The 105,034-nt window shown below is 40.1% G+C and overlaps 3 protein-coding genes across 4 annotated transcripts; 1 reads left to right on the top strand and 2 right to left on the bottom strand.

The window, feature by feature from the left end:
• Window positions 1-477: 477 nt before the first annotated feature.
• mlnr (motilin receptor) lies at window positions 478-9,415 on the bottom strand. 2 transcript variants are annotated; one of them, XM_044031580.1, is made up of 4 exons: window positions 9,331-9,415; window positions 7,472-8,317; window positions 3,753-4,083; window positions 478-580 (listed from the first exon to the last, which is right to left on the bottom strand). In XM_044031580.1, exons 2-3 carry the CDS (start codon window positions 8,253-8,255, stop codon window positions 3,773-3,775), a joined length of 1,095 nt encoding a protein of 364 aa, XP_043887515.1. In that variant the 5' UTR covers window positions 8,256-8,317; window positions 9,331-9,415; the 3' UTR covers window positions 478-580; window positions 3,753-3,772. The 2 variants fall into 2 exon arrangements, with proteins under 2 accessions (XP_043887515.1, XP_043887516.1); XM_044031581.1 differs by having other exon boundaries at window positions 478-577.
• A 4,803-nt stretch (window positions 9,416-14,218) lies between these two features.
• On the bottom strand, window positions 14,219-60,416 carry fndc3a (fibronectin type III domain containing 3A). The gene is made up of 26 exons (XM_044031959.1): window positions 60,266-60,416; window positions 56,226-56,301; window positions 40,245-40,321; window positions 39,914-40,160; window positions 38,951-39,061; window positions 38,731-38,919; window positions 38,256-38,314; window positions 36,356-36,522; window positions 36,200-36,259; window positions 35,965-36,103; window positions 33,502-33,555; window positions 33,283-33,407; window positions 32,934-33,108; window positions 31,334-31,420; window positions 27,603-27,741; window positions 26,467-26,535; window positions 26,261-26,379; window positions 25,384-25,489; window positions 25,032-25,207; window positions 24,761-24,874; window positions 24,100-24,249; window positions 22,154-22,542; window positions 20,395-20,607; window positions 18,655-18,821; window positions 17,572-17,696; window positions 14,219-15,506 (listed from the first exon to the last, which is right to left on the bottom strand). Exons 1-26 carry the CDS (start codon window positions 60,383-60,385, stop codon window positions 15,180-15,182), a joined length of 3,780 nt encoding a protein of 1,259 aa, XP_043887894.1. The 5' UTR covers window positions 60,386-60,416; the 3' UTR covers window positions 14,219-15,179.
• Window positions 60,417-79,194: 18,778 nt separating this feature from the next.
• rcbtb2 (regulator of chromosome condensation (RCC1) and BTB (POZ) domain containing protein 2) lies at window positions 79,195-93,647 on the top strand. Its single transcript, XM_044032508.1, has 12 exons — window positions 79,195-79,486; window positions 82,070-82,204; window positions 83,510-83,660; window positions 84,639-84,805; window positions 85,592-85,750; window positions 86,917-87,024; window positions 87,135-87,277; window positions 87,606-87,796; window positions 88,090-88,216; window positions 89,899-90,038; window positions 90,150-90,280; window positions 90,396-93,647. The coding sequence occupies exons 2-12, from the start codon at window positions 82,079-82,081 to the stop codon at window positions 90,534-90,536; spliced, it is 1,584 nt and encodes a 527-aa protein (XP_043888443.1). The 5' UTR covers window positions 79,195-79,486; window positions 82,070-82,078; the 3' UTR covers window positions 90,537-93,647.
• The last annotated feature ends 11,387 nt before the right edge of the window (window positions 93,648-105,034 follow it).

Below are 105,034 nucleotides of genomic sequence, written 5' to 3'. Positions count from 1 at the left end.
AATGCAAAAACAACATAAAATAGATTAAAAGAAATTGTAAAAGAATAATAGAATAGAATAGATGTACTTTATTAATCCCAAACGTGGGGAAATTAGAGTGTAGCAGCAGCAAGCACACACAATATACACACACAGATTTTGGAACTGTTGTTTGAGCGTGGACGGCGCATGCGCGTAGTACGTCATACGTCAAAGCTTGAAAAAGAAAACAATTCAAGGTAGAACAAACAATATATCTGTGATGCTGCACGTTTGGATGCAGTGTTGAAGAAGGCGTGGGGAAGGCTCCTGACATCTGCCCGGCCGAGTTTCTCTCAGACACTCAATTTATTATCAGAAAAGAAAATAAGCAGGAGCGACAGAGAGAGAGAGAGAAGCTGAGCTGCTTGTTGATCTTTTCCTCAGGTGATGGCAGAACGCTGTGAGAGGACGGGCGCTGACGCTCCTCTGGCAGAGATGAATGGCTGTGTGAAAAAAAAAACACCTCTCCTGTCAGGAAGAGGATGAGTCAGCTCAGAGCGTCTTCAGGTCTTTGTGCAAACCAAGGCCCAATGATTCATGGAGCGACTCATGACGGCTTCTTTTAAAAAAAGAAAAAGAAAGAAGATGTATGGTCGTCAAAATCCTGGTAAACTCTGGGTTTATTTTTGGACCGCGTTCAGGTTTACACTTACATAACTGTGATGTTATCTGTGATGTACAACAGTGCGGAGAATATGCAGAAAGGAGGCCGTGAAGGCAATAAGCTGTGCCACAGCTGACAACTTAATATCTCCTTCATCCTTGAAATACACTTAGAGCGGCCGTTTACTGTGAATATGGTGATGCGGGGACAACGGCTGCCTGCGTACATCAGCCTCAGAGCACAGGTAATAAAATAAGCAGGTAAGCATGTATGCAACCTCCGAAACCTCAGGGCTCAGGTGGCCTCTGTGACGCACACACACACACACACTGGTTTCCATAACTTCAGAAGACATTACATTGACTTACATTCATTTCCTGGAAACGTACTCTAACCTTAACCATAACCATACTACTACAGGCCTAACCCTGACCCTAACCTAACTTTAAAGCATGTCTTCACCTTAAAATGCAGTATTTTAAATTGTGGGGACTTGATTGTTGTCCCCATAAGGAAGACAAGCCCCAAAAATGCTTTAGGTCCCCACAACATAAGGAATACCAGGTAGGTACAGGTAGGAATCCTCATAGACATAATGGATTCCCTAGCCCCTTACCCTAACCTTAACCATCACAACTAAATGCCTAATGCCTAATAACCCTTACTCTGAGCCTTAAACCAGGTCTAAACCCTGAAAAAGCCCTTTAACCTCATGGGGACCAGACAAAATGTCCCCACAAAGATAGGTTTGTATGTTTTTTGGACACACACACACACACTCATTATCCTCTACATTGACGTTCGACAGCTGAAACAAAGTATTCCCCCTAATAAACCAGTTAATACCTAATATTAACTTAACCACAATTCAAATTTTAGCCAAAAACTTAATCAGTTCCTCAGAAATGAGGTTCCGCCTCATTGGAAGTTTTGTTAGGACTACTGGTCCTAACAAGACCAGTGTTTATGAGGTCCTAAAGGTCCTAAAGAGGTATCAAATACAAGAACATGCACACAAACCCACGTCCCATTTTCATACTAATCTGCAATTATCAAGTCATATTTCATATATTCCGTGCAAACACAACTAAGTGCCAAACCCTAACCCTTAACCTAACTTAAACCTAATTCTAACTCTAACCCTAAAACCCAGTTTTCTTATCCCTGAAAAAGCCCTTTAAAGTTGTGGGGCCCAGAGTTAATCTCCCCACAAGGTCAAAATGTCCTCAAAAAGATATAAATATATGTACGTACACACAGAGACTGGTTTCCATGACTAGTACTGATCTAACCCTAACTCTAATCTTAATCTAAGCCTAACCTCATCCTCACCATACATAACATGTCATCACATAATTTACATCATGAACAGATTTAGGTCCCAAGAACATCAGTGATACCTCACACACACGCACACACACATAGGCACAGGAATACCCTATTTTTCAATTGTACACAATTAATGGCCCGATGCTAATAGGTTTTACTTGTGTTCTTCTTTTTTCCATCAACAACAACAACAAACACGATAACGATAACAAGTGTTTACCATACTTGAACACAAATTCAATCACACGGCCGAAGCTAACGGAGACCACAATTAAACGCAACAAATGAACGGTCAAACATGGTAAACATCCTCCGTCGCTAATGAAGATGGATCACGTTTTAATTCACTGACACCGAGAGAGAAAAACACGCAGCGGCAACATCAGCAGCATCATCACAGGGGGGAGGTAAATACTTCAGCATGAAGTGCACAACACTGAAACAGGAAATATAAAAATTCATTATTTTTTTTGCTTGGAATCTAATGTATTAAAAGAATAGTTCATGTGTCTGTGAAGTGGGATCATATGAGGTACTTAAACACTGTGCTGAGAGGCAGTAAGTTTGGACAGAAGAAAAACAACTACGTTAACTCAACAGGCTCATCTAATAAAACCTGTGCCATCTTAAGTACTCACTATTTTATGTTCGCTGCATAATCTTAAATGTCACTTACTCCCCACACCAAAGTCCATAGAGAAAATCATGGATTTTAGCCTAGAGGACACAGGAGTTGTTAGTCAACATCTGCTTCATTTGCTAACTTTGTGTTACTCAGTAAAGTCCCGATGAAGGGTGATAAACACCAAATTACTGTGGATATGGTGATGCGGGGACAACGGCTGCCCGCGTATATCAGCCTCAGAGCACAGGTAATAAAATAAGCAGGTAAGCACGTATGCAACCTCCGAAACCTCAGGGCTCAGGTGGCCTCTGTGACACAAACACACACACACACGCACACACTGGTTTCCATGACTTCAGAGGACATTACATTGACCTACATTAATTTCCTGGAAACTTACTCTAACTGACCCATGTCTTCACCTTAAAATGCAGTATTTTAAATTGTGGGGACTTGATTGTTGTCCCCATAAGGAAGACAAGCCCCAAAAACACCAAATTAAAAAATTAAATTTTTTATCTTAAGGAGGAAGGCGGCAGTGCATTAACAACTCCTGTGTGTCGTCATGTTAAATCACTGATTTTCTCTAAGGACTTTGGTGACAGGGGAATTCACTCACTACCCTGCACCAAAGTCCATAGAGAAAATCAGCGATTTTACAATATGGCACACAGGAGTAGTTCATTCACTACTGCCTCCACCAGTAAGTCGAAATATGTTATTTTGTGACTTTTGTGTTTATAATCCTTAATTTGGATTTACCAAAGTAACATAAACTTACCAAATGTGGCAGCAGGAGAACAGAAGCTCATGTGTTCCTGTTAGCTTAAATCACTGATTTTCTCTATGGACTTTGGTGCAGGGAAGCAAACGAATTACAAAGCAACACAAACTGGTGAAAAGAAGTTATTTGTCATCAAGATAGAAAAGCAAACATGTACATTTGAGCTGACATAGATTTAACAGTCCTGCTGCACCTCACACAACCACACTTCAAAAACCTGAACTATCATTTTAATGATATTTTCTCGACATATAAACTCTAAGCAGTAAACCCTCTCTCAGTCCCTGCGAACAAAACGCTGTGTAGCAAAGATAAAACGGAATAATTAAACATTTCTCCTCTGCACATCGTCCAGTTTCTGAACTGAACAGATGCCTGTAAACTCTCACCGAGATGAAGAAAGCGTGTTTCAGACCACAGTCAGGCTTTCATTCAGGGTGGAGATGTGGTCGCTCACACTCAGCTGTCTCTGGCCGCTGCGGTGGACTTGTCTGGGCCGCTGGTGCAGCAGGAAGAGGCGTTTGGCCGCGGCCCTGTACTTCCTGGACATGAGGTTGTAGACGACAGGGTTGATGGAGGCGCTGAGGTAGCAGAGCACCATGGAGGCCATGTTGAAGTTCTGGCTCAGCATGGCCATTTCATAGTCGTCCACCTGGGCGAAGAGGTTCCTGCCGATGTGGTACGGGAGCCAACAGATGATGAAGGCCAGCACCACCACCACTGAGGAGAGGAAGAAGGACAAAGAGATGAAGTCAAATCATCTAAAAATGGAAAAGAATGGTAAGATCTTCAACTTTCCAAGCAGCCGAAAGAACTCTGGCTAATAAAATGACATTTGCTAGTTAACAAATCAAGCTAAAACACTACAATGTTGAAATAGAGTTCATTTTTGTACGATAAAAGTGGACCAACAGTGTCAGACATTCCGTCGCCACTCCTTTAGCAACATTAGCAACTCTTTCTGAGACAGACACTGCTTTTCTTAGCGTGGTTAGCTCTTATGATTGTGTAAATATCTGGCTACTTTAGCTTAGCGTGAAATAAACTGGAGACAGAGACGGACAGGTTCTGTTTACAGGTAAGAAAATGTGCTTATACCAGCATATTAACCCCCCCGGTTTAATCTTTCACCTTCATTTCATGAACATCAAGATATGATGGTAAGTGGATTTAAAAAATGAAAATGCTAATTCTATTGTTTTGAACAGGCTTTTCCCCTGTGTCCATTCTTTATGAGATGCTGAGATAGGTAGCTGCAGGGCGCAGCTTGTATTTAATGTAGCTCCATCAACCTTATTTCACATCAGGACAGACTTCCATCAAATGAAATCAAATATATCATGACCTCTGGCTGACCTTTTGCCTGCCTTGTGTTTATTCAGTATTTGCCAGCCTTGTTCTGTTGATTCTGTCCTCTTGTGTGTCTCGTGTGATGTTGTTCCCGCCTCTGTGATCGTCCGCCTCACACTGATGAGATTCACCTGTGTCTAATTAGTCTCACCTGTGTCTTGTTACTCTCCTTCTTTTCATTATCTTCATTACATCTGCGATGTTTGCTCAGAAATCTTGCTTTTTAAAAACCTAATCCCAGATCTATACCTGCACCAACATTTAAACCCTATTCTTTCACAAGATTAGCAGGTGACAAGGTGAAAAACATAATCCTCTTACAAGATATTCTATGTACCGGTACATTTTTATCCCAATACACTACACATATATCTATCACCACAAATAGGTGTAAAAATATTGTTTCATTATTATGGATTTCATGTTAAACTGAAGGAAAAAACAGTGTGTGAGAGCAGTTTGATCGTTTCAGATGTGAAATGTTGTTGTTCTACCTTTTGACACATTATATTACGTTCACATTGGACTCATTTATTATACTTAACGCGTATGATTTGTGGTCAGGGCTCTTTCTTGACACTTATTAATGACCAGCTGTGATTAAGAGCTTCTCCTTCAACACACACACACACACACGCACACACACAGTTGATTTTATATTTTAGTGAGGACATATCATAGATATAATGTACTCCCAAGCAGCTTAGCCAAACCTTAACCATCACAACGAGGTACCTTAACCTAACCCTTAACGTAACCCTAATTAAGGTTAAGGTTATGGATAAAGCTTAGTTTAGTTTAGTCTGTCCAAATTAAGGGCAGTTGTTGTGTGCTAAGAAGACTAACTGCACAAACCTGTGTGTGTTCCAGGTATTACTCATGTTGTTTGGACCTAAATCTGTTTACACAGTCACAGTTAGTCCAGTAGTAGTTATACTTAAGGTTGTAGTAAGTGTCCAGGAAATTAATGTAAGTCAATATCCTCTGAAGTCATGAAAACCACACTGTGAGTGTGTGCGTGTGTGTATTTGTTACCTCTTTAGGACCTTTTCTGTCATAAACACTGACTTAGTCAGGACCAGATATCCTCAGTGAGACCAAAGCCTAGTCTTAATGCCTAACCCTAAACCTAACCTTAACCTAACCCTAAAACCAAGAAAAAGCCCTTTAAAGTTGTGGGGACCAGATGAAATGTCCCCACAAGCGCAAAATGTCCTCTCAAAAATAGGTTTTACTGTATTTTGGGGTCTTCACAAAGCTACAAATCTGCTACAGTCTGTTTCCCTGCCTTCACCATCAAAACGCCTTCCCCTAAACCTGAGCTCCAGAGGGAGGTCTGGACTCTTGAATTGAAAACATAGCCTGCTCCAACACATTTTCCAGGCTCTCCAACCCTACCTTTAAGTCATGGTGGCCTGTAATTGGCTTCAACTCAACCGTCATACATTACATTCACTATAGACACAGAGAGTGAGCTAATTAGATTGTGTGTGTGCGTGTGTGTGTGTGTGTGTGTGTGTGTGTGTGTGGTATGTCACTGTATTTAGGTTTTGTACTGAGAAAGAAAAGAAAGAAACCTCAGTGGTGTTTGAGGTCATCACTGAGTCAGTGGTATTGATTTACAAAAAGCACCTGCAGACAAAAATACCACTGATTTACTTTACAGAAAGGATCATAAATGAAAAGAGAGGTAGATCACACACACACACACACACACACACACATACTGTATATAACATGAAGCCATTATTAACACACACAAAGATGGAGACTGAACAAGTGCCTCAGTGTTAATAGTGAAGGCCTGTGGTGAGCGTCAGACAAATGTGTTTACAGTTGTGACGCAGCGACGTGAACTCTGTGTTCAGCTAATGAACGTCATTAATATCCTAATTCTTCATCATCATTAATAATGTGGCGCTGTAACAGTCTGCTGTGGCTGTTTGTTCCTCTACTGTAAAACAGGGTTCTGTTCTCAGCCCCGATGATGATCACGAGCGGCGCTGATTAACTCTTTAATTCTTTAGATACATGACGTAAAAACAATCCTCTAAACTGATTGTCTGTGTTTTATATCTGTGAATACTTGATTGTTAAATGTACCTTTAATCTCAGTGATGCAGTGTCGTTTATACTTTATACGTTTTTATTTAATAACTGATGACTTGTTTTTTGTTTTGTGTGATTGTTTTTGTTTGTATGACTGTTTTCGTTGTTTTGTGAGATTTCATTTTGCTGCGGTCGGTTTTGCGTGACTGTATTTTTATTTATTTTTTACTGCATCGTTTGTTACGGTTCAACAAGAGTTGAACAAAGAGGAACTGATAGTCGTTAATGGTGAGTCTAAAGTATTTTATTACACTCTTAAGTGCAGGTGATAACTCATAGTGTGCATGTTCTTGTATTACTGGCTTTGTGAGGACCATACAAATTTTGGCTGGTCCTCACATCTTTAAAGTGATAAGACTTGGTTTTAGGGTTAGAGTAAAGGTTAGGGTTAGGTAATTGGTTGTGGTGGTGAAGGTTAAGGTAAGGGGCTAGGGAATGTGTTATGTCTAGGAGGGTCCTCACTATGAATGAAGCGCAAACGTGTGTGTATGTGTGTGTGTTGATGTTGTAGTAGCTTCCTCTTGGATGTAACAATAACTTTTGTCATTTGCGGTTAAGTAAAGAATACACTTCAGTTCACTCTGTTGGTCAGACTCAGTGGAGTCAGAACACCTGTGTTGATAGATGACCCTCCTCCTCTCGTACTCACCCAGTATCTTGACTGTTTGCCTGTGTGACCTCTCCCGGGCCAGTGCACAGGGGCCCTGCAGGTCGTTCTTGCTCTTCCACAGCTTGCACCCGATGGAGCCGTAGAGGAAGATGAGGCAGAGCATGGGGCAGAAGAAGTAGGTGGTGGAAACCCAGAGCATGATGTTCAGCTGCCCGGAGCTGATGGCGTAGCTGGTGTACTTGCACTGACCCGTGTTGAAGTCCGGGTGCGTGTCGTTGTCATACTCCACGCCGACCAGGAAGAGTGTGGGCGCGGCGGAGACCAGCGCGAACCCCCACAGGGCGAGGATGATGTACTGCACCCGGCGTCTGGTCACCACCACCTTGTTCTTGAGCGGGAAGCTGATGGCCAGGTAGCGCTCGATGCTCAGCGCGGTGATGTGGAGGATGGTGGCCGAGGTGCAGCCCTCGAAGATGTAGTGGTAGAAGCGGCACACGGCCTCGCCGAACAGCCAGGGCACATACTTCCACAGGCGGTAGAGGTCAAAGGGCAGGCAGAGGAAGATGATGAGGTCAGACACCGCCATGCTTGACAGGTACAGGTTGGTGGTGGTCTTCATGTCCTTGAAGTGCTGGATGATGAGGATGGTCATGGTGTTGCCCGTTACCCCGACGATGAAGATGATGATGCAGATGACGGTGACGGGGATGAGGGTGGAGGTGGGGAACAGGGAGCCCTCGTAGTGGTGGTCGTCTATGTTGTGTTGGTCCATGGCCTCTGCTCCACCCGCATGCAGGTCGACCTGAGGTCTGGTCCAGGGCATAACAACCTCCACTCAGCTTCAGCAGCTACAGCAAAGAGTGAAATCGATTCCTCAACAGGCAGCTGAGAAGGAGAGAGAAGAAGGAGGAGAAAATATTAAAGGACCAAAACCTGTTTGTATCAAACCATGTTTGTATGTTTTATCGGACTTGATACTCACTATGATGAAAACTGAGTCTTGCTGACTTCTAAAACTGTAAACTGGGTTTGTGTGTGATTCTGACACATATTCATTCCTTCACCTACGAAAACATATTCCTGCTTTGGTCTATGTTATTTCAGAAATATGGTTTGCACTTTATTTTTTCCGTCTTAACATACATTTCATTTATTGGAAACTGCATTTTGTGCCAGTTTGTAAACCGCTCACTTTCCTGAATCAAATCCCATAGAGAAAATCAGCATTGTTTAAGTCATGGCTCACAGCAGTCACTGATCCACTGTTGCCTCCATCATTGTGTTCAAATGTGCTACTGTGTGATTTCAGTTTGTGAAATTCTCAGTGACACTAACTCACCAAACAAGGCAGCAGGAGACCAGCATCTCCTGTGTACCCGTGAGCTAAAAACACAGATTTTATCTATGGACTAGGTAGCAGTCTGCAAACTGCAAACTCAAACAGTTTCCAGCTGTAAAAGACTGTCTGCTAAAGTGGAGAACATATTTAAAAAGGTAATGTAGACTTAAGCAGGTGCAGATTTAAAGTGGCTAAAATCAGAGGTTCTCTATGACAAGTCAGTGAGCCAATAAGAAGTTATTATGAAATTGTAATTTTAAATTAAAAAAGTGACCCGTGTTGCTTTAATTACAAATTATTATTTTGAATTGATCTGAATTTCAGACAAAAACAGGTTTTCTCTCGACGCCTATTAGTATTATCTATTTTAAATTATTGCATGGTCCTTGTAACAGTAATATCAACAAGTATGAATGAAGCACATTTTAATTTTAACTCAAAACATAGCGACAGGATTTAGCCGTGATATGATTTAAAAAAGTACTCAAACATGCAAGATCACTGGTTTTTCAACTCATAATTTCACTTTAAAAGCACATAATAAAAATGGTGATGTTACCTGGCCTCTTAGTTTTGTCCTGATCTCTCTGTGTGTGGGTCGATGGAGAAGAAGCAGCTGGAGCAGGAGAATCACATGCAGTGGCCGAGCCGGTGCCTGGTGCTGAACTGCCAGTCGAGCTGTGGTGGGAGACGAAAAAGAAAACGAGCACCTCCTCCTCCTCCTCCTCCTCCTCTACAGGAGCAGCAGCAGCAACAGCCTAAGGAGACGTGTGTGTGTGTGTGTTCTGCATAATTAAATGATGACAGGATGAATGACTGTAAGAGGCAGAAGATGGAGGGAATAAGATTTGAGGAACGACCACCACCGCTGCTGCTGCTGCTGCTGCTTCTGCGAGGATGAATTCAGATTAAATCATCTCACAAATCAATGAACAATCACATTTTGAAAAACTGTGAACTTTTCCTTTTTAAATCAATCTGAGATCTCCCATCAGGAAACTTCAACTTTGTTATTTTGTGATCTTCTGCATTTAAAATCCGTCCCTCAGACTGACCACAGTGACACAAACTCACCAAACAAGGCAGCAGTGAGTGAGTGGACCAGTACCTCCTGTGAATAAATGAATAAAATAACTTTATTTAATTGCTGTTGAATGGTGGGATAAAGATATTGTATGTCTATGCAGATGTAGATTTTATGAGGTGAGCCTTTAGTTAAGTGGCTGGATTATTTATGTAACCTTTATTAAACCAGGAAAATCTCCTTTTCACTGTGTCCTGGCCATGTGTGCCTTACTAGCCTTTCCATCCAGCACTGAAACCATGGCAAAACAGGGTTTAGCCACTTAATATCGGTCTATGATATTTCATATATATGTTTGGCACTGTATTTTGCTGTAAAACAGACATTTCTTTTGATGGAAACTGAATTTTGTGAACATTATCAGAATTAATCATGTGCACATATGAACAAAAAGAGTAAAAGTGATAAAAAAAAGTTATTTATTTGAATAAAAAACAACAACTAATATAAGATAGACAGTGAGATAGATGTCGTTAGCTACCTTAGCTAGCTTAGAAAGACAAACAGATAGAAAGATAGAAGGATAGTGAAATAGATGCTAGTTAGCTTAATTAGTCAAGGCTGACAAACAAATAGACAAATGCTAGTTAGCTTAAAGAGATAGATGGTAGTTAGCTAAACTATATAGATGCCAGTAAGCTAAAATAGATAGATAATAGTTAGCGAGTTTAGCTAGTTTTTAAACCACTCACATTCCTGAACCAAATCCCATAGAGAAAATGAGTGATTTTTACGTGAATGAATCACAGGAGTCACTGGTCCACTGTTGCCTCCATCATTATGTTCAAATGTGCTATTTTGTGATTTGGGTTAGAAGGCAGCCATACATGCTATCCAAAAATATAAATCACATCACATGATGACAATCATTATCATAAAAACCAGCGAGAACGTGACAGATGTGTCTGCCTCCAACTCGTCCAGAATTCTCCCAAGAACATCCAGTTTTTAAGACTTTAAATTTCAAATCTTTCTGCAGTTCATCCCAGACAAAAGGGAGCAGCAAACATTAAAGCCTTTTTTCCCCATTTAAGTTCTGACAGTGAGAGAAAATCCTGGGAACAAAGCTGATTGGAGCCAAAACATCTCTGATGGATAAAAGTCAACAGGTACTGTAGGAGGGGAGAAGACAGAGGATAGCTTTGGAAATGAATATCCGCCAATGCTTTAGTCTAAGTGTAGACAAAGAGTTCCACATAAAAATTCACAGGACAACACCAAATTGTCCCAGTACATTTGTGCTCTGTCCTCCGTTCCAGATCTACAGGTTTTCCTACATTGTTTCCTACAAAGGCTGATGAATGACCAGTGTTGTGTTTCTGTTGGTTCAGAGACTCTGTGAGACTCCATTAGATCCAAAACCAACCGTTGTCACGAGAGTCACACTGACATCAGGGCATATCTGTGTGTGTGTGTGTGTTTACACTGGGATGACCACTCGGAACCTGAGAGCAGCAGCAGGACCGGGACTATCATTGTTTACTCCTGTCAAAGCTGCGGCACCAGGAAATCCTGTTTACCTTTGTGTGCGTGTGTGTGTGAGACTCAGTGTCGGACACAAACTGGAGCCTGAAACTCACGTCCACTTTCACCCTCATTAATCATCATGGCTCTACTGCTTATAACACTTAGCCAAGCTTTTATTCAGCAGTCTCTCAAACACACACACACACTTGCCGGTTTTACATTCAGAGTTAGGACGCTCATGGACATAATGCATTCCCTAACCATCACAACTAAGTGTCTAACCCTAAAACCCTAAAAATCCATTCAAGACATGTGGACCAGCCAAAATATCCTCACAAATAAAGCTTTATTTGAAAGTTGGCCTATACTGTAGCTTTATGAAGGATATGTATACACACACGTTTGTGCTTCATTCATAGCGAGGACCCTCATGGACATAATGCATTGCCTTGCCCCTTACCTTAACCACCACAACTAAGTGCCTGCCTAACCCTAATCCAAAAACCAGGTCAAACCCAAAAATTGCTTTAAAGAAGTGCGGACCAGCCAAAACGTCCCCACTTGGACAAAAGCCCTCACTCAGTGTGGTTTACACAATTTTTGGTCCTCACAAAGCCATAATTACGAACTAAGAAAACACACACACTCAAAGAAAAAGCTCATTCATAACATGTTCACTTGCTTATGTCAACGATATCTTCACTTTTCTGACTGGAAACTGTTTAGTTTATAAACCACTCATTGTCCAACCAGGACACAAGCTGCAGGTCCACTGCTGCCTCATGTGGCAGGTTTGTGTCACTGTGGTGAGTAAAGGATTTCGAACTAAGGCAAAATATTTTGGTTTTGGCCTAGAAATGAACTGGGAAATTGAAGGTGTCTTCTCCAAATGCTAAAAAAATATATGCTGATGTAAAAATAGAGAAATTAATAATTGATTTCAATCTTATTCAGCATCTTTATCAGGTGTTCTATGTACCCAATAGTGACCGAGTAAAAGACATGAGGATTTCATTTGTATTCATCTTCATTAGCTGTTCCTAATAAAGTGGTCAAGTTAGTGCAAGTGTTAAACATAAGGAATTTATGTTTAAGAATATGAGAAGTCCTATGAGTCCAAGTGTTGAAGACATAAAGGTTTTATTTTATTTATTTTTAAGACATGGAGATTATAATTAATCTTCGTCATGAAGTAAATGTGCACCTAACACGTGGCCGGATAAGTGTCTTTATTAGGAGTCCTGTGTACCTAATGCAGTGGTCATGTAAACACACACCGCGACGGAGGACAAACAAAAAAAATCCAAACTTGACACATGCGAGTAAGAATTATAAATCTTTATTGTGCATGGATCCTTCGTAGATATCATGGCTATACAGATACACTTTAGATACATACCTATGATTATACATTTTTTCCCATAACGAACATTTTTAAAGTGATATGTCTGGTAGTTTATGTATAGTATAACAAATTTTCATTTTGGAATGTACGGTGTATGAGGTAACTGCAAACATTAAAATTACATAAAAATGGTCTCTGGTTGTTTTGTGTGTTTTTTTGTGCATTTTTTTTTTACTCATTTTTTTTACTCGTTTGTGTAGTTTTTCTCTCCCCAGCCAGAAGGTAGCGAAGGTTGAAGAGGACGTTAAAATGGCACACGTTTGTTGTTTGCGTTATCGCTATCAAAAATAGGAATTCCACTTCTTTCAATGACAAAGAGAGGACGTTTTATTTTTATTTTTTTTATTTTTTCCAGAATATCTCAAAGACCAAATCACGTAATTATGCAAGACGTTGTTGCAAGGTACCTGTAAATTTCATTTGAACGACGACGAGCGGTGAAAACATCATCGATCTGTCACAAATATACCTAACACACAGAGAAAAATGCTAAATTATTCTGTTTTTGATTCACAGGAAGTATACGATATTCTTTGTATCTGCCATTTTGCATTTCCATGATTCATGAGTACTCAGGATTTTTTTCATTTATTATCATTATTATTATTATTTTTCCTCTGGAGAGTATTTAACTTATATTACTTCAACATTTATAAAAAAATATACTTCACAAATGTATGACCTGACAAAAAAGAGGAAAAAAAAAAAAGAATTAAGTAATACACGGAACTACTTTCAATATGTCTCACGAGTACGTACGTTTACTAACATCAAAATAAAGGTCGCAACAACAAAAATAATAATAAAAAGGAAATAAAACAGTTTAGTGTTTTCTAACACTAACAGAAAAAACATCAAAACTTAAAGAGAAATTAAGAAAATTCTTTTTTTTAACTTTACTCTCCAATTAAGGCCTCTGAAACAACTGTTACATACTTTTTTGTTTTACCTTTAAATGTATATTTTATATATATATATATATATATATACGTATATATATATACATACGTATATATATATATATACATATGTGCATATATATATATGTTTATATTTTTTTGCTGAGACAGATCAGCTGTTTCAGTGACGTAATAATAATCATGTGTATGTAACGTACGACAACTTTTAAAACACCCAAAAAACACAAGTAGGGCTCGCACAATTTCAACGTGTGTTTCTATAAAAATGCATCATCACAAGACAAGACGCCGCCGTCAGTCGAGGTTTTTCTTTCACTAAGGTGCAAAAAAAAAAAAAAAAAATTACTGAACGAAAGGGGGAGGGAGAAAAACAAACAACAGAACTGAAATAAAAGAGTTAGGCTTACATTTTCGGTGCTGAACAACATCATCTCGGAGTAAAGCAGCTGCATGATTGTAAAAACAAGCTACAGTAATAATAACTATATGATAGTAAAAAATAATTAGAATTCACCGTTAGTTTGGTTGGTTGTTTGTTTTTCTAACTTTATACTGAGCATATACATACATATATATATATATACATATATATATGTATATATATAAAGATTTTTTTGTCTCCTCAAACTTACAGGTCCTTTGCGTCGTCGTCGTCACTGTACAAAAATATACTAACATTTTCTCCAGTCATCTTTGCATCCTTAAACATTCTCAACATCAAAAAAAAAAAAGGATGAAAGTGCTAAATGAACGTTCTACAATGTGAGCGAGATATATATTTTTTAATATTCTATATATATATATCTATATATATAGATATATATATAAATATATACATATAAATATAAAAATGTGTCTATTTTTTTATATTTATTATTATTTCTTTTCGTTTCTACCTCTCACTAAAGACCCCATTAACTCCAGCTGGGGGTCCCTTCACGTGGCCGTTAAGCCCCTCCCAGCCGTGTACCTCGGTGGCACAAACTACGTACGACACACACACACACACACGCACGCATACACGCACACACACACACCTCACTGTGCAAACACTGGCCCACCAGGTCCCAGAATCAAAACCTACAGACTACACACACCTACCAAAAACCTGGACACATAACTAGAAATATAAATAATAACTACATATACATACACATGTGTGTAAGTATATATATATATATATATATATACACACGTGTATGTGGTAATCAGTGAGTACATAAGTTGAAGCTTTCCCTCCAAAATTAACAGAATCCCTGCTCTTTACCGCGAGTTCCTAACGCACAGGAAGCCGATCATAACGCAAATCCAAACTGAACACGTGACGACAAAGGCAGGAGAGTCGATTTATCGCCGGCTCGTTCCTCTCCCGACTATACAAGTAATGCGATTACTGTGTTGACGACGGAAAAACATATCGGTATAAAATGAAAAAGCTTACAAAACAACAACAGAGACGGTTGTAGGAGGAGGAGAATAAAGCTATAACCCTGCAGCTGGGTGACGCAACAGAAAAAAAACTAAAACTAAACTCATTTAATGACAAAGTACTGGATAACAAACGCGATGAGGATGGCGATGACGGCGAACACCATGAGGATGAGGAAAGCGCACTGCTCGTCCGTCAGGCTGCGCCTGGACCGGCCTGATTCGGCGCCGGCTCTGGAGCCCGAGCCGGTCGAGCTGCCGCCGCCTGTCGCCGTGTCGCTCCGCTGTGGCGAGAGCGTCACTGTGGGGCTGTAGGGGCCGCTCAGCTCCGGGGCGTCCTGACACTGCCTGATCGCACACACACGGAAGCGGTAGTCACTATTGGGCTGCATGTTCTGCACGTGGAAGGAAGTGGCAGAGCCTTTGTATGCCTGAGACGACAGGAAGACAAAGAGAGGGCAAAGCATGACATGTCATCGTTTCAGCAACACTTTTGAAAAACATCACTGAAGAAACGCTGCATTTAACAAGTGTGTAAGAAATAGTGACCTCTACTGGTGAGACTCAAGTGTGTCAGCGATCTACGGTGGTGGGTTAGAAATCATTTTAACATTTTATGGCATTTTATGGACCAAACGAGTCATCGATTAATCTAGAATATTAAAGATTAAGATTAATGACAATAACTGTTAGTTGCAGCTCTGACGGCAGCTGGAGTAAAAGATCGCAGACATTGATGATCTTGGATTATAAAAGATTTGCTTTAATCTGATGCGACATCCTCAATCTTTTATAAGTACATATATGTATATCTGTTATATATTATTTTAACCACTGCACATATACAACTAAGTTACTTAGAATTAAAGACAGATAAATATTGGGAGAAAGAGCATGTTTTCTTGACTCAGGTTAGGTCAGAGAGTGACAGCAAAGATTATAATCCAAAAATTTTAACTCCTTGATTCAATCGCCATATGTGATGTGGTGAGATTAGCATGAGGCTGCAGTTGTCATCACTCTATGTTACCATCTCACACACACACAGTTCAACATTCATGACTTGAGACATTGCACTGACTTACATTCATTTCATTCATTTCCTGGAGAGTTACTCTAACCATAACCACAAATACTACTGGCCTAATCCTAACCTCAACCTAACCTTAAAACATATCTTAATGTAGTAATTGACTTGCTTTTTGTCCCCACAAGGAAGACAAGTCCCTATAATGTGACTGTGTAAACAGGTTTAGGTCCCCACAACATTAGTAATGGACGCACACACACGCACACACACACGCACACGATGAATGTACCGGCAGAGACTTGTCACGCAGAAAAAAAAGCTTCCAGGATCTATGACCTTTGCATAATGGGCCATTTAACGCCACCTGTGACGAATGCGGACACCGCAACCTGCGACACTGAAAACATTATGGCTCCGGATCCATCTGCATCAAAAAGGCCACCGTGAATAAATGGAAGGTCAGGCGCAGGTAACGAGTGAAGGACACGAAAAACAGGGGGAGGAAAGAAAAAAAAAACAAAAGCTTCACTCAGTGAGTGTTTGTGTCTGAATTTCAACGACGTGACGTCATCAGACCTTGACCAATGGATTGTTCCAAAGTGCAGGAGCCGTTTTTAATGAGTTCACATGTTGAGTTTCTTCAGTGATGTGAAATTACCCACAACCCTTTACACACATGCTTTGGGGGCGGAGCCTTTGCAATGACTATGAAAAGTGTGTCTTTTTTCTCTCTCTAAATTAAAGGTCCATTGTGTGAAGTTTAGGGGGAATTATTTTCATTTGGCAGAAACTGAGGATAAAATAATTATACTTAGTTACACTTCTACAACCATCTGCTTCTATGAATTGTTGTTTTTCATTACCCTAGAATGAGCCTTTTAGGTTTAAATCATACAATGTTTATACAGTTGCCCACATAGGACAAACTTCTTGTGAGTTTTGATACGATTTGAAGGCAAAATATTTCATACACAGAGCTGCAACTAACGCAGCTTTTCATAATCGATGAATCAAGTACTTCCATAAAATGTCTAAAAAGTTTGAAAAACGTTGATCAATGTTTCCCAAACCCTGGCAACAAACCAAGATATTTCAGTTTTTAATGTTTTCTTTGTCAAATTTTATACACCCCAGCCACAAATGTGATTTATTGGAAAGCTAAAATATAACTTAAGTGAATTTTATTTACACATCTTCATGATTATTTATATAATGCTCGTCTTCTCTTAATACATACATGTGATTGCTATAAATGTTTTAATACTGCTTTGTTGTTGACGTGTCCCCCTTTTTTGTTGTTCGTCTGCCCGGTTTCTTATGCTGCCTCTTTGCCTCGTCATCATTGTAAAGGGGAATTGGTTCTCAGTTGACTTAACTGGTTAAATAAATAAAAAATTAAGCCACAGTGTGACCTCGCCTCTGTTGAGACCCGTCTCTTAAGGAAAAACCATGTGGAAAACCAGTACCTGTTTAAACTCCGAGTTTCCCATCATGCACTGCAACGTGTAGGTGACGGGGTCTCCCTTCATGGGCGGCAGGGTCTCCCATGTGACTTCACAGGAGTTGTCATCCAGACGTTCCACTTTAGGGGCTGAAGGTGGGCGAGAAAAAGAGGAGGTCATATTTTAAATAACCTGCCATTTTTGATGATTACATTTTAAACTTGAAAAATCATCAGCTGCAGAAAACATTTGCTTTCATACAAACTTAAAACGACATGCCGCCATCATTTTCTTCTTTAGGTGAAATAAAACAATAAAAACACGTGGCTGAGCTCGAGTGAAGTGACCCTGCAAACACGGGAGCAGGAGGTGAATCCTTTATTACACTCAACGCTGAGATGCTTGTTGTGAATTCAAACAGTTTACAGTCGAGAGTCCACTTCACTTCTGTGTGTGGAGACAAACACACGATACAGTGAGCTTTAAAAAAACAGGCTTATTCACAGAAGCTGCCGCAGATCAAACCAGACTCACGGTGACGGCCACCGACGATCTGTGCCGCCGGCAACTCCATCAGACACACGTCACACGGCGAGGGTCAGCTGAGGTTAAAGAGCTGAGCATGATGGGTATCTACATGTATGTGTGTGTGTGTGTGTGTGTTCGAAAGCAGCGATTAATTGTTAAGATAATGAGAGAGTGAAAGAGAGAGAGAGAGAGATAGAGGATAATTGAAAACAACAGAACGATGGATGAGAAAGGAAAGAACTAATGACGAAAATACTGAATGAAAAGAAAAAAGAAAGACTGGACATCAAGAAAACATAAAGTGGAAAACAATAAAGAACCGGGTGAAAGAACGTAATGACGAATAACAAAGGAAGAAACAAGAGAGAACGGAAAAAAGAAACAGCAGACAAATGAAAAGAATGGAACAAATGAAGAATTAAGAAAGAAAAACGAAAACTGAAGACTAAACAAACGGATGAATGAAAGGCCAAAAAACTGATGAACTAACAAAAAAAGAGGAAAAAGAAAGGAAGAACGACAAAATGAAAAAGAATGAAGAAAAAAGCAAAAGAAAGAAAGACAGACAGAGGACTGTACCTTTGACGGGGGCTGGAGGAGAGCGTGGGGTGGTGAACGTGTAAACATTGGAGAAGGGCCCTTCGCCCGCCTCATTAAAGGCCTGGATGCGGAACATGTACGAGGTAGACTCATTAAGCCTCTGGACTTTGTGTGTGTGGCATGGTCCTTTATACAAGGAGATAAATCTGACAGAGACACACAAGGAGAGAAAGAGAGGATTTAATGAGCCAAAAGGGTAAAGATAACAAACATCAAACCAGAGGAGTACATTTACAGCACATCATCACTTTTCTCCTTCTTTGTGTCCAACCTTCACTCTGGCATTAACATGGATCTTTAAGTGATGAGACCACGACACGGTCAGAGGCAGCTCCACACATACACACACAAAATCATGTACTTTGATGTAAAAATTGTTTTTTTAAAAACAATGTCAAACTTCTAAGGTGATTTTAAGCTGCAGTGTGTAACGTTTTTGTTGTTTATGTTATTATTCTGTCTATAATTTAGGTGTTGCTTCATCCATCTGAAAAACCTACGGTTTAACAAGATGTGAAACAAACGGTATTTTTTTTCTTACACAATAGTCAATAAACCAATCTTACACATATATAGCACCAATTCCTTTCAAAATAAGAGCTTTTGGCTTTTTACTACTTCTTATATCAAACCTTTGCCACACTGTTCACTGTATTAGATCATGCTATTAAATAAAATAAACATTTAAATTAAACATTTAAATTATACTAAATACTATGTTAAATATTATGTTACCTTAATGTAAAAATAAGGCCACCATAGAAAACAAGCTCTGTCAGGCAAAACTATCAGACCTGACTGAGGGAGCGTTTGTGAGTATACAGCAGCAAAGCAGGGGAGGACGGAGACAAGAAACAAGCAGGTAAGCAGTAGAACGCCCTGTTTTTTTCGTTGTTTTTATAATAGCAAAGCTGTTGTTGTCATTTATCTTGTTTTCATATTGTTTTAGTTTCTTGCACATATTCATAGTATTTAATAATTTTCTACTTTCTACCTATTTGTGCGTGTGCAGCGAGGAAGTGTCGCCGGGCTCCATGAGATCTAACCACAGCTGACTGAATCACCAATGTGTGAACTCAACAGACGTGTTTATATTTATTAAAAGTTACACTGCAGTTTTAAGCTTTATACTTTGTTGTACAAACTCTCAAACTCTCCTCTCACGCTGTGCACCTGTCGTACTGTCGTGTCATGGTCACAGTAATGATTTATCGTGCATCGCCATAAAGATGGTTCATCTTCAACTACTTGAACAAAGAACCTTCTCTCTGGTCTTGCTTTGGTCCTGGTTTCTCGCTCTGTCTTTGTCCTTTCAGTAGAAGTAAAATCTGAATCTCTTCCTCCTCCATTGTGACAAAAATCAATAAATTGCCAAAATAAGGAAAAAAATAGTTCAGGTGTGGAGGAGGGCAGTTACACAACTGAAGACCCAGTTTGTGTCCTTCCTCCTCTTCGTCTTCTCATATTTTCTGACTGACTATAGATGGCAATTGTTTTGCTGCTTCCTGTGTTCAAAAACAACACCACGCTTCATCTGTGCAAAGTGAAATAATGTGTTTGTTTGGATGTAGAGCGAGGGACTAAGACTGATCGGATCACTGAAGACACATGTTAATGCCTGGTGAGAACGGGGGGCCCCTGATTCACTTATCTGAGGTTTATGGGTTTACCGCATGTCAGGTCACTTCCCCCCCGGTCTGAGATGGATGAGACACTGACCTGCCGCTCTTGTCCTCCATCTGCAGGTGATACTGGAGGACGTCCGAGGTGGCAGCTTTGGCTGGGCCGTCGCCCCATTTGAGCCTGAGAGTCTGGTGGCTGAAGGCGGTGCACTCCAGGCGAGGAGGCTGCGGGGGCAGGGGCTTTGTCTTCAGCTTAAAGGTGTGACTGAAAGGGCCGGCGCCCAGACTGTTCAGGGCTTGGATTCGGATCCTGTGGAGGATGAAGAGAAGAGTGAGCATCGGATGATGGGGCGAGGACTGAGCTGACCGGAGCGCGAAAGTTGCATTGACTAGAAATATACACATACAAATTTAAGACAAATACTTTTCTAGTTCTGCTCACAACAAAGTCTGAAGCTTGTGAGGAGGATGAGGAAGCACCTTCACTCTCACAGACAAGTTCTCTGATTCATTCCGCTTCTTATATGTGAATATTTTCTGGTTTCTTAGCTCCATATAAGAAATAAATCATTAAAACTGGATCATTTTGGCTTGTGGAAGAAACAAGACATCATCATTTTCAGGTTTGGGAAACACCAATCAACATTTTTCAATACATTTCATGAACCAAACAAGTAATAAATAAAGAGAAAATAATAGACAGTGACATGGAATGTGTTCTTATTAACACTCATAAAGACATGATTTCTTTTTCTAATCCTTAAATATTTAGTTTCATGCTCCATCAAGTAGAGCCACTTTGATTCACTCGCAAACCAAACTGGTTTTTATATCTTAGTGAGGACCATCACTAATTAACATAATGTAAAACCAGGTCTTAGCCCTGAAAAAGCCCAGCTGTGGAGCCCAGAGGAAATGTCCCCACAAAGATCTTTACACACACAAACGCCAGGATTTTGCAGTTTGTTTTTGTGACTGTTGCAACCAAAAATACCAAATTTCGACTGAGTTTTTCCAAAAACTTGTGATGATGTTTGTGTTTTTCATACATATTTTTGCATTTGTATTTGCACTCTCTTTCACTCTCTTGTTGTGCAGTAGGAGCGTTAAGGTTCACAGTTTTAGTGACAAATGTCATTTTAAGAGTTTATCGCGCATTAAAAAATATTGATTGAGCCGTTTTCGGTGAGGGCTCCAGCTGAGAAACAGCCTCTGTCACAGTGATTTGCCTTAAGGAAAATTACAGTGAAAAATCAGAGGTCAAATTCACGCAAAAGTTAATTAGTATTTGGTTGAATTTGCAACATTTTGAACATTGCAAAATCCTGGTGGGGCTGAAAAATGGACACACCTTGATTTATTAGTATAAATCTGTGCAATAATCCTGTGTCCATGAACCTTTTCATGTTTGTTTTTATAGTTTATAGTTTTATAGAAAGGTGTTTATTCTACATAATATCTCAATTAGATTATTTTTTCTCCTACTTAATTTTCTTTCTTTTTAAAGCTGCTTTTCCTTTCCATTGTATTTGTCACTGCTGTGGCAAGTGGATGTTTCCCTGTGTGGGATTAATAAAGTCTAATCTAATCTAATGTCATCTAATCATATCTTAATAGCACTTATCACTTTCCATTAAAATAGAGTATATCCTTTTTACCAGAATACATAAATTAAAAAATGTGTTTTATAGCGAATAAATGAATAAAGAAGCATAAAAGACGAGTGTATCACATAAAATGACAGTTTCAACGACCTTCCTGTCATCCCATGTGTCATTTTATGTGGTAGCTTCATATTTTAATGCTTTGTAACCCTGTGATGATGATGATGATGATGATGTTGATGAAGCACTGACCTGTAGCTGGTGTCAGGCTGCAGATTCTGGATGATGTGTTTGCTGACGGGGCCGATGACGACGGGCTGTCGCTCTCCGAGGTCGAGCAGGTAGGACGTGATCTCAGAGCCGTGGTCGCACGGAGGGTCCCAGCGAATACCAAGACACGTGGACGGCGAGTAGAGCGGCGGCGGCAACGGCCGGGTGCCGCTTTCCTCCTCGTCTTCTTCCTCCTCCTCCTCCTCGTCGTCGTCCTCCTCCTCCTCCTCCTCGGTGTCTGCCGGAGCGCCGTACCTCAACAGCTCGGACTCCCTCAGGGCGTAGATGTTGCTGACGGCCGCCGGCACAGAGCAGGGCGTCTGACACAGGACGGCCTCGCTGAAGGGCCCCACGCCGGCCACGTTCACAGCCTGCACGCAACAGCAACACACACGACAGCCAGACAGTCGAGTCAACGTCCAACTCCCACTTGTCATGTGAAGGTGTGACATGTGTAACATCCATATTTGACCACAAGGTGGAGTTCCAATGTAAACACAGCTGATGAGTTTCAGTTTTTTTTTTATCCAGACTCATCCGACACAATAAATCATAAACACTTGCCAGCCACTTTATTAGGCACACCTGTTCAACTGCTTATTAATGCAAATATCTTACTTAAAGCATTTAGGCATCGGTGAACGATGAAGAAAAGTGATTACAGTGGCTTTGAATGTGAAACGGTTGTTGCTACCAGACAGATTGGTCCGAGTATTTCAGAAACTGTGAATCTACTTGGATTTTTCAGGCACAATCGTCTCTACAGAGAAAACTAAAGCAAAAGTGTCTTGTCTCTGAACATACAACATGTCAAACCTTAAAGCACATGAACTACAGCAGCAGAAAACCACATCGGGAAGCTTTACTATACGTCTCCTGTGTACCTAATAAAGTGGCGGGGTGAGTGTTTATTAGTGAAACAAAGCTACGTTGGGTTATGTTATGTTGTACTATTAAAGTGGAAGCTTGGATTTTATGACCTGACCACAGTTGAGAGGTGAGTCTGTACAGAATTAAATATAAAGCCAGTGTTCTTTCCTTCATTCCATGCTGGACAGCAAAAGAGGCCGCAAGAGAGAGAGAGACAGAACAGTATGGCCTGAAATTTCAGACTAAACCAGACCCAAAGGATGAGGCCAATGTTTTAATGTAGGACCTCTAATGTGTCTTGTACTATACACAAGTGCTGGATTCATCGGAGACGGTCTGGAAATTCATTTAGAGCAACGACACAATGGAGACGTCGTCTCCGACTCCGACTCCATTCATTGTGATGGAGTGACTGGTGAATAATGGGGATAAAGCAACAAAGAAAAACAGGATATATAGCGAACGCATGTATTGTAGGGGTCCCTCATGATAAGATATGCGATATATAGTCCACAACACTAACAATGTCACAATACAATGACCAAGAAATCTGTCTAAGTGAAGAAAACCAAAGGTCTGTGAATATAAAGTCTATGTATTGAACGTGGATGGAGCACTGTAAACTCCCTCTTCCATGGTCAGGTAACTCCGACCCAAGTTTCCTTCATTTATTTGAGCAGAGGAGACATGAAGTAGCGACGGCCGGCGAGTGAAACAGGCAGGGACTGTTTACTTCAGGGCGCCTTCATTTGTTCATTAAAATATCCCATATTTGCCCAACGTGATATGTGCAATATTTGGTATGATCAATTATCATTATTGCACGGGGAAGGACAGAGATATATAACCAAATCTTGGTAATGAAAAAAAAAAAAAAAGGAAATCTTTTTCTATTCCTGCCCTCAATGTATCAACAGAGAACACAGTACAGCAAATCCAAAATAACTAACCATCTCATGCCCTGAAGTTTCCACATAATATCCACAATGACACTACACAGACAGGAACATTAAAGCCTCTGCTTCTTTAAACTAAATAAAAAAATTGTTGCTGCTCACCTGTACCCGGCAGAAGTAGTTGGTTGCAGGCAGCAGCCCCTTCATTTCATGGCCGAGTCCTGGTCCGCTGTAACACACCTGCATGCTTCCTTCAGCAGCTCCCCACTCGAAACGATACTCTGTCACTGGAGCGCCATTACAGGCAGGAGCCTAGAGGACAAACACCAGTGAGAATATCCATCAGACTGTGCAGTCTTTCATTATAATATGTAATCAGTGTTATTCCAAAAATGAAGCATGTGATGTAAATTTCCCAAAGGTGCGAGAGCTTCCTCTGGTGCTGCCCTGAAACTCTGGAATAATCTCCCAAGTTAAAGTACCTCTTCAAACTTGCCCCTCTGTTGGATTAAATGAGTTTTTTGTACTTTGTAGTAGCAAAAACCTCTAAAAAAATTCATTTTACTAATTATTATTATTTAATGTATTATTATTTTCTACACACTCTGGTCAAAACTCTCATCACATACCCTAGTATATACAACAGTAGAACAGTATTTCTGATTTTCCTCCAGGTTCCACCAGAGGAAGCTCGAGTACCACTGGTGGTACACGTACCCCAGTTTGAGAACCATGGCACTATATAAAAAGTATGACACGACTCGTATTTGTTGTGTGCATCTCTGGGGATGTGGAGGTGCTGGATATGGAGTTGTGGTCTTACCTCCCAGGTCACAACAACACAGCTGGGAGATTTACATGTGGTGGACGGAGCCCGACACTGCTCAGGGGCCCCGGGGCCGGTCGTGACTTCACAGCGCTCTGAAAGAGGCCCGAACTATTCGCACAAAAACAGAAAAAAAACACACATACGGAGACATAATATTAGATGTTTCAAATCACATTTATCGAGAGCGAGTCGAAAGCATCCAACAGGAAATACAAACAACCGCTTCTCCTGGATTGGATTGATCAGTTTTGACAGCCTTTCTCACCCCAGCCTTGTTCGCCGCCTTGAGCCGGAAGCTGTAGGTTTTGCCAGGCATTAAAGCTCCCACAGAGCAGTCAAGCTCTGGACCCTGGTAAACCTCCCTGCTCTCCTCAGACTGCGGCCCACTCACTTCGACACTGTAGCAGGAAACCGGACTGCCTCCGTCTACCAGAGGGGGACCTGGGAAATGTGCGAAAGCGGCGTTGAACAATAAAACCAGACAAAATTTACAAGCTGCTGCATCATCATCAACATCACAGCTCACTGCTTTTGAAGTGCTGTGCTAGATAAATAAATGCATCAACAGAAGCTAGAACACATCCCACACAGATTGGAGTTGGAGAGGAATGACTCACCCCAGCGCAGTTGCACCTCCCTGGCTTTGGGCTTGCCCACCAGCCGTGGGGGCTGGCAGGGCCCGGGGGGCACCGCGGGAGTCTGGACCTGCAGGGTCTCCGACAGCTTGCAAAGGGAAGACAACAAAGCGCTAATTAAGAGCGGGAGGAACCTACAAACTTCGCCACAAACTCATTACAAACACGCAACATCATTTTCCCCCAGCTTATCAGACTCACGCAGGGTATGACAGAGAGCAGCATACATAAACACATTCTGTGTTTACTTCAGGAAAAAATAAATAAATAAATAAATAAATAAATAAATGTGGATAAAGTTAGACAGATTTTCTGGTGAGAGAGGAAAAAAAAAATCAGTCTTGTGATAACATGTGAGTGTTATGTCACATTGTGCTGCACCAAAAAGGCAGGAGCTCTCTCCGCCGACCGTGAGTCATGTTTCTTTTACAAGCCCGATCATGAATAAATGCATGCGCTAACAGCTGATGAAGAAATTAATGAAAAGTGTCTGTGAACCGGACTAATTAAGGAAAACATCCTCCGACACATGCAGGGAGGGTTAATCGATTAGCGGGCTTCGCCTTGTACTCGCACACCAGGAAGCGCGGTCTAATCCCACAACACAGGAGACTGACTGGGCGAATGAAAATATCCTATTAAAACCTCACTATAAATAGAGAGCATGTCTGGAATTAGTGATGCAACTTATACGATCAACAATGTAATTATATACTCTGTATGTATGGACGGATTAAAAGAGATTCTGTGATCTATTTCTACTAAATCGTAACTGACCCTCTTATTTTCTTTGCCAAACCACAAAGCTCGTGTGTGTGTGTGTGTGTGTGTGTATGTGCGGATGCTGAGTGTGACTCACCGGGCTCTGCCCCCCCTCGCTCATGCAGTACACTCTCGTCTGGTACGAGCAGCCAGGTTTCAAACCCTCACACACGTGCTCCATGGCCGGACCCGAGTAAACCAGCTCCCAGGACAAACCTACGACAGGTACATTTCAAATGAATCTTCATTTATTTTATTATTTTAATGTTAAACCTTCGTCTGTCACGTCCATTTTCAACTCACCACTTAAACCCTCCGACAGTTCCACGACGTACTTTGTGACTTCTGCTCCACCGCTATCTTTTGGGGGCTCTAAAATGCAAAAAAAAAAAAACACACACACAAAATTTCATTATAAAACTGTTAAAACCCAATTCTTCTCGGTAGCATCACAATATTAGTAAGCACAGTTTTTACTATTTTACATCTGGGAATTCACTTGAGAGTTGATTTATTAAATATTTTTATACAACAACAGACTAAATGTTCTACAACTGGGAGGGATTTTATATATGATTTAAGAGAATTTAAGTAACATTTCACAACAAATTGTGTGCACGAACGACGAAAAAACCCATTTGTATTTCCAGCTGTGGAGTGAGAAGATAAATAGTCTAAACAGGGAAATGTAAGACAGTCATTATATCTAATAAAGAGAAATTATGGGATTAATTATGTTAATGCCACCTAGCGAAATATAATAAATGTTCTACAATCAGGAAACTTTTTGTAATTTAAGAGAAGGAATATAAAAATTCAAAACAAACAATGAAAAGCAAGTGTTTTTTCTTAGTTATATAAAGGTATAATATGTTAATACTTATATATGGGTAAATTGTAAAGAACTGTGATTCTATTTTTCAGTATTGTAATGTTTAAAAGGCAATTTACACTTGAGCAAAAACCATTAAACTATAATAAAATGTACTTTATGCTGTAAGATTTCACAATAATGAAATTACTTCCTCCAGTAATTCACCAAAATCCTATAAATTATACAAAAAGGAGAAAATATTAGATGTAGATAAAGCAAATGATGTGGCTTTTTTTTAACCTATTAATTGTCCAAAACAAAAAGAGCTGACATTATTTGTTATGATTTGAAGACATGTTCTTTTCTGTTCTGAAAAGGGGGGAGACAGTGTCCAGCAGTGTGTGATGACAGAGAGAGCTGTCAGTCATCTATTGTAGAATCTACTCGGCAAGTCATCCGTCTCCAACAGATTCACCTTTGATCAGGACCGGGGCCGTAGAGAAATGAGAAACTGTAAACCTTTCGCTGCCAGGTTGTCAACTGCATGTGTGACTTGAGTGGGTTTTGTTTGTTTTTTTTTGTTGTTTTTTTAAAAAAAGAGGAAAAATATGAGAAAACCACTCACCCCAGGCCATTTTGAAGCTGTTGGGCAAGACTCGTCCTCGGATGACAGGCCTGCAGGGGCAGCTGGGTCTGTCCGGGTTCGTGATGAACTCGACCACCTGACTCGGGTTACTCTTCCCCTCCGAGTTGTACGCCGCCACCTGCAGAAAAGTACGCGAGCAGTCGTATTACACCTGTCAGTCGGCGAGGGGCTAAGCAGATAAAGGTCATTATGCTTCTTGATAACGAGCTCTGACTGCACTCAGAGGAGGATAATGAAGGGATCCGAGTGAGTTCATACAAACACCGCGTTATCAAAAAACAGTCCGCTCCTCCACATGTACCATCCAAAAAAGAAAAGGAAAAAAAAAGAAGTATTTAACCGAGGTGCACGGGGGTTGTGCTCCTGTTGCCTCTCTCGTTACTTAGCAACCAAAATCTGGGAGCTGCTGCAGTAACTGTGAGGTGGGTGCAGTCTCACTGAACTAATTTACACATTCGACTAAGAGTAAAATCAAAACGAAAACCGATAGTCAGCACCAGCATTTCGGTCACAGACGTGGTGTCTGGATAACTGGAGGTTTTTCAACCTACCTGGTCGACATAGACCAGGTAGACCTGCGTCTTCAAAAGTTGGAACAACAGGATCTTGTTTGAGCATATGTCGCCATTTAAAAGACAAAAATGAAATAAAATTGCCCAGCAGGTGTGAATGTGAGAGTGAATTGTGAGAGTTGGTCTCTGCGTGTTTGCTCTGTGATGGAGTGGCGACCCGTCTAGCACGTACCCCACCTTTCACCCTGTGTCAGCTGGGACTGGTTCCAGAAACCCTGCGACCCTCATGTGGAGGATAACACGGTACACGATGGATGGATGGGAAAAATAAATACAAAAGCCAGTTTGACTTACTTCTTTGGCCGAGTGTTAAAATACACTATGCAAAGTAGATGCATTGCTCTTGTTTGATCATGCTACCACATTTAAAATAGGGAATTTGTGCACGCAAATGGCATTTAACTAGTGAGCAGAACCTGTTTCATATGTGCCTGTTCTTTGTGTATTTTTGTGTCGTAAAAGGGAGCAGAAGCTGCCGTTTTAATGACATAATCTGTTGCATTTTGTCATCCAAGTCGTGATAAAACAATGACGTGGGAAAAAGAATTTGGTCACATAAACAGCCAACATGACTGAATGATTCTTTGACAGTGCTGGAGAATAAACCACATAAACTTCTATATTCACTAAACCTCCACAGAATAAATGGAATATCTCTGGCCTCTCTGCCAAGTGACCTGTTGGACAGTTGTGAGATTAAAAGTCAGACATTCCTTGCATTCACAGAGAGAAGTGAACGACCCCTTATTCTACTGTCATTACATCACAAACGGTTCCATAACGCCACAAAAATAGAATTTAAAGACCTTTGCACACCGGACACATTTTGTTCCGCGCAACTTATTTGCACGTTTTAAATATCTCTCACACATGTGACCGATCAACTCAGAATTCACATCAGCAGCAATTTTCTCCAGAATCGTGGTCGATTTTCCTGAGCGATTTTATGTTTGTTTCACGTTCTTTTTAATAAACAAGAATAAACTGTAGGCTGCATTGTAATTCGCATCCGAATTATCCGCACTTTCGCCCCATATATTCGCGTCGCGTCTGGTGTGCATAAGACCTGAATTGTGGCACATGTGCAGTTTTGTTTTTTGGCCTGCTGTGTGCAGCTCATCTACTTACTGTACCAACACACACAAACACACACACACACGCACACGCACGCACACAGCACCCAGCCTCTGCCAACACTGCACAGCTGGATAATTGAACATGAGGCAGGGAGGGAGGGAGCGAGTCTTCAGGGTGACAAATGGACCTTTCATGTGGGCATATGGCGGTTTGTTTTGGTAACACAAATAAATAAACTGTATATTGTGTTAAAGAATGAAGTGGATTTTCCTGCTCACTAATTCCTCCGTGTGTATTCATGGGAGTCAGTGTTCTCGAGCGCTGGACGCATTTCAAAACTGACCATGAACAATCTGTGCCAAAAAAAATGAACTCCATTACTGTCAACATATCCCATAGCATGACCATTGCCATTATCAGATAGGCAGACGTATGGGGAGTGTTTGCCCGATAACTGATATCAATATGTATACAGGTAATTTATTCTATTCTATAGTGAGACAAACACGTTTGTCGCAGCAGATATAATAATAGATATACATTTTCCTCATTGTGAAAAATAAACAAAAATTGTGTTTGCTGAGAGCAGATAATAAATTTTAAAGCAAATATTGGCTGATACCATCTACACCGTCTGTCCTTAAGCTTCCAGAGTTTAATGTCGTAACTGATCAATGTAGTTTTTAGAGGGTGATTCAGATTTTAGTCCATATATTTCGCAGATTTCTTTTTCCCCTCCATCTGATAAAATACAACTATTTGACGATAACAAACAGTATAAAATTAACCAAAACAACACTAATTGTCCGTCTCTATAAAATATATTCCATGTCTGCACAGCAGTGCACTTATATAGAGTATTTCCAATAAAAAATTATATATAAACAAAATCGTAATGTTTTATACTGTTCAAATTTAAAAATTTAACACACAAAATCTGGTGTTCATGTTTTTTCTAAATAAAACTTTTAGTTTTTCCTTCATTTAAATTGTTAATACACCAATTTAATGTGCAGTAAATAACTGCCAGATACTGAAAGATATTCTGGAAAAATGGACAAAAGCACTTAACTCACAGGACATTTTCTGGCCCTTTTATGGATAAAATAAGGCAAAAAAAAAGTCCAGACGGACATTTTAAGGCTTAGGTGTTAAAGGGTTAATGAATATAATCAGGTAAATCATAGTTTTCTTTTGTTTTAGTTTCCATCTCAGTAACTGAATGTTCTGCTGCTCCACAGCAGCACAGATCGCACAATATTTTGTGCAAAAATACACACCGGAGAGTATTTGGAGAGTGTAAAAAAATACATATTTAGCACAGGGGCTGAAGAAGCCAGCAAGACCTCGTTAAAACAGGAAAAAGGTAGACATATTAGCAGCAATATCCTTTAAAATGCAGTCCTGTTTTTTACATAATTACATTACAGACCCAAGCCCTTGTTTGAACAAGTTGCCTGAGACTCAGACTGAATGCCCTCCGGGGCTGGCAGCTGCAGGCAAAGCAGAAAAACCTCAAGATACATTTATCTGAAGTGCCTGGGAGTTTTATGACTGAGTGTGTATTTAGCTTGAAAGGCCTCAAAGGGAAGTGATCCACTAATCCAGTGTAGAATCACATTTCTTAAGTGTTGCTTTGGTTTTCGCTCTCCATAAAATCTACAAGGGTTTTAAAATTGTGAGCGCATCCATCATCGCTGTATTCTACTCCACTTTTCAAACAAAGTCAAATTCTGACACAAATGCACGATTTCTTTATCGCCTGGAGCACAGTCAACGACTGATTTAAAGACAAATTAAAACCATACAGAAAAAAAAAAAAAACCTGTGAATTTTTTATGAAAAAAAGACTAAAAAAAAGACTTTTTTTTTTTATTGAGCTTCCTCTCAGTTTCCCACCTCCCTGCTCGCAGAATCCTGTAAATAGATGAGTCACCGGGCCACTGTGGGCCTCAGCACTCTCCATGCCTTTACCTCGTCACCTCTGCACTCACCCATCCCCTCTAAACACACACACTTTACTGCGGCTTAAATCAAACGTGTGGATCGCCGACTTCTTACCCGAAATTTATACTTGGTACTCCTGTGGAGATTCCTGATGGTGCAGGAGAGCTCATCGCCGTCGTAGCTGGGCTGAAAGCCGTATCCCTGCGACAAGAGACAAATGACAGAGGGAGACAGAGAATCACCAGGTGAGCAACGACAGAAAAGACAACCACTGTACTGCAGCACAGAAAACAAAGTGGTCGACATGAGATAAGCAGCTACAGGCGACAGGGGAGTGTGTGTTTTCCCTGGAAGGCCCCTCTGTCTGCGGTGAGCCGCTGTTAAAATATCGACAGTTTTTCCTTTCGGCTTGGTTGACATGGACCTGGATACATTAAAGGACCAGTCTGTAAGAATTAGCGACATCCTGACACAATAACGCAAGTTGTACGTGCTTTTATTCTGGACCAGGGTTGAACAATTCATCAGAATTTTGTCAAAATCACAATACAGCCTACTGCAATTTTCAATATTTGTGAAAGCCAAAATGAGTGTGAAAATATCATTTTACATTGATTAGTGTCTTGATCTATACACATCATATTCTAAAGACTGAGGAGAACATCGGTATTCCTCACAGGAATCATTTCAAATATGTTTTTTCGAAATGAGGTAAAAATTACCATTTCCTCTGATATCGCATTGGAAATTCATGTCAAAAATATATATTTTTTTAAATTCTGCTTATTATTTTCTGCTAATTTCTAGGATTTTATTACAATATTCTCTTTTATATTAACCCATATGTTGATTAATTAATTAATTAATTTTTTATCATATATATTTATCTATGTGTGACTTAGGGATGGAAATCAGTATCAGTCTGATACCGGTCAAAATCACTGGATGGATATCAGACAGATAAAAAAGGTAAAAACCGATAATCCAAAAATCACAAGCTGCACTATATACAGACTGTAAACATGTAAATACTACAAATCAGAAAAAGTCACGTTCGGGCTATTGTAATTGTAATTATGTTTTTGAAATGACACGGCACAAATGTGTTGTTAACAGCTTCATACGTTCATAAATAGTCTAAAACAGGGGTGTCAAATGTATGGCCCGTGGGTCCACAAGAGGGTCCAATCTGGCCCGCATGATAGATTTGTGAAATTTTCACAACAGCAATTGAAATACCATATTTTTCAGTTCCAGATACCGGGAAAGTATGTGAAAGTGAAAGTATGTGAAGCACATTTTATTTGTATTAAAAGTGCAATATATTTATATACAAAGACCGATCGATTGAATCAATTATACAGTTACACAAACACGTCCCGTCGATAAAACCTCCTTAACGTTACTCAGTGGGCCTTTGAGAAGCAACGCAAGGACACGTCAACAAAGCAAAAATTGACGTCTATTATTCATTGGTTATAAATATGAAAAGTACTTTGTTAACATTGTACATATTTAATGCTGTCAAACAGTCGAGAGAGATGCACTCGGTGAGTCCTGGCCTTTTAAAAAGTAATTGCCCTCCCGACTACAAAAAGCACTTCTCAGTGAGTGGAAACAATATGCATAATATTTGAGTCATTTGTGCATTTCAATTAGGTCATTTTTTCCCGTTCTGTTCCTTTACTCTTTTCCTTCTTGATTTCTTACATACCGAGCCTTCCTCCTCCATCTCCAAAATGTAGTAGATGTCGTCCTCCTTTGGAGAGCTGGTGGGTCTCTGCCATTTCAGACACAGCCAGGTCACGCCCGCCTTCTCCAGCTCTGGAGGGAAGGGTGGCAATGGCACACTGCATGAGGTGAACAGGTCCACCACTTCACTGAACTCGCTGGGGAGGGCAGAGAGAGAGAGAGCGAGAGAGAGGGGAGACAGAGGATGGAGAGAATGGGAGAGAGACAGAGTGAGAGAGAGACACACAGATGGGAGACAGCGAATGGAGGAAAAGGTAACATAAACATGGACAACAGGGAGGAAAATAATGCAGCGTGGAACGGCACCTTACCTGGCGCCCATGTCATTTTTGGCTGAAAGGCGGAAGGAGTATCTTGACGCCGGTGAAAGCTTGGTCACTCTGTACTGTTTCTGAGGTCCATAGTAGCACTGCTCATATGTTCCAGTGCCCTTCCCCTTCAGACAACAAACAAACAAACAACACGTCTCAGGCCCACTGAGTGTGGCTTATCAGTTCTTTCATCATCAATAAATACAAAATAAAAGTTACCTCATCCCACTGAAGAATGTAGTTTTGGATTTTGGAACCATTGTCGCATGGAGCCTGTACAAAAACGGTGATATATTTATTATTTCAACACAAGAACATGAGAGGTGATTTTTCTGGATGTTTTATAAGATAAGATAACACATTCAGGTGAACTAAAACATTTTTGACTTTGTTGACTCGCTTTGTGCGTTTAATTGAATTAATTCAGTTTTAATCTAAAACTACACTGTAGTGTGGACACAAAATGCAGATTGGAGTGTTGTTTGTTATTTAGATTTTATTTCAGAGTATGGGTGCCCTGAGAAATGGCAATCAACCAATCATGACGAACTACGGATGGTGCCGTGGATTACTCATTCTCCGCCCTGTTACACTGAGAGTGTAGCGAGAAGTTTTGAAAACAAAACAGAGGAGTTGGTCCCTAAAAAGAATTTTACCTCGTTTGGCTTTTTCGCCCACGGCACAAGGCACAAACAACAGTTATTTACAAAGTTTTGCACGGCAACGCGACAAACCTTTTCAATCACCTAATGAGAAAGCGTCCTAAAAAAAAATACGCTGAGAATAAAACAGTGAGGAGAGCAGCCACACCACCAAAACACCAAAATAAACCACTTCTACAGAGGCGTTTGATAAAGACAGATAGTAAGTAAAGCAGTTAGCTTTTACCTTGTAAAAGTCTGCACTGGTTTTTTTTTTTTTATCTTTTAAATTACAATAAGATTTTCGAGTTAAGCAAAACAGCCAGAGTTTACACTTAGTAAACTTGCATATTGGTTAAATGTCCATTTTAATTGGACCAAGTTTGCAGAACTGAACAAACTGATTAAAATCTGTTTAGAAATGTTCTTTGGCCTAAATGCTCTGTTAGATTTCCTTTTTTAGGGCTGTTTTTACACAGGAAAACTGATTGTTTGCCCTGTTCAGTTACTACAAAAACCAACCTTGATAAAAATCCATGTAAAAAAGATCGTGATAACTTTGTGAAATGATGTTTCTGCCATATCACAAAACCCCTATTTCTGGGTAAGGAAAAGGAGACGAAAATTAGGGGCGAGTCGTCTTTCAACTCGAAGGTTGTGGGTTCGATTCCTGGCTCTGCTAATCTCCTGAAGGCTGTGCTGGCAGCGTGTGAATGGGTATGAATGAGTGATAGAAAATGTGCTGCACATAGATGTGTGAAGGTGTGAGTGAATGAATGAATGGCAAAAGTGTAGTGTAAAGCAGCTCTGAGAGGTCATCAGGACTAGAAGCTCAGTTTTGAAGTCCAACTCCACTAAACACATGTATTAAATACATCAAATAGAACAATTTATAGTTGCTTGATTTGAATTTAAATTGTATGCAGAGTATATAGTGTAGACGCGCCGTGAGCCGGCCGCCATCTTGACTCGGAGACATGTCCGTCTAACTGGCACTCATTCCACAGAAGCAATCTCCAGCAGCATAAAAAGGTTTCATTACCGCAGTGTTTACCGAGCAGGTATGCTGTTCTCCAAATCGCCTCTTTAAAGCCTCGCACAGCCTTTTCCGCTCACACCTGGGAGGTGATCTATGCAACCACTATCTTTTACTGCTCGCAATTTGGCAACTTTAATGAAGCCACAGAAGATTAAGTACCACACTGAACGAGATCTAAGCAACAGTTGTTGATGAAAGCGAGACGGTGTCTGAATTACTTTTTGTCCTCTCTTCTCTCTGCCATGTTCCACAGCCAATCGCTTCTACTTTGAAACAACGGCATGTATACAAACCTGGATTTAACGTGCAACGGTCACAGAATCAATGATAAAACCTAAAACCACTAAATTATTACTACGGAAATAAGGTCTAAAAAGTTGGTAAACTTCATCGCTTTGATGATTCGTCGATCGTGAATTGATTACTAAATGAATCACCGCTATATTAATAACTGACAGATCAGTCTGATTTTTCATTGCTCCATATAACAACAAAACAACACATTTGAGAACATCATCATTTCAAGGTTTGGTAAACATTTCCTGACATTTATGGATAAAACAACTATCAATGAATTGAGAAAATAAACTGCAGATTAATCCTTTATGAAAATAATTGTTAGTCGCAACCTTTAATTCATGTCACGTTCTTTAGAAAATTGTTGCTTCCATGTCAAATAGATGTTGGGCTCTAACAATAATAATAATAACAATGACAATCATGAGTTATTGACAACTGAATACATCACCAGCTATTTTGTGATATTTCCTGTTTTCTTCGCTTTACAACAGGAAACAGGGAATCTCTCATTCATGGACCAGACAAAACAATTTAGCACGTTCTCATTTTTGAGGTTTGGGGACACAGAGATGGACATTTTGTCGCCATTCTCTGACATTTCACACACCAAACAAGTCCTTGAGACAGCAATTAATGAGCGCTCAATCGATAAAGATAATTGTTAGTGGCCCAAAACGGCATCGATGAATCAACAGTTCTTACCTTCCACTGGAGGACGAGCGCGTTCTTGGTCCCGCTGGCCTTCTTGGGAGCATTGGGGCGATCGGGCTCACAGCTTAAAGTGGTGAAGCTCACGGCCTCTGACGGGCTTCCCTGTAAACAGTTACACATGGCCTGGACTCTGAGGAGGAGGAGGAGAGAATAAAGTGGTTAGTGAACGTTCCTCTGCACTTTAACACTGTGAATAACACAAAAGCAGCTGGAGGGCTTCGCCAACCTGACGTGATAGTCTGTTGCTGGTCGAAGGTCTTCTAAAGTAGCACTTAGTTCTTCTCCACTGCATTGAAGAAGAATATAACATCAACATTTAGCATTTGAAATAGCTATGAATGTAAAAAAAACAAACAAAAAAACAACCGCTGCTCGTTCTCACCAAAACATGGTCTTGTACTTTCCATCTTTGCCGCTAAATGAGACGGAGACCTCGTAGCTGAAGGCCTCCAGCGGACTGGAGTCGTCCTCCACGTTGGTGCCATCGCTCTCTGGCCTGGAGGGGGCGCTCCAGCTCACCACCACTCCTCTAGCTTGGATGTCCGACACCTAAGAAAACATTTTTAATCACTACTACATCTAATACTGAGAGATTTGATCACATGAGGACAGTACAGTTCTGAACTGACCTGATCCGTCCTGAACATTTTGTCAGAAACTACCACAAAAATACTACACAAAACTGTTGTGTGTGTTAATCGACTTGTGGCCCCTGCCACAATATTAACAGTGACGGCCGCATGATTTCTTTTTCTAGCGGTTATAATCTTACTTCGTGTTACAGCAGCGTGAGTAGAATAGAATGCATTTGCCATTTACAAAGGTACAGTAAAGCACAAGTACATAGGAATTTCTGTTTTCTTTGAGTCACAAAATACTAAAAATACAAAAAAATTCAATATAAAACACCATTACTGGTGAAAACACAGACAGACGTGACACGCTTGTGTATTTAAATTACAAGAAAGAAACAGAATGCATGACCGTTTGTCCTACTTAACATTTATTTTCCTTTCAAATACAACAGCCACACTGACTTAATGAAGGTAAGTTCAAGAGGGAACGCAACATTAAGCAATATGATAAAATGGCAGGAATAGATAGCACTAGGTTTAATAGTGGAGACATTGACAAATGTTTGGAAATTGGCATGTAATGAGCGAATAAACTTGTATATTTTACGTCTTATTTGTTTATTCAGGATAATAAACTAATAAGACTATAATAATAGTTATTATTTCAGGAAATCAAAGTCTGTAACCTGTGACACAAAAACGGACGATGTCATAAAGTAGTCTCCCCCCAGTAATGTGAACCATGTGCTGTCCACATGTAAACAGCTCTTTATACCAGAAGAAGAATAGAGGGCTGTTTGGTAAAATAACCCCCATTTCTAAATTCTGAATTTTGCATGCAACTTGCATGAATCAAACAGCTTGGAGGAGTAAAAACAGAGGAGCATAAAAAATATTCAAGCTGATTCCACTGTGGGGTTTTGTCGCTTAGCAGCGATAAGCCGAGCAACGTTACCATTCTGTTTTGAGGAGGTTTAAAGAGGGAAATGGTGCTGCTCTCATAAAGTGAGTCTTTCAAATGTACTTCCCACAGCTCAATTCTCCTGCCTTTATCCGACCAGTAACACTAGGAAAAGATGGTAAAATAAAAAAAGATCTTTCCACTAAACTGAACCTTTTGTGAGTTCGATATCCCCACCTCAACAGTAACCATCGTCTCTGCGATAGACTTCTTGTGCCGGGTTTTTTTACAAGGTGGTCTGATCTTAGTGACAGTGTGTGACAAATCCATCTTACATGAGCATTTTATTCCTCCGTCTCCCACCGAGCTGCTGGTAAAACCGCAATCTTCATTTATGAACAATGCTGCCATTCAACCTGGGTTTTTTCAAGGTTTCCAAACTATAACCGTTAATATCTCTACCCGGTCACGTCCGTTGTGATGTGTTCGGTTAAAAACTCAGGGTACGTCTTTGAAACGAAGCTCAAAGCTTTTAGTAACAGCGAGTGCGGTTGTTTAGAGGCACACTGGGGGGAATAGAAACCCCCTTGCGGATGCTAGTCAGTGGCTCTGACTCCATTAGAAAAATTGTCAGCGAGAATTCATCATGGATGTTAATAGAATGTTTAATGATCCAGTACATTTGCATCATCGCAAGTTTTCATGCACACGGCACTAATAGTCACATGAAATCTTGCAAATTGTATTAATTAGACAAAAGTGGGAGGAGAGGAAAAAAAAAAAGGGAAACAGGAGTGAATACTAACCACTGGTTTACTGATGGTGCTCAGCAGAGCTTGCAGCGCTCGAGCCTCTTCGTCCAGCTCTGAGGAGAGAAACATGTTGTTTTTTATATTTTGCTTTTTCATTCTGGAGGTATAATCAAAAATGAAGAACACAACGTATCACATTTTAGAGTTTCTATAATTTTCACGAGGTCAGAGGGTAAAATCATTTCAAAATGAACCTTCATTTCTCCATTGTGCACTGGTGTCACCAGAAAGCAGTGCTAACATCCGTGATAAACGAGCAGTTCGAGTTTAGGTAATCAAGAATTATTTTGGCTGTGTTGCTGATCTTTTTGCTGCCGCCAGCTGCTGCAGCTAATGAGGCACTTTTATTTTTCCTATTCCAGGCCTCAAACACAACACAGTCCTAACATCCAAAAAATCCAGTGTGTCAAGCCAGATTGTGAAATATTTCAGCAACAAAAAAAAGCTGCTAGCGCTTCGCAAACCTCACCTCCTGAATCTCCGTTTCTGCCCCGGCCCGTGTGCTTGTCGCACCCGGCCACTGCGTGGCTGAGCTGCTCCTTCTCCACTTCTGGGCCTTTTCCTCCAACGCCATTGTGAATGTCCACCGTCGTGGGGCTACTGCACGTCTTCTGTGGCGAATGGGGAGGGCTGTCCTTCATCTGCCCTCCTCCTCCTCCTCTCCTCCACCTCCTCCTCCTCCTCCCCACCTCCCTGACGCTCCTTCAGCTTCTTCTGCAGACGCTCGTATGTTTTGCTCGTCCTGTCGTCTCGGTGGACGAACGGTGGGCGTCCGTGTTGGGAGTGAGAATCTGTTGAGACTGAGGGAACAGAAAAGACAACACTTGTCAGTTTGTTCTGACATAAACGTGTGAACACAACACACACACACACACACAGGATGGTTTAGACAAACACTTATAGGCCATTTTATTAGGTAACATTTTCTGGTTTCATAGCTCTATTTGACAAAGGAATAATTAAAACCGAAATGTTTTGTTTGAGGAATTTGGTTTGGGAAACACTGATTGATATTTTTCAACATTTTATGGACCAAAAAAACACTCTGTCAGTGGAGAAAATGATTGACAGATCAATTATGAAAGTAATTGTTAGTTGCAGCTCTAAATCAGACGATCACATGGCAGCAACTCAGAGTATTTATTTAGGCACGTAGACATGATCGGGACAACCTAATGGTTCGGAATGAGGAAGCTTTTAAAAGCGGCATGGTTATTGGCTGCTCAGAGTATTTCAGAAACTGCTGATCTACTGAGATTTTCATGCACAACCATCCCTATACTTAACAGAAAATACCCAGTGAGCAGCAGTTCTCTGGGTAAAACTATATGCCAGAGGTCAGAGGAGATGATAGGAAAACAGTGGAAAGACACAAAAGTAATTAAATAACCACTTGCTACAACCAAGGTATGAAAAACAATCTGTGAATGCACAACATGTTGAAACTTGAAAGAGACAGAAGCAGACAACAACAGCTGGTGCCACTCCTGACACTTTAGCAGGCGTCATGTGTGCCTAATAAAGTGGCCTGTGAACGTGTAAATAACAAAAGGAGCGAGGTGCATTCACTAAATGTTTAAATGTCGAAAATGAATAAATAAATAACATATTTATATAAGAACACAGTCAAGGGCCTGCTTGCTCCAACTTACCCTGCTCTGAGTACATATGAGCTGGATGGTACTGGGAGATGTACTGGGAACTCATGTCGCCCACACCTCCGGCCATGCCTGTGTACATATGTGGTGGTGGGGCCATCATGGCAGGGTGTGGGATGAAGGCAGGCAGGTGGGCATGGGGTGGAGGTGGAGGGTGGTGGAGAGGGGAGTGCCCCCCTGGGTGGAACTCTGGTTGCTGAGGTAAGACCAGAACCCGCCGCACTCCATTCTCTTCTATGATCTAAGAGAAACAAGCACAGAATATGCAGATAACAGATCCCAGGCAGCTGCAGTGGACAGTACGGATGTGGTGTGGAAAGAATACCTGTGAAACGTATCCAGGAGGCACATAGATTGGAGGCACTGAACCATTAGGAGACATCATGGGAACCTGAGCAGGACCTGTGTAAAAAGGAAGAAACATGATCAAACATTTTCCTTCAGGGCAAAGCGCTGTTTCATCTGTTGTACATGTGTTGAGAATAACGACAGCGGCGCACGGGGCTGGTATTTCAGCCCCGACTCTGACCAGATCCATTAAAAACCAAACCTGAGCTCAAAAGCTAAAAGATGTGTTCAAACCCAATCCCAGTACTCTCCGTCAGGAAATGTACAAATGCATAAACATGGGAGGACGTGACTCTCTCAGCTTACACCAACATTGGGGAATTTGACAAACATTACATTTTTATATTAAAACCATCAGTTACAAATACTTTACAGGAAAAAAAGAGAGCAAGGGCTCTATCTGACAGTTTGGTAAAGCATCCGCCTCGAACACGTCAGTACCCAGGAGTCTCCGTGACTGCTGCGATGAGGCTCATGGCAGCCATACGCATGAGCCAGAGAATCACAGATAGCTAATGAATATTTAAATATTGAATATTTATATTTAATAATTGACCCAGAAAGAGAGAATTAACTTTGATGTTGACTCTGCAAATGTTTTCTTCTGACAGCACCTACAAATGACTAAAGATCTTCTCTTTAAGATTGTTTTTCAATCCATCCAAGCCTTGAAAACAATCCGACACAGAAAGACCTTCCATGTAGATAATAAACGTGGAATGGCAGCAACAGCAGTGAGGAGCGGTGATTTGACTTTGGATGTGGGGATGGTTGTTGGAAGTCTCGGAGTTTTTCAGTATCTGCCGATTTACTGGGATTTTCACATAATAAAGACTAGTATTTATAGAAAACCAGAGTCACCACACTGGTTTGAAATGATAGGAAAGGCAACAATAATGCGACGAACAGTGTTAAAACCAAGGTAGGAAGAAGACAATCTCTGCATTTTCAGATATTGACAAACACGCCAAGATCTCCTGATATGACTATCGACTGCTACCTCCATGAGTTCCATGTTTGCACCCTGACCAACTATTATCCTATTATGCTTATTTATTTCAGACAACAAAGAAAATCTATATCTACTGTGAAATGAGGTATATCGGCAAAAAAGTCCCATGTAGTGCATCCCCTCAAACCTTGAGGCAGAAGCCAGACACTTTATGAGGAACTTGTACCTTAAGTGGCCAGTGAATGTAAAACATATGAGACATGGAGGTTTTTTTAATAAGACGTCCTAAAAAGACTCACAAAAGCTACATGTTCATGGCCCATTTCATTTTATTTTGATCTATGAGTACAAAAAAAGCAGAGAAGTGCATTTTTTACATATTGGCAAACGCAAGAAGACCTCTTTACTAAAAATGCTGAGAAACAACCGTTTCCTGTGTGACTCTGGTGTAAAGGCCAGTGCAGCGGCTTGGCTCGGAGAAGTGACAGCTCAGCAGAAAGCTTCAGAGACAGACAGAGGAGGAGAAAAGAGAGCGAGAGTGGCCTTTGTGCCAAGTGAGCACATTTCTCTCCATAAAAACCAGACATAAGATCTCGGGCCTGAGCAGACGTCATGCAAATGAGTAAAGAATTATCCAAAATGCACACTGACCTCCCGGCAGACTGTTCGGAGAAGAGTTTCCCTTCATTTTGTCAAAGTCGTAAACAGACGGGGGCACTTCTAAATGACCGGCAATACTGGTACCACGACTACAACACAGTCTGAACCCTCCCATTTCCAAACAGTCAGCACCGCCCCCTCAGGTGCTGAAGTCCAGACTCCACTTGGTGTTGTGAACTAGTGAGCTTTTTGTATATGTTAGGTACACCCACCTAAAACAGGTTTATGGACAACAACAAACAAGATATACCATAATATACTTCGTTAAAATAATTACACAACTATAAACAGGACATGTAATAAATAAAAATATCCAAACTTTCAATACTTTCAATCTATTTCAATCAGAAAACTTATTTTAATTATAAAAAACAACAACACAACACACTGATATTTTTCTTTCTTTTAAGGGTAAAATCCTGTTAACTCATTTGTGTTATTCCTCTGCAGTTTCATTAGTGTGTTTGTCTGAATAAGTGTCGATTCAAGTCAATCTTTGCACATTGTGTGGCTGTATCATGTTACACAGAGATGAAAATAATACATCTCATTTAATGATTAAAATCCCTCTCATTTATACATATGACGACGGAATAAATATTAGCGCCACACCTCAGTATAAACACAGCAACTTGAAATGTAACCTTTAAAAAAAGATCAAGCAGCTGAATCAACACGGAGCGTTTCTTTACAACCTTCATGGGGCAGGGTTTTTATTGAAGGGCTGGTGTAAATAGACTGCGTGGATTTCTGTTGCCCTGCGTCATAAACCAACAACTGAGTGTTCACCTCAACATCAAAAGACCCAGGTCCTTCATTCACTGCTCGACTCAAAAGCTCTAAACCAAAACAAGCGACGCTTGCAGGGACATTGATTCTGTCTCGAGCCTCCGCCGAAAGACTTCGTATTGATGCACTGCTCTCAAAATCTAACCTGGCATTCCTTACACAGTTTAATGATGCTGAGTAATGAGCAAAACATTGCATATTACAGCCACCCAACATCAATGTCATGACCATATGGTTAGCCAGCAGCCACATAACAGGGTGTTAACTATCTCAACAGTGACAAGAGAAACCATTTCAGTAACTTTCCACTCCCGGCTGAATCGTTTGCTACCTCATGCTTTTAGCATTTTTCCGTAGTTGTGACTGTGTCTGCTTTGAATTTTCCTTCTTGTTTTTACTGATGTGCTCCCATTAATATACATTTTTCCTGCTGTTGAATTTTAAGGTTGGGGAATCTGCATAAGGCTTTTAAAGGAATACTTCACTGATTTGCGTTTAGCTTTGTATTACAAGATTAGAGCTGTATTTTTGAAAAATTGTGCTTCCTAACCTCAGTTTCCCCAGAGTCGATAGATATCTTTATTCTTTTTTTTGTTGTAATGTTATAATTCAATAAAAAGAATAATCATTTAAAAAATATATATATGTTCCTCATAGAAATAAGGCGATACGATGGTATTGGTTAGGATATTAGGCTGCAACGATAATTACTAAATATATTGGTAACTATTTTGATAATCCATTTATGGGTTTGAGTATATTTTTAACAATTAAAACAAGGAAAGAAATCACTAAAAATGAATGATTTCGGTTTGTGGACAAAACAAGACATTGGAAAACATCATCATTCTCCAGTTTGGTCAACACCGATCAACATTTTCCAAGATTATCCGACATTTTACCGACCAAACAAGTACTCACAGATTAATTGATTATGATAACAACTGTTGCAGCCCTATAGGATATCGCAAAAACAAATCCATTACGATCCAAAAAAAATCTAAATTTGATTAGTTGAAATGGCTCTATGTGGTAAATGCATCAGCACAAATGTGTTATTAATAACCTTGTAGTTTCACAGGTTTAAAATTACTGTATTGGATTGATACCAGTATTGGTAGATAAACGTGCTAGTTCCCTGATTCCTCAGAATTTCTCTATCGAAAAGAATGAAAAAACCCCACCATAACAGGATGTCACGTACGAAATTAATATCTATAAATTGTTATTTACTACAAGGGTTTATTTATGGTGTCAATTAGTTTGACAGAGCTGTGAAGATAACGTATGATGAAATTAATCGTCTCTGAGAGGTACAAGGTTTGGAAGTAGATATTAAAACTGAATCATCACATTTTAAAAAGGCATTAAAAACAAAGTGCACCTTTCAAAACGCATTTGCCAAATAGCCATTTGTCAAAACTGTCATGAGAGTGCCGTCTCTACTAAAGTGAAATATGGTCGACGCACTTACAATTTATTACTTGGTCTCAATTTATTTCTTTCCGTTGGTGTAAAAACCACTGGGTACATGCTGCATTAGTCAACCTGCTAATAAACTTGACTGGACAAGACAGATAGCGAGTGAAGCTCTTAAAGTAAAAATCAAAAGGGCATCGAGCCAACAGAGTAATAGACAGTGAGTCATTTCTTTACTGAGCTGTGAATTCTCCTCACTTCTTATTCTCGTATATAGGGAACATGGGAGAGCTCAGTGTGAATGACAGCACTCGCACAAACTCCTCGGCGCGCAGAGATTCAAGGTGACAGTATCATTTGAGAGGGAGTTACAAGTGAGAAAGCCCCGCTCACCTCCAAGTGGTGGACAAATTCTGTGGAGGTTATACAGGTGATACTGTTCACCTGTGTGGTGACTGGCAAGGAAGACATTTATATGTATGAGTTATTATCCATCCATCCATCCATTTTGTACCGCTTTATCCTCCACAGGAGGGTCGCGGGGTGGTGCTGTGCCAATCTCATGACGCCGACATAGGGCGATAGGCGAGGTTACACCCTGGACAGTTCGCCAGTCCATCGCAAGGCAACATATAGAGACAAACAACCATTCACTCTCACTCTCGCACACCGTACCGTGTGGCCCTTTGATTTATTATTTGCAAGAAAAACAAGTGTCAAACTAGCCAGGGCAAACTCAGCCGAGTCTGCCAGCGATTTGATTCTGCTCTGCACACACACCTGGCAAGGGTGTCATTTTAGCCAACTTCAGTATCTACTAAAAAACAGGGAACCAATCACAAACGGGTCATTTTTCCAGTACACTGATGGCACGTGGAATGGAGCAAGATAAACAACACATATAACAATTTCGGTTTATATGGAGTCATTGTGTGGGAACTATGGTTCTAAGCGAGACTCCGTGTAGTGTAGCGTAGCATAATGAATAGCATTCGATGCTACATTGGCATTTTGGCTAGGCAAAAGTCACAAGACATCATTACTAGAAAGCATATTTGTTTAGACGTTTCCCGTCTCTCTGTGTGCGTCACCCAGATCAATGGTCTGGTTGTTCATGGGTCTGTCCAATTGCATACAGATGCATTTTTGATCCAAGTCCATTGGTCACACCTCTCTCAAGTGCGACCGAAATGCAGTCTGGCGTTAGCCAGGCTAGCGTCAAGCATGTAAAACAACTTTAAAGCAAAACAATATAATTGATTTGAGTGCAGCGAGAACATAGCAGGTCACGTGACTGCTGGTTACCTCAGGCACAAGCACATCTGATAATGAAACAAAGATATGGTAATTCATTTCTAAACGCTGGTCAACTTCTCAAACTGGTCTTTGATGAAATGGATGGAAAACTTGTTTCAGATCGTACAAACGGCGACCAGAGTTTGTTCCAAGGGAGGAAGGAAAAACACGATCTAGGAGAAAAATCATTGCTCAAAGGCCGTGCTATGGAACTTTTTCACAGCACATCAAAAGGATGTGTTCTACGGAACAACTACACTGAAGAAATTAAAACATAAAGAACAGTAAATAAGTTTATAAGATATAAAAATGACAAACAAAATGGTGGGCAGTGCAATTATTCCTTTTTTTCCTCTTGTTTCCACCATTATTTTCTAAAAAACCATACGTCTGAAGAAATAAATACAAATAAAAATAGTTCCAGTGAGATTCTCTGTACATCTTGAACGATGTCATGCACATGGATAAAGCATTTTTTTTTTTTTTGTGAAGAAACAGACTCATAGTAAACCTCATGGGAGGGATGCAAATGAGTCAGTGGAGCTATTATAATTTGGAGGTGGTTTAGGTTAGATTTTCACGTGCAATTTCAAAAGCAATATCTGTGCAGCCCCTGAGGAAACTCCCGTTAGTGCTGCTGAGGCACACGGATAAGACAATGTGATGAATCACATTTGTGTTGCACTTTTACCATTTATTGTGCCTTTGTCTATTTAGAATCAAAGAGCTTGCAAAGCAGTGAACAGGAGAGCACAGGGGGAAGAGGACCAGTGGAAACAACAGGGTGAGGAAGGTCTTGTACACACAAACACACACAGGTTTGTGCAGGTAATCTTTGTAGGACACTGCATTGACTGACTGGGCACCTAAACCTGAAACACAATTAAAATCTTAGCCCTCAGAAATTAAGTTCTGCCTCATTAGGACCAGGTTTCGATCTCCATGAGGACTACTGCTGGTTCTCACAAGGTCAGTGTTTATGCCAGAGAAAATCCTAAAGAGGTCACAAATACAAGAATGCACACTGAAAGACAGAGATAGAGAGAGAAAGAAAAGGAAAAGGAGAGAAGAGAGAGGTGGGGGGGGGGACCCACTCTTTTACATCAGTCTGACGCACGAGTACTGACAGAGATCAGATAGAAAAGGCCACATCCCCCTCCCCCTCCCCTACGGAGTCAACTGGAGCAGTGGTTGTGCTGACGTGGCTGTGGAGTGCCAACCTTCCAGAGGAAGCAGACACGGGAAAAACACTGGTCCTCCTCCACAGAACAGCAGGCTGCCACTGAGCCCAGAATAGCCACAAACAAGTTGCCTGTTCTGGAAGAGTAAACAGAGGCCAGGCAACACAACAGGAGCAACATCATCTCCTGTCAACAGCATATAACCCCCTGTTTACCTCGCTGACTCCTGTGGCAGGGCAAGACCTCTTTACTCTTAACTGGTGCACTTGCTGTGAGTCAAGAGGGGGCTTGAGGTTATGGCAGGAATATGATGGTAATTGTTGGGTTGAGGGAAAAAAATAAAAGCAGAAGGAGAGACTTCTGCATCCACACACACACAAATACACACACAGATGTGTGCGGCTGGTTAAGACGCACAGCTGCTTCTTCTGCAAATGGATAGAGATCATAACATTTCGCTACTTACACAAATCTTTTAAGTATAACAGCAAACACGGCAAACTTGGCGGCAGCGGCAGTCCAAACAACCTGCCAGCTCTAATCAGACGTACAAATAAAACCCTCAATTAGATACGGAGAATACAGAGAAGCAGGAGAGACGATTGAGACAGAGGCTGGCGGGATTAAGACAAGGAGGTGAAAAACGAGCGAGGCACGCAGCCGGCTAAGGCAGGAGTGAGACACGCGGCATGATGGTGTCAGATGGGAGCTCTCAATAAGGTCTCAGTGTTAACCTGATGAACAGTGAGCCAATAAAGATGGAGCAGGCCTGATTATTAATCAGAGCTAATAAATTGTTCCCATTCACATGGAGCACAGGCGAGGGAAGACAAGCGGGTTGACTGACAGGTCAGTAATTAAATGAGTGCAAAAGAAAGGAGGCATCATGCGTAAACTGAACTGTAAATAAAACATAAAGGCTAATTCCAAGTTAAAGCTCTGCACTTGATATCTTGTGATGAGCTCTTTTTTTTCTTTTCTGCGTGCCGCGGCATTTCTTTCTTGAGTGCCACGCAGGAACAATCTTCAATCAATTAAGAGGGTGGTAATTTGCACTAATGTAACATTAAATTAGTAGATTACAGAGCCAAGACCAGGCTGACAGTCCACGACACGTGTGTGTGCTAGCATCCAACCACCACCTACCCAGTGCATTTAGAGGAGCAGAGCGAGAGTAAAACGAGGGAGGGAGCGAACTGTCTCTATCGATCACTGTGCAAACCTGCGGCCCGAGAAAGGAAGCTGTACAGTAAACAATAGAACGATTTAATAAGAACAGCTTTTTTCTCCGAGACTGTCTGAGTACGTGTTATTTCAAAAGCACCTGTTGTGTAATTGTAACCCAAACCAGTTTGAGTGATGCTGAAAATAAAGAGAGAAAATCAGTCACCTTCATGCCTGTGTTTATTACTGAAGACGGCTGCTCTCACACGGACAAATCCAGAACAAGAGGACGATGAATAGTCAGTGGCATTATTCAGTGAGTATTGGGGAGGGGGGAGTGCCTTAACTTGCGAATAAAAACACAGATATTTGCCCCGGTGTATCGATTATCGTATTGCACAAGAAACAAAGATGTTCTCTTCAGTTTGTCGAATAATATGTGTATAAATCAAGACAGAAATGTATATTTTGACTGACATTTTGGCTATATATGTTCTTCTCTTGGCCGTGTTGCGATTTTGATAAAAATTTTGCTTAATCGTTCAGCCTTAGTTACAACATTTGTTTATTTTTGTCGTTCCAAATATATAAATATTCCAAATAGTCACGGTAACTGATTGACTTTTTAAATCAGGAAATAATCAAATACTCAAGCGCATCCCTTGCGGAATTATCCCGAATGTGACAATTTCACTATATAATCTTTGTTTTGTCGAAACGACACCTTCACAAACCGAAAGATGGTGATTTTATTTCAAAAAAAGAAAATGCAGATGAGAGGATGTGAACCAATCAGCATCAGACATTCCAAAAGAAATGGTTTATTTTGGAACACCTCGTCCCTTTCATCATCCTCGATGATACTCTTTGAGCTTTCTCCTGGTATCAACGCAGCAATGGGAGAATGAGTCACAAGCTCATTCATTCATAGAGCTACTCCCATCAGAAGCTGTGAATGAACAGCGTCTGTGTTTGTGTGTGTGTGTGCATCCACGCTAACGTGTCTGTGTGCATATCCTTGGAGTTAGGAGGGGGAGGCGACGAGTATAAAAATAATATGCTAATGTGGCTAATGTGTCTGATGTTTGCAGATTAATTACATGAACCATATGTGATGGGTTTCGTTTGGAACAGGTTGCTGGGGGTGAGAAAACATTCAGCCATGCTGCAGCTGTGCACATGAGCTCTGATGGTGTTAGTGGGGATGATCACGCAGCCCTGTGCTATTTTATATGCCAACACTTCCAGTTGAATAATGGATTTACTACTGGAAGCACAGTACCTGTGCCACCTGTCCCCCCCAGAGCAAAGCCACTGTGGTAGGGAAAGGAAATGAGGACAGAGAGCACAGATACAGTTTCAAAAAATATAATGAGCGATATAATAAATAAAGGAGGGAAGTCATCCACACTGAACAACACTGAATAAAAATAAAGGATAGAGTTTACAGTAGCTGATACTGATCTATAAACTTTAATAATAATTTTATTACATTTGGCTGAAAACAAATGGGAAATCCTGTAAAAGCAGTTCATCTTAGAAACAAACTAATCCGTCGATTATTCTCTCGACTGATCCGAGTACTTGTTTGTTCTCAAACATGAAAATGATGTTCTCAAATGTCTTGTTTTGTCCACAAACCAATGCTTTCTTTGTTATATGGAGCAAAGAAACCAGAAAATATTCATATTTAAGACACTGAATTAATTGATTACCAAAATAGTGGAAAGGTAATTTAGTAACCAATTAATAGTCAATTAATTGAATAATTGTTGCAGCCCTACTTGTAATTCGACTAGTCTGTTACTTCATGAAATCCACTGAACCCAACCACTTCACACTAAGACTGGATCTTATTTTTATCTGTTAAACTGAGTTTAATAATATCAATCAATTTCCTGCCACTGTACAAAAATAAAGCTGAACAAATAGACATGGTTGCTGCCATCTTGCCATGGTGACATCTTTTTTACCCATGTTTTTACAAAGAACCTGATCAAAATATAGCCAGAAACTGACAGGCTGGATTTAGGACCTATACTGTCGCCATCCACCGGGGGGCATTTGAGATTTTTCGGCTTCACTTACGGGAAAGCCGTCAAGTCGATGGTAAACATTTTTGATTTCCAGCCATAAACTGTACACAAAAATGACTTAAGTCTTCCAGTTGCAAAACAAACTCCAGTCACGAAGGTCCAGTTGGGTCCATTCATATTTTCTATTGAAACTTCCAATTAAGACAAGACAAAACTATTCAGGAAAGTGTTTACGGGCGTTATAAATATTGTGAGAAGTAGGATAATAATCATCGACTTCCATTCAAACGGAGTTCTTTTTGCAACCCTGTTGATTCAGGGACTGTTACACACAAGAGCAAGTTTAGGAGAATCAACATAAGTCTCAAAAGAATAGGTCTTTTGGGGAGCCGTAAAAACATTCTTTTTGAAAAACAGGTTTGAGGCTGACCAAAATATCTACCACCCGAGAGTTATCATGTAACAATAAGCAACTTTGGAAAAACAATGATATCCCCATGGCCCCACCTCGCTAACCCTTGACCCCGCTAGATGTCATTGTTCTTCAAGTGGTTGGAGTTTTGAAGACATTTCTTGAAAGAAAGAATGAAAAAGTTTGTATTTGTAAAGTTCTGATTTCATTTCTATGAACAGTCTATGCTACCTGCATATGTGAACAAAACAAAGTATGATCCACAGCATTCTGGGTCTCATCAGTTTAACTTTTTACCTTTTGTGCTTAAAGCACTCAGTCCTAAAACCCATACTCGTCTTGGATGCAGACATTTTAGATTTCCACTCACCATCAGTGTCAACACATCAGTTGTTTAACTGTGCAACTCTCTGCTGCTCTGAGCATGAAGGCCTCGAGTCCCTTTATTAGAAAGTAGATGAGCACATCTGCAGTACCCTCCGGAATGGAGTGTGTTGTTTCACAGCATGAGATACAAGGGAAGTGCAGACACATGGGCAGACTGGCTGACCAACCAGTATGTAACAGTGTAGCCATGGCCACATGCTGAAATAGGTGTGACTATTTCAGTTTAACAGCCTTGGCTTTTGTGGGAGAAAGCACAGCTCCATCAGACTCAATAAGCCCGGTGGAACTCGATGGTGCTGCCAGCCATCACCCCCAAACTGAATCATCCAAAGTGATGTGAATCACAAGTCAGATAAAGAAGTGGATCTAATCAACCCAGTGGTCCTGATAGTGACTTGCGTCATCAGTCACCAAGCTTATTAGGGTGGTCAATTGCTTGGTGCCAGTGATGTAGCCTTCAAATCGACAGTGGCAGACGCTGAGAAAGGCCAGCCTGAGGGACCATGAGGAGACTGGTTGAAACTATAAGGGCATGTCCACTCAAGCACAGGCCTGCCATTATGGGACAGAGAACAGCCAGCAGAAAGTTGCTAAATGGCTACTCTAATTAGCTAACCTTGATAAAAGCCCCTCCTCTAAGGCTGATATAAAAAAAACAAGTATTTTCTTGTTGGGATTTTACAAGAATGTTTCTTTTTTTATTTAATAGGCTGTCATGTGCAAACACAGAGCTGTTTACGCACATCAGACTGTTAAAGACAGATGACTGAATACACAAATCAGAGTCAGTCGGTAAAAAAAATCCATGTTAATCAGATCATTCTGGTTTTGTGTTCTACTGTGCGCATCAATATGGTTAAAGGTGAAAGCGTGCATACGTACGACGCGGTCGTAAGTGAACAGGGTCCACGTGAACACAGGACAAAGCAAAGCCGACCGACCACCACATGTGCATACATGCATGCATGCCCACCCGCACGCATGCACACTCTTCTTCCTCCCCCCTTGCACCGCAACCGGTGAGTCATCCCTCTATTCACGTCACAGGGAGATGAGTGCACCCTGTGACAGGCCAGTTAGTAGCAGTCACACTGATCTATGTGGCACCTCTCAGCTCTTTGTTTCTCCTCTGATGGAGAGACTGTGTGTGCTCGCCCCCTATTAGGAGGGTTTACTCAGCTCATAATGGGGGGCTCAGTCAGACAAGAGTAGGGAGAAGTGTGCAAACTGTATGACAGTTTTCCAGCTCGAGCAGCATCTCTTCATATCACTGCCTTTGCTGCTTTTACTTCTGAGCCTGGATGCCTTAGGCCTGTTGTACAGGCCTGTTGTCCTGCTGTTACTCGCATACATTTCAAGAAATGTCTTACAATAACACCCCATTCCCACGAGTCTAAAAGCCTAAATAAACTCAGGTTTAAAAGGTTTCTTTACCAGTGGGAATTTGTTCAACTGAACATTCACTTCTGGGTCAAATGACTCTGCCATGCACGCAGGTTTTTAATGGCTTTAACCCTAGTTGGAATTATTGGCAACACTAGGTAAGATGAGATACCACGATACCAATAATATTTTTAATTGTTTGATTGTGTGATTGTATATTGCAGGACAATCATTTAGCGATACATCACGATATCCATCTACATGAAGACAACAAAACGTCAGTGAAAGATTATTAGCATTTTCTGCCACTAGGAACACATTAAGTTTTTTTAAGGAACTCTGAAGGGTTCATAAAACATGCTTAGTAAAACAATAGATGCTTGGTTGCAGGTGACATCTGTGGATTTCCAGTTGCAAAAACTCACATTGCAAATCTTGAGGCTTCAAAACGAGAGTTTGTTTTCCAACTGAAAGACGACATCCATTTTTTTATATACACTCCCTAGTCACAAGACGTGCAGTCATCTGCTGTCCATTAGCATGTAATTAGCCATAAATGTTTGTAGCTAATATTAATGTTCGTTTACAACCTGGGACAGCACTCATTATGGTTTATTTCATCATTCAGGACAGTTGAAAGATTGACAGAAAGATGAGCCAGGGGGGAAAAGTCACTGGTATCCACCATGGCGGTGTTGTTTGGACCCATTTTGTTTCCAGTGTTTAATAGTCTACAAGTATCCTGATCATCAATTTACTTCAAAACCTTAAATGTGCTTTTCAAAAAGAACTGAAAATTAAGAGGGGGGGTGGGGAACACAGTGAGTCTGTGAGCTCACCAGTGAGTAAATACATGTCCGTGGAGTAAGTTATTAACATAAATTATTTCCAGATTAATGTTTTCCCAGGCAACCACATTTGATCATAATCGTTAACAATTATGGGCCCACAGCTCTTCCTCCTACGACAACTCCAGCTGTCTTCTGTTCACAATGTCAGTGGCGTGTTGGAGCCAGACTTCATTGTCGCTGTCACAAAGCCAACACGTGCGAGCGAAGAGGAAACGCCAGCCATCGGGACAAATAAGAATATTCAGCACATCTTACTCCAACACCAACATGCCCTCCTCTACCAACACACTGTAATTACAGAATGTTTATTTTACATGATGACAGTCTATTGGTACACAGTTCATTCTACCACCTGCCCCGCCACACATGAAAACCAGAGGGGGGGTGGGGGGTTACATACTGAATTATGAAACTATAAAACCCCTCAGAAGTGACTGTGATGATATATTTGTGGACATAGGATTCAATCCAATAAGTGGCCATGAGTAGGACTGAGTATATCAGAATCCATGTGACTTTTTGCAAATATGCATGAGCCGATTGTTGATGTCATTGACCAGCACGCGGCAAAGCCGATCAAAAACCATAATGATAATATCGCCCCTCCCTAAAATCACCCTTAAACTTTCTGGGTTACCTGAGGGGTGTAAGAATATTGATACTAGGGGGTATATTGTCTAAGATAATATCGTGATAGTTTGTTTTTTAAAGATGTGCAAATTGACATTATCCAGTATTAAAATGTGTATGTTGCCAAAAATATATATTCCGTAACCAAAAGGCATTTTGCTTTGTAATATTTTGCGTATAGACAAAATCCTTAATGCAAGTTTCAGTTTGTCATTGTGGTTTCTGTTATTGCGATTGTGGTCTCCGTTTTGTGACTTGCAGTTGTGTTTTCCTATTTGTGATGGTGATTTGCACTTCAGGGCCACCGGATTATCTCATTTTTTAAGGATGTTGACCAATTATTGTTATCGTCAAAATTTTAAAAAGACATTGAGATATTATTTTCTGCCCATGTTACCCAACCCTAATTGATACACAAAAATATTAAGATATTTAATGGCAGAAAACGTTGCTGACTCTTTGAAGTGCTCTATTGATATGGAAAGATTCTTGACATTGGTTTTCCTCAGACTGCAACTTAACAGCTATCCTATCCTTGTCCTTTTACTCCTCCCACTAAACATTGCTATTTTTACTATAAGAGTTTTTTTCTTTAAATACACTTTATTTTGGGGGAAAGAAAATACAATATATCGCAATTCACTGGATCAGGATATTAACCAAAACAAAACCCTAATGCATACATGCGGTTTCAGCTGCTGGAAGACAATTGTAGTTGTAGAAAGTGAACCTTTAAATCAGCTCAATAATTAATCAGAATTTAATCAGGATTGGAAAATATGGCTAGTGGTTAAACAGGGTTGTACATATGTTCCAGGGTTTTTCACACCATTTTAACACAGAAACTAGGTGTTTTGGGGGTTTCACAGCATCTTAGCTGAATGAAAATAAAATAAATGATGCCAACAGTTTCCAGCCCAATTTTGCTGTGATTAATGGTCATGCTCCCATTTCTCTGTCCTCCTCTCTGGAGCCAGTGGACCAGGTGAAGTTAAGGTGACATCTCACTGGACTTGATGACACAAGTAAAAAAAAAAAAGAAGTACAAAACCAGTGTCTCAATCTGCTTTCCCCCGCAGCACGCTTGTTAAGCATCAACAGCAATCGGTTGTACATGTTGTCATAGTTTGCCATGAATAATAAAATTCTTGTAAACTTGATGTTACAGCCCCACACCCGCCCCTCAGAACCAGTCACTGCCGTCTCTACCAGCTGCATCTGCACACAGTGAATCACCACAACAGCCGAGCGTCATATACAAGGAACAGAGAGATACTCACTACTGTCTGTGCTCATTCTTTGAGGAGGTTTTGACACAAATGTACATTTTATTGACATTTTAGGTAATTTCCAGTGACTTTACTGCAACTCCATGAACAATACTTCGATACAAGTTTAATCTATATCCACAATTTAATTTAATTGTGAGGTACCAGAGTCACATCTCTTGTTGCTGTAATAACTGTACTAATCTGCGTTGGCTAAAACCATAAAATGCAATTACGTCATTAAGCAATCTGGACGCCATGAGGCACGGCCGTCATCCTGTTTTCATATCCATAAAAATACGTCAGTGCATCCTGCTCTATCTGCTCTCTTCCTCTTAAACTGCACACACTGGGGGAAAAAACACAAATGAATGAGTGAAGGTAAATTTCCTGTTGGCTGAAAGAAACTTTTGCAATGTCATAGTTGGATGCCAATTTCTGTGGCGGTCGATGATGGCCTTTAAAAAGCTTCCTGACAATTATCTGCATTTAGAGGAACACAGATTTACAGGTCTCATTCGAATTCATAGAGTGGGGCTGATTTATTTAAGGGTGAAACACGATGTGTACAACGTATCTCTGTCATAACTCATTGGATTTGAATGAAAGTTTCAACCGGATCTGATCCAGATTCTGTATTAACATGGTTCAGTGCAATTGAACAAGTTCAGATGTGTTTATCTCAGCGACATCTGAACAAATCAGGATGAATTTGGTCATGTTTGTATAAGATGGTAATTGTTGTAAGCAGGCAAAGTCATATGCAGATCCAGTGGATCAAAAAGTAAAAACGCTCTGTGCTCTCTGAGTCATCTTGTGAAGAAGATCATCAGTTTGACAATCCTTTTAAGGGAATTTGCCCATCAGTGTGATATACACTACATCAATATTAGGCCTATTATTCATGCTACTCAGATGTATTATCAACCTCTAGATATTTGACATTTTAGCCAGCACTGGCTGCAGATAAGCCTCATTGCTTTCTATAGATGACACGGTACATTTAAAATATTAAGTCTTTGAAATGAACCACAAAGCAGCTCAGTGGAAGCATTTATCTTGAGTGTGACACTGCCCCGAAAGTCTCACAGTGGAAATATGTGTGGTCGCAGCTCAGCGGCGGTGCCTGCCGTTAAAATACGGAATATTGTTCCTCATTTCACAGATTTCATGAGTGAACTTTGAATAAAATATTTGTTTTGTCCCTTTTTTGCACTTGCGATATGAGTTATGAGTTTACTCTTAAGGAAAATAAAAACAGCATAATAGAAGTTATTATGAAAAGCATGTTCACTCATATCTGGAGGGTTATTTGTAATTTGTAAGCCACATTATTTGTGGCACCTTGTTTAAAACACAGCAGCTCGCATAATTTAGATTTCCCACAATTTTTTTTGTATTTTATGGCCCGAACAACTGATCAAGTAATCACGAAAATTACATGAATCAGTTGTGAAATTAATCGGTTTGCAGCAGCCAAAAATTCAAATCAAGAACCACAGTGAAGAGAGGGTAACAGCGCTTCCTTACCTGTGATACACTGAAACTGACCATCCTCTCGTCGAATTGTGAAGGCTTCACCTGGGTTTACCTGCACCAGGATTACCTGTGGAGAAACAGGGACATTTTCTCAGTACAGATTTAACATTTGTCCAATAGAGTTACGGTAGCTGATGTCACCCAATTCCAGGCAAATATGTCAGGCAACTGGCCGACTTGTTTTGCCAAGACAGTCGAGGAGACACAAACGTGAGAATATTTCACCAGATCTCCAAAGACCCTGAGAGATCCTGGATCACTGCCATAAAACCCAAAGAGTATAGACGACGAATCACACAGATTCCACTTGTCGACCCAAGAAAGAGTAGCTAGTGTTACACATTACAGCAGATCAGTGGTTCCAGATCCTTTTTTCCCTTGAAGCCTCCCTTTGCTTGTGTCCAAGACAATCCAGGCCCCCCAACCCAAACCCCTGTCCACGTACACACAACAAAGTGAAAACAACCCTTTGTTCCTTTTCTCACTGTGTTTATGGATAAAAAACCGGCCCTTTTTTCCATAAAATCAAAACCAAGGTAACTCTTTCTTTGATGCCGGTGAGTGTTTGGTAATTCTACGTTTCTCAGACATGATATTTTGTTGTACAGACGCACACCACAGGAAGGCAATAGCCAATAATTTACCTGATTAGTCTTGCTTGTGTAGTAACGGTCAAAGAAGTTCAGAGGTGTTGGGAATAAAAAGTTTAATATATTTAAAGGTGGACCAAAAATGGGTTTTAATTTGGGTGATACCAAGTTCTGATTATCCAGAGCAGACAAAGCTCTGTGCCCCCCATGTGATCTCTGGAGCCCCCCTTAGGAGGGCTTGGACCCCAGGTTGGGAACCTTGGCATTAGATAATCGAGATGAAAAAATCTATATTAAAAATCGCTAAATCTCAGAGGATTTAAAATGCACAGTGATTTCCGACAGCTTAAAAAAGCACTGGCAGTCCAGTTCCTTTTAGTAGGTTTTCTTGCCAACATGGAGGAGTAAGCATGTGACGTGCTGAGCTCCATAGTGACATTGTACACAATGCAAAAGATTTCTGCAAATCTAAGCTCTATATAAAATAATCACACCATAGTTTTATCGTTGACAGTGGTTGGTGTTACACCATGTGTTGGGTGTTAAGCACTATCATTATCTGCAAGTTGTCGTGGGGGAAAAATATTAAATTCTATCTCTCATCTCGAGTATCTCACTGGCAGATACAAGTAATAGAAACAACACAGTACCAAGGAGAGGCACAACACGCAATGCTTTAAGTGCTACAGCACCGCTCACAATATAAACAGGTATGGGAGATAGGCATAAAAAAACGGGAGATTTTTATGTTTTATCATATGGCCAATGAACAAAAAGGGGTGAATTTCCATAATCTGGATTATCTTGAAGGAAAAATCATCAACACTGAAATATTTTTGTTTGTGGACAAAGTAAGACATTTGAGAACGTCATCATTTTGAGGTTTGGGAGACACTGATCAAAGATGTATGGGCCAAAAAAACTAAACTTTTAATGGAGAAAATATGCGACAGATAAATCAATGATGAAAATAATTGGACGTTGTTCAGAGTCGACTGGTATTGGTTTTCTGTGGTAAATATCAATATAGATTATTACTGGTTAATGAGGCTGAAATAATTGTAACCAATGTATTTATGGTAAAAATGGTAAAAAAAAAAAAAAAAAATTCTCTGTCAACAGAACTTTGTTGAAATGTTTTACATGAAATTTAAATAAAAAAATATATAAAAATGTCCTTCATTTCTCAAATTTGCCCTCTTATGATGCTCAGGGAAAGAAATGACAGCACTTTTTTCCTTTTGTCTTTTATATAGATGTTTCATATATATACATACACACACATATGTGTATATATATATATATATATATATATATATATATATATATATATATATATATATATATATATATATATATATAAATATATATATATATATATATATATATATATATATATATATATAAAAATATATACATGTATATATGTATATATATAAAAATATATATATATATATATATAAATAGATGTTGTCTGGCTTGCCAACATTCAGTCCGAGTGATTTTCAGTCCTAGTGCCACAAGGGGGAACCTGCATCTTTATAGGAATTTCAGGACCTTGTGATTTATATTGATCTTAGTTCAGATTCTTGTTCTTCATTTAAAACCGTTCACAAAAGAATATCTTTTATGGCTGTGACTAAAGATTATTTTCTCAATGAATCGAATAAACGCATGGTCCATAAAATGTCATTAAATGTTGAAAAATGTTACCCAAACCAGGAGATTATGTTCTCAAAAGTCTTGTTTTGTCAACAAATTGATTTGTTATATGGAGCAAAGACAGTAGAAAAGCTGAAAAATCTGAAAACTTGTTGCAATTAATAACAAACAATTAAGCAATTAATGGCTTACTTAAAGAGCTGCAGCAAATGATTATTTTCATAATTGATTAATCTGTTGATTATTTTCGATTAATTGAGTAATTGTTTGGTCCACAGAACATCAAAAAAACGTTGATCAGTGTTTGTCAAAAAATGAAAATAATGATGTTCTCAAATGTCTTGTTTTGTCCACAAATCAAAATTATTCAGTTTTAATGATTTCTTTGTTATCTGGAGCAAAGAAATTAAAAAAAAACATTCACATTTAAGAAGCTAAAACAATCAGAAATCTTGTTTTAATCATGAAAAAAGATACAATCAATTAATCGATTATCAAAATAGTTTAAGACAATTAATTTAGTAATCGCTTAATACTACTTACTTAACTGAACTATCACACTAACTGAAAGACTACACCTATTCAAAATAGTTTTGGTTATGAAAAATGAATTCCCCCATGCCTACATAAGTAAAGTATATGCATAGTCTATCTTAAAGTAGGCATTTATCTGTATCAACTGTAAACTGTATGTATAAATAACTAAAGGATCTGAGTTACAATTTTATGAAGCCACATGTTCAACTAAAACTGCTTCAGATACCATATAACCACGTGGACAAATGAATCATCAGTTCATTTTGGTCTTGCAAATTAGATTACAGAGTTTGGTGGATGACTTAGAAGAACCAGTGAGTGTAACAAGACAAATGGAAAAACATCAATTTGGTACGCAACCAGTGCTACAGCAAACAGCTAATCATAGTTATTGACTAACACTGAAACCCATGGGATCACATAAAAGTGATAGAATTTATATATTCAAACAGGTGCACACATTCAGATGAATTTAATGATTTGGATTATATACATCTAAATGTTTCTGCTTTATCTTTTCCTTAAAGGATTATTTACTGAAGTCAGTATTTTTTTCCTGAAGACATGACATTAAAAAAACAATCAACTTTATATTCCAGGAACATTCAACAGCTGTTGCCGCCGCCGACAACAACAACAAGTAAAAGCCAGACAGCAAAAGGACAAGGTTGTCGTTTCAAACCTCTTTAAAAAAAGAACAAAGTCTCAATTACAACACAAAGTACAGACGTGACAGAGTCAGTATTTCAAAAAGAATGAGGCTTTATAATTGGTCATTTGACTTTTTCTGCACAGACCTGATGCAAATGTGCGAGAGAAAACTTCACTTACTGGGCTTTGCATGCATTTTCAAGCTTCAACCCAGAACGCAACTATTCAGAGCTATTTTTATCTCACACCTTTCACACAGTTCATCGTGACGTTTAGATAATAACAGACACGGTGCTGCCCCTCACTGACTCATGCTGCTTTTAACATTGACAACACACGAGTGTCAGGAGAAAATAGGGGGAAAAAAAACAACAACATTTTTTCACTTCTCTGATAATGTTGCCTTTTTTCCTGACAACAGGCAGATAAAAGGAAAATCATTAACAGAGCTGAAGACTCTATTTTCCCCACTCGCATCATCAACCAATCAGGTTAGACATTTTTGCCCTTAAATCATCTCCACTTCTCTGAACTGAACCGTAAAAACGCAGAGAGCTGCACACGCATATGCTGCGTTCGGGCTCCGGTTACCTCACTCTTGTGGAAGTCGCCGTCATAGAATCTACACTCCGCTGGCACGGCAGCGCTCCGACCGCGGTTCTCCTCCAGCACAGAAATCATCAGCACCTCCATCACCGACACTGCTCCCATTCATGTGCTCGGCGGGGAGAGGAAAGAGCCCTTTGACTGCCACAGGCACACACACACAGAAGCTCATATGTTCATACACACCCACACAAGCAGCGTCAGCAGCAAGTGTAGAAGGTGGTGGGGGGGGGCAAGAGGAGAGGGTGGGGGAGTTGTTTAGGGGTAAGGGAGATCTGACTGCCTGTAAATATTCACTGTCCACCCCCTCTTATGTGAAGAAAACTCCAAAGATGACTTCTCCCATTTCTAATTCAATCTTTACAATGAAAGTGGCATTCACTGCATACTGATGAAATCAAAAGCTGCGACTGCTACTTACTGTTGCCCGCATCGCTTGTTCTCATTCAGGCGTCGCTGTTCACGCAGTCACAGAGGAAGAAAAAATATATATATATATATTGCTCCGGGGGTTGACAGGACCCTCCGCCGCTTCACCCAACCCTCATGAGAGATCACATGACCTGCGGAGCTAACACATCTGGCTGGGTTGATCCTTAACACCCTCCACTTCCATCAACTCTTGAGCAAAATCCAGAAAAGGAACTGGCACGAGGCGTGGAGTGCAGCAGGAGCAGGAGCTGTGTCAGCAGATGGGGCTCAGACTCTTGTGCTGGATGTAGCCTTTCAAGTGTGGCGTGAATCTCATGTTTGCTTCGCCTGGTTCACCCTCATCTGCTCCATCGCGGCACGCTCTGCAGCAGGCGGCTCCTTCACTCTATCCTCTAGCTTCAGTGCAGCCTCCCTGCCGTCAGTATCCACAGCAACCCCTTCAACAAATAAGCCGCGGAGGTGTCCGTGCCAAACCTTCAGAGAGGGGACTGAAACCTTATCAGCTGTGGCCACTCTCTGGAAAAAAGGAGGTGAACAAACCCAAGGAACAGGACCAAAAAAAAAAATGAGAAGGAGTTTGGATGATGCCTCAGTTTGCTGCTCAGTTTCCCTCTTGCATCTGTCACTGACTGTGTGCCAGTGTCAGCTCAGTTAATGCCTGCTGTGCTCCTTAATGCTTCATTTAAATAGCATTCCATCAGGGTGTGATCATAGCACAGCTGAGCCGGCAACGGTATAAGGGTTCCAGAGCGTGGGGAGTCCTTTGTTCTGTCTTTTTTTTTTTTCACAACAACAACAATGGCGTGAGGGAGCCGAGCGACCCACGCAGCTTCTGAGGCTGACATACACGACTACGCTACAGTCGCTCTCTCCCTCCCTCCCTCCTCCTTTCTCTCCCTCCCCCTCATACTCTCTCTGGCTTTCTCTCCCATTCACAGAGCAACATGGCATACACCCTCTCTTAATACTCCGATCGATGCGAGAGGGGATAAGGTTGTGGGAGTTCAACTGCAGAGCTCCGACGCCGGCAGCCGCGACTCCTCTACTACGGTATCCAAAGATCATAAAGCAGCCCCGCTGACCGTCAAAACAGAGACACTGTTTGCACAGCGACACAGTAAACAGGGCTGGCAACTATTCACTGCTTCTGTAACATCTGCCCTCGTTCAGTTTAACTCATCAGTCCTTAAAGTGGCAGTGTCGATCATGAGCGTGTGCCAAGTTCACAGATACTGTGCGTCACGGATACCGCTGTGCGACGGGTACAGCAAAATGCTCCAAAAAGTTATTTTCAACACTTCTCTTTCAAATTAAAGAGGCAGGTTTTTAAGGAGTTGGATAAACACAGCAGCGAGTCGTACTGATCAGCGCTCCGACTACACTAAGACTGAAATAAGATGCGTTTACTTAGAGAAAATCAATTTACTTAAGGAGAAACATTTCACACAGCAAACATAATAAATAATGTGTGCATTGCGGTGATCAAATGAACAATATGTTGTTATGACAATCAAGTGAATCAACAGGAGTGAATCGAGGAGTTGTGGACCAAACACCTCCCCATCCTTTTTCTAAAATCTATCTTTTTAAATGCCAAATTTCACTGTCTCTAAAAAACAATTATGACGAGATGACATCTAATTTGATGGTGGAAAAAAAGAGTCTACAGCGACATCTTCGAAATCAAATTCTGAAAACACAAAGGCTGCATTCACAACAGCCCTTCTCAATCGAACCCTAGTTTGGGTCGTGTGAATGCTCAACAAAACTAAAGACGCGAACTCTGGTGCGCCTAAAAACATACTGTCTTGGTCTTGGCTCGCTTCAAGTGAACCAAATGCAGGAAGTGGACTACAACGCAGGACATTGTGGGTAAACACATAACATACGCACTACAACGATCCCATTGTTGCATGTTCACGTAAACCTAAATAAAAACCCAAGACCGATTTGATGCAGCTCCATGTTTTGTTCTTATGTGGAGGAAACAGAAGTTGGCCTGCATTAAGATGAGCAAGTCTTCTTGTTCATTGTTTGCTTTGTCTTCTCCTTCAGTAATTCTTGAAGCAGCGCCACCTCAGGCGAGAAGGGGAAACGCTAGTCAAAAGGTTCAGTTCGTTTCACTTAAGTGAAAAATGCAAAAAATGCAACAGAAATGCAGCACAGTGAGTTCCCAGGACCAATATTGAGAAACACTGTTGTAGACCAAACAACAAATCAATTAACCAAGATAATAATCAACAGATTAACCCGATTATACAAATAATCATTAGTTGCAGCCCTAGTTGTTTTATGTACCAGTGAGATAATGAAATAATATTGACTAGCTGTCAATAAGTTACATCCTATCACGCAAAAGCAAAACCTGTTCTGCCTTTTTTTGTGTGTGGGGTTGTTGTTCGGCCCATGCAGCAGTGCATAGACTCTGAAACTGTGCTAGGATACTGCAAAGGTTACTTTTCACACAGATGACTAGACACTGCACTGAGCTATGGTTTCCTGGTCACATTCACAACAGAGCACTGAACAAGCTCAACCTTATATTAAGAGAACACAGAGAGAGAGAGAGAGAGAGAGAAAAGGCAGACACTCTTCCTCAAATTTACAGAACGTTACATCTGAAAGATTTTCAACATTTATACAGCTTGTTCCCACCGCTGTAAAGATTTATGCCCATGTAGGAGGCCTATGCAAAGAGAGCGTGGATCAATCCGTAAACCCCGTCACACAGGTGGCCACTGCTGTGTTTTATTACCCAGGAGAATGGGCTCTGTGCATTCATGGCTGTTAGCTCTGACGTTTCTTGGACGCCGGTGACTCAGAGTTCAGGTTTCTCACTATTTGTTCCTCTTAATTGTTTACCGTGCGTTGATGTGGCACAGCAGCTGGAAGGACAGGAAACGGGAGCCAAACGACACACATGTTTCAACCAGCCAGGCACTAACGCAGTCTCCCTGCAGCTGATGGAATATGCCCGAGTGTTCGATGATAAATCCAAGGCAATTTATTGATCGTCCACCCGTCGGATTCCACGGGAAATGTTGCCTGATCGTGAAAGTGTGAGAGGAAACAGGCAGGAGAAACAAATCTCCGAGAGGTTTTCATGCTGTAGCAGATCCATGTAAATATTCATCGTCAGAATTAACTCATTCAGCAAATTATATGGTATTTGTATTTATCGGAGCGACCACAGAATGTTTAGGCATCGATAGCTTGATTGGCAGGAAGATATACCGGTGACGTCAAAGACATCGCCGATCAGGTTGCTACTTTAAATAGGCTCTCAGTATTATAAGTTCAGCACAGGAGAACAAAATGGATGACACATAAATACAGTGGAGAGACACAATCTAAAGCTGATTTAAAGACGCCGTCTGATTTGAATCGAGCGCATAAATACTGTATTACATATGCTCCAGCTCTTCATGAATTACAAATGTGTCATTTAATGACAGCATGAGATCGATCGTCTGGACAGACAAATGTGTCGACAAAACATGTCACAGGTCAATCTGTTTCGGCACAATTCACAGGCCAGAGATTCATATAAAGCTATATTATATATCACCTAATAAAAAAAACTATTGGGGTTTTTAGTTCCATCTGGATTTGAACTCAAACATAACGATGCATCAACAACACAGCAGTATGAATTGTTTTCACATTCGCATCAATAGACTACATCATTGCTCATTTATTTAATTTATCGAACCAGAATGACTAATTGCTACACCCCTATTATACCGACTGAGTGAGCACAATGTCTTTTTTTTCCTTTTGCTCAACAGTAAATGACTAGGAAGAGAGTCGTCTTCCACCATAGCTTCAAAAATGAACTTCAAAGTATTTTGTGCGGCAAGAATAAATCTGCATATATACTTCCAACAGAGAGAAAATAAAGCACTATAACTGACAAAGCTGGAACGCATAGCGTATAAAGCAATGCACGTCTCTGTACCATTAAACCAATAGGAAGTTGCTATTGCTATGCCTGAATTCCCTGCCTCAATCTCACTTGATATCGACAGTAGAACTCATTATTTTCGCCTCATGGTTTTCTTGGGGGGGGGAAAGGATTGCGACTAATTATTGTAATTGTCAAAATCCCCAAAAATATAATGTAATACCAAACCCTAGATGCAAGCAAGCATGGACTAAAATAGCAAAATTGGCTAAATGTGAATGAATAGAATAGAATAGCCTTTATTGTCGTTATTTTGTGGACAACAAAATTTGGGTGCCACTCCCTTGGTGCAAAATACAAATATATAAATAACAATTTGAAAAGAGAAAATACAAATATTAACAATAAAATAAGAATAAGAAATGTTGTTTACATTTTTTCTCCAGAAACTATGACTATGTATAAATTAACATTAACAAAGTATTAACATTAACAAAATTAACAAAATATAGCAGCAAGACCGGTGTAAACAGAAAAAAAAGAAGGCACTTTAAAAGAGAGAAGTGATTGTCCTGTGTTTGTGTAAACAAGGTGACTGAAGCAGCAGTTATTGCACTTTCCAGTGGTGTTTCCCTTTGAATGTTTTTGCTTTAGTTTATTTATTTAGTTCTGTGATGGCTCTGGGAAAGAAGCTATCCCTGAGCCTGTTAGTCCTGGTTCTAACTCGAAGATTTGCACCTGGACCAACAAAAAGCATCACTAGACTCATAGTCTGAGTGTATGATTAGGGCCATTGTCCTTCTGAATACCAATCACCACCAGCACAGATACAGGTGTCAACGGTTTGAGGAATTTATTCAAGACTTTGTCGTGATTTGGCTCTTCTCTGCTCTTCGGTACCACACATAAATCACATTGGAGCTGGTGTTGGATAGTTGCAAGACTGCGGTAGACCCGACACAAGAGATCTCAACTCCAGTTGAACTGTTCCATTTTCAGTAAATCAGATCGCATTATCCTTTGGCTCATGCCTTCAGCAATTTTCACAGGAATATCTTCAAACTCTTGACACGCTGTCGTGCGCTTTTCTTCTCCACTGGAGTACCTTCCATCTGTCTCCTATACTACACAGCTCAGACTTGTGAAGTGCTGCACTCAGCGTAGTTCAGTCTCTCATCACAGTGGAGACACTTTGTTCTTTAGTTAGAGTTGTCCTCTGGGTTCCAGGTCTGCTTCCTGGCCAAGGTCTCTCCAGCTGGGTTACTCTGTGTAGTCAGTTCAACTGCTCTTGGAAAAGTCCAGACTTTGGCACATTGTAAGCGATTAAATCTTAATGTGGTCCTTCTGCACAAACAAATGTGGACATTTGATGTACTGCGCCAGCTTTCCGCTTACAGCACTAGTGTTGTAAGTCATTGAGCGACAAACGGATCGATCAAGTGAATGACCTGATGATATATCCAGTATTTGTATCAGCTCGGTAAATTGGTGCAGTGATAATGAAATGGTTTGTCTCACTGGCTTAGAAGAAAGTGTCCGAAACATTGCTGAGTCACAATGTCCACCTCCTCACAAAAGCTGACAAATAGTGGTTCCCCCCTCCCAAATCTTCACAGATGATTCAGAGGCTGACAGGGAGAGTAACAGAGTGGGTTGCGTTTTTGTCACAACATCTCAGGCCCTCTAGCAACTTATGAGGGGCAGGCACATGTCCAGGGCCTGTCTCCTGTGTCTGGCTATAGTTTACAAGGGCAGCACTGAAGATGGCTGGGTTGGGATTGAGGTCTCGCCATCCCACAGTAACATTAGAACACGCATGGCTCAAAGCCACAGACGGACCACACACACAGCACGGCTGAGTGCTCCCTGTTCAATTTGTGTTGTTCCCACTCAACACTGAGCGTTCTCACCCATGATCAAAGCAACATCAAGTTTTTGATGTTTAAATCTCAGCTCGTGTCACAAAAAATTGAAATCCAGCGTTGTTATATTTAAATTGGAATGTGTGAGGAATAGTAAAAGTGCTAAATTGTCTTACAAGACACTGGAATTTCCCAAAAGGTTAGCCGTTTCTTAGGAAAGTTTTTAAGATAAACTGCAAAGCTATAAGTTTGTACGATGGAGAGGTGCACTGAGAATAATATAATTGCCAGTCGAGCATTTATACTAATGGCTTAATGATTTTTTTCCTCTCAAGGGTTTTTAATCACTTACAGTCTGTCAGGTTACAAACTCAGACTTTAAAAACAGCAAAGCAGAGTAACATAAAAAACATTAGCACAAAGAGTACGAAATCATTAGATGACGGTTCTAATGAAAAGCACTAATGAACAAAATGCAAGAAAAAAAATTCATAACCATCAGCACAGACAACAGCTAAGTACATAAGCCATTAGCCAGGCTTAAACATTGACAGAAACAGACCGATTCATCTGCTACCAATTTAGCTACACACAAAATGGCAAGAGCAGGAAAGACTTGGGGGGAGAGGGGCTTAAATGGATGGAGGTAGTGAATCATACTGCACACAAAGTCATCTCTTAAAAAGGAATCATCACAGGTAATGACCCCAAGACAACAGCTTCCTCTGTGACTCAGAATAATTGGTCCAACAGAGCGTGAATACCAAGCCAAGATTGGGATATAGAAACCAAGAACAAAGAATGAGGTGTCCTTGTAGCTTTCCCCAACAAAAGGTCAGAAACAGAGGGGTCAGCCATCGCTGTGGATCCTCTTCACTGTCACCTCAGGCCTGGCTGCCTCGTTCCGTCAGGGCACGGACCCCTGCAGTGGTTCCTGCTCCTCACTCTGAAGCTGTCATGATATTCACCCGCCTCCTCAGACACACAAAAACTACACCTCTGTCACAGCAGCACCAAAATAGTCTTTGACAAGTAAAATTTGTTTGCATCACAGGTGATTAATAGCCATGCAGTTACGATTAAGTCTTATTTAAGTTCACCATGTTTTCTGCCAGGTACTAAACCGTCCATTATCAAAGCAACGTATTAAGCTCCAGTTTAAAAAAAAGAAAAAGCAAACTGACAAATCCTGTGGTACATCTATCGACAGATTAGTTAGTGGACCTAATGCACGTTTGCAGAAGTGATGAAATTTACCAGGGTTTTTGAATGCATCTTGCCAACTGCTCCCAGTATATCAAGACACTGGATTATTTTCACTATGTCTCATGTGCTAGAGTTTAGACTATATAGATATTCGATTTATAATACTGGGGCTGCAACGAGTAACCAATAATTAATCATTTTTTTCAGTCATTAAAACAAGCTCTCTGGTTTATCAGCTTCTTAATTGTGAATATTTTCTGGTTTCTTTGGTCCATAAAACAAAGAAAAATCATAAAAAACTGGATAATTTTCATTTGAGGTCAAAATAAGGTATTAGAGAACATCATTTGGAAATCTGGGAAAACATTGATCTATGTTTTCTAACATTTTATGGACCAAAATGAATAAACAGATTAATCGATACTAAAAATAATAGTAAGTTGCAGCCCTGAATATAACCACTGAATATTCTAAGAGCATTTGTGCTCAAAATGGCCATCACTACTCAGATGTCAAAAACCTAATTAGGACGAATTACAACCAGTCTCCATGCTCCTGAGCGTCTAGTAAATGTGCAGCTTTACGACCAACCGGTCTACTGCTAAAAAAAATAAATAGAAATCCTGAACAGGAGACATCAGCGAGAGGCAGGTTAATCTGTGAGCGTTAACAAATAAACACTCAATCTCACCTCCTCAGTATGGTCAAAGGTAATTGCAGAAGAAACTAAAGAAAGCACTCAGAGACTCAGTTCTCCATCATCTCACTCCACCATCTTACAAGACTAGAAAAAATCTGAATCACTACAAAAAAGGACACAACCTACATCCACAAAAAACACCATCCAAATCTCTCCTTCACAGCACAAGTTATGCTGCTGACAATCAAATAGAAAAAATGCAACCAAAAGTGGTTTCTCTTTGGCAGAAGGTTTTTTTTTGCAAGGACATGCATAGATGTAGCATTATTGAAAATGATAGATACAAATGGATGAAAAAGCATAATGTCCCAGTTCTGGCAGTATGACTGTCAAAATAAATAAAATGCAAACAGCCCTGTATACAGCCGACTCTTGTCCACTATTGATGAGGAAATAAAATATAGCTTTTTAAGAATCCTTTGGCTACAGTTCCTTTTAGCTACTGCACATTCAAATACTGTACATTCTGTTAAATGTAAAATTACATAGAATGCACAGCAGAAAACCAATGATCCACATATAGATTCTGTACTGATGCGTCTGAGAACGAGAGAGACACAGATTGCCATATTGCAAAAACAAAGCAATCAAGACTGCGGTTTAAATGACACAAGTGCTGCTGTGATACATGATACTTGTTATTCTTCATCACGGGAACACATTTCAGTTGGTTTCAGTGATCATAAACATGCAGTGTCTCAAATTGGTCAGCGCAGCAGGGTAGTAATGATGTCAGACAGGAAGGAGCAGCTCTATTTTCTCCCCTCTTGCCCCCGTTGAACACCACAAACACCAACACGGAACGCGTTCAGGTCATCAGGTAACCTTTGTGGGATGTCGTCAGGTAAGTGACTTTTATGAGGAAAACCCTCGCAGCACAGCGCAACCAGAAAAACTTGATCTCCATGTGAACAAAGCCTGATTCAGATGTGGGATTTTCCACTGTGGAAAAATGACGGGTGGAAAGGCCTGTTAGAGGCCAGCGCTAATATTAGCAGGTCTTATCTTGACAAAGTGCGTAAGGCAGAGGAAATTGTGGAAAAGATACGACTGTGGGTTCATGCGAGCCCCCAGGAAGTCATGGAAAGTTAAGCAAATCCAACTGATGACCATCAAAATGACAGGGAAATCACCCAAGTCTGTCAAGGCCACTCAGTCTCACTCTGGCACTGACAGGAGACGACGGGCAGAGATATCGCCCCCATATCCTGCACCCGTTGGCGGAGGGCTGCCATCAAAACTGAGAGAGATGCAGCCCAGAAAAAGCACCTGTTGCCTCTGAAATGCAGCCCATGAGAAACTGCAGTGAGGACAGCAACATTTGGGTTGTTTCATAACTTATGTGAGTAAGAACCACATGTTTTGTTTCTCCAGTTTCATGTGCAGAAGACACGCTGTCCTGCTGCAAATGAAAATGCAATTACAGTATTTAAATCTAGAGCATTTCCAAACCTTTTTCCTGAACATACAGCAACATTTGAGATATTGTAATAAAGACGGGTGATAAATATAGAATAAATGCATTCATAGAAATTGCTACGGTCATTATATTACAGCATTGTGTATGCACCTTTAAGCAATATGACTGACTGACAAACACACAGGATATCATGAACACCACAGTAGTGTTTTACTGCTGGCGGTAGTGCTACTCAAACCATATACTCGTATATCACTGCCTCTCGTGTTACCATTTCCTGTTGAGTGTTTTAAATGCATCCACTACACATATGTGTGTATGAAATCCTCGAGTATGTCTTCAATGAACCTGGCGTAATCGACTTTATTCACTGCAGGTATTTTGTCGACATGAAATAGAAGGATAAACACAGGTTTTACAAGTGTCATTAATTAGGGTTCCACTCCAGTCTTATTTTAAAACAGCATACATGCGACAAAATACAAAACACAAACAAAATAACGGGCCCTGCCTTTGTAAACAACAGCAAAACTATAATTTCTTAGTAAGCTTTCTACTGGCTTCAAACAATGTCTCAACTTCCTGGATCTTGTCCCACGTACAGGAGCCCAAGGGGAATGTTGATTCTTTAGTAGAATTTCAAAGACATACATTTTCCTGTATTATTATATAAATGTATCAATACCTCATAACTACACGGAGACAAACACAACACGTTTAACAGCTGCACACCTCATGTCCACACCAAGCAAAATAACCCAGAAGCCCCTCAACAGTAATTATGCAATCAATTTGCCAAAGTACCATTTGGCCAGAACAGATTTGATGCAGCATGTGTGACGAAAAGCAGAGACATGAGGGCAGAGAGGGCTGAAGTGTACCTGTTGGGGGCCGTCCCCGTTGACCATGGCTGGGGGTGGTGGAGACGCCAAGATTGGGAGATCAGGGCTGAGAAGCTGGCCGGACTCCAGAGGTGGGGTGTGGTCTGCCATGTCTCCCTCATTCACACTACTGAAGAGGTACTCCTGCAACAGAGACACAGTAGTCAATAAAGCACTGCAGGGATGACGAATCCATTGGGCATACCCAGATATTAGCAGCACCCAGGCTTCCTCCACTAAATACCACTATACAGTTCCAGCACGGCACAGCTCGACTCTACACGATTTGGTTCATCTTCCATTACTTCATAGCACCTCCTCAATGTAGGTGTAGTCATCATAGCACAGCTGCGTGAACTACAAACTAGTAACCTGTAAAGCAGGTATTTTCGGTGTACTGAATCATTAGACTGAGTTAATTAATTACATTTGTTCAGGGGTTGTGACGCGGCTCTTTTTTAAAAATATTTTCAACTAATCTAGAGTCCGGCATTGTTTGGTTTGATTCTTGTCCCCTTTCAACTTGGAATGAGGCAGGTTCTGGTTTGGCTGGCAGAGAGTTAGCATGTTAAGCACCAATCAGAGCCTTAATTTAAAGTAATTAATAATCCTTTAAGATGAGAGCATAAAATTGGTCTCCTTGTCGGCCCAAAAAAACCATACTGGCCTAAATTTTCCCATGTTTTTGTCACCGTTGTCTCCTCCCGTGTACTGGTTTTCCGGGTTTCAGCGGGTTTGAAAAACGTCAAAGTCTATCTGAATGTATACATACGGTATATGTATGCCAGCCATTTCCAGAGCAGTGGCCGAATTGACGTCTATAGCAGTCAATGACAGCCAATGAGTTAAGACTCCAAATTGCATTACAAGCGTGTTAGTCAGCGAAATAAGGATAATTAACTTTTTCTAATGTCATGTAAATGAAGTGAGTGTGTGGGACTCTTTGTTTGAGTCCTGTTGTCCCTGTTCTCGCACCTGTAGCCTACTTTGTTTTGCAGCCGAGGCAGTTTGTTTCCCTGTACTAGTTGTTAATGTCATGAACTACACCACAGTCAACTTGACTTTCCTCATTATCGCTAATAAACCTCCATTTTAATAATCTGATGTGGCATGTTTACCTGGTCTACAAAATCATTTCGTCCGACAAAGTTATTAATAGCTAAAAAGAAGAACACAGGCATAAAGACATCAAATTAATGCTGTAAATGCACACCAACAACACAAATATTAGTTTTCATATTTGCCTGGATTATATTTCCTTACAACCTGTGCACTCATTTAATCACTTATTAGCAGCTGCCTTTTTATGCCAATTTTATGATGTAGAATGATGGATAAATAAAGGGGTGTCTGGATATGGACATTCCACACAAATACATGCTGGTAGTAGCCTATTGAGCACTACACAATTAAGTTTACTTTACATGCTGGAAATATATTTGTTAATATTAAATGCAGGAGAGCGATAGGGAGTTCAATGATGTCTTCGTATTTTTATTTTATTAGGTTGCTTTACATTTGATAAAACTATGGTCTTAGTTTGGCTGTGTCAAATTCTGCCTCCTAGTATTTAACGAATGAGAAGCACAAAGCAAATAGCCTCTCAGTAGAGTAGTTTCCAGTAAAGGCCTTCATGACAAGCTGAATCACACTGAGTGGGAATTTGATGCACATCCTAATTAATCTCTAAACACTATTGCTTTTCCACTCATTTTGTGGCACAGCCGCCCACAAGCTCGCCCTGAACGATATTTCCTGGTGGCAGTGATAAGCAGCCACGTTAAATCAGCTGTTTCAGCCAAACTGAAAAAGACCTGATCACAGATGGAAGAGGAAGTAGATTCTTTTAAAGGATATAAACTGTCTATGTTGTTGTTTACCAGGGATGGCTCCATGACACTTTCATATCCAATGGCAACAATATTAGGACTGCAATGATTCAATAATAATTCATATTTATCAGGTTGTTAAATGTGAATTTTCCAATTTCTTTGCTCCATATAACAAAGAAATGGTTCAACACTTGATTGTAATTGGTCAAAGACGTTAGAATCAGTGGTCTGATATTTGTGTATCACATACTGCTGATTCTGACATCGCAATAGACTTTTCACATGGACAGCATCATACGCATCAATGCACACTTTGCCAGATACATCTCGGCCACAGTGGAATACTTTTCTAACTTGTAAATCGTAAAATCCAACAACAACCTGCCATGAGCTACAATATACTCAAAAGAGACTAGTCTGAAGCAAGAATAAATCAAATATTCGTAAAGACTACGCTCTTAAAAGGTGATACAAACTAAAACTGCTGCACGGTCAACAATTACAGTGATCTCCTCACACAGCGTAAACACAACCTTAACATAGCTCAAATACACTGACCACAGCTGACAATGGTGAAGTATTTAGATCTGCTAAACTGAAGCAAGCCACAAATGTAGATAAACAAAGAGGGATTATATATGTTAAGGCTCATGTCAAGTCAAAACGTACGAGAATCCAGAGAAATCACGGCGTCTGTCGAGACGCAAACGGCACAGGGACACTATAAATAGTAACCTACACAAACTTGTAGAAGTGTCACAAACAAAGTGGCCTGTCAAAAAAATGAACATGAACACCATGAGGCAAATGCAACATGTGTCCTTGAACCTAATTACAATCTTGCACATGCGCCACTACACCAGACAGTGATCTGGCTTATCTGTTAGCATTAGCCCCTCCCCTCTTTGAGCTTAAACAACACAAGTCGGTCTACAATGTGACGGTCAATGAACTGGAAAGAGGAACTACTGCCACAGCAGCAGAGTAGTGACATGAGATTAACCTAGTGTAACTGTGCATGTTAGTCCTCTGTGACAACAACTACAGTACAGTCTCTCTGCATGTTCCCCTCTGTTTAATTAAAATAACCTTATGTAAATGTTTAAATCTCTTTGCTAAGAACAAACACACAAAAACTCCAAAAAGGATCAGTGACAGAAGAAGTCATACAGGGTGGGTGGATGTGCTTCTCTATTTTCCATTTGCTCTGGCACACCTACCTTTAACACACTCTGGAAAACCCAAAGTAGAGTAATTATCTCACACAGGACACTAAAAACAAAAGATGTTATTCATTTTCAAAGTGTATAGGTCTTTGTAGAATAAAGTTGCTAAATGCTTAGGTTTTGCCTGTGGAGGTTTCACGTGTTCTATAATGTTGGTACTTCTTCCTCTTTGTTCCTTCGCCTCCTCCTGGAAAATATGGGACTAAAAGATGTTGATGATAAATAATTATAAATCACCACAATCTCCTATTTAAAAAACAACAGTGGAAAAATGTCAGCTGACTCGTGTTACCTGGTGAATGGCGTTAAACCCTCTTTCTGGCTGCATTACAGTAAAGCCTGTGTCCATCCTCTCCAATTACAGCACAACAATCATGACTTGTACATTGTGGCAGCATCTGCTGCTGCCCTGATTTTACATCATATTTGACTATGGCTGTGACAGCAGCAGCTGTTTCTCAGTTGCAGTTTTGGTGAAAAGTGGGAAAAAAAAACCTTAGTGGTGAGAAACACAGTCAACGGTCAACACTTGCTATAAATTAGACGAAAGCATTATGAGGTGGACATTTCGGTCGGATAAATGTTCGATTACTTGACTTATTATATCTTGATTGTTGTACAAAACAAATAAATTGTGACATTTGATAATGCTTAGCCTTTTTGACCATTTCATTTTAATTTGCTTTAGTTTGCATTTGTCCTCAACCTTTGTAACTTCATTGTTTGTCAATGTGTTTGTCATTTGCAAATCCCCTGTATGTCAAATCCCACAAGGTCTTAACAATGTGTTATTGTTATTAACTTCAAAGCTTTTTAACCATTTACTTTATCCAGGAGCCAGTATAAGTGATTATTAATGATGTTACTCATGTACTCGGAGATGAGTTTCAGATGGTGCCATCAGCAATGATCTTAAGAAAGCCTGTATGTAAAACAAACAGGAAGAAGTTTGAGTTTCATTCAGGGGTCATTGAACTGGTGAACAGTTACTCTTTCTCTAAACATTCTCCAACCTTCTAATAATTTCTTTTTTAATTTCTTTTTTATTTTTTGGTTCATGTGTGTGCATTTCCTGATTTCTCAGAAATGTTATGTCTATTATTTCTACTATTACTATTATGCTATTTCTTAGTATGTGGATCAGTTGTCTGTGTACCGTTTGTTGACCTGCTTGATGTAAAAAGGCCCAGTGTGGAAGACTTGAAACTCCTCCATTGTCACTTCTTTCCTATAAAGGCCACCAAGGAACTACAGTGGCCTTTATATATAACAGGAAGGATGTCATTCTTCTTCAGTTGTATAGTTAACTTCTGCTTCAAAACATGAAACTCACACTCTGGCTGGTTTGTCGGCATTCCACTCAAAGAAATTGTAAAAGCCATGGACGCAAACATGTCTCAGGCTAGCTGTTGTTATCAATACCTTTCAAAACATATGTATTTTGCACACACAAACAGCGTAGCAACATGTCAACGAATCTTTGTAACCGATTTTCAATGTTTTTAACCTAAGAACGTGAAGACTAGATGATCTAGTAAAGACGCAGGACCACACACTTGGCGTTTACTCAAAACGATTCCAGGGAGGATATTCCAGGGATTTGGGATCGCACAGAAACTCACATGATTTAACATGACTACAGAATATAAATAGACATTGAGGCAGACTATCTCGTAGCTGTTGTGTGCGCAATGTGGAAAAACGTGGACGAAGTCAAGGCTGAAAAGACGGAATCAACTTAGCATGTACAAGTTTCTAAACAAAAGTATGGGACATCCATTTTCCGGTCAACTCGCGACAGCTTGGCACGGTAAAGCTCTTGTTCAAGCTAGCAGTTCGACTGAGGACATCAAGCGACATCGAACACTCAGCTTGTGGCTGTTAGTCTCAATAAGATGTCAAACTTTGATGCTTTCCTCTCATCCAATCAGCTGACATGTGGGTCTAGCTCCACCCATTACTCTGGTACCCCAGGGGAAGGGTACCAAAAAACAGAACATTGGGGCCGGTTATTTTTGGTACACTTCCTAATAGAAACGCAACTTGTTGGAAATATGCCAATAACCTTTTGTGGGCGGCGGCTTTTCCCCTTAAAACAGTCGCTCTCGTATATATGGTCACTCTCGCGAGAGTTGCTTTGACGAATCATGTAGTCTTTGATCCCCAGTCTTTCAGTTGTCATTAAAAAAAAAAAGTCGGTTGGTGCATTTTCAGAGTCTTTTCAAAATCGGTAACGACTCTGAAAGTTGTGTATTGTGTCCCTAGCTTTAAGGCAAGCTAGTAAGTGTTTACTCTAGCAGCTACAGGTGTAGGTGTGCGTGTCATGGCTACTGTTGTTCTCCAACTGCAGTGAAATAGCAGTCACGTCAGCTCAGTAATAAACATTTACTGTTATTTCCGGTTCCTTCGGCAGTCACAGTAAATACAAGTAAGTTGTTAGCATTAGCATTAACGTTACTCACTCAGACACAGCAGCAGCAGCAGCAACAGTCCGGACTGTGATGGTTCCTCTGCGGCTTTTACCCCCACAAACGTTTCACGTCAGCGAGCTCCGGTCGACCAGCTTCCGTCAGCAAACCCTGACGCAGAGAACCAGCTTAGCTTAGCTTAGTTTAGCTACCTGGATAAACACAGTACACGGCAAAAAAAAGTGACATGCTAGCGCGTTAGTTACCTAATGCTACCCAGCTAACAGTTATTAGCAAGATGAGGATGTGCTTTCCCCGCACTCTGCACGACGATCGCCTCTGTTAACCGCACCTCAGACGAGAAGAAACTGTCTGCGCGGCACAGCGACGACGCAAAGCCCGACAGCGCTGCACTGGGTGTCAATATTATCGAGATAACTTTCCATCAAGACCCTGCTCCGCGAATACAAGGCAGGAATTTCGCCATCGCTTACGGGGCTCTGTGCGCATGCGCACGGCAGCAGATCATAAGGACTGAATCCCACATTCCAAGATAGTTTAGTGAGAAACAGTCGTACTCTCTCCTTATTTATCCACTTTCCTCAGAATGACTGTAGTGGCAAAACACTTAATTCCAAAGCCACTGAATAGTCGTTAGCTGTAAGCAGGTTTCAATTGGCTTGACTCGTAGGTACTGTTGTCATCAATCACGAAGGCTACACCAAAACTTAGTACAGCTTATCAAACGGACACATCAATACAACTGCTAGATATGTTTCAGTACATATCTTCCAATTCCTTTATCTATCATAGCCGTCAAAGATATCAAAGTGTCCAGGGTAGCTTTTATCTAAAGAACAAAATAACATCAGAAAGTTTCCTTGCGGAAAGGCCAACAGTTAACTACTTCAACTGTTAATAAATTACATTGTAACAAGTGTCAAATCTTGCATCCATCACCCTGCCTGACCCTGAATTAAAACTAACTGGCTCCGGCTCCTACCCTGACTCCTTTGTGTTGACTTTAGTTTCATGTACAAACAAAACAGTTTGATATGGAACAGCAAAAATAAAGAATATAAACAAACTAGCTCTGAAAATATTGGACCAGAAGTCAATAAAATGGCCTCATTGTACTTTCAGGAGACACAATCACACTCATCATTACTTGACACAATGTGTGGATTCTATAAGTTGATTTTTCATATTCAAACACAAACATTTGTATTGATAAACAACAAATATAACATAGGCACACATAGGTTATAACAATCCTACTTCCACCTCATTTATCCAACTTTCACTGGCTGATTCTTTTCCCCTGGCTCCTTTTATATAAAATATAAACTATATAACAAATATTTTGACAATAATAAAGTCGGAGGAGTGAATTTTAAATAAAAAGAAAATACATTTTACTTTTAATTTACTCAACCACTTACTTAACAGTATATAAATAATCTTTATGTATAATATGTCAAAATCTTCTGGATTGAAGTTGGATTGTATGTGGTAATACGATTAAGGTTTAAATGAGACCAGTTGAAATTTGAAAATTCATTTTTAATTATTCCCAATGAAGATATACCGTATATATTTTCCTTGTGTGTCATGTTCATTCATGAAAGCGTCATTTGTCATCACACACTCTCATGGTTTTGAGGAAGAAGGTCAGGTTGACGTGTCTATGGTCACTTCACCCACGGATATGTGTAGGCTACTCTGTGGTGATGAGGTAAGAGAACTATTTTTTCTATTAACATAACCACAAACTTTCCGATTTACACTATAAATAGTCCTGAAGTTGGCATGATAATGAAAATTTCCGGTTGACCTGAACTGCATCATTTCACCTTCACTGGGAACTTTTATCTCTTCTGACCACGTTTAATAGATTTACTAGGCTACACAAGCCAATTAATAAACTTAATAATATACATTATCTAGTAAATTATTTTGTATTATTTTACATTGTACCCCAATTGTAAACTTCATTAATTCTTCCCTCTTTTATGTTTTTAAGATTTAGCAATATTTTTTACTTAAGGTCTGTCTCCCTTTTACTAAATAAATGAATATATATGTGTGGCTTTTATACAAGTTGAGCTTTTATCTATTTTTTTCTTATTGAATTATTCTTATTTTCATGGATCTCATTGTTCCTTCTCTCGTTTTATGTGTCACTTGTCTCCATTGCTGTGTTTTACTTTATTTGTTGTTTTCACTTGTTTTTAAATGTGCTGTATGAATAAAGTTCACCCTTAAAACCTTGTTATATGTCAGACATGTCCGTATGGATGTTTTGTTTTTTATAGCTCTAATATCGCAGGAATCATAAAAACAAAATTGATATGTGTTTGTGTATATTTTACTTTATTGTATATTATATTATATATAATAGGACACATATAATGTGCTTTTTCTAACATGCAACTTCTGTGTATAATTTTTAAGTCACAAACATCCTGGTAATAAGTACAAGTCCATGTGACTCTCCACTGCTCCACCTACTGGACATTATTAAGAAGTGAAAAAGATGCTTCTTTAAAACTGAACACATTTCTAACTAGTAATATGTGACAAGCTCTGCCACCATCCTGTAACTGACACTTAATTTAAATATCAGCTGTTTTCATGCACCTCTGGTAAAAAAAAAAAATTCATATGCTATTACATCTTCTAATGCTGCCAGTATAATGTGGTGGTTCTCAAGTGGGGGTCCGTGGACCTCTTGGGTTTGTGGCACATCGGCTGCAGGTCCGTAAAACCTTTACAGTCTGTTAAAATTGTAAAAATTTGTTTTTTGTCATTTGAATTTTTTTTAGATTACCTTTTAAGCACACAATCATCACATTTTTCTAAATCAAGTGGGTGTTTGCTTTTGTCTTGTGAGGGAAAACATCTAGATAAATAGATTCTCTACAGTATCTGGCACCGTTTATTCTTGTCATTCTAGTCTGTTCTGGCATAACTCTGTCTATAATATCAAAGGTCATCACAGGTCCACGATACCACAGATAGATACATATCAAATCTCCGACTGTCATTGAACGCACCGTCGAAATAACAGGAAGTGTGTGTATGTGTGTTTCTTTCCTGTCGCTGTTGTAAGAGATTAAAGCTAAACTACAACAACAACGTCAACAGTGACAGATTTGACTTTATAATTAATCCGATTATCGACATGTATTGATGTATTCGGCCTCTCGATTATGTTTGCTGACGGTTCTTCGGCGTCGCTGTCGGTGACAAAACGACGCCCGCGGACCAAACATTAGCTAAAAAATAGCAACATCAACAACAGCAGCAGCAGGAGCAGAACAAGAAGAAGAAAGGTAAACGATGTCAAAATAGTTTGACACAACAAACCTAAAGCAGCAACACTCATTCATTTCACACAAGTTATCTTTATAATTTATGTTATTGATGTTAGTAGTACTGTTCTTAGCTACCGCTAATGATAATGCTGTATTAACTTAAATGATGTTAGCTGGTGAAGACAGACATTGGGTCCTTAAACGCAGCATGTGTAGATTACTATTCTTTTTACTATTATCATTATTATTATTATTATTATTATTATTATTATTGTTTGAGTTTAGTAGTTAATAGTTCATATACTGTATGTCTACAAGTAGTTAAGGAAGTGCAAACATACGAGGTCCTTAAACGTCGTCAATAAGTAACCCCTTTTCATTATATTAGGTTTTTATTCATGCCAGAAAATAAAGCGTGTTTAGTTATTATAATAATAACGTAATTGTTATGTGTTATAAATGAGTTTTATACTGTAATTGTGCTGCTGCTGCTCCTCTCTTGGCCAGACTTCTCTCGTAATTATCTTGGTTAAATAAACGTTTGTCATTAGGATTAACGATTTTACAGCATCTCAAATATTTAGATGTGTTATTTCAAAGTAGATTGCTAATTTCGATTCTGTTTTCTTTCATTGATTTAATGCATTGTGTTCAATAAAGAATACTGACACACACCACATATTATTTAGGGACATCTCTGTTGTCAGAAACAGAAATATAAAAGACAGCTGTGTTGAATGCATTGTTAAACATGTTATATACCTTTTTATATTATGATAAAAAAAAAAGGAAGATATGTGATACTTTTGCACATGGTGGTAAAAATCACTCCGCCTTGTCTTGCTCATGAGGGTCGCACTGGGGCACTGTGCCAATCCCAGCTGACGCAGGGCGATAGGCAGGGTCACCATTCACTCTCACACCTACGGTCAATTTAGTTTGTCCAATTTGCCTTATTTCCAAATTGGCATGTCTTTGGACTGTGGGTGAAAACCGGAGAACCCGGAGAAAAACACACACACACACAGGGAGAACATGCAAACTCCAGGATTTCCATTATCAGGATCATTTTGAATACAGATTAAATCATACATGTTTCACGTGTTAAACTTTGCAGTGAAATTACACCAACACACAGTCCTAGTGATTCATTTGAAGTACCACAAGGGGGAAGTCATTCCACAAATGATTTAAAAAAAAAAAATGTTTTCCTTAAATATGACTTTTTCTAGTAACAGTAAAACATTTTTGCAGCATTATTTGGTATCTTAAGTAATATAATAATAGTAGTAGTAACATTATTTCCATTGTATTTGTAAACTTTCAAACAAATGATCAATTGCAGATAGATTTTGGACAGAAAGCACCTACAAACACAGTATTAAAGCATGTTTTTACAACAATTGCGATAATATTGTGAAATGCAATCATTTTGTTTAACATAATCAAGATAGGAAATATTCATACAGCGTCTAATACATACATACTTTACAGTCTAATATGAGTTTGAGGTCAGAATCTTGGCACAAAGAGATAAGGTGTTATTTTTAGCACACAATACTAATCTTAAAAGAAAATCAAGCTCAATCTCTGAGGTTTAACAGCTTCTTAAATGTGAATATTTTCTGATTTCTTTGCTCCATATATCAAAGAAATCATTAAAACTGATTAATTTTGGTGTGTGGTCAAAAGAAGACACTTGAGAACATCATCATTTCCAGGTTTGGGAAACACTGATCAACATTTTTCAACTATTTCTGACATTTTGTGGTCAAAACAAGTACTCGATTAATCAAGAAAACAATCAACTGATCAGTCTTTTGTGAAAATAACCGTTATTCCAACACCACACAAATCATTTTAATCCCTCTTATGTGGTTGGATTATTCCACCCTGTCGAAATCTTGATGTACATTCAAGAAGAGGACGTAGTTTTGATTTATTGTGTAGTAATTTGTCTGGAAATATTGTATTAGGCTTTAGGTATTAGCCGTCAGCACTTCACTTGAGTGTCAGTAAACACAGGATTGTAGGTTTATCTCCATCAACACACAGTTTAATCCGTCTGCAAAACTGGAATCATTGCCCAGTTGCCGTCTGTGCCCCTGAGCACTTTTCAGATATAGAAATCCTGGTTTTTAATTTATGCATTTGTTGCGACAGAGGGACTGCGCGTTTCATTCCAAATGTAAAATGATTTTCCTTGCTTTTTCTTTTTTGCTTCTTCATCACAGTCCACTTTGACCTTCCTTTTGGTCTGATTTCATCTGCGTCATACAAAGAACGGCCGATTTGTATGCAGTCAGACATTTAATAACCCGGAGCAAGAATAATTTTTAACATGAAAAAAAACCTCAGTATGACTGTGACTCAGCAATAAATGATTCAAGTTTTATTATCAAAGAATACCCACAATTCTGAGTGGATAAGTGCATGTTAAAAGAAATATTTTGAATAAATACAGACGATTTCTAGCAGATTTGATTGTCGTCTCTCTACTGACCCCATATGTATCCACATATGCAGCTTTTGTGCATTACATTTTCAAATGAAAAGGTCTACGTGGCTCAAATCCACAATGTTTTTTTCTTCTCTTCACAGCCGAGTAGTATGCTGGACGTGGGGAAGTGGCCAGTGTTTGCACTTCTTCCTCCCGAGGAGCTACGGTTAATCCGACAGGCCTGTGTCTTTGGCAGTGCCGCAAACGAAGCCCTGTATGTCACAGTCAACGATGAGGTAACACTTGGGCCTTGACCAATCCTAATCTGTCTGTTTACATTAAGATGTGTTTCTTAATCTGCTTTCACAACATTGGTTTGATTATTTTTTGCGTTTGGAGGTTGGGTAGGAAGTAGCAGCAGTCATCCCGTACTCTGTGGCTGATTCAAGGTGCACCTCCACTCACGGGGATTAACAGATAGAATGAGTCTATCTTTAGCCATATAGGCTAATGCCCGAGCAAGCTCCATTTATATCCTGTTGGAAAGTTGTAGAGCAGAGCGAGCCTCATCTGTTTGCTGCTCAAATATGTTGTTTTTGTCGGTCGACTATCCAAAAAACAAAGCTAATTGCAGAGGTGGCGTAGGGGGAAAACTGTACCTTGCCTGGCGCGCTGACCGTAAAGGCGTCAATGAATTACTGCTCCAAAGTGCTGCGTTTTGTAGTTTTAGTTGCAGATAAGAAACAAACAATTCAGCACACAGCGATGTCTAAACATGTAGTCTCAGTGTGCAATCTCAGGGCTCAGCGAAAAGCAGGACTTCCCCATTCACCCTCTCTCCATTCAAACACTAAAAACCCCGCCAAGTGAACAGCTGACTTTACTACTAATGCTGACGTAGACACCGTGACTCATATCGCCCGTATGTGACCATTGACAAATTTTAATTATAAAATAAACAATACCCATGCTGGCATCTCTTTCAAATACAAACAAATATGTGTTACATTAAAATCATCAAATGGGTTCACACTAAGAATGGGTCGTGTTATATCTTTACATAACAAGGTGAGAAATTATTCATTTAGAATAATAAAAAAAAAAATGTGGTATATGTTTAAAGATATGAGGCGAAGAGCTCCATTTGTGTGGGCGCTCGGTGCTCATAGTGCCCGGCACAGAGACTATTCTGCTAAATAGATACAGCATTTCAAGTACCGAGTTACAGTTCAGTTTTCACAGGAGGCAGATTTATTCCCAATAACATCATTTTCTCATCATTCTCCTCTTCATCCCATATACTTTACACGCTGGTATAGTGAAATTAGATTAAGATGGATCGAGAGATAAGGTGACTCTAATTACTATTATTTAAGTTATTATTATAAATCCTTTGTTATTTGTTTAATGTTCTGCTTCATTGCAGACACAATTACTCAGCTTCACTCTGAACAGTATTTCTGATTTTCCTCCACGTACCAGTACCACAGTTTGAGAAACTGTGGCTCTAGGACATCGGCGAACACTTGAAAGCCACATGTCATGAATCATTCATCAATCCTGGAAGCATTTGAGCCGTGATGTTTGCGTCTGTTTTCCAGGTCTTTGCATTGGGCACAAACTGCAGCGGCTGTTTAGGGCTGGGTGATCTTCAAAGCACGATTGAGCCGCGCAGGATTGATGTCCTGTGTGGAAAGAAGATTGTATCCCTGAGCTACGGAACAGGACCACATGTGGTTATCGCTACTGCAGGTAATTCAGTTCAGGAATCCTTTATTTGTCCCCCCGAGGGCCAACATTTACCGTCAGAGTGCAGAGGAATACCATCACAGACAAATGGACGTGACACATTCAGATGTCTAGAGTCTTGCTTTAATGGCGGCGGTGTGTCACTGCTGTGACATGCTGTATAAGACAGACACCTTTATTAAAAACGGTTCACACGCAGCATCTTGTAGATGCGTAGTTCTCTGGTGGAGAAACTGTGTGTCATCCAGATGAAGCTCCTAAATAAGAGGACACACACAGCCAGTTTTTATTTTGACACATGTGCATCGAGTCTTTGTTTTGATTGTTTTTCTTAGTTTAACGTGTTAATTAATATGGCGAGGCCAGTCGTCTCGGCGGCTCCCAGGATTTTGGTTGCTTAGAAACCCCGTCTGCATGTGAACGACCCCTTAAACAGTTAAACAGTTTTGATGACAGAAGTTTCACACTGGAGCTTGAAAGAACGTCTTATATGGACGGCCTGGGGGTGTGTCTTTATAGGTCACGTCTTCAGGCTTCACAAAATCAATTCTGTTTGGGGTTTTTTAAAATTTGAGTAGCAATAGTTGTGCAGAAGTCACAAAATAGACGTTTTGTGAACTGAAAAAAAGGATATAAGACGCTGTATTGCACATTCTTATATCCTTTTTGTATATATTTTTTAATACAGTCATAGAAAAAAGCACTCAAAACATAAAAAGCAGTAAATATGTTCCTAATAAAGTGGCCAGAGAGTGAAGACGCAAATAAATGAGCTGATAATCGATGTTCCTCATTTTTTGCGGTACTTTTACTGCAAATACATTTGTTAGCCAACTAATCAACATTTCTCAGTAATACAAGGAGTCCTATTCAGCCTGTGCTGTGAATTATATACAAAGAGGTCTAATCTTTGTTCTTTGTTAATAAAATTGTAACCACCGTGACACTGGAATATAACTTCTGTCTGCTGCTGCTTTGCAGAGGGAGAGGTGTTTGCTTGGGGCCACAACGGCTACAGCCAACTGGGAAATGGGACTACCAACCACGGACTGACCCCTGCCCTGGTTTCCACCAACCTGCTCAGCAAGAGAGTGACGGAGGTCGCCTGTGGCTCCCACCACACCATCGCCCTCACAACCGACGGAGAGGTGATTTATGTCCCTCAGTTATGACCTTTTCTTTACTTTCTGCTTCATTAGTAGTGTCATTTCTGCCTCTAGGCGTCTCTCTCAGTCCCATGCTTCTGTTCACTCCCTGATTGAATTGACTGATCCTCTCTTTTTCCTCTTTAAAGTTGTATATGCCACACAATGATCAGTTATCGCCACCCGAATTCTCTGGAAAGCCTTGGTTTTTTTCGCTCTTTATTGAAACAATTTGCGTCAGTTTGGGGGATTTTAGAATAAATAATCTTGTATTTTTATTCAGTAGATTTATATTTAGTTAGGTGATAGGGTTTCTTCTTTAGTTTTTACAGTGGGTAGCAACTACAACTCTCATAAAACAATAGCGGTAACAGGAAGTAGCTACTCTTTCACACAAGTGAAACAAATCGAGTTTTCGGTACAGATTTGGATTGTGTCAAACATCATCACCTGAATCGCAGCTCCAATGTTAAATGCAACACGCCCTGTTTCAAAGTAAAAGCATTCTAGTGTTTCTTCCCAACAAGGCTTTTATTGTGAAATAATGCAGTACCAGCAGATGCACACTGAAAAGTCCTGGCATTTGAGGAGCATTTAGAGCGTTTTAAAGGTTCGTTTTTGAACAAAAACCAAACCTGATGTGAAACAAAGCAGCAACTCAAGATGTGAGGCAGAAGCTCAAAATAAGATCAGAGTTTTATGAACTGGAAAGGTTTAGCTCGTCTTACACTAAATGAGTCTGTATGTTGTTAAATGTTGCATCTTATATCTTTACATCTCTGTGTCCAGGTGTACGCGTGGGGCTACAACAACTCAGGCCAAGTGGGCTCGGGGTCCACTGCCAACCAGCCGACACCGCGTCGCGTCAGCAGCTGCCTGCAGAGCAAAGTGGTGGTCAACGTCGCCTGCGGTCAGCTCTGCTCCATGGCCGTCCTGGACAACGGAGAGGTGACGGGTCACATCAGTCTTGCAAGCGTTTTACACGAATTACGTGAATCTGTGACTCAGTGGCCCTTAACTATTTTTGAAGGGTGGGCTGATTGATGAGCATGTGCGTCACACGCGAGTATAAGATATTCATGAGTCAAGCAGTTTGTACATTAGCGACATGACTCATCATTTCATGAACGATGCCGATTAATTGGAAGGGGCAGACCCAGAATAATTATTTCCAGATTTAATGCCCTCATGCATGGACAAGTAGCTGTGTTATCTCCACCCAGAAGACAGTATTCATCACACTTAACAGTCAATGAGTTCATTGTTTTGAGGACTTGGCAAACCCGAACTTCTACTGAAAGAAAGTGAAGAGAAAACGAGAGAAAGAACAAATAATACAAAATAAAAAGTACTGTATGTTTGGCAAGTCTCATCATTTTTTATTCATAACAGTAGTTTAGATAAAGTGCTTTACGTTCGAAATCAGCAGGAGCTTTTGCGTCTGATTATTGCTGTGCTATTCTCAATCAAATTCAATATTTAAAGCGGATATATAAAGCAACAAATAAGAAGGAAAATAGTTTGTGCATCCTTTCTGGTATGTAAAGGCGACCTTTAGAGGTCACTAATTCTTACACACTGGGCTTTAAATTGAGATTAAGACCTGTAAAATAAGTGTCAAACATTAACCAAGCTCTGAAAAATCTTTTCGAAAAAAGCGTAACTAAGCCTCGTCTTCTGAGGCTAACTCCGCCCAATACCCGATTTTGAAAAATGCGAAGAAGTGGGCTGATAGCTGAGTGAGGGTGAGTGTGGAGCGGTGCAGGGGGCGTGGTCTGGTAGTGAAATCTGACATCTGTTGCACCTGTGTGAGATGTTCAGTGACACGAGACTCTCAATCGGAGATGACGAAGCAACACCTCCGGCGTTTATAAAAGGGGGAGGAGTCTGGGGACAATGAGCCTCGCACTGATTGGACGAGAGGGTGATGATCGAATGCAGTAGCCGGCGTTTGACCAGAGAGGGCAGTAGATACACTGAAGATTTGCACCTGGATCAACAAACAAAATGACTAACATTACACATAAACACTGGGAAAAATAAGTGGTTTAGGGGTTTAGTTACACTTTAATTATGTTTTTATATTCACTAAATGTGTCCCCCTTTTTTTGTAGATCTATGGTTGGGGCTACAACTGCAATGGACAGCTCGGTTTGGGCAACAATGGGAATCAGCAGACCCCGTGCAGGCTCGCGGCTCTCCAGGGCATCAACATTGTCCAGGTGAGAGCCAAGAGAAGCCAGAAGGAGAAGCTGTTTGTCATTTGTGATGAATTATTCCAGCCCAACACTCGAGATGAATCCCCACCCCTCCCCTGTCTATGTGTTCGCAGGTTGCCTGTGGATATGCTCATACACTGGCACTCACAGATGAGGGAGTTGTTTACGCCTGGGGGGCAAACTCGTATGGGCAGCTAGGAACAGGAAACAAGAGTAACCAAGCGTCCCCCACTCAAATAAACACAGACAAAGAGAGGTTAGTATTGTTCGATTCATTGATTGTTAATCGATGCTATGTTCAAAGACACTTAAATCACATTTCTGTTTCGAGCTGATGCTCAATTTGAAAATAAACAGGTCTTCTTCATCACGTGTGATTGGTTGATTAGATATTTGGATGCACAGGGAGTTGAACTGTACCTAAATAAAGATAACGGATTGATTTCCTTACAGCGTATTTGACAAATCGGTGCCCGCTGTGCCCTCTTTGTCTCTACGTTTGACACATTTCAACTCGCAGTCTGCATATTAAAACGATAACAGCGGCTCTTTTTAAAGGTTTTAAATTCTCTTTGTGTCACCAGGATGGTGGAGGTGGCCGCGTTTCACACCAGCCACACGTCCGCCGCCAAGACTCAGAGTGGACAGGTTCTGATGTGGGGCCAGTGTCGAGGTCAGGCTGTGGCCAGTCCCCACGTCACACACTTCAGCAGCACGGACGACGTGTTTGCGTGTTTCGCCACACCTTCAGTGACGTGGCACCTCCTGTCAGTGGGTAAGGCTGCTTTAGCAAAATAAACACTTTAGAAACTGAAGAAACAGATTTGAGTGTTTTCTTTCAATAATTACAACAGGTTTCTCTGGTTTTTCAGCTTCTTAAATATGAAATGTGAAAAAAGTAGAATCTAATCTTTATCTAATCTAATCCACGTAACAAAAGAAAACATTTAAAATGCATCATTTGGGTTCGTTTTGGACCAAAACAAACCGATTAAACGATTATGAAAAGAATCGTTACTTCATTCATTCATTCATTCGTTCAATATTTATATTTTTTTTCTTTGTCAGATGGCGACGACTACCTGACTGTGGCTCAGTCTTTGAAGAAGGAGTTCGATAGTCCAGAGATTTCAGACCTGAAGTTCCTGGTTGACGGGAAGTTTATCCACGTCCACAAAGCCCTGCTCAAAATCCGGTACGGAAAAGTAAAAAAATGTGCACCAGCGTTTGCAAATAACCAAAACTTCACAGCACTTACGAGTGTAATAAACATGTGCAGAGAGGATGAACCCACACTGAGATGAAAACATAAGTGATTACCACCTTGATTGACGTGACCGAACTTGACCTGAACCCCGACAGTCATTTCTGGATTTTGGTCCACGCTCAAACATACATACATACTGAGCTTCTGTGTTTCCTTCTGTCGAGCGCCGCTTCCTTGTCTTTCCTGTCAATGTCACAGAGAGGCAAAGACAGACAATATTGTTTCCTGTTTTTTTGTCCTCGTTGTAACCAAACTTGGACTCAGAAGTATCTGCATTCCTGTCCCGTTGCTCTTTTGCACTGTCAGTCGGGAAGGAGCCAGACTGTCTGAGACATCACACCAGTGATCGTCACACCAACATGCAAGGGGAAAAACACTTCGGGCAAAATCGTATGCAAAATGATAGGTTTTTTAAAGAGATTCACCACACGGTTGTTTATTCAACGTGACCTGGGGAACATGTGATAGCGTGGTAGAGTTTAGAGCAAGCAGACGTGAGAAGTGAGGGGGTCTGAAATGGTAATCAGTGTTTTAAAATGCACGACGACCTTAAGGTACAAATATTATGGAAAATGCATGAGGACGTAGTTGTTGGCTGAGCAGCTTCATGTTTCCTCAGGAAGTGTAAATGTAAATGGAGGCTGGAGATTCTTGACTTAGCAGTTCATGTAATTATACTTTTTCCACTCACTTTAACGGGTACTATTAGAGATATTTTGTAATGGTACCTGTATTCTTGTTGAGATTAATAACCAGTGTAACCAATATGAAGTGATATGATTGGTATATAGTGACATTTATGATAATTATCCCACATTATTTGCCATTTTTTAATCATCTGCATTATCCAATTATTATTTATTTATCGGTCATTTATTACAAATTGAGCATTTTTGTTTTTAGAAACTTGATAAATCATTTTTTTCCATCCAAAAGTTACATTTTTTTTTAAACATTTGTTTCTTGTGTTTAATATTTAATTAATTTACCTGCACCCAGTGCAGACATAAGAAATAGATGACAGAGACCATTACTGTTGTACAATAACTGGTTGCTGAAGTTAAGCAAATTTATTTGTATTATTTGTTATATACAGTGCTTAACAAATGTATTAGACCAGGGTTTCTCAATTCTGGTTCCTGGGGACCCACTGCCCTGCGTCTTTGAGATGTTTCCCTGCTCCAACACACCTGATTCAAATGTTCAGCTCATCAGCGAACACTGCAGACGCCTGATAACGAGCCATTTATTTGAATCAGGTGTGTTGGAGCAAGAAAACGAATGTCTTGAGGAAAGCAAGTGAATAAGTATAATTTGACATCTTAATCAAGCAATAAAAATATGCTTTTACTATTTTATAATAATGAAATTTTAGCATTAAAAATATAGTTTCTGTTAAAGAGCTTCTACATACTGGTGTATTAACTGTTACAGAAACATCTCCCACATCAACCATTTCAAAGAGACACTGTATGTTTAGTATGTTTTATGCAAGTGCTCTGTATTTTATTTATCTGACCACCCATTTTTAGGTTTTCAGAACAACCTCTGAGAATAACATGTTGCAGAAAAAGTCACTTCCCTTTTCCTTTCTGTCTCTCTTTCTCCAGGTGTGAACATTTCCGTGCACTTCTGAACGAAACAGACGAGGACGCTATAGAAATCCACCAGTTCTCATATCTGGTGTACAGAGCTTTTCTGGAGTATCTCTACACAGACACAATTAACCTGCCACCAGAGGACGCTATTGGTAAGCCCTTAGAGGACCCACACAGTCTCTGTACACACTGACAGCACAAGGATTGAAGTCTGAGAACACACTGGTTTGTGTGTTTGTGTGTGTCTGTGTGTGTGTGTGTAGGGCTGTTAGATTTGGCCACATTCTACCGGGAGACGAGGCTGAAGAGGTTGTGCCAGGAGACGATCAAGAGAGGCATCTCCGAGGAGAACGCCATCACTCTGCTCTCCGCCGCGGTCAAGTATGAGGCGCGGGTAAGCTTGTAGCTGCTGACACACAGTCAGACACCGTGTTGGTGGTGGGTGCCTTCACAGTAGCCTAGTCACTTGCACACCTTCATTGACCAGACAGGCCCCTCTTCATTTTTAGGACCTGGAGGAGTTCTGCTTCAAGTTTTGCGTCAACCACCTCACGGCCGTCACGCAGACCCAGGCCTTTGCAGACATGGACCACGACCTGCTCAAGAACTTCATTAGCAAAGCCAGTCGCTACGGGGCCTTCAAAAACTGACTAGAAAGCCCCCGCGGTGACAAGTGTGAGGTCCTGAGTGTCGACCCGAGACCAAAGTAAACACAAGGCCTATCACGACTTCAAAGCCTTGACACTTGGGATGTAAACAGTGGAGAAGCCGACTGGTTTCAGGTTGCACCCTCTAAGAGAAGACGCCTCGGTGTTGCTGCCCTAACCTCGCACAAACACACCGGTTCCTTGATGGGTTTAATAAATATTTACTCTTCCACTCAGTCACAAGCTGACAGTCAGTACGTTTCCATGCCCACTTAAGTTGAACCAAGGTTGTATCTTAAACAACCGGTTTCATTGCTGCACCGTCTTTGTCCCAGCGCACAGCACAAGCACGAGCGACGAGTCGGAAGTGCGGCCGCCTCCTCTGCACTAGGTGGCGATAGCCCCCGTTTCAGCCCGTTTTGTATCAGGTGTTTTCGGGGTGACAGAGTAGAGGTGGGCAATATGGGCAAAAAAAAAATAAATCTCAGTATTGTTTTTTTTTTAAATTTTGATGATAACGATTATATCAATGGACGCAATGTTTCAGGAAAACATTTTCTTTTAAGTTTAGCATTTTAAGTGAAAATTTCACTTCAAAGACTTATTATAATTGAACTACAGTGTAGAAACATGTGATCTCTGCTGCACTCATTCAGGGAACATGTGGACTTTCAGTGCGTGTTTCATCAATTTTTGTGAAGTCATTTAAATACTCAATAATGTAAATTTGCGTATCTTTAAAACGACAACAATCCCAACATTGTTGTGGACGATATGTCTTGCCCACCTCTATGACAGTGCTGAAATTCTGTCTCCTTGTCAGTCCAAAAACACACATAGACCACGTTTCTCTCGATGTTGTTTGCTTCTTTTGTGTATCATCCTCTTTAATTTTACGGGTCAAGGCCCTGGAGCGGAAAGTTTGGGACATGTGCACAGTATCTAGGATATCTAGGCCAGTTTAGATCCAGCAGAACGTACAGTACAACTAAACGACTGTGACTGGACTCACAACCACGTTATCTCAGCGTGTTAGTCAAAGTCAATTTTCCTTGAACGCCATGTAAATGCACTGTCTGTAGACGCGCGGCTCTGCCGCAGGTGTCATCCCGAAACCAGAAAGCACTGCACGCTTGACTGCATTCATTTTAGAGCACTGCCCCTTTAGAGGGATATTGTAGGTTTCTTTTGAAGTGTGGTTCCATGAAGTACAGACATTTAAGCCGGCTCTTTCACACTAAAACTATCCTGAGTGAACTTGTTGTACCTGTGAGGGAAATGTGACGTCACGAACAAAAAAAGACAACGGCGCTCAGTCAATCTGTCACCGTCGTTTCTATTTTATATCTTTTTTTACTTCTGTCCCTTGTTCAAACTGTCCACAGTTGTAACGGGTCAGATGAAAAACATTAACATTGCTGCCAAAGGTTAAGTATTAGGAAGTATTAGTCTCTTCATTTGAGTTCCCGTGAATGTAAAATTAAAATTAAACACGCTCACATTTAAGTGAGTGGGATTGGGGTAATAGTCAGTAACTAGCTGCCCTCTGCACACCCACAGTAACAAGAATGTGCCTGTTTAAGTCTACGATATTTTAGGACTATGTCTTATCGGTTTTATCTCGCCATTAGACAGTCTTTTCTAGCTGATAGACACTCTCCTGCACCAAAGTCCATAGAGAAAATCTGCATTTTTAAGCTCCTCAGGACACAGCAGCCCCTGGTTAACTGCTGCCCCCTTTGGTTAGTTTATGTTACTGAGGCAAAGCTGAACAAATTATGTTATGCACTGAAACCACAACATAATGTATTTGAAGTTACAGATGGAGGCAACAGTGGGTTAAAAACTGTGTACTATGTTATAAAATTGCTGATTTTCTCTATAGACGTTGGTTCGGGAGAGTGAGAGGTTTACAAACCTCAGTTCACGACCAGAAAAACAGCTTCAACTGCAAGAACACGTATCAATCATGTTCTTAAGATACCGTAGACTCAAACAGGCATAGATTTAATCAGATTTTATAGCAAAAAATTAGTTTTTTCCTTCTGTTTAGTGTGTTTAGGTTTAGTGTGAGAGTGACTGTCTGGTTCACCAACATCCACACTTCAATAAACCTAGACTTATTGCTTTTCTTTTAAGGGAAGCCTCGATTCTCAAACAGTGTAGAGAATATAGAAGTATTTATTGAATTAAAAACAAGCAAGCTCTTTGTCTGTCCGACAAACGGCAACTTATTACTTCTGAACAATTATAGTTTTGTGTTTTTTTTATCCGATCAGTGATAATGTCTGTTTTCTTGTGTACTGTCAGTGGTAAAGTTTTGCCATTGTGTTTATAGTTGGTCACCTGGGTTAGGGTTTTAGGGTGCCATCCAAAGTTATGCTGATCTTTGTTCTGATTCACATTTGCACTGTTTTGGTGAAGACGGGCTACATCCACACTAATCTGTTTTTGTTTAAAAATGCATAAATTCTGCTCCAGTTTTGTCAGACATCCACACGACCCCTGGCGTTTTCAAGCCCTGTCAATCGAGACGCTTGAAAATGACGACGCGCTACACTGAGTTCAACTATCAGCTGTGAAAGAAGGACTTGGTTTCGCGAAACACTATTTTTAAATGAAAACGCAGCAGCAGTGTGGATGTAGCCTAAGGTGCTGTTACATCTGTTACGTTTTATAAACCCACTTCATGTTTACTTGAGTTCCGATTTCAACCCACTCTGTTCAGGTGGAAACAGTTACCTACACTTGTTCTCTGACTCCTGTGAAGCTTGTCAATCACGTGTCACTGCAGTTTGTTATGTTTACAAAAAGTTGGCAGGCAAACTTTGTTCATAAACAAGTGTTTCTCTAGATTTCTTCCCCTTGTCGTAATTTAAAAACACTAGCTTAGTGGAAAATGCCAACTGTGATAAAAGTAGCCTGTACGTCATATTATAGGGTCACAAGTTCACACAGTTCAATTCGTAAACGTTTACTTTAACAAGCAAATTATTTTAATTATTATTTTTTTATATACATATTTGTTTTGATAATATAATTTGTATGACTAATGCTGTATGCTGCTCAGAGTGGCACTAATGGTGAAATGTATTAAAATGAATGAAACTGTGACGTGATTGGTGTGTTATTGGCTGTGATTGGTGTTTTGTGATGTAGCTATATAAAAATATTACAAGACTGCCCTTTTAGCATTTAACCAACAGCTGTTTTACTTCTGTCCCTGCCCTCAAATTGAACTAACCTTCATGTTGCATGTTTTAAACGCCAGTAGACACTCTTCTTCGTTGTTTTCCTGACTGATTGATTGGACTACTGACTCTACGAGTAAAAATGGACCTTCAAAATGCAGGGGCTGACAAACAAAGACCAGCAAGGCAGCAGCGATTTTTTTTCTATTGTCAGGGCAGGGAAATGCCACAGTACTGTGGATGTAGCTTTAGTGTGAAATTCAAAAACATGAACTGTAGAAATAGGTTTAGTCTTTCAGTTGGAAAAGTGAAACCTGATAGCGAGGAACGAAAGTAGCAGTTAGCCACCTGTGAGTAGCTTTCTGGTTGCAAAAGGAAGTCCATAGGAAAATGTCATTTTGCCACGTCAGTTAACATTATCTAACATTATCAACATCATTTTCACAGTATCTAACATTATCTTGTATAGTAAATGCTATTTTCAGGTCTTCTCCAGTAACATGATGTCCAAAGAGGACAATAGACGCTAAAACAATGACAAATATGAGTGAACACCCCTGTGACTCATGGCTAGTTTTGTCCAATAGTTCAAAAACTGACATCAAATCAATTTACAACTGAAAGATTTATTTTTACTATGTCAAAAACCCACTGAGGAGACCCGGTGTTAGCTCATTTCTGAAATGTTTGACCCTTGAACAGAACTCATTGATGGGTTTGTTTTGTAGCATTAGCAGCTACAGCAGCTAATGCTACGATGGCTAAGACTACAACTGCTGACACTGCTATCTGTTGCTAACAGTAGCTTTGTAAATGAATCATTTTTTTGTCCTTTTCATGTGCAGATATACATGTAAGTGTTTTTTGTTTGGACCAAAATGATTTTTTGAGTAAGTAAAATAACCAAACTAACAAACTAGGGCCTTTGAAATGCCTGCGCTAAAAGCAGATATCGCAAACCCTGTTTACTGAGACAGTAATGTTTATTTTTATTTTTTTTTAAATACATATGCATCACCAAAGGCAATCCATTCCTAACTTTGGTCTCTACTAGAGTAGAAAAAAAGTAATATTACAAAGAAAAAGTTTTTTTTATCATTATTTAATGAAATGTGATATACAGTAGTTATTATTATTAAACAGCAATAGAACACAGATGTACATGTACCAGCCATTTCCTCCTACACAAAGTGTGTGTGATTCTTTCTTCCAAACAGACTTAGTTTCTTCACACACAATCTTTTTAAAGTCCTGTCGCTAATGATAATGTGGTGTGTGATGTGCCAAAAGATTAAGCATCAGAATCAGAATCAGAAGAGCTTTATTGCCAAGTATGATTTGCACATACAAGGAATTTGTTCTGGTGTCATTGGTGCATAACAAGCATACAAAATTTTTAAAAAGTTAAGTGAAGCAGTATACGTATATATACACAGTATATAAATGTTGTTTTGTTTTTGTTTTTTGATTTGTGAAGCCCAAATCAAAATGTAACTTCCTGAAATGCTCTGCGGTGTTGACGCAGGTTGCAGCTGATATTTTGCTTGATAATTAATAATTATGACTTTAATCTCGAAAGATGGGGGAAAAAAACATCAGTTTGGCTCTAACTGTTGTAGCTAGGCCTCCACCTACATCCTAAGAAAATGACGCACCCAAAATGAGAGAATGTCATCGAGTGGAAGAGGAAGCCAGGAGGTAACCACACACACACACACACACACACACACACACACTAATAAAAGGAAAGTGGTTGATAGTGGTTGGCATTAGTAAATGTCAGATTCATGACAAGGTTAGGTTTTTTTCTTCACTGTGTTCATGTTCCCCTGTCTCATATAGGTTCAGTGCTGTGCTGTGCAAAAGGTGTTGCCTTTCTGTGCTGAAATCGCGGCTGAGTTCTCAGAGAACATGTTGTGGTTTTCACACCAGCCTCATTGTTATCAGGTGTCACCAATGGAACAGTAACTTACAACTTAAAAACATAATTCTCCCCACACACACACACACTCTTTCCCTCTCATTACCTTAACAATCTATTTGGTATTTGTTTTGGAAAAGCTCTTCAGTGTCTTCATTCACACCAAACGTCTCTAAACGCTGCAGTACATGTGCCAGGCCTGTGCGTGGCGCTGTGATGCTGCTACACCAAAGACAAAGGAGAGACGTAGCTTTGATTCTTGCGTCGAAAGTCGCGCACATGACTCTTCCAGTGACGACACTCGCATTTTAGTATCAGCTCAGCTCGCTTGGAACCTCGCCAGAACAAGTACTAAAAATTTTGACAAATTTTGTCGTGGAAAAGCGCCACTGGGCTCGTTTTCGTCAGCCTACTTCTTGACATTTTTCAAACTTTTTCACACGTTAAATAATTTGATATTTTTTAAAAAACTCTGTAAGAGTTAAACTGCCAAATACAGACAAGCGTACAGGGAGCCTGTTATCGCCCTCTAGCTGAGTGGAGGTGAACACACATCATCAATAAATTGTCTCCCCGCTATTACATTATTATCTGCATGTTATTTGAGCACCAGAGAAACACTAGATACGTTTCAATGTGCTCATTTGTCAGACAGGGAGAATTTTGTGTTAGTGTCGTAACTCAAAGAACAAAACTGAGGCAACACATATTTGAACCCTGTCTTCCAGGAAAAGGAAGCTCTTGACTGAGCTCTCTATATTTTGCGTTTCCTGCGTGTGCAGCTTCACACTTTAACACTTTGGCTCACTTACAGTCAAAGAATTTTATTTGGATGTGACATGATGGCGCTTTTGCACGTCGAGGCCTTGAAGACAAGTGTGTTTGTTTTTGTGTTTTTTTGTGTGTGATGAAAACCAGAGCAGCAGCACATGAACAATAATTCACTTACTGGGTTTTAAACTAATTGCTGCTCCCCCGAAACAAATCATGTTAAATTTATATGAGACTGGGTTTGGATTAAGCTTCTCTGGAGACCCCGGGCACCAAATGAGTTTGGGAAATGACAACATCTCTAAAACAGTTGCTGTCTGTGTCCACAAGACGAAACATATACATTTGATATGATAATAATAACCACCTTCTCCAGAGAAGTCAAAGCATGTTTTCTAAGAAACCAAGACAAAGACAGTAAAAGACGAACAAGAATTTGACGTTAAAACCTAAAAAAATGTAAGAATAAAATGCATAAAACCAGTCGCATCCAGACGTCAAGGAGCTGAAGATTAAATTTTTTTAAATGTCCAAAAGATAGAAGAGAACTTACCCAAAAAATAGTGGAAAATGCAACTTAAACGTGCCGTGCCAAGGCGAGTCGTGATGGTGGAAACGCGCTATAATGTCATCACCAGACAGTGGATCTGAGATCCATGTCTCACTCCCACAACAACAGAGGTCAAAAAGTGGATGTCAAAGTCACTCCCTTCAAAGAAAATAAAAGCCATTCGCTGCTCTTTACAGTGTTTCTGTCAAGTTTTATAAAAGGTCTGAAAAAATGAAAGAAACTTCATTTGACCAAGTGGAAAATAAATGGCTGAGACTGGCCTTTAACTGAAGAATGAGCTGACATTTTACCAGGTGCTCTATAAACATGAGGCCACACACAAGATAAACAGTTGAAGGAGGAAACACACACACAGCTTCCAACGGTAACTGCCACCTGCAAAAAACCCCCTCACCACACTGACATCAAATTTATTATCAACATGATCACGACATCATTTGATGTGTACGATGTGTGACCTGGAGTCACTCCTTACACCTCTAATTCACAAGCATAAAGAGAATCCGTAGTTATTAGTTCAAGAGTTAACAATCAATTCCTCAATTTTTTTATTTATATATATATATATATATATTCATATTTAAATCAATTCTTTGTCAGCTCTTAAGAGATCAGGGAGTTTTATGTGTGTTACGCTGTGAGGTGTGTGGTGTGTGGTGTGAATTTTACGACCACATGAGCTGTGAAACAGGTAAACATGTTCTCTATTTTTCATGATGACTCCGTGCGGCGGTGGTGTAGTGGTTAGCACTCTCGCCTTGCAGTGAGAAGACCCGGGTTCTAGCCCCGGGTTCTAGCCCCGGCCCACAAGGGCCTTTCTGCATGGAGTTTGCATGTTCTCCCCGTGTGTGCGTGGGTTCTCCGGCTTCCTCCCACAGTCCAAAAACATCCAATGTGGGGATTAGGTAAATTGGACACTCTAAATTGACCATAGGAGTGAGTGTGAGAGTGAATGGTTGTTTGTCTCTATGTGTGTGTGGCCCTGCGATGGACTGGCAAACTGTCCCCACAGCACCCCCCGTGACCTTCTGGTGGAGGATAAAGCGGTAGATGATGACTGACTGACTGACTCGGTGTGGCCGAGATTTGTTGTTTAACATGAACATGAAGATGCAGAGTTAATATATTCACAAGAAGCTCAGAAAGTGAAAGTATAAGCAGAGATTTTCGAGGCAGGAAATAAGAGAACGTCCTCATTTCTGTGGCTCTTGGCTGACATATAGAGCTTAAATGAATTTCATTTAATACCTATTTGACCTTTCACACAGGCCATTTAATTTCCTGCAACACTGCCTGCCGAGTTTATCGGGCACAGATCCTGCAGATAATCGCCGTCTTCATCTCCCATCTTTTTAATCGAAAGTTGTACCTATGGTTTGATATAAATGAATATTAAAAGCCAAAATAGAGTCTGTGACATTTGAGGAACACAGAGGAGAAGAGTCTGAGCACACACACGCATGCACTTTTAGACTGGTTTGAAAACAAACTCCCTTCATCCTCCCCACAGCAGCAATTTATCAACTTGATGTCAACTTGTCCTCATAACTATGTTGATCAGACGTCCAAAAAAATGCATATAAGACCATTCATTATCAGCTAAATCACTGATTTCCCACTCAGTTTCCTACGTAAATGATGACAGGAGCAGATTTCTGTTCTTCTGTTCTGTTTTTATAGATTTCCCCGTGTTCCACATGCTGATGGGAGTTTCTCTTATTTGCCTTGTGTCATAAACAAGAGACCGCCTCCAACGATATTCACCATATGGCGAATTCTTCACAACACAGACCGCAACACTACACCAGTTACATTAAAACAGTGCAGAGGTCAATTCACTATTACTAATTGGTGTGTGTGTCCAAATAAAACAAATTCTAATTCTAATTTTGGCTGGTCCTCACCACTTTAAAGTGCTTTTTTAGTGTTAAGACCTGGTTTTAGGATTGGGGTTAGAATTATCTTGATGTTAGGCTTGTGTTAAGGGTGAGTTTGAACCCTTAGTGCTCACACGGCACGGATCTATGCCACAGATCGCACCCATGTTAACTCCTTATATGAATATCCTGTGTGTTTATAGGTCAAATGTTCAGGCTTTAAAAAATGCGGGGGTTTTCCGTCTTCTTATGAGAAGTTATGATTCATTTTATATCGCAGTTTTAGTAGCAATAGTTGTGCCCAAAATAGACCTAAAAGTTTCAAAAATAGACCGATTTTCAGGTGAACTTTGAGCTGTGACATATTTCCAAAGTTCACAAATTCAATTTGATTTAAAAATGTTTTAGTTCTTTCTGCTCAGGTGTGTTTATATAGTTGGTGAAAATGAAAGAAAGGATATAAGACGCTGTATATTGCACATTCTTATAGCCTCTGTATACGTTTTACTACAGTAATGGAAACAAGCAGCTGAAATGCTCTGTGTTGTAAGGGTTAAGCATTTGAGCGTGTATGTGTATCTCCTGAAAGACGTAGTAAAGTAGAAAACACAGTGGAGTTTTGGCTCCTGTGTAACTTGTAGTAAAGTGCTAAATTATTATCCTCATAGCTCATTCAGACAAGTGAGGTTTTCTTTACTGCGAGCTAATGTGCTTCCACATAATCTGTTATTATCTTAATGGCTCTGAGCCTGTGTGTTGTGTGATTTGTCGTCTCCACGCTCACTGGGAGACTTTCTTGTTGCTGGAAATCTTCCGTCTTTCCTTCTTTCTTTGGCCTCGGGGCTTCATGCACGGACTGCACTTTTCAGGCAACAACAGTCGTGCGGCGTCTGTTTCCAATGTGAACATGACAGAATGAGGCCTGAAGTGAAGAAGACATCTGTGCTTCACACATGTTGTCTCCTCCAGGCTGCTCATTATTCACGTCGCACCGATCACACGTGACCAGCTGACGGATGTTTTTTTTTTTTTTTATTGCAGGTATTTCTTGAAGATACAGGAATGGTTCAATAATTGTGTCACATTTAATCTGATTTATTGGTCTCACTGCATGCTCCAGGCTGATTGTATTTGTCACCAGATTTGTTCAGTATGACCTCGCTGACTGCAGGTCCTCGTCTCTGTCTCTTCTGCCTTGATTGTGTGTCAGGTCTAGATATTGAAGAGATATTTCAGGTTGTTTGAAGTGTAGTTGTATGAAGTATTGACCCACACATTTGCTCTTACTGATATCACCAGAGGCAGCAGGGAAAAACTGATGTTACCCACTTAACTAAGGTCTCACCTAATTAAATCTAAGCTTGTTTAAGTTTACAATATCTTAATAATATGTTGGATACTTTTCTCTAGAACGTAGAGAACATATTGCAGGTAGAGAAAGAGAGTTTCGGCTCATAAAGCTAATTATATGTTAAATTTGTAACCCTCTTTCTCTCCTGCACCAAAGTCCATAGAGAAAATCAATGTATTTAACTCACAGTGACACAGGAGCTGCTGGTCCACTGATGCCCCATTTGGTAAGTTTGTGTCAATAAGGTAAATCTGACCAAAGAATTGAAATCACGGATGCCACAAAATATTCGGTGTGAGTCATATAGTTATATATATATATATATATGTATATATATATATATAGTATGTGGAATAACTACTGTGTGCTGTGATATTAAAAATTGTAGATTTTCTCCATGGACTTTGGTGCAGGAGAGTGAATGGGTTTAAAACTTAAGTTTATCATATATTTTAGACATAATAGACTTTAGATAGATTTTGTTTTGGATTTTGTAAATGTCCAGGTCCCAGGCTGGTTCACAGACACAACAATGTGGTTGGCTAACTACCCTTTTTCAACTTTGCGTCATTAAAATATGACGTATGTGAACAGTTCTAACTTCTGTGTTTTTGATTCAGAATAAAGCAGTGAGTTATGTAAAATTCAATCAAAATGTAATGATACAGAGAGCTGGTGAGCTAGCAAGCTGGTGAGCTAGCAAGCTAAAACATGCAATAACACAGCTAGACAGGTAGCTGGCAAGCTGCTGGCTAGTTAGACAGGTAGTTAGTGAGCTGCTAGCTAGACCGATAAAACTGCAGGCTAACTAGCTAGACAGATAGCTGGTGAGCTGCAGGCTAAAGCTGCCGGCTAACTAGCTCGACAGATAGCTGGTGAGCTGTGGGCTAAAGCTGCCGGCTAACTAGCTAGACAGATAGCTGGTGAGCTGTTGGCTATAAAAATAAATATATAGCGTAGAAATAATTGTACTTGTAAATATATACCATATAACTATAATTAACTGCCCCTGCAGTGTTGTTCTGCCGATAGAATAATGCAGAAACCCTGTTGTGTAAAGTGTTGTGTTGACAACATTTTGGTAACTGCCTTGCATCCACACATGTGACGGCCACTGATGCTCATTACAAAACCACATGATGTCACCTGCTGTCTTTCTCAGGAATTTCACTCTCGTATTTGAAGGCCCTTCGCTCTTGGCCTTGGAGGTGCCAGACGGTTTCCTGGCATTGTGAGAAATTTAACAGTCCAGGGATTTCAGGCACATGTTTTTGTTTAGTAACCACATAGTTGCATGTGAAGAGCTTGTTTTTATGCGCTGGATGGAACTACTTTGCGAGGCAAAGACAATGGTGCAGGTTTTTCTATTTTCTTGAGCGTTACGCTTCCAGCCTTGATGGTGTTTATTTTGTGGTGGACTGACAAAGAGAGGCTCCACTGGCCATAAAACTCCCACTGTCTCTTTGATTCCCTGCAAGATTTTTCCTTCATTTGTTTGGCTATTGTTGGTAATTCTCTCTGAACTGGAAATCGCCTTAGATAAACGCTGGGTTTCCCGAGCGAGAACACACACATTAGTATCAGCGGGGTTGGCGCAAAATGGGGAAATATTATTGCAGCCAACAACAAGCAGCTGGACACGGTTTCTCCATTTGCATGATTTTATTCATATGTGAAGTTAATTCGGCAGAAAAACCACCCGTTGTGCTTTTAATTCACTGATGGGTTTTCATAGAAGCCTGGTGCTTCTCTATGAAACAGCAACCACTTTATTAGGTACACAGGACAGCTAATAAAGTGACATATGGTGTGGGCTTCCGCTGCTGTAGCCCATCTGCTTCAAGGTTTGACATATTATGTGTGACATGGTTTCCTGACCTTGGCTGTAATGCTTGGTTATTTGGGTTAATTATGTCTTACTATCATTTGTAAGAAGTCTGGTCGTTCTCCTCTGACCTCTGTGTCAACATGGGTTAGTGACAAGTTCAGTTCAGCATCTCAATAGTTCAAAAGAAGAATTCTAAAAGTCGCGCTGCACAGTTTTAAAAACAATAGCTCACACACTTACATACAGAGAAATATGCGGAGGCCCAGAAGGTACAGGAAAGGAGAGGATAATCTTGCATTGATTTACTGTCAGGTCAGTTTCCTCCCAGGTCAGTTGAACTTTTGCCCACAGAAACTGAAAACAACCACAACAATGGAGATGTGGGAGAGGATTATATGTGTATTTTGAGACTGGCCTCAAATATAAAGACATTATACAGTGCTTGGCAGTGAGGTTGTTGACAGACGTGTGAAGAAACTACCACTCGGTGTTGTTCTGAATGATTCATTTCAAGGGGACTATCCAGTAATAAATTCTTCTTGGTTACATTGGCTTATTATATAACTGAATTAAAAGCAGTGTTTGCAGTGTTTCCTGCCTGCTGTGGATAAATATATAAAGATATTCCTCATACTTCTGCATTCCTTGGTTGTGACGGGTGAGTATTTGAGTTATTGTTCCCTTTTTCTCTTTAAAAAACAGTCCGTCCATACTCCTCTGACCTCTGGCACCAACAACAAGGCATTTTCCCCCAAAGAACTGCAGCTCACTGCATATTTTCTCTCTTTCAAGCCATTCTCTGTAAACCCTGGCTTTGAAAATCGTAGTAGATAAACAGTTTCTGGAATATTCATCAACACGCAGGTAAATAGAAACTTTATTGTCCCAGATTTGACACGATATTTCAGAGAGTAAAACATTGACATTACAAGATAAAGTATGTGCACCAGACATCTTAGGACTGACTGACCCATGTTTGAATGTTTGTTACTACCATGTCCTCAGTATCCCAGTATATAAATTAAAAACAGTACATACAATTATTGATAATTTACCTTATAAGATATTGATAAAAAAATCGATTTTGGGACCACATAAAATAAACTCAAGGGCCTCTTGTGGCCCCCAGGCCCCTAGTTTGAGAGCGCAGACTTACATCACCTTTCTTTGTCTTAACCATGTCTCCATGCCCCGACTGGGTATTTGTGTTAACAAGCAATTGAACAGCCATACCTAATAAAGTGGCCAGTGAGTGTATTTACTCACCACTGCTGTCTGAGATTAATTATTCATAAACTTCACATTCCTCCATGCTAAGCTACTTCACTTGCAACAAAAGCCGCAGTGTGTTTTTTTCTTCTTTACTGACGGCCAAATTAAGAGTTTCTATTAAAGGAGAACTTGAATGCAACGTTCACAGAGCGCTGAGAGGAGAAAGCTGGTGGGCCTGGACTGACAAGAGCAACTGAAAAGCCACTGAATAGAGAAAGTGCTCTGTTCTGTCTCGTTTCCAAAGTTCCCTTTCAGAGTAAAAACACTTGTTCTTCTTCAGCTGAGCCCACGTGGGGATCATGGTGTGTTCCACTGGTAGTCAGAAGTCGGAATTTATGAGTTCCCAGTCAGAAAACTCCCCCTCAGGTCAGAGCAGTCATGCACATACAGTAGTACTTGTGTGTGTGTGTGTGTGTTCGTAAAATACCATGTAGATTCGTGGTTCATAAACGTTTTATACCAAGTACAATCTGAGAAAATATTGAGCTCTTGGTGCTTTTCCATTATACAGTTCTAACAGACATGACTCATCACTATATTGCTTTTCCATTAGGGATAGCACCTGGTACTTTTTGGTATCTGTTCCAAACTAACTGAGCCAATACGCACTCTGGTCAAAATTCCCCCAATTTTGATCACATACCCTGGTGTATACAGTAGAGCAGTGTTTCTGATTTTCCTCCAAGTGCCACCAGAGGAAGCTTGCGTACCGCTGGTGGTACACGTACCACAGTTTGAAAACCATGGGTGTTGAGTTTCAGATATAGTCAGGAAACAGTTCACTTTTCTTAAACCTATCAAACCATGTGAAGACAGTCAACTCTGACAAATGTGAGATTTTATTGACTTGTCTTGGGGACTTCTGACCTCTGATGTTTGTCTGGACTGATAAAGAAAAACTGATCAACCAACAGTTTTATCAAAAAAAAAAAACAGGATCAACTAGATTAGTTTAAAGCTCCTTCCACCTCTTTCATCTTGTCGTATGAGAAACGTTGTGATTAAATGTGACAACACAGAAATGTAAAACGAAAGACCAACATACGAAGATATCAAATGTAGCCCATAAATAAGTGTAATGTACATGAATGGTTACTGTCATAATATGACCAAGCATTATATTATTGCTCTATAATTTGTTAAATTCAACTTGTAATGTAATTGTAGATTTTGTTTATGTGCAAAGTAAATTGGCAAAAAAGATTAACGTTAAATTATCATTTCACAAACATATTCTGTTTATTATTTTTATATTATGAACATTTTCTGAAAATAATTTTACTGTTCGATGTGCAGCTCTCCGTTTTGGCTAATAAAACCAATGTTTTAGTCAAATAAAGTTCAACATTCTGTTAAAATACAATGGATATAATAGATTGTACGTATACAGCTGCACATGCACAGTTTATTACAGGTAATGTTCAAAAAAACATGCAAACACAAACATTTATTTTGAAGCCTGTAACTTCTATTCACCGTAAAACATAACAAAAAATACATATAATGTTTGTTGTCTTACAATGTCTTACAAATATTATGTATTTTCATTCATTATTTAAAAAGATAAATAATGAACGTTTAATTAAATGTTTTAAATGTATCATGATTGATAGCTGTATAGATAGATGATGAAGAAGATCCATTTATTATTGTATGACATATTTTCCAGAATCAAATACAGAAAAATGAGAGCATTATTGTTATTCAGTGTGAGTCTGA

The sequence above is a fragment of the Solea senegalensis genome, linkage group LG8 (assembly GCF_019176455.1).
Source record: "Solea senegalensis isolate Sse05_10M linkage group LG8, IFAPA_SoseM_1, whole genome shotgun sequence".
NCBI classification, from domain to species: domain Eukaryota; kingdom Metazoa; phylum Chordata; class Actinopteri; order Pleuronectiformes; family Soleidae; genus Solea; species Solea senegalensis.
This window is presented reverse-complemented; position numbering and strand designations above follow the sequence as displayed.

Coding starts and splice junctions, on each gene's coding strand:
- mlnr (XM_044031580.1), bottom strand. CDS start 8,255: ATGCCCTGGACCAGACCTCAGGTCGACCTGCATGCGGGTGGAGCAGAG. Junction 4,084..7,471: donor GCAAACAGTCAAGATACTGG/GTGAGTACGAGA, acceptor TCCTCTCCTCAG/TGGTGGTGGTGCTGGCCTTC.
- fndc3a (XM_044031959.1), bottom strand. CDS start 60,385: ATGGGAGCAGTGTCGGTGATGGAGGTGCTGATGATTTCTGTGCTGGAG. Junction 36,104..36,199: donor GCAACAGACTATCACGTCAG/GTTGGCGAAGCC, acceptor CCTCCTCCTCAG/AGTCCAGGCCATGTGTAACT. Junction 25,208..25,383: donor GGAGGTGCAACTGCGCTGGG/GTGAGTCATTCC, acceptor CACATTTCCCAG/GTCCCCCTCTGGTAGACGGA.
- rcbtb2 (XM_044032508.1), top strand. CDS start 82,079: ATGCTGGACGTGGGGAAGTGGCCAGTGTTTGCACTTCTTCCTCCCGAG. Junction 83,661..84,638: donor TGTGGTTATCGCTACTGCAG/GTAATTCAGTTC, acceptor GCTGCTTTGCAG/AGGGAGAGGTGTTTGCTTGG. Junction 84,806..85,591: donor CCCTCACAACCGACGGAGAG/GTGATTTATGTC, acceptor CTCTGTGTCCAG/GTGTACGCGTGGGGCTACAA.